The sequence below is a fragment of the Diuraphis noxia genome, unplaced genomic scaffold (assembly GCF_037042655.1).
Source record: "Diuraphis noxia isolate RWA-SAM2 unplaced genomic scaffold, SU_Dnox_SAM2 contig0004, whole genome shotgun sequence".
Classification (NCBI taxonomy): Eukaryota; Metazoa; Arthropoda; class Insecta; order Hemiptera; family Aphididae; genus Diuraphis; species Diuraphis noxia.
The window spans coordinates 9,560,201-9,674,434 of NW_028301714.1; the positions used below are offsets into that span (position 1 = coordinate 9,560,201).

Below are 114,234 nucleotides of genomic sequence, written 5' to 3' on the forward strand. Positions count from 1 at the left end.
CCCCGGTATATTTTAATATATTTGCCTACTTAAACATTCGTCATTGTTATGTAAATTACATTAAGGGTTACGAAATCAATATTTTCCTTCCCATTTTTCAGACTTAGGACTGGCAATATAATTGTATTCATATTGGTATGGTTAAAAATATTGGTTTTGCTGTTTTGTTTATAATTAAAAAATATATTAGGTAGTAAAAATGTGTATAGTGAAAAAAATAGTATTATAAAAATTCGAATTAATATACTGGTAAAAACTTATAAGATTTATAAATTTATAATTTGTTCCGAAAGTTGTAGATGGTTATGATCTTTAAAGCTATCTATACATATACTATTATTATTAAATTTTAAAAAACACTTACAAGTTTTGACTGTACAACACCAACGTTGAATATCATTGTTCAGAAGTTTTTGAAAACGAAATTTGAAACCATCAACTATTTTCAACGTTTTATTTTTTTCACTTTTCATAACTTCCATTGTTATTAAATTTAAAAAAAATACAAATACTGTAAATACTGTAGACCAATGTAAAAACTCGTGCAAAATATTTCGATCAAATGCACACGGCACACTGGTGGCTAGTAATATATTATATAAGTGAGCATCAAGTGATATCCTTATCGATCAATATTAAAGATAACCAACCGGAAATCGGAATATCCCGGGCCGCAATTTACGTACATTTCAAATATCCCCGGCCGCAATTTACGTATGTATAAAATATACTCGGGCCGCAATTTACACAGTATATAACTATGACCTTTTTTGCGGGACGCAATATAGTAACGCCGAGGTATTTCACTTGGTTGGACCAGCTAATGGGGTAGTTGTCGAGTAGTAATAGTGGTACATGAGTGGTATTTGAACGTCCGAAAATGATACCTACAGTTTTGGTTGCTTTTATTTTAATTCGCCATCTGTGAAACCAAGTAGTTGCCATGTTAAGTTGTTGTTGTAATTGTTGTTGCATTGCTTGTATGACGGCGATGTGCCTATGTACTCGTGTCAGGCGTTAGCCTATGACAAGTTGGATGAGTAGTTGATTTGGTTGATATTAGTTGAGTTGGTGAGTTAGCCCATAAGTAGGGGCGAGCTTTTGGGTATTTTGCTATTTGATCGGTGACTGACGATGGTAGACCTAACTTGCGGAGGATGTGAGTGAATGTTGAAAGTGAGTTATGGTAGAAAACATTTTGACTGTTGGATATTACTTGCTGTACATTACATTAAATGCGCTTTATGACAATATGCTTTGCTTTACTTTGCTTAGTGAACGACCGATGGTCTTTTCTATACCAGGCATAGTGCCTTTGCTAGTAGTGGAGATTTTAGTAATGGCTTTTGTGATTTAGGAGATTAAGAGGGTGAGTTTACTGAAACCCAGTTTATGGGACGAGTTTTTGGATTTTTGTAGGTTTGAGTGGGTTATGACAATATATAGATACTATATTTTTTTATTAAATATCTGAAAAAAAAACAATAACAACAACAATACGACGAACAACAACGGCATCTTTTAAAAATCAAATATGATAAAAATGGTGCTGATTATGTTCGACATTCCTGTTAAATATAACTATTAATAAACTACTATTGTCAGTTATGGAACAATCTACAATTGTTACGATTATCAGTAATCATAAATTTTTGCCGTAATAATAATATAATCAACTACTGCATAAAATGACTTGGAAAAATACTTTCATAGTTATGACTCCAAAAGCTGGAAAAAAATGAAAAAAAAATGGGGTATTATACCTAGAAGAATAAAAATTGATTGTAAATATCACTTGGTATAAAACACTATGATTGATAGGTATTATAGGTACTTAACTCAAATGTATTTGATGGTTAGGTAATGTATCCTCCTTACCATATACACAATAGCATTATTTTGTTACTATAGATTTTGAATAATGCCGCTTTTCTGATTGATAAAAGTTTTAATGGCCAGAGACTAAAGGCTCCATTAGTTTTATTTAGTTTATCCATTACTACAATTTATTTGAGTAACCTCTTACATCAAAAGTTGTTGAAGCCTTCTCAACGCCAAGTAAAATGGCAGCTGTTTTGTAGGATGAAGATTAGTCGATGATTTTTGTAGGGATACGAATTAACTCTCTATTTTTTCAGGCTATTTCTCAATAAATAGTTAATAATAACATTAAAAATTTTTTTTGTTTGATTATATAGTCATATTATAATATAATTAATATTATATTATACATTATAATAGCTTATATTTTTGATAATTAAATATTATTAACGAACACGATAAATTATTTTTTGATAAGACTCGAAAAACCTAATTGATTTATCACATGCATAGCTCAAAAAGATAAAAACATTAAGTATTTTGAAAATGTTGCATAAAGTAAAGAAAATATTATTAGGTATATCAGGTGAAAATTTGAAGTACTTATCTATATTGTTATTTTGTTTTAAATTGAACTAAAAAAAAAAAATCGAAGTAAACGCAGAATAGCCATTATAATAATATATTGCATTCGACAATTAAAAAAAAAAAAAAAAATTAATCTAAGATGTTTCCCCCGAATATCAGTCATAAAAATGTTTAAATGTAAAAACAAACAAAATGGTGTACAAAATCAAATGCATTCATTGATAAATTGTTTACACTCGATGAATGCCAAATCATTTAGGCGTAGGTGTGTACATAAACAAAAAAATTAAAATTAGATATTTATGTTCATTACTTAGTGATACATTTTTGTTACATTAGTTTTAATTTCTAAATAATATATTGTCACACTCCATTATCTATAATCTTTGTTTTTAGTTGATAATGTTGATACTTAAAACAATAATATAGAAACCTGTTCCGTTATTACTTATTAAACTCAACAATTCATAATGAACCTGTTAACTATTTCGTAACTTAACAAAATGGTTATATGACCTCTTTAAACGCCCATATTACATTTCGTTTAGGAATTAGTTTTTCTTCCAACTACTTTTTAATTTTGTTGAAATACGGGCTATCGCTTCGATTAGAATTTTTAAAAATATGTCTAATGCATACAAGACTACCTTAGAACAAAGTGACTACCTAGATTACCTTGGGTACAGAAATATTCAATAATACCAACCTATACAATTACATAAATCGGAATTAGTTTTAAAATGTATTAATAGTGGATAATTGCCAAATAATGTTTAAACTATAAATCCATTCATGGTTGTCAATTAGTAGTAGGTATTTGTATTGTACCTACTATTTTCACATTTCCTGCATGAACAACTATAATCTCTTGGAATATTAATTTAGATCTCCCATTGGCCACAACTTAAAATTAACTGCAGCTGTCTCTTCATAGTTTGTACATAATATTCCATACCAAATCGAAAAATCGAAATTGCTGTTGATCAGAGGCTCAACATTATTATGACACATTATAAATAATACCTAAATGAGCACAGTTTGAATCGAAGAGATTTTCAATATCTCCCTGAATACATTAATATTACGAACAAATATACAATGTGTTAATAAGTTAGTTGCTAGTTTTGTATTATATTGGGTTGTGTCTACAGTCAACACTTCAACAGTAGTATATAATATTATATAATAGTCAGAGGCGCATTTAATGTACACGCAACCCGGGCCAAAATAATTTTTCCACTCTCCTCCATTACAAAAACAAAAATACATATTTATGTATAAGTTAGAATCTTTTGCCACCGCCCAAAATTTGCCACTTGAGGCATTCGCCCCTTTCGCCCCCCTCCCCTTAAATGCGCCACTGTTTATATTATATAAAATATTGTACCTATGATATGAGTTATACTTTTCTCTACAAATATTTAATTTTTGTATTTACCGACAGAGCTGAAAGCGTGACATAATTATATATAAGTGATGTGTTAAGAAATTTAAAATTATGCCTTAAATAACATATTTAAATTAAGTAGGTACTTATTTATTTCCATATTGTTAATAAATGGAAATTAATTTTTAAGTCTTACATTTTCTATAAAAATTTAAGTGTCAAATAAATTTCAAAGTTTGAAAAAAAAATGGGATGCTGGATCTCTAGTGAAGATGCATTCAGATAAGGTAATCGAAAATTCCAAAGATTTCAACATCAATCTAGTAAGCATTTAATTGGAATAAGAACAATGGTCAAGAACAGAAATTTATTGAAATAAGTGATACTTCAAATATATTTAGTGTACTATCGTCTATCACATTTATATAGTGTATAATATAGGTAGGATAAAATATACAAATACGTGTATGATACAGCATTCACTGTAACTACACATTACACATGATACTGAAAATATCTGCTTTGCTTTGCTTTGAGGGGGGGTGGCTATGCCGTTAACTATTCCAGGCTTATGCCTCTACTAGTGGGTGGAAGTTTACTTGGAAGGTTTAGTTATTTTATTGATTTACCCAGGTGAGTGGGTAGGGTTTGAGTATGCGTTTGGTAGTTGGAGGAGTGTGAGTTTTGCCTAGAAGTCGGATGTGGTCGTGATTTGAGAAAGAGTTTTTGTAGAACATTGAATTGGTTTGGGAACGAATAGAATTTTGAATAGATTTGAAATTAGTGGATTTTAGAAGGACCGAGTTTTTAACGAAGGAAGGCAGACCCGTTATAGTGCGTATGCCGATATTTTGGACGGATTCAATGCGGTTCCATTGTGAGGGACCTATGAAGGGAGCCCACGAAGAGCCAGCGTACGTTAGGATTGGAGCGATGTAAAGTTTAAGAATGGTTAGTTCTGAAAATATCGATGAGAGGGTGAAATATTTATTTGAATGCAGATCGTATGGTGGTTATTGTTCAACCGCACGCCTTGTATTGTTATCAGTTATTAGTAAGTATTATATTATGATGAACATAAAATTATATAAATAAGGAAAAGTGTGTTTCACTCGAATTGTAGTAGGCATAAGCTTACACAATAAAGCAATAATTTATAGTTTTTATGTATGTTTATTGTTTATCATGATAATAATTTCTTCTTATACTTTTAGTAAGATTAATATTTATAAATTGTATTATTTTCACATCTAAGTATTTAATTATTGTATGAATATAATATTATTATACACATAGAATTCTAGAGTAAAACTTACTCATTTACATGGATACCCAATAAACAAACTTAACCATCTTCAAACTTCCATCCATTAGTAGAGGCGCAAACCTGGTATAGTTAACGGCAAAGCCATCGCCCCAACGCAAAGCAAAGCCAAGCAGAATACTTTTGCATTGCTTGTATGACGGCGATGTGCCTATGTACTCGTGTCAGGCGTTAGCCTATGACGAGTTGGATGAATTGATTTGGTTGATATTAGTTAGTTGAGTTGGCCCATAAGTAGCGGCCAGCTTTTGGGTATTTTGCTGTTTGATCGGTGTCTGACGATGGTAGACCTAACTTGCGGATGTGAGTGAATGTTGAAAGTGAGTTACGGTAGAAGAAATTTTGACTGTTGGATACATCTGATTGTTTTAGGGTGGAGGTACGTGTTGAGGAGAGAGCAGAATACTTGAGTGTATTCTGTTGAGTTATACAGTTTGGTGATGTGACTTTAAATCAATAAATTACTTCATCGCAGTAATGGAATGGGTGTTTACATTAAATTATTTTTTTTTATAATCATTATACTATACTCAATATCTGTATATATTCATCATTTATAGTAAGAATTCACTTAATAGTTGTGTGAAAATGTATAAGGTATATGGTACGACGCCGCTTACGTGGAGGCGAGTATAGTTGTCTCGTATATTATGAGTCGATCATAAAAATCAAATTAATAATATTAATATTATGGTACCTATAATTTAATCACTTGATTTCACGCTACACAAAGACCTGAAATCGGGTAGGTACCTATATAAATCCATAAATTCATAATTATTCAAAATGAAGACATAAAAGAAACAACGCTAAGAATAAGTCCTCAAAATATAGGTAACTTCAGCCTAACAAGAGTTTATGTAATCTATACTTAATTTTATATTTTAAATACGCAGTACAAACTCCTTGAAACACAATACTTCAAGAAAAATATTGATGTTGCTAAATTCTATTTACATTAATTTACTGATTTAAATTTTTTTTTTTAGATTTGAGAAAAATTACGAATTATTAAACAACATAAATATTATAGTGTTATCAAACATATAAGTATATGACCCGTCGCGCCGCACGTGATGCTTTCTCGTACAGCCGGCCGAACACTTTCAGCGTGCCTAGTTATTTCTTCAAAACTAGAAAAAAATATTAAAAATCAGGAAATTACTGAAAATAAAATTTTGAAACGTCAATATTTTCAGAAAAATAAACTCTACAGAATGGTTATATTCAATTTTTTCGGAAATAATTAAATTAAAAATTTTATTTTTTAACTTTTTTTTACCTAAAAATTGAAATAAATTAAAAAATGAAATATTTGTATTTATTATTCCGGTGAGTCTTATTACAATAACAGAATTTTGATATCTCCATTATTTAGTGAGATATATCGCAACGGGTACATCCTCACGGGACACTCTGTATATATAAAAATTAACAGTTCATCTAGGAAACGATTTTTTTGTTTAGAATTTCGATGTACAAGGTTTTACTGTGTAGTCGTGTAGCCATCGTTATATAATCAAATAAAATATAGTTTCCTGTAATATCGATCCACTAACCACTCCCGACGGAAGTTTGATCCTTGATTCACGATTGCCGCTGTTTCACAAACCCGTTCCGCATTAGTTAACGAACTGGTATGTGCGACGGACCTAACGCATGGGTGAAATATAATACAAATTAATATATTAAATATAATAACACAATTAATACGATATATTATTATAACAAAAATAATGTCTTATTGTGAGTTATTGTTGGTTTGCGTGGGTGTCGTTTTATTCATCCACGTCTTCGAGGTCACGTCCGTTGATACAGAGAGTTCGGCGGACAACGGCTTTCCGAAGACATGGTTCGCGAAGCTCTTCTACGAGACGCTGATCGACTTCAACGGGCCCAGAGACGTAGGCAGCACGGCGTGTCGCCAACAGACGCAGATGTACACCAGACACTTGGAAAACGATTCACTGTGGGCGGTGCAAAGTCAGTAAAATAATTTATAAACACGTATCTATACCCACCTGTTTAGAAAAAAATAAAAACTAGGCATTTTACATACCGACCAATATGTATAGCGGTATGCAATAGGGTTTTTAATAGGGAGTAATACGAGGATGTAATAAGGAGTTTCTTGGTTCCACCATATCATATATATTATATATAAATATATTACATATAATAGAAAAATTACTTATAATATATAACCTATTATGATATTATGAGATAATAGTAGTTCAATACCTAATATTAAATGTTGAAGCTATGTAGGGGTGACAAATTATTAATTAAACAGATAAATAGATAACAAAAATATAAATTATTAAATTAAACAGATTAGGAGAGATTTGAACCTTCCGGACCAGCTCTCCGAATTACTCAGCCCCGAGCAGAGCAATCTCACAACTACCCTGGAATTTCTCCGCATCACAGGACTTCTTAACAAAATTTAACACAATAAGTTAACGTAATGTTTCATTGTTCTCTCTCCTTTATATATTGTATCTCTACATAAAAATGTATTACTATGTATAATTTTGTAAATATAATGTTCGTCCAATGGCCATAGTAGCCGCGGACTTGATTCTATTAATAAAAAAAAAAAAAAAAAAAAAAAAAATTAAACAGACAAATTAAATTTATGAATTTTAACAATTTCACTATGAGTACTCATAACAAATGCTATAGGCATATATATATATATATATATATAATGCTATAGCCCATAGGCCCAAAATATGACACAAACGCAACTAAAAAACGAAACAATACCTATTTAACAAACCATAAGCGCAAATAAATCTTACAAAAATAAAGTTATTTTAATCAAAGTCATATAGTTATTATAAATAACTAAGAGTTAAATACTAATAACTTATTAATATTAAAATTTTAATGATTGCAAAATGAGTTAAAAATTTAAATTAAAAATTATATATTTGTATATAGTAGTAGTTAGAGCGATTTATTTAAAAAAACAACCAACAAAAACCATTGATTATTACTAGCTAAAAATTTAAGAATATATTAAACAAAATTCACAATGTAATATTGAATCTCAAACAAGACGAAACTGGTTCTGATTAACGCAAATTGTATAAAATGGTAATAATCCGGGCGTCCTCCTAAATTTTAACTTTATTATGATGCATATTATATGATTTACGAATGATGCAAAAAATTATTTTTTTTTTTTTAAATTCCGAACTTTAGATATATAGGAAACAGGATTTTAGTTTTTTTTTTCTTACCATATTATAAAAATAAAAAGCAAATTTTTTTTTCAAAATAAAATCACATTTGTTTCTGCAATACATTAATAATAAAATATTTCAAGTACCTGCAATATAACATGACCTTAACACTCTCTAATGTTACGATTATTATATGTGAATGACTTTGCAATTTGCATAGATAATAATGAAACATGGCTTACAATATTCGTCTCTCCAACTTTTTTTATATTTCACGTGTCCGCGTGCAATGAGGTTACTATATTATTATAATAGTGTTATAATACATTAATAATAGATAATAGGTAAGCGTGTTTATATTAATTTCGAAAATCTAGCCAGTTGTAATCTTGTAATCTTTTGGAGATTTCCTTAAGAAATCGGTCTACCTCCCCAAAAAAAGTTCCTGAAGAATAATATGCACAGTTCCTTTTTATCTATATATTTATTTATAATTTGTTTATGTAAAAGCTATTTTTAAATACCTATTGATATGATTATATTTGATCAATATATTAACAATATTATCCAGTGTCTGATTCGTGGAGTCGTTATCCAAACGGCATACTCGTCGGCACCACACACCATATGGGCGTGTACGATGAGTGCATCAATGTGCACCAGCCAGTTCAGGGTAAATACTGTATACCATCCGTCAAACTACGATCGTCGAACGGCGTCGATTTTACAGTCGGCAAATCTAAACAACCGCAGAGCATCGACCACGCCTGGCGCAAGATACTCGGGGTGAGTATTACCTACGATAGAATATGTAGGCGATATCATGGTAATCAGTGACTTAAAAACACTAAAAAGTAAAAACATGATGTGCATAATTTGTACCGCACACAGGCCACAGGCTTCATACTATACAATAGCGGGGTACCAAAAGGTCTAATACCTCATGTTAAGAAATTATTAAATTATTAAAATAGTAAAATTTCTAATATTTATATTTGATATTGATTTGGAAATAAAACCATTGTTATACTAAGTATTTATTATTTTGATAGAGCTCTGGTCATCAATCAAAATTCAGAAGTATAAAATAATAGCTGATCTCCGTGCCTTTCGTTGCCCGTTAAAAATATACAGGGTGTCCCGCGAGGATTTACCCATTGCGATATCTAACGAAATAATGGAGATATCAAAATTCTGGTTTTATAATAAGATTTACAGGGATAAGAACTACAATTATTTCATTTTTAAATTTATTTTAATGTTTGGGTAAAAAAGAAAAAAAAATATATTTTTTATTTAATTATTTCCAAAAAAATTAAAGATAGCAATTTTGTAGAGTTTATTTTTCTGAAAATATTGACGTTTCAAAATTTTATTTTCATTAATTTCCTGATTTTTAATATTTTTTCTAGTTTTGAAGAAATAAAATATGATTATAAATTTATAACTATTAGGTACACGGAAAGTATTCGGTCGGCCGTATGGGAATGCGCGTGGCACGGCGGGTCACATACTCACATGTTTGATAACATTACGGTGTTAAATAATTCGCAATTTTTCTCGAAATTAAAAAAAAATATTAAAAATCAAGAAATTAATGAAAATAAAATTTTGAAACCTCAATATTTTCAGAAAAATAAATTCAACAAAATGGTTATCTTTAATTTTTTTTGAAATAATTAAATAAAAAAATATATTTTTAAACCTTTTTATCAAAACATTAAAATAAATTAAAATATAAAATAATCGTAGCTCTTATCCCTGTGAGTTTTATTACAAAACCAGAATTTCGATATCACCATTATTTCGGGAGATATCGCGATATGGGTAAATCCTCACGGTACACTCTGTATACCAACTCTCTATGATTCAAAATCTGTGTTTAATTCGTCGTTTAATACCCAGCTAATTAAGTCAATTGTAATAACCTAATGAAGTGCGAAATTATGGCGTAAAAATGCGAAATAATTAATTAATAATTAAATAATTCATAACATTAGATTTGAAACCAATAGCCCCTCACAATATACAAAAATATTTAATATTAACTGTTTAGTATATTTTTTGGCGGAAAGATGAAGAAACTATTGTATTTTTTAGTATGGTCGTCCTCATACCATCGTAACTATATTGGGCTAAATTTATGCCAAAATGCTACTCTACAATGACCACAATGTACTCTTATTCGTTTGAAAAAATCAATACGATCTGATAAGTAGTTGCAGATTTTACCCCATACAAAGATTTTCATTTCACATTTATATAGTTAGATATAGATTATTATCCATATTATTTTCATTTAATACTTTATGAATAGTAAATGGTATCGTAGTAAGGTGAACAGTGAACACACGTTTTGTCTGTTTATCGCTTTTAATCACCGAACACCGCTGTTCTACCACTTGTACCTACATAAGGGAACCTTCCATTCAGGTATTAGAAACCTGTCCTAACCAAGTCCTAAATGATCTACGCATTCATTATTCAAACTATCAAACTACAGTAGTCTTTTCCGTGCTGTTTTCAAATTAAATTTTTTTTTCAAATTTTTTTTTTTTTTGTAATTTAACGTGAATTTAGTTAGTACTTCAGAGTGTAAGTAAATAATTCCCAGTAGATACTTTTATTAATAGTTATTGGTAAAAATGCCAACTAGTTTTTAAAAGAATTCAATTTATTATATTATTTTACAATTTACAAAACAGTAAACACCATATAAATAATACCTTTATATTGTTACTAAATGTTTAATGTTTAATTATTACTTATTATAACATTTTATATGAATGATATAATATTTGTAAAATATTATATTATTAACGTTTTTAAGATATTATACACTTAGTAGACTTAAATATCTGATTTGAAATTTTTTCTATGAATGTTAATACATATAAAAATTTTCATTTGCTCAAAAACCTTGAAAATATAATATAAGATTCTTCATAAATTTAAATTTAAAAAATAACATTTGCGTAATTTAAAAATGTTAATAAAATTCGTTAAAATCGTGAGAATACATTAAACCTTTGATTGAAATTTCTCGATACACCTTCAATTGGTCCTCTCATAAAAGGAAAAAAACAGGAAAAATAATTGTTAAATTCTTCAAGAAATAAAATTTAGTTTACTTAATTTAAGAACCTATATTACAATTAATTTTTTTTTACGTCTAACCTGTAATCACTAAATAATGTAGGTAGTAATTAATGTATGTATTATGTAACCTATAGTAATCTATATAGGTATATTGCTTTAAACAAATAAAAAATTATACTTAAAAAACCCTTATTAAAAAAAAAAAGGTTCATACTTATATTATATTAGATCGTGGCATTACACGGTCTACAATAACTTATCGTATATTTCTATAGTAGTAAAATAAACTAGGTATATAGTTTGTAGATCATGACAAAGAACTGCGTAGAAATATCGTGAATTTCGGCATTTGCATACCGGACTCCTGCACCGCTTCTGACCTCCAGGTTACGCTACAAAAAGAATTTGATAAACACTTCCTACCACACCAGGTTAAAGCTGAAGTCCAAGTTGATGCAATATTGTGTTCGAAGGATAAGGACGAATACCCGTATGATACCGGATATTATTTAACCAGGTAACGAATATCTAAGTTATACGGAATGCAAATGATTTAAATTTTTTGAATTAACCTATAATTAAAAAATCATTTGTGGTGTGTTTACAATCGTTTTAGATACGCACCATTAATTAATAGGTAATAATTATGTACAAAGTTCTAAAAATTATGTCATAAAAATACACTAAAAATCTTGATTTTCAATTTTTCACTTTATCTGATAGTACCTAAATAATTTGAAAATATAATACAAGGTTCTCTATAAGTTTTTTCTAGCAATTTAAGTATATAAAGGTGACATTTTTTTTTTTATAACCATTTGAAGTTTAAATCGATAAAATCACGACAATTTACAATTTATAGTTTATTTTTAAACATTTTAATATATTACATTTTTACAACTAAGAATTGAAAATTCAATAGTAAAATTCCTCATAAGTATTAAATTCTGTTAAGTTTATGTAAAATTAAATTATACAGAAAAAAGATAATTAGACATTTAAAAGGTAAATAAAAAAAAAAAAAAAAATACTAATACTTTTAGCTCTATTAAGTATTTACCATAATTACTACATATCATACTTAACTTGTAGTAGGTATATAAGCTATTGCTTAGTATACATCTTTGCATAGCTATAATATTAATTGGAATATTGTTTTCATATTTGTTTGTTAAGTTCACTAGTTGGATTCATATTCTTGATCTGCTGCTTATCGACGGCGTACCATTTGATAATATATGGTGACAACAATAAAAATAGTAAGTAGTGAGTCACCATAAAATACATAGATACATACTACGTATAGGTATTAAAATAGTTGTGTATGTAATAAGTTAATTGCATTTAACGAAACCGGCAAAAATATTTAAAAATTGTTTCGTCATTTTATTAATCAATATTTATACCAACAATTAATTTCGTTAAGATAATATATACAGCTACTAAATTTTTACGGGAGAGACAGCCGGATCCCCTACAGTCTTGCCAATACGAATGTCTACGTATGAAATAAAATATTATCATTTCACTTGTTATTGTATATTATATTATATTATTTACAGGTGAAATGCCAGAATTATTCGGCTCATTCTCGTTAATTCGCAACTACAAAGATTTGATCAAATACAACAAAAACAACGATTTAAACATATTCAACGGGCTTAAAGTTGTTATCATGATATTAGTGTTGTTTTGCCATAAATTTTTATACTTTGTAATAAATCCTATCGAGAACGGAATTTACCTTGAAAAGGTAATTCAAAAACGATTTTATATATTTATATGATGTACGCGCACGCGACACTCATTTGCATGACCTATTTATAAACTCAATTTGTATTAATTATAAATTAGGCATAATAGTTTTATATTGTATTAATGGATTTATATTATTATATGTTTTTCGTTTTATTAAAGATGTATGAGGGCGGATCGGATTTCTTTTTGACGGCCATGAATTTGATCGATCCGTTTTTTTACATTGCCGGTTACTTGATGTATATCATGTTGATTCCGCGATTCAATAAGCCCGGCACCAGTTGGTATCAGATACTTATGGTGATCGCTTACAAATACTTGAGGTTTGTATCTATATCTAGTTGGTATATCACATTATTTTGGTCCGTGTAATAGTAATAATACTAATTATTATTTTATTTAAAAGAATATATAACTATATAATAATAACTATATCGTGTTCGACCCGTCTTAGCCATGTATATAATTATTTATTACTGTTTATTATAATAGGTAACATAAATAATAAATCTTATTTTATATTCCTGTTAAATAATCCGTGGTTATTCTATTAAAACCAAGAATGTCACAGTCAGAGTCGTATAGCAAGGTTTATATCAGTGTTCTTGGTTATCTTACATATTTCAATTACATAATTTTTTTTTTTTTAATTTGTATTATATAATGAATAATGATGTTTATGTCGTTAAACGTAAATTCATTTTATTCGCTGATTATTAATGTTATTAACCAAATATCCAATAGATAATTATAGGTAACATAGCTAGAGGTACATATGATAAATCAGATAATCACGTTAATTATTGTTTTAGACCCAATAACTGTAATTATTATTATTTTATTATTTTACACACACGTGAATCTCAAATTCTATAAAATGACACAAAAATGATGTAGGTATTTTCACAACAATAGAAATAAATAACAATGAATTATTATATTACTTATTTTTTTTTTTACCAGTTGTTATGCTGTGACACTTTTCAGCCCCGCTTTACCACAGTTATTGTTATTTTGTTGCAACCGGTATTGCAATGGTTGCGCTGGTTTTATTAGCTTATTCATTAAATTTCTTGTTGGAAATCTATTTTATAGTAAACATTCTCCATTCGTTTATTGGTCGATATAAAGTATATTCAATATATTATTTTATAACAACATATATCTCTAAAGATATATTATTAATAGTAATAACATAGCTATATTATGCCTATATTTTATTTTGGCTTTTTTGCCTTTGCCTTGAGTCAGCCTCGCACTAAACCCGGCTATACGGCTTTGAACTACAAAGTTAAGAAGGTGATACTTTGATAAGTTCATAAATTTAAAAAGAAAACTGGATTTAAAAAAAAAAATACAACTACCTATATAATTATGGTGACTTTCATTTCAAAGACCATGAATTATAATAAAGTGATATACTTCAACTATTAAATGTATGCCAAAACAGTCTATTATAATTTATAATACTAAAATGATTAATAGCAATAATAACGATTGTTCTTAAATAAGGGTTATGCCGGCGTATGTGGTTGTGATGTTGATGACAGCTTTCGTCATTCCTCATTTGGGCGACGGACCGTTTTGGGCTTCAAGAATATGGGTTGAAGCTGATAAATGCAAAAACTATTGGTGGGCTAATTTATTGGTAGTCAGCAACTACATACCAGTCGAAAACCAAGTAAAATAAAAAATATACATTTTAATGATATTATAGTATGAATATATTATATTTATTAACCGTTGAAAATGCAGATACCAAAATGAGGTATCTAATAAGGTAAATAATAAGTTATAAAGTAGCGATGGTTATACTTAAAAGAGGGTGTCGGGAATACCTACTTAAATTGTTCAAGGTTAAAATTCCCAATACTTTTCAAAATAATTGAGAAAAAACTAAAATAAAATAATATAGAAAAATTGGAACAATAACTAAACATATACCAGCTATCTAAAAAGTCTATTTGGTATTTTTTTTTTTTTTTGTACATTTTCACCAAGTAATAAGTTATGTATTAGCATGTTTTAAATTTGGCTGAATGTAGACAATATTTTGGCTCGTATTAAGTTATTTATAGACATTTAAGACATATTTTTTAGTTAAAATGTTTAAAAATGTAATACTATATAGATTCCTCATAAGTCATAATTGATTAACTTTTATTACAGAAATCAAAAAAAAGAATATTAATAATATGCACTTCTGTTAAATTAATTTTTATGAGCTTTTGAAATTCGAATGTTGACTAAATTAGGTATACAATTATACAAATGTATTATACTAGCAGATTTCTGTTAAACTAAACACACCACTGGTATAAGCACACAAATTTTCGTTTGCTGTTACAGTGTCTCATTTCCGGCTGGTACGTGTCGTGTCTGCTACAGTTTTTCGTTATTGGGACTATCGTGGTTTACGTTTGTGCCAAACACCGAAAAATTGGAATATATTTAATTGTTGCACTCTTTATTGCGTCTTTGGCGATATCGTTTGTTACAACCTATCTTAACCAAGCGTACGGAATGGTTCGCATAATGTATTCGTAAGTATAATTTACTCTGTAAAGTTTAGAAGTAGTGAAGCACAGTGCTGTAATACCTGAATTGTTAAAGCCTTGAAGGATACCTAACGCAGATGATAGGTACTCATCATTAGAGCCCGGATTTATATGCAATAAAAATCAATAAATAATATGCAGATTCGTATCATAAATATATTATGCAAAAATGTGCAATATCATTTTTTTTACAAATAAATAAGCTATACGGGTTTGAGTAAAAATATTACACACACTAAATATAATATGTAGAAAAAAATTTATTAAAAAAGCAAAATAATTTTTTTTTTAATGATAAGTACAGTATATGTGTACAGTGTACATACTGTACTATTACCTTAAGTATAGTCGCGTAATTATAAATTTACCACTATAAAATCCAATATTTTTTGTTATTGGTCGATAACTGATATCGTTATATATTATCATAGGTAGGTTATTTATTTTACGATCAACAGTAGAATTTGTATAGACGTTAATACCTATGATTATTTTAAATTTTTATGGACAAAGATGGAGTCATAATGATTATTTTATCACTATAAATTATAATTATGGTTGTAGTCTTGTAGAACATGCAAAACATTTATGCGACTATCAAGAAATATACCTAATATTCTCATTTTCATTCAAATATGTAAAATTAAAATTAAACATAGAATCTGCACATTGTGAAACTCCGATATTTATAAAGTCAAAATTATTCTAAGTGAATTGTAGAAGAAAATGCATTTGCATATAAATCCAGTTCCTATTATAGGTACTCATCACGCTCTATGATTAATATATCATAATATTATAATAAAACTAATAAAAGTGCCTAAATTGACTTGATAGAATACCTATAACTGCACGTTATTCAAAGCTATAAATATGATAACATATACAAATAAGTGGTACACCATGTTGTAAAAAAAATTGAATTTTTCGATTTTATCTTTTAAGATTGCTATATATTATTAGTATAAGCCTATAACTAAAATAGACAGTAGAAATGTAGAGATTTAATACTACATAATAATATTCTATTTAAAATTTTGACCGTTTAAAAATATATTAGGTAGTTAATAATATTATAGAGCTGAGATGTGGCCATGTGGATGTCATTTTTTTTTTGCTGTTTAAAACGTAGCTTCAAATCTTTGATGAACCTGCAATTTTGCAGGTTCAGCTGCCTGGTGTACTCATTTAGTAATAATTACATATACAGTTACATATCATACGTACAAGTATAACTAGGTATCATTTTTTTAAATAACTCTTCTACAGGTTTTTGGAGAATCCAAGTAGTTCATTAGAGTTTAGTCATTACTACCGGCCGTTTTACCATCGAGGTACGCCTTTCTACGCCGGATTGCTTGCTGGCATCGTGGTGGAGGAACTGAAAAAACGAAAAATCAAATTTTCATTGGTAATCGAATGTATATTTTAATATTATAATCTCTCTTTAAGATTTTAATTTGAGGGTTCTGTCACTGGACAGCCTCCCTCCTCATAATATAACTATGTAAATATTTTGTAACAAAAAACAACCTATTTGCTTATTGTTCTTATTTTACAGATGGTAAAATATATTCTATTTTAAAATAAATAAAAAAAAAGATTTTAACTGATGCAACGTGAATACGTGATGATCGAGATTTATAATATTATAATAATATTATGAGTACCTACTCGTGTTCATTGAAATTATTGTGTGACACTGAGACTCAAGGAATCGATAGTTGTAAAGTTTATAGTTAATATAAAATCAGTTTCCTACAACATAAACTTATTCAATTTTCAAGTTCATTAATTTATTAATAGGTATACTATGAAGCAGTGACGATCAAATGATTTTGTCGTGGGATGGGATATGGATGATTTTGTCACTCACAATTATTTACAACTATTTGATTATTAAAAATATTATTTATGGCTATCACTTATCAGATCTTAATATTCATTGAAAAAAGGGTTATTGGTCCTCTCACCCCCCTGCTTACCACTTTGATCAAAATGATTATAATATAATGTATTGTTGATGTTTAAAGTTTAAAATGAAATACAATTAATATAATTTGATAACGATAAAAATAGTTTATTTTAGTTTTATATTTAAAAAATGTACTTAGTATATAATATTCAGTGTAGCAATATAAGTAATATGACAGCTATCAAACAACAAGTATATTATACTAACAAATTATGAAATAAGGAAAAGGGGTTTTCATTTGCTAATTTCATTAAAAAATTTATCGCCAATAATGTGGAAAGGAATTTTATTTTGTTTAAAACGCGAAGTTACCTTAAAATTTACTTGCGAGAGAAAAGATAAAGCAACAATATTCGAGGAGATGAGTTTTGCGAGAGAGACATTAATTTTATGGGAGTATCAGTAATAGTCATGTGGTGGGCAAAGAATTTTCAATGTGTATCTGGCATAAGGCATAACCGAGGAATTTCCTTTGGACGTTTTCAAGTTGACGACGCAAATAAGCTCAATGGAGATTCCCCACCACAAGTGAATAAGCAAATTTAATTTCACTTTAAATTCTTCTGATGAATACTTAGTAGTTTATAACTTTATAAGCTTTGCGTGAGCGTGGAGAAGAGAGAGCATTAATCAAATTTATCCATGATGATTTTGTTTAGCTTTATTTTTATGAATCATAAAACATATTTTAAATCAGTATTTTTTTACATAAATTATATTCATAATGGAAAATTCAGTGTGATTGAATAGACGCAAGTGCGCTGTACTTTATTGATTTTTTTTATGTGTCTATACAATTTCCTATACTTATAACCTACTATAAGAATAGTAAATAGGTAAATATACCTTTTGGCTTTTATTATTATTTATTTAAATATATACATTTTAAATTATACGTATAAATTAGATCTCTTACCTCCATATATCAGATTGTTGGTTAATTGCAGAGATTTTTGACATTACACTACTTACGATTTATGTTTTTGTTTTTCTTTACAGTCTGTCGTCTATGCTGGGACTTTAGTAGTCTGCATCGTTTGTATTTGGGTTCAGCTGTACGGATCCGTGTTCTACGAAACATACAGACCTTACAACGCATTAGAACAGTCGTTGTACGCTGCTTTTAGCCACTGCACTTGGGCTTTCATATTGTTTTGGATAACGGTATGCCATTTCACCTCCGGTTATGGTACGTCAGTGACAGATTTGTTTAAAATAAAAAAATAAAAATAAAAACCGAAACGTTAATGTATAATCCACATTTGTCTACGCTTGTGCGTTTCCACCAATAATTGTTGGCAAATGCGCTTTGTTCATTGAAGATGATAAGTCAAAGAAACACATAATACACTTGGCAAATATGTATGCCAATGGTAGAAACCCTATATATTCATAAATTATACTCGCTTATTTGGTTACAATAATTGGTGTAGGTACTTTAAAAATTACATCACGCGTATGGGAACTGGCTGAAAAACTAGCGTTCGCTTTAGGCAAAGGAGTTTTTAAATTCTGATTTAGAATAAAAAGATATAAATATATTATATATGTAGTTGAGATGCGATGCCGATGAATGATGGTGGTAGGTCTAAGTAAGAAAGGAAAAACAACATAGGTTTTATTCATTATTCAATTTACATTATTCATAATTTTTCTTGCCAGTGATTCGTGTTTGTAAAATAATTTTAAAATATATCTATTAAAATATCATAGAATAATTATTTATTGGCAATGAGATCCCGTTTATATGGTAAGATATTTTAAAATCTATTCCATCTTATACTTAAATAGTTAATTTAGATATGGAATTGGAAACATTTTAGACTTAACGCTCAAGTAATAATTAGTTTTTTTTTCCCCCAAGAAAATCTGTACCCTTGGGCAAAATAAGAATATGAAATATAATATTTTTTTTTTTTTAACATGAAAACGTGAAGGAAAAAGCCATCCAGTGAAAGCACTACCTATTTGCTTATTAATTTTTTTCAATTTTTTTTATTTTATATAATTTTAATTTATTCATTTAGTAAATCTCGACACCATTTTCTTTTCAGTCGTCGTGTGGGATTGCCTGGAATTGTATGAGAAGCTAAATTGGATATTATAAGGGGATTAGGATGATATGGAAGTCTGTTATGGAATCTTTTGTAATATGTTATTGCTTCATCGTGAACTGTTTTAATATTTAAATCTGTGTGCAGAGTGTAGTTGGAGACATATGGATGGGCGTTAGTGATTAATCTTAAGATTTTATTTTGAACGGTTTGGATTTTATTTACATTAGTTTTTTTGAATTTCCCTATAGTTGTAGGCCATAAGTCCACATGGGTTTGATTAATGATTTATATATGAGAAGTTTGGTGTTTACTGTTTAGTGTAGTATGCTTGTTAGATATTAGTGTTTTAATCGAGCGAAGTCGTTCGTTTACGGCGAGTGTTTTAGTTCTAATATGAAGTCCCCAGGTGAGGGGACGGTCAAAGGTTAGGCCTAAGTACTTAACCGAATGAGGCGAAGGGATTGGTATGTTATTAAATAATAATTAGTAAAAAACAAATTATTCGTTTACTGTAATATTATATATTTTATTTATACCTATATAAAAAAATAGAATTTATTATTATTTATGATCTATTTCGAGACAGACATACAATATTATTACATAAGCTACTTTTTATTTGTGTGTGGAATACAAATGAGAATGGGAAATAAGAATTTTCATAAAAATCATCCAAGGTATTTAGGAAAAAAAATTGAGTTAAAAAATATAAAATAGGTATATGCATGTACCATTTATGCATATATATTTTGTACATCAATATAATATTATGATTTATTATAGAATTAAGAGATACTCAAACATTAAAACTCATAGTCAAATTAAATCGTGTTGACATATATTATTATACTTATTTATACCTATAGGTCCGATAGAAAAACTACTCAATAACAGATTAACGGTGCCGCTGGGTAGACTATCATATACAGTTTATCTTGTCAATATCATCGTCATAATAATGATAGAAAGTAAACAAAGAAATGCAGTGACTCCCTCATCAGATATGTTGGTAAGTGAATATTTTGTACTAATCATCGTTTTAATACAACATTAAGAAGTTTTAACTACATAGCATGAAACAAATTTACAAGATTATTTATTGAAAGTCGACACTCGACAGACAGTATTAAAATTAAAATTACGATATTGGTATAATACTTCCATACAGAATTAGCGTTAAAATCTGGAACAGTTTTCAACAAATTTGATAATATATATCATATATATATTATAGAAACTTGAAAGTTTTCACCATTTCGTATAATATGTGTTAATATTTTCTACGCATTGTGGTAACATTTTTAAAACATTTAGACTATAATATATTTAAACATTGTTGTGATATACGGTTAGATATACCTAACTTTAAAATGGGTAGGTACTAGTTTGTTGATAATAATCATTATCGTCTCGAAAAGAAATGTTATGAAATGGTATGATTTAAATGAGAATTAAGTCAACAGTTAATAACAAATAACATTAATGTAATTATACACTGTATACATTATCTTGTCGAAATTAAAAACAATTTAGTCGATATTAATTTTATGGCAATTGCACCATGATGATAATGATGATAACTCTAGTGTAATAATGTGATAATTTAATGTTGCATGACGTGCATTTATATCTATTTACTCTGTTCTAAAGAGGACGCCAATATTTATAATAGAATTTTCAAAATTTCACAACACATAGGTAAGAACTTTATCTGTGTCATAGCGTCGTTATTTTTTGATAACACAAACCAATAATTTTAAGTAATTTAATGAAAAAATAAAAAATAAATGTATTTTATTAAGCTTATAACTTTAATTATATTTATGTTATCAAAAAAATAACGACGCTATGACACAGATAAAGTGCGTTGTGGAATTTTGGTAATTCTACTATAAATACAAAGGGAGTAAAGTTGTCCCGCGTTAAACAGATTTTGCGATGTTATACGTTTGTAAGACGGAGACAACACATGCGGGTGTGGCGTCCTCTTAAGAAATGAAATCAGTGACTGCCGGTTTTTATCTATCAGCAGTTAGGCAACACCCTTGTCAATAGTCGCTGATTCAGTAGGGGGCGGAGGCCTCCTCCCCCGTAAGCTGTGTTTTATTTAGGAAAAATGCCTAGTAAAAATAATCAAAACTAATTTTAACTAATTTTAACACGTTGAGTGCCGCGGTCGACGGGTAGTCGATAATTTATAAATTTGTACAGGCATCTTTATGGCAATATGGTCTTATAGTTTATTCGATTATCAGAGCAATTGTTCCGTTTATATACGTGGTTATTCAGTGAAATGTCTTCTTTTCAAAATTTTATTTTGTATGTGAAATATTCGCCCCCCTCCCCCATAATCTCGAACTGGATCCGCCCCTGCTTGTCAATTTGTCACCTACCCAGTCAATTATCTATACCTGCCGTGTATTATTTCCGCACCCCTACGTACAAGTCGGCCATCAACTACGGTTCTTAACTTAAACAAAGTATACACCAGTTATTTTTTAACCTCTATCATGTTTTGTTTCTTATATTTAAATCGATTTATTTTTTACCAATTATATTGTACTAAGTGTCTTAATAATTTAATAACATATCTGATTACATATTTAAATTTGTCATGAAGTTTACTTGAAAACGACTTTTCTACTTTTTTTGAAATTTAACACTTGAATTCATTCAAAAGAATTTTAAAATGTTAATAATATTAAATAAGACTCTCGTAAACCCTATCAATTTTTCCTCAAAACAACTTTTGCGACTGACAAAAATATTAAGGTACCTCTATGATGACTCTGGAGCATAATCAGCATAGTATTATGTATTCAATATTTTTATTATAAAAAAAAACGAAAAGTTATAAAATTAAAAAAAAAATGATCCGTCGTAGATAGCCTTGCTGATGTGAAACGTCGAAATTATCCTGTACAAAAAATATTTGTGAAAATTGAAAGGGCGGGGTTTTAAAGGAAATAAACATGATATAATTAAAAAAAAGATATCAATTAGATATTTATTTCTAAGAAAAATTATTCTTTGTTTTAAAGGCGCATTAAATGTCTCACGTGTGTGGCTACACGCGCGTTGAGAGCGTATCGACGTCGCGCTAATTGCAACAGCCAGTCTCACCCGCCGCTTTCACTTTCACATCAATATTTATTCCCGTCAAGAATTACTTAAAATTGAAAAATTTCTTCGACTAATGCAAAGTAATGTTTATACATTTAAACGTGTTTACATTTTCTTTAATTGGACATTAGGAAATTCTTAGACTTATTTTGTCTGGTGTATAGCCATTTAACGTCCATAAATTGGTTTTGGATAAAATTATTTTGATCTATAATAAATTAATAACCTAATGATATGTGCATGCGCAACGGTAATATGTATAAACTATAAACTATAATTTGGGTGATTTGTGAAGACTACACACACCATTGATAATTTACTACAGGTGCACAGTCGAGCAAATATGACTGCAAGGAACAAAGAAATTGCTTAAACACAACTGTTTCAAAATGGTACTTTTGCATTGGGTCTTAATACAAAATTAAGAAGGTCGTTTTCAATAAATTAGTGAATTTCATAACGAATTTCAAACATGTTTACTTTCATACCAGTTCAGAATGCGATTGGCAACATATTGATACATTTGATCAAAAATAAGCAAAATAATTGATATTCGTGTAGTGCTCTGTTGACATTCATTCTCATTAATGATTATTTCCTACTAACTACTATTCACACATTTAATCGAACACGGTGGTCAGCACTAATTTCCTATATTCAACTCCTTAAAACGGCCGTTATTGAACCTAGCCTGCAGTGTATAGGTAAGTGACAATGCTTATTAGGCATTAAGTAATTTTGTTTGAGCCGACCGTGTAATTTGTGTGTTAGTTTTAAATATTATGATTAGTGTAAATGTATTATACAGTTAGTACCAGCCGCAGCATATACGCACAATATATTTAAATAATATAATATCATGTCAATGCCACCGTTGTACAAAAATATACATAACATAAGTAGACAGATAACATTCTTTACTTAAAGTTTTATAGTAGGTGAATCCACTCAAATATTAAAAGTAACAATATAGGATTGGTACTGCTAAACTTAAATGTTGTATTTTATGCTAAGTCAACTTAAAAAATATCAAATGTTGATATGACAATAATTCAAATTAATTGGTTTCATTAACTTGCTTTATGTACACTTTTGAAATATATTTTATAATTAATATTAACGGACATGACGTTTCAGATGGATGGATGGATTGTTGGATCGTTGAGAACATATTTCATTGGCGCGTTGCTGTATTTAATTATCGATGCACCGTTTGGTCTGTTGATCAAACAATTATTGTTTAGAAAGTGAGTAGGTATACATATCTATATAATGTATGTTATTAAGATTTAGAGGATGTTATAATTCTCGCATGTGTTATAAATTATAATATCCTCATTTGGTTTATTTTAACAAATCCTAATAAATAAATAATAGGCATTGAAAAAATATATGTGGGTATTATTGTAAAAACGGTAAAGAATTGGATCAACATAGGATTATATTATGCATGAGTCAGGACGATCTGCATTCAAGTACTAAATGATTTAAAAACATATAAAACGTATACCAAAAATAAGTATACAACAAACCTAATATTTTATATATTCAAGCATCTATGACGTTGGTATCCCGTCTTGTTTCGTCAATAATAAAATATATTTCTCACCAACTTAAATACCAAAATCTAGAGTTGAATATAATATATTAATATTTGGTATTTCAGTCATCTGGGACCTATATAACGCCCCGACCAAATAGGTAATGATCTATATCCAGGCATCATCTATACGACGTCCCATCCACAGTCCCGCCCTGTTCTTTCCACGTTACTAGGCAGTATTACCCCCTAGTTTCATTATAATAACTGATATATTAAGTACTCCCACTAATAAGTTATAAGTTCTGACATAAAAATTGATTCTGCTAAACCCAAATTGGCCACATTGTTGGTACGTATATATATCTTTAAGTTCTAAATACCTTATTATACCATACTAAGACGGTGGCTATTTACTGACAACGCATCATGCGATTTAGATAGTATTTAGTATATCCACATAAAATGTTTGCAGTTGGTGTAGTAAAATTGATCATTTTATAGAGCACGTGGACACAACGATCGCGTCGGAACTACGACAACGCCAAATGAGATGAACGCCAATTGCGCAGAAACAGAACAAAAAAATACGTCAATTCTTTAAACACGTTATGCGTACTTCTAGGTAACTCTATTTGTTTTCATATCATTCGGAAGTCTATTTTTAACGCCATAGCATTGTATTATTGAAGTATTTTGATTATTTTATTAGAGATGTGACATTTACTCATAAAATAATAAATTGTTCACGACTTCACGTACAGTTACCACTAAATATTACTTAAAATGTATATATAAGATTTTGTAAATTTGTAAATATTTTTATATGACATTTGTTTTTTATACGATATTATGTTCAATTTCTTATATCTTCCAACATTTTTAATACACATCACTAAAATTGTTCATCGGAAACCCTTAGTTGAAACATTTTTAAACTGTGTAAGTACGGTAGGTGCCTATACTAGGTATTACGTATTATGTTATTAATGTTATTATACTAAAAATATACAATTTAAATATTGTTTTAATATATTTTAAAGGCTAATGACCTCAGTTGTCGAAGCCTTAACCCTAATAAATAAAAAATAAATAAATAAAATATATTAAAACATGTATATTAATTTATTAAAACAATATATTATTACTATATCAAATTAACGAAAACAAAAATTTATAAATTGTTTAATTATTGAAGTTTTTGAAAATTGTAAAATTAATTTAATTTAATTTATCAAACGATAACAGCATAGATTAAATCAGAAATATTAATTGGTTTTATACATGTAATTATAAGTTTACAATACCCTATTATTATAGATAATGGTATTCTGCAGTATGGAACTATACGGAGCACATTGTGATAACTTTACGGTATAAAGAAGATAATAAGTAAGGAAAGCAAGATTTATCACTGAATACAACTATTTCATCAGCAAAAAGAGCTGATGGATCAAAGTTTCGATAATTTAAAAATAAATAATTGGTAAGAAAACTAAAAAATGTGGTGCTTATGTTAAGTAGATGCATTAAAAACTCAGCCAAATCGTTATACATGTAAAATAAGAAAGATGAAATTACATTAAATTAAATTGAATTGCTTATTTTATATTGTCTTTGAAAATAATTATTTAACCATTTACCTCATTAAAAAAACCTATTTTTTTTAAATTTATTATATTTAAAATGTGTCAACATATTACATGTTATTAAAAGTTTGTATACAATTAAGAATTTAGAATTTATTATTAGGATATGATAAGGATGATCAGAAGATATGTGATACTGTGATACGTGCGTTAGTAAAGGAGTGGAAGTGATGAGGAGTGGAAATTTATTTATAAGGGATGTTAAAGCAGCTAGGAGGGGGTTTAGGATTGATTTTAGCTTGTTAAGGAAACTTGTGACGATTTGGAGAAGTTGATCGGATGGTGGTGTATTTGCTGTGGCTTCGGCATATAAGGGTTTTTCTCTCGGGTTTAAGCGTAGCGTAACATGCCCACTTCTATGGGGTGCAGGTGGTACAGCTTGAGTTTGAGTATGTTGATTATCTCTTTAGGTCTTCTGTTTTGGTTTTGGATTTGATGCGGCTTAATATTTTTTTGAAGGTTTAAAATCTATTTTAAGTAATACCTATTATTAATTTATATATAAATAATATTTTGTGTAACTCATACCTACATTTAAAAAAATAATTATTTCGTTAAAAATAAGTCTTTCTATTGTATACAGCCTTCGGGTGCAAAAACATTGAATAAATGTATTGAATTGGCTAAATATACCAGTGTTTATTTTTTTTTATAAAAAAAATGATGTAGCATAATATGAGGTCCAAAATCAATGATTTATGTTTTTTTTCTTTTGCTTTTGCATTGGGGGGATGGCTATGCCGTTTACTATACCAGGCTTTCGCCTCTACTAGTGGGTGGAGAGTTACATGCCCACTTCTATGGGGTGCAGGTGGTACAGCTTGAGTTTGAGTATGTTGATTATCTCTTTAGGTCTTCTGTTTTGGTTTTGGATTTGATGCGGCTTAATATTTTTTTGAAGGTTTAAAATCTATTTTAAGTAATACCTACTATTAATTTATATATAAATAATATTTTGTGTAACTCATACCTACATTTAAAAAAATAATTATTTCGTTAAAAATAAGTCTTTCTATTGTATACAGCCTTCGGGTGCAAAAACATTGAATAAATGTATTGAATTGGCTAAATATACCAGTGTTTATTTTTTTTTATAAAAAAAATGATGTAGCATAATATGAGGTCCAAAATCAATGATTTATGTTTTTTTTCTTTTGCTTTTGCATTGGGGGGATGGCTATGCCGTTTACTATACCAGGCTTTCGCCTCTACTAGTGGGTGGAGAGTTACATGCCCACTTCTATGGGGTGCAGGTGGTACAGCTTGAGTTTGAGTATGTTGATTATCTCTTTAGGTCTTCTGTTTTGGTTTTGGATTTGATGCGGCTTAATATTTTTTTGAAGGTTTAAAATCTATTTTAAGTAATACCTATTATTAATTTATATATAAATAATATTTTGTGTAACTCATACCTACATTTAAAAAAATAATTATTTCGTTAAAAATAAGTCTTTCTATTGTATACAGCCTTCGGGTGCAAAAACATTGAATAAATGTATTGAATTGGCTAAATATACCAGTGTTTATTTTTTTTTATAAAAAAAATGATGTAGCATAATATGAGGTCCAAAATCAATGATTTATGTTTTTTTTCTTTTGCTTTTGCATTGGGGGGATGGCTATGCCGTTTACTATACCAGGCTTTCGCCTCTACTAGTGGGTGGAGAGTTTAGGGAAGTTTTATTAATGGTTAGTCCAAGTTAGTGGGTAAGGTTTAAGTTGTTTTTTGGTAGTTGGGGGGGAGTGAGATTTACCTAGAAGGCGGATATGATCATGATCTGAGAAGGAATTTTTGTAGAACATAAGTCTGGATTGGGACTGAATAGATGATTGAATGGTTAGGTTAGGTTAGGTTAGGTTAGCAGATTTGAGAAGAACCGAATTTTTGACAATAGAGGGCATGCCCGTTATTGTTCGTAAGCCTATGTTTTGGACGGACTCGATACGCCTCCATAGTGAAGGACCAATGAAAGGGGCCCACGAGGGGCCAGCGTAAGTAAGAATGGGAGATACGTATAGTTTAAGTATTTTGAGTTTGGTAGTAAGTGGTCAATGATTTATGTAATATATCTTTTACTATTTAAACCCAAATATACATCATAATTACAATTATAATGTTATGATAATGTAATTTACTTCCACAAAATAATTTTTGTTCATTACTTTACAAATAAGAAATATGCACTCATTATAATGTTTTCTTTAGTGCGAGCATGGCCAGGATCTATAAAATAAATATTAAAAATTGTGATCAGTGTTATTATATAAATTATATATACAATATAGGTTCTTAAAACTTAACTTGATTAGAAGGGAAAAATATATTTTTAGAATTTTATCATTTCAGCTTTAGAAATGTTAACTCGCATATCAGCATGTGGGTATAAAAATAATAGGTATGTTGGCTACATTATAGTTTATTATTATAATGGTAACAATTAATAAATACAAATATTGTTGACGATCAAACAAAAGAATACACGATTAAACAAATTAACTTTCAGAAATATATGTAATAATTGTTTAAGTACGTCGGCCAGAAACCAATCCGGTAAAGTAAAACTGTTGTATCAGTGTGCAGGCGATTGTGATGTTTTGTTGAATCTTTCGTGTTTGGTGACTAATTACGGACCTATGGCTAAATGGCTAGCTGGAGGTATCAATGGTTTTGTCAGAACTGTGGAACATGTTCAGCTGTACAAGTGTACAACAGTGTTCAGCGACTAGACGTTTAGGTATATACCTATCTACATTTCAAATAAAAATGCTCGCATTGAATTTGTTGTATACAAAAAAGATGACGTGCTTATTGAACTGCTACAGGTACGATAGAAATTATTATCATTTGGAATGTCTACAACCTACTACAGATGTGGATAAACCAAAATCGGCATGACCATGTAGATCATCATGAAACCGCCGTTTCTAGTGTGGCAAAACCATTTGATGAGCAACAGGGCGGTGAAAAGTTGAGTTTCAAAATAAAAAGGAATACGTTAAAAAATTAAATATTCATGCTGTTATCTAGTGCAGTTGTTCTCCGGCAGATGGGTCTTAGTTAAATTCCGAACTTTAATTTTGTTTGATTACTGTAAAAAAAAAAAAAAAGTAAAACATATGAATTTTAATTTGTACCAAAATGTAAATTGATTATATTCTTTCAACAGTAAGTTCACGATTTGGTAGTGGACTATACCTATCACCTATCTATAAGATATATAATTATATGAAAATAATATTATGTAATATATAAAAACATATCTATATAATATTATTATAATTTAAATGATAATTATTTAGTCAGTGTATTATTTACATAAAAATAATAATAAATGTCATACTAAGTAATCATGTAGGTAATGACTACTGTTTAACGTAAGCATGGCTACCATGGTAAAGCTGTGACGACGCTCGATGTTTGACAAAAATCGAAATTTTTATATAATAGAGCCAATATAGGTGCATATTAATATAAAATATTATGTACCTACTCATTATGGTGCAAATTAGAAACAAATTCAGTAAACATCTGCAGATGGTAATAAATCTAGTTTACTATTTATATTTGCATTAGTAGTTTGTAAAAATTAGTACTCGAATCTGGGTATAATTTGTAAGGCCATAACAGTCATATTGAAAAACAGTATTAAAGTTGGGTCGTTCTAGTTAATTATAGCTGGTGATAAGAAAAATACAAATATATAATCACATATTATAGTATTATGCTATGCCACAATTAGCTAGTATAAAAATATACAAATCGGCAAGCCTACTTTTTTTCTATATATTATTCAGATTGTCTATTTAAACATCCACTATTGATTGTTTAGTTATCTACTGAACAATACATTCCAATTTTTCAAAAGTTTATCAGCTAAATTTGTCAATTAAAAATTCCAAATAAATGGTTTGTACCGGATCGTAAGTCGGGATACTTTAGTGTAAGTTACTTTGTTTAGAGCTTCAAAGGTACTGAGACCACAGTGAGGAAAAATATCTGTGTATAGTTTTTAAATTAAAAGTAGGTAATTATTTAAAAGAGTTAATCCACACTAATATAATATAATTCGGTGGTATTATAATAATAAATTACTACACATTTATTTAAAAAAAATTGCGAATTCAACAACACCCGAGCCCTAGTAATAAACTAATAACTTATTTATGGCAATAATTATGTTCTTGAGAATCGTGCTGATTTGTATGTTTATAAATACATCGTATTAGTAATTATTAATATTGTTGTGATTACAATACGGTCGTATGCCGCGGTATAGTATATGGTTTACCTCTATGTAGTATACCTGACCACAGTTACATGAATTTATCAATCGCCTTGAAGATTCTGCTTAACAGGACAGGATTTAAATTCAACTATATTTTTAATTTCTCAGGCCAGTCTTCGTGACACGATTATTCGAAAATTAAAACTAGGTTTTAAATCCATCAATAAATATAATTAGCATTGCATCTGAGGTGTTATTTTGAAACGTATTCAACAGATAAATTCTTAAAAAACCACCAAGTAGTCGTAAGGTATTACGTTTTTACGAAACACCGTGACGGCCAGCTCAATATAATATTCTTTATACAACGATAATTGGTGGCCCTGAAAAGGGCCGTTTTATTTGTATATTAATCACGTCAAGTGGGTTTTATTTGGAGCTGGTGTACTTGGTCACAGCTTTGGTGCCTTCACTGACGGCGTGCTTGGCCAATTCACCGGGCAACAAGAGTCGGACGGCAGTTTGGATCTCCCGGCTGGTAATGGTCGAACGCTTGTTGTAGTGGGCAAGACGACTGGACTCGGCGGCGATGCGCTCGAACAGATCGTTGACGAAACTGTTCATGATGCTCATGGCTTTGGATGACACGCCGGTGTCGGGATGCACTTGCTTCAGCACCTTGTAGATGTAGATGGCGTACGATTCTCTCCTCTTGGGCTTGCGCTTCTTATCGGACTTGGCGATGTTTTTTTGTGCTTTTCCTGAAGACTTCTTCATCGCTTTGCCCGCCGATTTTCCTCCTGGAGCCATTCTTAGAGTTTGAATGATACTACAGTAGACGATTGGAACGCTGATGACTGAATGACGAAAAATCGACCGTACGGTAGTATATAAGACCAAACTAAAGTGATATGTCGTTTTTTTATTGGAGGAAATATTATAACTATGTCAAGTAAAAATAGGCCGTTGGTCGTTCCGTAATAATTGAAAATAATTGTTTCTCAACAGTTATATTTAACAGGAATGTCGAGCAAAAACAGCACATTTCAGTCACTTTTGTCTTTCAAAAGATGTTATTGTTGTTCGTCGTAGTGTTTTTATTTTGTCCAATCATGGGATTGCTTTTCAGATATTTACTATATAAGTCATGATTTCACTAATTTCAGCACCAGTTGCATTCAGTATCACGTTTAACCTACTAGACATCACTTCAGACAACATGAGCGGACGCGGTAAAGCAGGAAAAGCAAAAGGAGGCAAATCCAAAACCCGGTCGTCACGTGCCGGACTCCAGTTCCCGGTCGGGCGTATTCATCGTCTGTTGAGGAAAGGAAACTATGCCGAACGTGTCGGAGCCGGAGCACCGGTATACTTGGCCGCCGTCATGGAGTACTTGGCAGCTGAAGTTTTGGAGTTGGCCGGTAATGCCGCCCGTGACAACAAGAAGTCCCGTATCATCCCCAGACATTTGCAATTAGCAATTAGAAACGACGAGGAGTTGAACAAATTGTTGTCCGGTGTGACCATCGCTCAAGGTGGAGTGTTGCCCAACATCCAAGCCGTTCTCTTGCCCAAAAAGACCGAAAAAAAGGCTTAAGTGTATATTACCTATTATTCGTTCAGTTAAAACGGCCCTTTTCAGGGCCACCAATTTTAATAAATTGTTTTCCTGTGCATACAATAATGCAAAATAATAAAAAAAGAAATGTCCAATAGTAAAGTGCTATTTAATTATATAGCTATTGCTATTTATGCACACCATTACTGATCCGTTATTATCACATATTAGCGGCTATTGCCTATTTGTAAAATATTTATATTTATAATTAAAATTACACTTTGGCTATTACAAGAACAATTTAATATTATTGTTTTATATTACCATATAAATTGTATTATTTAGGTACAGTTTTATACATAATATTATATTATATAAGACAAGAATATATTTATTGTTTACTTATATTTTAGTTATGTGAATATTGTAAATACATACAATGTAGTTTCAGTAAGATATTGTAGGTAGCTATTGTGGCCTTTGCATGGGTGCATCCTAACATTGAATCAATGATTCTAAAAGCAATGCAAACTAATTCAAAACATCACAACTCGTCATAGGCCAACGCCTGACACAAGTATTTAGGAACTTTTCGACGTCATACAATTCAAGCAATGTAATTAAAACAAAATATTAACATTTTATTTTTACGCCATATTTAAAATTAATTTATATGAAAGATAGATAGTATTACTGCACTATCTTAATACGCTTGCCATTATATATTTTATTATGTACTGTCAATAATCAGTACAGTGATATCAATCGGAATTTATGATGATTATCGTATGTTTTCTATTCGTATTTTTTACGTCATCTACCTCCTATTAATAATTTCATTATTTGAACCAACAAGATTAGTTTAGACATTTTAATATGAGAATATTGGAATTCTCATTCATTAATTACAGATTAAAATATGGATTTTTGAATAAATTTGTTGTAGGTACTAAAACTCTATGGGGTTCATTTTTCATCACAGTGACAACTAATAAAACTATATTAGTATAATTATATGGAAACAAACCGAGCAGATACACATTTAAACGCATACAGTCGACACATCGTATGACGCTAAAAATATAAATCAGAACAACAGCGATAAGCCGACAAACAAAAACTACCAACTGGTAATCGCGTTGGTTTATTGTAAACTAAAATTAATTAAATTAATCTTTTGTGTTAGAAACGACGAATATCATGATGGTGATATGAAAAGAAAGGCATTAATAACTTTTGACACAAAGTTGTAAAAAAATATTCAAATTTTGTGGCCCTTATAAGAGCCTTTTTAAAATAATAATAATAATGATATTATTAATATTAATTTTCTTTTCACTTTTACTGCCCCAAAACATGATGACAGACACAAATAAAATAAAATAAAAACCCATATCATGGGTAGGATCAATACATTCCTCGCTCCACTCAGAATCTAAAAATATACGTCCTCTATGATTTCTTAAATCATACGCTTATTATTAGATATGAAATTTTTTTTTCATTAAATAAATGATATTATTAATATTAATTTTCATTGCTTTGCTTTGGAATGATAGCTTTGCCGTTAAATATACCAGGATTGCGCATCTACTAGTTGGTGGAACTTTGAAGATGGTTATGTTTTTTATTAGTTAATTCATATAAAGGGGTAGGGTTTGAGTTGTTTTTTGGCTGTAGGAAGAGTGTGCATTTTACCTAGAAGTCATATGATCATAATATTCATTGATGGTATTTTACAAATTAAATAAAAAATTTTGATATACTTTTAACTATTTACATATAAATAAATGAAACGTCAAAATGAATCATATTTAAAAAAGCGGGTAAGTCGTGTATGTCACTCTGCTGTACAATAGGTTACAAGTGATGGGTTACTGTAATGGATGAAATTAAACTTGAATCCAATGATATTATATCATTGTAAACGAAAAATGATTCTGAGCGGAAATGGTTTATCTGTCTAGAATATATTATAGATTATTAAAAATTTTCAAATCTTAGATTTAAAAAGAACAATTTTTATGTTGTCAAAATTCAAACTTTGATTGCTTATAAAAATAAATTGTGACTAATATTTCTTTTATTTTTCAACTGCTATTGTAAAAATATGTTAGGAGCCTTGTGTTTAATTTTCAAATCTTAGATTTAAAAAGAAAAACTCTTATGAATTTCTATATAAGATATTTGAACATTGCTGTAATTTTTACGTGTTTAGTCTAAATTCCAACTTTGAATTTGTTATAAATTATTAATGCATTATAATAGATCAATTAATTGCAATGAAATAAACATCATATCTACTTATATTTATTTACGTTCTTTCTGCTACCTATAAGTTATAACTCATACCTCTTACACAATTACAGTGAAAATTACACAGTAATTGAGAGATTGAGACTATGGTTATGTGTGAATATTATAACCTACCTATAACACCTATCAATCATAGAGTTTTATACCAAGTGATATTTACAATCAATTTTTATTCTACTAGGTAGGTATAATATCCCATCTTTTTGATTTTTTCCAGCTTATTGAGTCATAACCATGAAAGCATTTTCCAAGTCATTGTAGCAGCAGTTGAATATTATATTATTATTATGGCAAAGATTTATGATTACTGATGAGTGATGATCCTAATTGTTGTAAATTGTTCCATAACTGAAAATAGTAGTTTATTAATACTTATAGTTACTATAAGTTAGAATACTTTACAGATTTTGTTGTTATGTTGGAATAAATATTCAATGAACTCTATTTTTAATATCACAACACACTGAACCGTAGTATTTTTTAATAATTGATGCATAAGTACTAACTACTAAGTAGTATTGTACATAGTTTTATTTTTGTAATTGGACATTTTATATATATGCATTATTAAATTTATTCATATTCAAAATATTACTTATCAAAAAAAGAATTATTTCCAAATGCATTCAGTTTTAAATTTTATGTTTTGTAAACGTTCTTCATGCTATACAAAATCATACATAATTTTCAATTTACCATAAAATGACGTAATTGAATTTTAATCTTTAACAGGTGATAAAAGTAGAATCTGAATCACTTATATTACCTTATTTCTTATAAAATTACTGAATTGTAAAGTATTACCATAATAGCACTTCTAATATACGATGGTAAATAATATGTAAATTTGGTGTACAATATACAATATTTTTGAATATCGCACTATCCCGTTGTTTTAAAGTATTGCCATAGTGCATACATGTAACATGATTACAATATATGGTGGCCCTGAAAAGGGCCTTTTTAGAATTGAGTAGATTACGAGAGCAAGTTAACCTCCAAAACCGTAAAGAGTACGGCCTTGACGTTTCAAAGCGTAGACGACATCCATGGCGGTGACAGTCTTCCTCTTGGCATGTTCGGTGTATGTAACAGCATCACGGATTACGTTTTCCAGAAATACTTTCAATACACCACGAGTTTCCTCATATATCAAACCGGAGATACGTTTCACTCCTCCACGGCGTGCCAACCGACGAATTGCGGGCTTAGTGATTCCTTGGATGTTGTCACGTAACACTTTACGATGGCGTTTGGCGCCTCCTTTTCCAAGACCTTTTCCTCCTTTGCCTCGTCCTGTCATGTTCGAAAGTTTGAATGAGTTATTGTCAAACGAAGAGTTGCTGCCTCGGTGATCGAACGTTGAATGTTGCCAACACAACAGACGACGTCTGTTATATAGGTTTCATGGCTCGCGAGCAGCCAATTAAAATGCTCAACCGAGTTTCTCCCTCTCATGACCCAACCGACCAACGAGAGCGTCGGATACGGTTCCAATTTGTGTATAAATAACGGTGCTTGACACTATGATGAACCATACAACAATTATTCGCAGTCCGAACAAGTACAACTAAACCAATCATAATGGCACGTACTAAGCAAACCGCTCGCAAGTCAACCGGTGGAAAGGCACCTAGGAAGCAGTTGGCTACCAAAGCCGCACGTAAGAGCGCACCTGCCACTGGCGGAGTCAAGAAGCCACATCGTTACCGCCCGGGAACCGTCGCTCTCCGTGAAATCCGTCGGTACCAGAAGAGTACTGAGCTGTTGATCCGCAAATTGCCGTTCCAACGTTTGGTACGTGAGATCGCACAGGATTTTAAGACCGATCTCCGCTTCCAGAGTTCCGCCGTGATGGCTTTGCAGGAAGCTAGCGAAGCATACTTGGTAGGTCTTTTCGAAGACACAAACTTGTGTGCCATACACGCCAAACGTGTCACGATCATGCCAAAGGACATCCAATTGGCCCGTCGTATCCGCGGAGAACGTGCTTAAAATTGTTATTATTATTATTATTATTATTACCACCTTAAAAAGGCCCTTTTCAGGGCCACCACATTTCTTCTGTCACTTCTTGGTCATGCTTAATAGGCGTGTGGTATGTGTAGATTATCGGCAGCTGTTCAACTGTTGTTGAACTACGCAGGAGACAGGACACATATTTCTATAGTAAAACAGTGGTCTAGGTCTTCCATATTTGATATGAAAGCAAATCTCAACGTAACATTGAATCAGAAAAAATCTGTTTCATGTAAACTAGGGCTAGAGATTTAAAATGTACATGATACCTAGCATGTACTTAAATTTTTAAAATCTGTATCACTCTCACTAATTAGCAAATCATGAATGTTTACTAACCTCGTTAAATTTTAATGAAATAAAAAGTTGTTAATGGTTCCGTGCAAAACTAAAAATGTTTTTACCTATTACTCTAATAAAAAAAAAAATGAATGTTTTATCATGTTAAATTGAAAGGACGGATAATAATTAATTATCCATTTTTGCATTATTCAAATTGAATTTTTATTTACATTTTTTTTTAATGTATTGTAAACAAATTGCATCGTAAACATTTGCCGAAGAAAAAACCACATTCTAAAATATTTGTTCATAATAAATTATTGATGACCGATCACCGCACTAAAGAAATTAGGAAACCAATGAAAGATATTACATTTAATGAAAAAAAAATTTCATATCTAATAATAAGCGTGTGATTTAAGAAATCAAAGAGGACGTATATTTTTAGATTCTGAGTGGAGCGAGGAATGTATTGATCCTACCCATGATATGGGTTTTTATTTTATTTTATTTGTGTCTGTCATCATGTTTTGGGGCAGTAAAAGTGAAAAGAAAATTAATATTAATAATATCATTATTATTATTATTTTAAAAAGGCTCTTATAAGGGCCACAAAATTTGAATATTTTTTTACAACCATAGTCTCAATCTCTCAATTACTGTGTAATTTTCACTGTAATTGTGTAAGAGGTATGAGTTATAACTTATAGGTAGCAGAAAAAACGTAAATAAATATAAGTAGATATGATGTTTATTTCATTGCAATTAATTGATCTATTATAATGCATTAATAATTTATAACAAATTCAAAGTTGGAATTTAGACTAAACACGTAAAAATTACGGCAATGTTCAAATATCTTATATAGAAATTCATAAGAGTTTTTCTTTTTAAATCTAAGATTTGAAAATTAAACACAAGGCTCCTAACATATTTTTACAATAGCAGTTGAAAAATAAAAGAAATATTAGTCACAATTTATTTTTATAAGCAATCAAAGTTTGAATTTTGACAACATAAAAATTGTTCTTTTTAAATCTAAGATTTGAAAATTTTTAATAATCTATAATATATTCTAGACAGATAAACCATTTCCGCTCAGAATCATTTTTCGTTTACAATGATATAATATCATTGGATTCAAGTTTAATTTCATCCATTACAGTAACCCATCACTTGTAACCTATTGTACAGCAGAGTGACATACACGACTTACCCGCTTTTTTAAATATGATTCATTTTGACGTTTCATTTATTTATATGTAAATAGTTAAAAGTATATCAAAATTTTTTATTTAATTTGTAAAATACCATCAATGAATATTATGATCATATGACTTCTAGGTAAAATGCACACTCTTCCTACAGCCAAAAAACAACTCAAACCCTACCCCTTTATATGAATTAACTAATAAAAAACATAACCATCTTCAAAGTTCCACCAACTAGTAGATGCGCAATCCTGGTATATTTAACGGCAAAGCTATCATTCCAAAGCAAAGCAATGAAAATTAATATTAATAATATCATTTATTTAATGAAAAAAAAATTTCATATCTAATAATAAGCGTATGATTTAAGAAATCATAGAGGACGTATATTTTTAGATTCTGAGTGGAGCGAGGAATGTATTGATCCTACCCATGATATGGGTTTTTATTTTATTTTATTTGTGTCTGTCATCATGTTTTGGGGCAGTAAAAGTGAAAAGAAAATTAATATTAATAATATCATTATTATTATTATTTTAAAAAGGCTCTTATAAGGGCCACAAAATTTGAATATTTTTTTACAACTTTGTGTCAAAAGTTATTAATGCCTTTCTTTTCATATCACCATCATGATATTCGTCGTTTCTAACACAAAAGATTAATTTAATTAATTTTAGTTTACAATAAACCAACGCGATTACCAGTTGGTAGTTTTTGTTTGTCGGCTTATCGCTGTTGTTCTGATTTATATTTTTAGCGTCATACGATGTGTCGACTGTATGCGTTTAAATGTGTATCTGCTCGGTTTGTTTCCATATAATTATACTAATATAGTTTTATTAGTTGTCACTGTGATGAAAAATGAACCCCATAGAGTTTTAGTACCTACAACAAATTTATTCAAAAATCCATATTTTAATCTGTAATTAATGAATGAGAATTCCAATATTCTCATATTAAAATGTCTAAACTAATCTTGTTGGTTCAAATAATGAAATTATTAATAGGAGGTAGATGACGTAAAAAATACGAATAGAAAACATACGATAATCATCATAAATTCCGATTGATATCACTGTACTGATTATTGACAGTACATAATAAAATATATAATGGCAAGCGTATTAAGATAGTGCAGTAATACTATCTATCTTTCATATAAATTAATTTTAAATATGGCGTAAAAATAAAATGTTAATATTTTGTTTTAATTACATTGCTTGAATTGTATGACGTCGAAAAGTTCCTAAATACTTGTGTCAGGCGTTGGCCTATGACGAGTTGTGATGTTTTGAATTAGTTTGCATTGCTTTTAGAATCATTGATTCAATGTTAGGATGCACCCATGCAAAGGCCACAATAGCTACCTACAATATCTTACTGAAACTACATTGTATGTATTTACAATATTCACATAACTAAAATATAAGTAAACAATAAATATATTCTTGTCTTATATAATATAATATTATGTATAAAACTGTACCTAAATAATACAATTTATATGGTAATATAAAACAATAATATTAAATTGTTCTTGTAATAGCCAAAGTGTAATTTTAATTATAAATATAAATATTTTACAAATAGGCAATAGCCGCTAATATGTGATAATAACGGATCAGTAATGGTGTGCATAAATAGCAATAGCTATATAATTAAATAGCACTTTACTATTGGACATTTCTTTTTTTATTATTTTGCATTATTGTATGCACAGGAAAACAATTTATTAAAATTGGTGGCCCTGAAAAGGGCCGTTTTAACTGAACGAATAATAGGTAATATACACTTAAGCCTTTTTTTCGGTCTTTTTGGGCAAGAGAACGGCTTGGATGTTGGGCAACACTCCACCTTGAGCGATGGTCACACCGGACAACAATTTGTTCAACTCCTCGTCGTTTCTAATTGCTAATTGCAAATGTCTGGGGATGATACGGGACTTCTTGTTGTCACGGGCGGCATTACCGGCCAACTCCAAAACTTCAGCTGCCAAGTACTCCATGACGGCGGCCAAGTATACCGGTGCTCCGGCTCCGACACGTTCGGCATAGTTTCCTTTCCTCAACAGACGATGAATACGCCCGACCGGGAACTGGAGTCCGGCACGTGACGACCGGGTTTTGGATTTGCCTCCTTTTGCTTTTCCTGCTTTACCGCGTCCGCTCATGTTGTCTGAAGTGATGTCTAGTAGGTTAAACGTGATACTGAATGCAACTGGTGCTGAAATTAGTGAAATCATGACTTATATAGTAAATATCTGAAAAGCAATCCCATGATTGGACAAAATAAAAACACTACGACGAACAACAATAACATCTTTTGAAAGACAAAAGTGACTGAAATGTGCTGTTTTTGCTCGACATTCCTGTTAAATATAACTGTTGAGAAACAATTATTTTCAATTATTACGGAACGACCAACGGCCTATTTTTACTTGACATAGTTATAATATTTCCTCCAATAAAAAAACGACATATCACTTTAGTTTGGTCTTATATACTACCGTACGGTCGATTTTTCGTCATTCAGTCATCAGCGTTCCAATCGTCTACTGTAGTATCATTCAAACTCTAAGAATGGCTCCAGGAGGAAAATCGGCGGGCAAAGCGATGAAGAAGTCTTCAGGAAAAGCACAAAAAAACATCGCCAAGTCCGATAAGAAGCGCAAGCCCAAGAGGAGAGAATCGTACGCCATCTACATCTACAAGGTGCTGAAGCAAGTGCATCCCGACACCGGCGTGTCATCCAAAGCCATGAGCATCATGAACAGTTTCGTCAACGATCTGTTCGAGCGCATCGCCGCCGAGTCCAGTCGTCTTGCCCACTACAACAAGCGTTCGACCATTACCAGCCGGGAGATCCAAACTGCCGTCCGACTCTTGTTGCCCGGTGAATTGGCCAAGCACGCCGTCAGTGAAGGCACCAAAGCTGTGACCAAGTACACCAGCTCCAAATAAAACCCACTTGACGTGATTAATATACAAATAAAACGGCCCTTTTCAGGGCCACCAATTATCGTTGTATAAAGAATATTATATTGAGCTGGCCGTCACGGTGTTTCGTAAAAACGTAATACCTTACGACTACTTGGTGGTTTTTTAAGAATTTATCTGTTGAATACGTTTCAAAATAACACCTCAGATGCAATGCTAATTATATTTATTGATGGATTTAAAACCTAGTTTTAATTTTCGAATAATCGTGTCACGAAGACTGGCCTGAGAAATTAAAAATATAGTTGAATTTAAATCCTGTCCTGTTAAGCAGAATCTTCAAGGCGATTGATAAATTCATGTAACTGTGGTCAGGTATACTACATAGAGGTAAACCATATACTATACCGCGGCATACGACCGTATTGTAATCACAACAATATTAATAATTACTAATACGATGTATTTATAAACATACAAATCAGCACGATTCTCAAGAACATAATTATTGCCATAAATAAGTTATTAGTTTATTACTAGGGCTCGGGTGTTGTTGAATTCGCAATTTTTTTTAAATAAATGTGTAGTAATTTATTATTATAATACCACCGAATTATATTATATTAGTGTGGATTAACTCTTTTAAATAATTACCTACTTTTAATTTAAAAACTATACACAGATATTTTTCCTCACTGTGGTCTCAGTACCTTTGAAGCTCTAAACAAAGTAACTTACACTAAAGTATCCCGACTTACGATCCGGTACAAACCATTTATTTGGAATTTTTAATTGACAAATTTAGCTGATAAACTTTTGAAAAATTGGAATGTATTGTTCAGTAGATAACTAAACAATCAATAGTGGATGTTTAAATAGACAATCTGAATAATATATAGAAAAAAAGTAGGCTTGCCGATTTGTATATTTTTATACTAGCTAATTGTGGCATAGCATAATACTATAATATGTGATTATATATTTGTATTTTTCTTATCACCAGCTATAATTAACTAGAACGACCCAACTTTAATACTGTTTTTCAATATGACTGTTATGGCCTTACAAATTATACCCAGATTCGAGTACTAATTTTTACAAACTACTAATGCAAATATAAATAGTAAACTAGATTTATTACCATCTGCAGATGTTTACTGAATTTGTTTCTAATTTGCACCATAATGAGTAGGTACATAATATTTTATATTAATATGCACCTATATTGGCTCTATTATATAAAAATTTCGATTTTTGTCAAACATCGAGCGTCGTCACAGCTTTACCATGGTAGCCATGCTTACGTTAAACAGTAGTCATTACCTACATGATTACTTAGTATGACATTTATTATTATTTTTATGTAAATAATACACTGACTAAATAATTATCATTTAAATTATAATAATATTATATAGATATGTTTTTATATATTACATAATATTATTTTCATATAATTATATATCTTATAGATAGGTGATAGGTATAGTCCACTACCAAATCGTGAACTTACTGTTGAAAGAATATAATCAATTTACATTTTGGTACAAATTAAAATTCATATGTTTTACTTTTTTTTTTTTTTTACAGTAATCAAACAAAATTAAAGTTCGGAATTTAACTAAGACCCATCTGCCGGAGAACAACTGCACTAGATAACAGCATGAATATTTAATTTTTTAACGTATTCCTTTTTATTTTGAAACTCAACTTTTCACCGCCCTGTTGCTCATCAAATGGTTTTGCCACACTAGAAACGGCGGTTTCATGATGATCTACATGGTCATGCCGATTTTGGTTTATCCACATCTGTAGTAGGTTGTAGACATTCCAAATGATAATAATTTCTATCGTACCTGTAGCAGTTCAATAAGCACGTCATCTTTTTTGGACACATACTAGTTGCGGACGAAATTATTCAGGTCAATATTGTTACATAACAATTGCGGACACGAGTTTCGTTATCGTAGTACTAGTTGCGTACAGAGTTTTTTTTCTCAAATTAGGTGAGTTGCGGACACAAATATTTCCTTTCACCACTTTTTCAGGACTTAGGCCAAGCTACCAAAAAGTTGGTAGGTGGGGACGTGGGGTTAAAAATATTTGTGTCTTGTAAAAGAGCAATCGCTATTATTAAAATGTTGTTAAATTATTTAATGTTTTAATTTTGTAGCAAAAATTGTTTATAAAATACTTATAGATTATCGTCATTATTTATCGTCATAGTATTTATAGATCTTTTGGTAAAAAAATTTTTGAAACAGCCTGTATATATGATATTCTACTGATTTCACCACGTGAATATTGCAAAATTTGATTGCTAATAAATGTCTCTTTTTCAACAGTTATTTTTGCTCGTTTTAAATTTCGCACTGCAGAACAATTCATTTTCGTATAGCTACTAGTCTGTACTTCATTTAGGGCCTCGATCAATTGATATATATTAGGATGACTTAATAATAATAATAGGTAATTTGTCCGCAATTAGTATCTTATATTTGTGTCCGCAATTCGTATGTTACCTTTTTAGATTTCGTCCGCAACTCGCATGTTTTTACGGTTTATGTCCGCAATTCGGAAACACCGTCTTTTTTGTATACAACAAATTCAATGCGAGCATTTTTATTTGAAATGTGAAACGTCTAGTCGCTGAACACTGTTGTACACTTGTTCTGACAAAACCATTGATACCCTCCAGCTAGCCATTTATCCATAGGTCCTTAATTAGTCACCAAACACGAAAGATACAACAAAACATCACAATCGCCTGCACACTGATACAACAGTTTTACTTTACCGGATTGGTTTCGTGCCTCAATCAAACAGAAGACGATGGATTACTTTGTTCAGTGTTTTTAGATTTTGAGCTGAGCGAGGAATGTATTGGTTTTACAATGATGTTTATTTCTTTTTCATTTTCTTTTTCTTTTTTATTCTGTAAAAACTTTTTCTCCCTATAAACTTGCTTAAAATTATCAAGTGTATCAAGTGTATCAAGTGTATCCAGTGTATCAAGTGTATCCAGTGTATCAAGTGTGTAATAAACCTCTACACTCGTTAGGTATTACATCATTGAATTCAAATTTAATACCATCCATTACAGTAACTTACTGTACTGTAGAGCGACATCCACTCACTTACGTGATTTTTTTAGTATGATTTTACTTTTGCTATTACTTAATATTATACATTATTAGTATTTATAATTTTATTATTTTTATCTACAAATGACGTTGTTAATTTATATACGTTTATTAAACAATTATGTTTTGTATTGTATTATTTCGGTTGATTGACACTGCTTATTCGACATTTAGGTCTTTGTACTCTACCAATCTTATTCGTAAATGTCACGCACCTTGTGTATAGCTGATTAAAAATCGTAAGTATAGCAATATATAACATGAATTTTCACCATTTTTTCTTTCCTGTTTTTAGTTTTCCTATATATATTAAATTAATATTTGACTTTTCTAGTGTGTCTATCATAATTATTATGGTATTATAGTACGCTATTAGATACTAAACAACAAATCATGGATTTATGGAGGTGGGAACACTCAATTAGTATTAAAATAAAATCAGTAGTCCATATTATAAATTTGCCTAAATAAATATATTTAATTACTTGTACAGATATTTTTATATAGTGTTCGAAAAATTCAAAACATTTAAAAGTTTTTTTTTTTAAAGAAACCTGATAAAGAACATATTATTATGTAGTAAAAGTGATTGTATTTAAATAATTTGGAATTAAAAAGTTCTGTAATAAAATATTATTTAAGTGATTTTAGTTTAAATGAAATAAACAAAATCCAAATCAAATATCAAGTACCTACTTAACAAACGTATTATAGACACTATTACAATATATTATAATATTTTATTAGGTATATCCGACATAAAATTTGTCTTACATACTTATTAAAAGGTTGAATAAACAAGATTCATTATTTTGATTAGTTTTCTTTTCATTTAATATCTGCTTAAAAATGATTTGTAGTTTAATTAAAATTAAAAATATAATTGTATTGTACAAGGGCAAAGAATACCTTAAATAATTTACAAACAGAAGAAAACCAAAAATATTGATTATAATTTTAATTGGACATGGTAACTTATAGGTATGTACTATACTAGTGTTTTTCAAATAGGTTTTTCTACTTCGTTTGCAAGTACACAATACTGTGATTTATCATGGGGTTTGCACGTGACCTATTTTTTTTTGTTCAATAATAATAATAACATGCTTTACAATAAAAACTCTCACGCCTCGTAGAGTGATCTGATTTCAAAAGTGTTATTTTTTTTTTTTGAAATTAGAGAAATACTTTTTACAGGGCACATTGGACTTGAGTTTTCAAAATTCTAAGTCTAAACCATATTTCATATACCTTTCTCTTCCTCAAACTACTATCTTAACTCACCGATCACCCTTATGCGCATTGCCAACAGTGACCCTTCATTCTCTCTCCAAAATTGAGCCTCGTTTCCATAAACAAAACTATTATTATTATACAATTATAATCATGTACTAAAGGGTTCGTCCCGTATTGTAAAATAAAATAAATAAAATAAAATAATACGATTTTGAATATGGCCAATTTTTCCTAACTTTTATTATTTTTACTATGTTTATTTTAAGCAACGAAATTAAAAATCACCTATTATTATTTTTGGTCGGTGGTACCGTTGACATGGGGGCACGTGCGTAGATCAGCGAAAACAATATTACACTCATACTAATCATGATTGAAGACTAACACAAATTCCATGGTCGGCGGCAACAAAATTGCATATTGCCTAAATATTGCCCCTTAATAAAGACAAATGAGCAGAGCCCTCAGACGCTTGATTACAACGACAAATAATATTAAAATTAGAATTTTCGGTGTATAATAAATATAGTATTGAATTCATCATATAATTAAGTGACTTCAATTTCGGGGTTTTTTTTTCATAAAAGCGTTAGGTAGGTCGTATAGGCGTATACATCATACACCTAAACGTGTATTATTACAAAAAACTATATATCGCAATAATAACAGTTAAGGTATTATTTAGTTAAAAAATAATTAATTTTAAGATATTACATCACCATGAGTGGAATGTATGATATTATTTTATTATTTATATTCATATTGTAAATTTCTAGCTACACCTATGGACGCAATTCTTGTGAATGGTCACATCATTCGAGTTGTAATATTTGTTTGTATAAAAATAAATGTTACTCTTTTGAGCGAACTGAGCTAAGGACAGCCATATACTGGGTATAGGATATTATCTACGTTCAGTATTTCTACAGCTGTCGTCGAACATCGTTTTGCAAAATAGAACCGGAAGTCCGGAAAATAGCTAAGCAAATTGTTCTGAAGAAGGGTATTACACGGTCATATACTAGTATAATGAACATCGAATATTAAAATAATGAGTTATCAGTCACAACATAAAATCAAACTAATCGAATGGGCTATGATTGGCGTATTGGATACTATTGTTTTCACGATCTAGGTAGATAATCATTCCATTTGCGTCCACTGTCCCCATCGGTTAAAAAATGTTGTGGCCCTGAGAAGGGCCTATTTAATTATTAATTTAGAGGTGTAAAGTTTGATAAATATTTATGTGTCTACTATAATAATATTAATACATTTAGAAAATATACATAATTTGGAGCCGATTAGGTCTCATTATTTGGAGCTGGTATACTTTGTCACGGCCTTAGTGCCTTCGCTGACGGCGTGCTTGGCCAGTTCGCCGGGCAACAAAAGCCGGACGGCCGTTTGGATCTCCCTACTGCTGATCGTTCTACGCTTGTTGTACTGGGCCAGGCGACTGGCCTCGCTGGCGATGCGCTCGAAGAGGTCGTTGACGAAGCTGTTCATGATGCTCATTGCCTTCGACGAGACGCCGGTGTCGGGGTGCACTTGTTTGAGCACTTTGTAGATGTAGATGCCGTACGTTTCTTTCCTCTTGGTCTTGTACTTCCTGTTGCCCTTAGGCTTGTCCACGACGTTCATTTGCGCTTTTCCCGGTGGCTTTTTCATCGTCTTACCAGTGCCAGATGCCATTTCGATTGATTGAATGAGTGACTGTAGGCAAGAATTACGCTTACGATTGACTGTTGAGAGCGCTATGTTACTAATAGCAATGCTGAAGTTTATTTGCTTTGCGTTTGTGGGATGGTAGGCTGAAGTGTATAATGCGCTCGGTATATATAAGAAAAATCGTAACAGCTGTCAGTCCCGTTTGCTGGTTGTGTGAAATGTGATTATGATTAGTCTCGCGACGTACTCCGTCGAAAGTCAAGCGACCGTGTCGTGATTTGTTGATAAAACAAAATAAAATATTTAACTAAACAACATTGATTAAGCACGGTTTTATATCAAACGATGTCAATTGTAATAGTCACAACCAGTTGGAACCGTCGATACACCTTAATCATAGATAAAATAAAATATAATGATTACCTATTGCACGTATTGTGTTGTCTTCGTCTTACAAGTGCGTAGCATAGAAAATTTCACGCTCAGCAGATAACGCTTTACTCCGTTAGTTAGAGTGAATTGAAATTGACCTCTTATAAAGTTTAAAGATAAGAATATTATTTTATTATTTTTCGTGGGATTTTTACTATATTTTAATTTTGAAGTGAGTTATAAGTATTTTAAAATTGCAATTTTTTTATACATCTTAATATACTTATAACAAATTTAATATCTTTCTTTTTCGGGCCTGATACCTATAATCTATTTTGGTGCAATATTGCATAACCATGATTATTTCATATTATTTCAGGACACATGATATTGTTTTATCTCACTGACCCTCGTCCTCGAAATGCATTACCTAATGTGTTATGTTTTTGGGTAATCTCAGAGTAAAATTAGCAATCCCAATTTTTGTAATTATGTTATTTTAATATTTGATCAATTATGAACATAAAATAACTTACCTCTTAAGCCCACCTGATTAGGTAATTTAATAATTTTCCGTGTTCTTCTAATATTGTCCAACTTTTTCCCTCCTTTCCCTAACAGTCTGAAACTTTTTTTTTGCCATAGGTATAATAATTGAAATTTCAAATAAATTTTAGAAAATAATAAACATTTTACACGCCGTATGGTACAATTTGTACTTGAAAGTCACATAAATGTAACTGACTAGTATGCGCATAGTCAACAGCCTAGTAAAATCGCATATATACATGTTATATAGCAGGCAATTATAGTTTGAATAATGAATACGTAGGTCGTTTAGGACTTCGAGTACCTATAGCAATTATGAGGAAGGGAAGGGTATAACTGCGATAATCGATGATTAAAATCGATAAGCTGCAAGTCTGCAGACAAGATGTAGATATTTACGCCATACGATACATTCCATAATACTGTTAATAGAATTTCATGGAAATACAGACGTAAATCTATATTTTTAAAACTAAATTTTGATAGAAAGGCCCTACAAAATAATGGTGAATATAATAAATAGATACCCACTAAATAACATTTATTTCATTTCCAAATCCAAGCTGTATCCAGCTATATCCGCATATATTACTATTCTATCTGAGTAATTTTTCTAATAGGTAGTAAGAATTTTTTATGAATTATGTTTTTTTGCATTTTTAGAAAACATATTAATGATGTGCAATATTATTTACCATGAATCGTTTAAGGTTTTTTTTACATTTAAAGCTTGATTAAATTAACAACAATCTACCTACACCGATCTTGATACCAACAACCAGATAACAATCATAAATGAATAGATATTTAGATAAATATTATTTTATTATTTTATCCCAATGGCCTACGTCATGGAAGGTAAATGTTGTTAGTAAAAAAAATTAAAAATTATTTAATAAGAAAATCCGAAGGAAATATATTTTAATAGCAAAAAAAAAAACATTTGTGAACAGTTATAACTGACGGTCAATTTCATAAAATGTTGTTATACAATTCTCCAGTTCGTTAGGAACATTTAAAGGTCTGAACTTTGAAACCCTAATTACGAACTAGATTATTGACTATTTAATAATGTATTGCTGAAAAATATTTAAAGCAATATAAAATTATTGCTGAAATATTTTGTGTTCAATATAAATCATTTTTTTTTACCGATTTTGACATTATTACATGTAACCTTTATTATTTTGCTTAATGTATTATTTAATTTTTATAATGCCGTACAATATACAGTTTATGGTAAGTAGAAAAATTAAATTTTGGTAATCACTAACTCGTTCTACCAAGTATGAATGTGACAATAGAGTTACACCCATAGAGAATTCCTCGTATCTCCAAAACATTTAACCAATAACAAGACGTACCGGATAAATAATTATCAAGTCACACGAAGGTATAATAATATTCTACGCCGTACGACTATGAGTATTATAATATGCTATGCACGTTATTTTGCCTACCTCCGCCGTGAAGCAATTGCAATTTATTGAATGTTATACACTAAATAATAAAATAACTCATAAGATAAAATAACTTGTTATTAATATTTATCAATCTATAACTGGTATCACTTGTTTTATCAAACGCTTAATTTATTAATTTTTATATAATTCATATTGTTTTGTACAAGTCTCGTGTATACAATTCAATGTAATTTTATTAACCCTTTCAGTTCTGAATTTTTTTTTAGGTAAAACAATTTTTTTTTTTTTTTCATTTTATATACTCTAATAAATAGGTTACTGTTAAAATTTCAAACTTTTCACACTATCCCTTCCCAAAAAATGTACGATGTATATTGTATATTGTAAAGACTAAATATTTTGAAATTCGTTAATGATAGAATAATATCACATAATATCACGTAGCAATAAAATGTTGTTCACGCATAAACGCATTTAAATATATATTTCAAAAAATATTAGAGCACCAACTAACAAGACGTGAAAATAATACAACATTGAACATACACCATTGTGATTTGTTTAGTGGCGTAATTTACTCATGTTTATGGATGTGTGAAGTGTGAATGATATTCTGTGATACTTTACACCTATTACCTCTCAATAAAATGTTTGTACTTAGTTATACTGTACATTTCATAAGCGTTATATTGTGAGGTCTTTATAACTAGTACGTTTATAAATGTATTCACATATGAAAACATTAATTAATAATTAATAATATTCATCTACCAACACTGATATGCGTTGTCGCTCCAAAGAGCGCGGTAAAAAATATAAAAGATCATGTATCAATGGTAATCAATGTAATCAATGGTATTATCTAAGTAATTTACAGCTTACATGGGAATTTAGTTTTTTATAAATAAATACATGATGTGCCATTCTCACAAAAAAGTCATGAGAGGGAGTTGGCATACCCACCTAGGTGTATCTATTTATACTTACTATAGGTATACTCTATAGTCTATTGTATTTGAAACTTTTAAGTTATTATTATTATGTATATTGTATACGTATAAGCAATTCAATAAAATATATTTTAATATCGTGACTTAAAATATTATGTATACATCATTAACAAGATTTATAAGTATAAATGTATGTTTTAAGTGTTGCAGGTTTAAGGCAAATAATAAAATTGCGTGCAACTTTTTTAGTCGTTACTTGCTATGTCTTAGACAGCAACAAGTAACAACCTAAACGTTGCTTTAATGAATGTTCACACTATAATAAATATTGAATATACATAAAATAATTGTATTTTATATGGAAAAATATCATTATGTAAGTACAGAATAAATAATTGATACAATAAAGGAACAATATTTTACTAAATAAAAATAGACTTAAATAATATAATTAAAATTACCACTTTTGAGGTTGATGTGATGTGATTTAAATAAGCCATATACTTTTAAACGGAAATAAATATTTTTAATTTAATCGTCATTTATGGGTAATATGTATTTATTAGACTTATCTATATCCCCAATTAAGGGATCGGCAATTACAAACACTCCGTCCGATTCAGAAGCACTTGCAGACATTGGATATCCATCAAATTCACTTGTTGACCCCTTAGCGTGGTTGACCCTGCAAAAAAATTTTATTTCATAAAAATGTAAGAATATAAGAATTCATTGAAGAGATTAAAATATATGATTAGCTATGATTAATTATTTATTTCGTATGGCTCAGCACCTAGTGGTGGTATTGATGCGTTAGTTTTATGCCAAAATCACATATAACTAGACGTATGCAGGGAGGGCTACGAGCAAGCTACCACCATCCTCTCCGCTATGATTAATTAATTATGAATTATGACTAGTAAGTAGTTATGAAAAAAATTAAATGAACAAAAATAAATGTTATCATTCAGAAGATAATTTAAATTGTTTTATTTCTGAATAGGTACACAAAAATAATATGTTAAAATGAATCAATTTTGTCATTTCCTGATCTCCTGATCACCAGAGACAGTCAACTATGAACAATAGGTACAAATTATGTATAGCATTCTGTATATTTTGTAATGAGAATAGAAATGAAATATCTGACTTAAAAAGAATAATGTCAAATATAAAATAATACAATTTCAAGTTTAATTATTAGAAATTAATGAAACAGAAACAATTCTATAGATAGACTTTAAATAATAAATATATACATATTACCTAGACATAATAACTAAAGATCAGAAGAAAAATAAAACTATTATAAATTATAAAAACAATATTATTATGATGATCTATGATAGTGAAAGCGATGACAATGAATTATAAGTTATAACCTTAATCTACACTACAAATTTAGTACCTACGTATCACTGATTACAATCAAAAATATTTATTTTTATTATTTATTATTATTAATTGACTGGGTATGAGATTTTCAATAATATTATATTACATTATTTATACTAAAATTATTTTCTTAGTGAGAAAAATAATCAATAATTAAACAAGTTTTTAAAATATAGAAAATATGTTAATAAAAAATTAGTTAACACAATAATAAACAAATAATAAGTAGGTAATATTAAATACCTAATTATATAAATATATGTACTGGTTTGCTTTCTTTAAAAAATAGGTATACTTTTTATATTAATTTAATTTTTAATTGTATAATTAAATATTGTCACAATATGACATTTATTAATATTAAAATCCCCGGTCCAACATTAATAATTTCTCTATAGGTTGTGCTTGGTGAGTACTGACAGTTGGTATTGTCAGAACTAAGTATTAAGTACCTATCACACTCCTAAATATTTAAAAAATTTGAAATATATTAAAATATATTATACAAAAATAATATTTAAATATAAAAATAATATATTACAGTATAGTACTTTAACTATAACAAACAAATTCTAAGTTCTCTACAAGTTTTCTAAACAAGAAATACATTTTTTTGCAGCTGTTTTTAATGTTAGCTGATTTTATTATTTATATGATTGTATCAATTTTTTACCCAGTTTACTTTTCAATCCAATAATAATCACCTAAGTTATACAATTAGTAAAATGACTAAGCGAGCAGACGCATAGAACATTATATTACTAAAGATGCCTACAAAAGGTAGATAGGACCCTTGTATATACTAAAATGATAATTTCATATTTTTAAACATTTCGTGACGTGCATAAGGAAATTTGCTTGTAGCACATATAGGTACATAAATATTAGTGTTATCTATTTTATTATTAAATATATGCAAATATGCGATACACCATACATAGTTAAATCATTAATATACCTAATATAAAATACAGCTATTTACAGCTGAGTTATAAAATGAAAGAACATCATACGTGATGATGTAAAATATAACAAAATTTCGACTAGTGACAACTAACTTAAATCCATTTTTGTCAACATGCAACAAATTGAACAACATTGGAATGTATATCTCTTATTAGCGAATACAAAATTCATAATACCTATCATAGACAAATAATTTGCGTACGAAATATGATCGGTGAGATGGTGAGTAAGTTTGTTAGTGCACTCCTCACTCTCATCCCCACCCATTTCGACTTGTATTTAATATATGAGTAGGTATATATCATAGACATTATACTCAAAGACAGAACATGTAGTAGTTAGTAGTTACCTATTTATAAGGTCTATGAGGTATACACTTTTTCAATACATTTTATTCGAGTACTTCCTAATGCAAATCATGACAATAATATATAATAGGTACATAAGTACCAAATTATGCAATAAGTATTTTTATACTCCTATTTAATTAATGTCAGTATCTTCAATATTGATGTTAATGATTTATGAATGCTTAATATAATAACATGTTAACACACACAGGCATCATGCATAATACCTAATAATATGCAAGGGGGTATTATAATATACATTATGGGTGTTAATATTTTTCACATTAGTACACAGTGGCGTGTTTACCGAGGTTTTGAAGGGGAGTTCCCCGAAAACTTTAAAGGGGTAGGTGGGAGGGTGAGTAATTTAGAGATTTAGTAAGAAATTGTATTACAAGACTAACTTCATCTGAATATGATATTTAATAAAAATAATAACTTCAATAATAAGTATCATATTAATAGTAGTCAAGTGGTTGTAGGCCATGAACAAAAAAAAAAAAAAAAAATGATTTTCACGATAAAAGATATTTCACTTCACCACGCCACTGCAGGTTGTACTGAATTAAAGGACTATGCGGTTATAATATTTTATATTGTTATATTTTCATCCTGCCGCGACGAACACCGTATTAGCTACTTCCCATAATGCGTACCAGTTTTTCACCACCGTAATCACTTGCTTGATCTTGACGTACAGTTTCTTCAAGTCGTTGGAAATTTTTCTGATAATATCTTCCACGTTGCCGTCGTCTTGCCTGCCCATTTGCGGCCCGTCGCCGCCGTCGTCGTCGTCGTTCCGGTTCATGTTCCTCCATGTCGATGCGAACCAGTCGGATGACGCTGAATCCGTTTCGGTGACATCCGTCGAGTCCGCCAACTCCGCCATGGTCGTTGTGCCGTCGGCGGGGACGTCGGTGGTCAGCGCATCGGTTGACGTGACCAGCTGTGAATACGCTTCGATCTCCTTCAGCAGATCGCGGGTCTTGTCGGCGTCCGACGGATCGTGTGACATGGTCTTCGTCAACCGGGTGTACAGCTTCCAGTCCTCAGCGGGCGGTCCCACTTCGTTGAAGTCCAGGCTCTCGCGATCTGCCTTCTCATCGGAGAACAGAGGCGAAGCGGGTGCGGCCTGACAGTCGTGGACCACTAATGCGACCGACGCAACGAAAATCGTCAAAAACTGCAAACACAGCATTATTATAAATTATAATATTATTATATTAAGAGACTAATGACTATATATAAATTATGTGTTACCAGCAATATATCTATAATGATATTAATATATTATTATATTACACGTTTAACACATGTTGGTATAATGATGCGAAAGTAGGATGATTTTTGGGGGGAAGTGACGGCTGGGAGGCGGAATTAGTGGTGAGACGCCTCAAAGTAACAAAAAATATTATTTTTTCTTAAAAATTTATAAAATATATTTTGTTATTATTAATACAATTTTATAAACATTACAAACCTATTAAACACTAATATAATATTACTTATATACAATTATTCCAGACTACCAATAACTGATAATAATTTACAATTCAAAATTATACTATTGACGATTCATAAATTGTTTTTTAGATTCTGAGCGGAGCTCATGTATTGATTTTACCATGATGTGTGTTTTTTTTTTTTTTTTTTTGTGTCTGTCATCGCGTTTTGGGGCAGTAAAAATGCTTCGATTTTTGACTTCAGTACTTCTTTCGATCAGAAAGTGAATCTAGTTGGTACTTTGGAGGGTCAAAAGTAAAAAATTCTTAATACTTTTCTAAATAATTGAGAAAAACAAACTAAAAATTAAGGGAAAAACGGGAAATTTTAGGCACACTCATTTTTCGACAAAATCGATTTTGGTTTTTGATGTAACTTTAAAACAAATGACCATAGATACATGAAATTTTCACCTAATGTTTATATAAGTATATTCTATCCACCATGCAATTTTCAAAAAAATTCGACTTCAGTTGAACTATTCATAGGCATTTCAAATTTTCGATCATTATTAGTTTTTTTTTAACTAATATCGATAAAAATTTATTTGTTAAGCAGAAAAGCTTGAAAATTTAATACAAGACTCTTAACATATTGTTACAATAGCAGTTGAAAAATAAAAGAAATTCATAGTCACAATTTTTTTTTATAAGCATTCAAAGTTTGAATTTTGACAAAATACGTAAAAATCACGAAAATTCACAAATTATTTTAAGCTAGAAATTCATAAAAAATTTTCTTTTTAAATCAAAGATTTAAAAATTTAATACAAAATTCCTTACAAGTTTTTCAATCCTTATCACAAATAAAAATTCCATCGGAAATTCAAATTAAATTTTTATGAGCATTTGAAATTTAAATTTTTACAACATTGGATTTTCACTTTTAGCGATTTCCTTATTTTGGTGTAACTCTAAAACAAATTACCGCAGATACTTGAAATTTTGACTGGATGTTTATATAGGCGTTTTATATATTTGATAAAATTTTCAAAATATTTAGATTTGTTTTGAACTGTTTACTGACATTTTAATTTTTCAACTTTTTTAGTTTTTTTTTTCTATAAATATCGATAAAAATTTATTTGTTCGGTAGAAAAGCTTGAAAATTTAATACAAGGATTCTAACACATTTTAACAATAGAAGTTAAAAAATATTAAAAATTGGTAGGCACGATTTTTTTTTATAAGCATTTAAAGTTCAAATTTTGACTAAATACGTAAAAATTACGGCAATGTTCAAATTATCTTAGATAGAAATTCATAAAAGTTTTCGTTTTTAATTCTAAGATTTGAAAATTTAATACAAGGCTCCTAACATATTTTTACAATAGCAGTTGCAAAATAAAAGGAATACATAGTCACAATTTTTTTTTTAAGCATTCAAAGTTTGAGTTTTGACAACATATTATGTAAAAATCACGAAAATACAGAAATTATTTTAAGCTAGAAATTCATAAAAAATGTTCTTTTTATATCTAAGATTTGAAAATTTAATACAAGGCTCATAATATATTTTTACAATAAAAATTTAAAAATAAAAGAAATGCGTAGTCACAATTTTTTTTTACAAGCATTCAAAGTTTGAATTTTGACAACATATGTAAAAATCACGAAAATTCGCAAATTATTTCAAACTAGGAATTCATAAAAAATTTTCTTTTTAAATCTAAGATTTGAAAATTTTTAATAATCTATAATATATCCTAGACAGATAAACCGTCTTCGCTCAGAATCGTTTTTTGTATACAATGATATAATATCATTGGATTCAAATTTAATTCCATCCATTACAGTAACCCACTTGTAACCTACTGTACAGCAGAGCGACATACACGACTTACCTGCTTTTTTTTTCAATTAAACTTATAATGTTGTAAACCTAATTCAGTGTTAAATAAAGCAACAAAAATATCTACCTTCATTAATGTTATATATACATCAAATGTATAATAAATAATAAATGTATATAATATATTGAATAATCATAATATTTTGGATATTAATCAAATGTTTTAGAATATAAAAATAAATAAATAACCAAGTGGCTTAATACACTCCCCCAAATTATATTTTGTTTGTTTTTGTCAATGTCTAGTGTCTGCAGAATTAATACTAATAAAAGATAGCTGGTACATCTCATTTTGAGGTACAGCATTACGAGGTTTAATTAAATCATTACCACTGGGTATTATCAACAAAATTTGGCATCTTTGAAATTTGTTAAATAAGTTTTTTCAATTCAAATTTAAATTTAAAAGTAATTATCTATTATTATAACAACAACAAAACTAATTGTTTAGAATAATAATAAAAAAGTAGGTACTTATTTGCCAAGATCCATAAAAAAATTGATGCGAAAATAGCAATATTAATTTAGATTTACATATATTTTGCTACCTATTGGAATACAAGGCGATCCTCCTGTTATTAACGTAGGAGATGGGAGTGGTGACGTTGCAAGGAAATGCAACGATCCAGACGATCCAGTAATATTCAGGAAACGAAATATTTACACGATAATAGCCAATAGGTATAATAGAAATATAGAATAGTCTTCCATAAATATATGTTTTTCGCTCTTTTCGATGGATCTACAGGCTACAGTAATGAATAATGATTATGCAATATAATAATACTACCTATCCATCAAAAATAAAGAAATTAAATTATAATTAACATTTATAACTAATGGGGTATCAATAATAAGCTAACATTTAAACATTTAAACATTTTAAAATACATTTCCACCCACCACCACAAATCGTACGACCATAATACGGATCTAATATATTTTACTTAACATTTTTAAGGTTTCGTGCGCCCTTGAGAGTTAAATTATGATATACAATTATTATATGCTCTTATTTTTGTATGCTTATTAATAATTATATACTAAGCACTTAAATAAGTACATCATGCCTAAGCCAGAATTTCGTATATAATCTGTGTATAATATAAACAATATAGATGGATACATTAATATTCATTTAATAACATCAACATGACCATTAAACGTTTGATACCTTGTCGATTCCCGCGTCACGTTCAGATATTGTAATTGTTTTTTTTTTTTTTTCTATAATTTTAATTTAAAACATTATAATATTATACACGTATTTTAGTACGTTGGAACATACTGCAGCTTAACTTTATATTTTGTACAATGCATTAATACCTATGTCGATATCTACCATCGAATAGAAATTAGGCAAAATATAAAACCAATAATATTGTTTGATGCATTTACTTTTAACGTAAATATGCATAGGTATGACCTCTGCGGCGGAAACTACCTGCAGTTTGTCTTAAACATAATATACAAACGTAAAATAAATTTAAAAACCTCGAAATATTTGAGAATATAGAAAATGACCAGTTTTTTTTTACGACAAAGTCCGACATATCTCCGTACGTGCTTTTTACGGTGAAGGACGTCAACTTCGACTGTAGGTAAATGATAGTGACTATATTATAGAAGCACTCGTCTACTTAAACTGTTATAATATAATATTATTTATTTATTTATAAACACGTAATATTAATCTGTAATTTTCTTACGGAAAAACGTTAAATTATTATCTATTATTCATTAAAAACATAGGTACACAAAGTGATCCGTTTAATTTATAAACTCACGTACTTATAATATGTACATAAAAATGTTTTAGACATGGGTCTGGACATATAATTATCCAAAAATTAGTAAAAGTTGTATATAATTGTAAATACTATGTATGTAAACAATCAAAATTTGTAAATTTATGACATTTTAAATATACTCGGTGAATTGACACAATAAAATTAATAAATAATAAAAAAAAAATGTTTTAATATACATCACTAACTAATCCAAGTTAATACAATAACCTAGTAATCATTGATAATTATAGATATCTTTGTGTGTGACAGTAATTATATGTTTTAATTCAATAATTAAAAAAAAAAAACGATGCAAAATGCATAAACTTTAATTTATATCTTGTTACAACTCTAAAATACAGATGTCGATAATCAACATATTTTAATATTTTAAACATAATTTGTTTTAATTATTTATCTTCTTATACATTTTGTCATCGGAATTAAACATATTAATACACATATTTTTATCCAAATAATTTTTCCAAACAAAATTAGAAATATTTTTAAATCAAATATCAAACTAAACTACCTATATCAGAATCAGACTCAAAAGTTGGTTAGTTTATAACCGGCAATGCCGTGGACTTCGTAAGAAGGTGCCCTTCAACAAAAAACAAAAATGTGTAAACATATAAACCAGAAATAAATATTATTTAAAATGGTATGAATTCATTTAAATATCAATAAATTTATTAGATAAATTTTACAATTTGTCATTTGGATGACAATTTTTTCACAACAATCAACTACAGAAATAATAGGTATACGCCATTTAAAAAGGCAAACTATTGATTTATTATTCAGTTAAAATTGAAAGGAATGTAACTATATTTAAATATATTTTAAAATAAAATAGAAATGTTCAACTAATAAACATGCACATTTCAATAGTTTTCAAAAAACCCAAGTAAAGCCAATATAATATATATATATATATATATATATATATATATAGGTAGTTTTTAGATATTTAAAGAAAAATAAATTATTATAGTATATATTATATAAAATATAAACAATAAATATGCATATTGGTTTATAATGTTATCAATTTTATATTTATGAATGTCTAAAATAGTAAAAATAATTTAGAAAAATATGATTATCTATGTGTATGTTATATACCTACCAAAATACCTACCTACATCTACATTACTCAATTATTTCTGAAACATTTTATTCTTGTATTAGTTGTATTATTTATTTTTTTCTGAATTGAATTAACAGAATAGTTAAAAAATGTGTTATTCAGAGTTGAGTTATAGATATTATTCTTATTCGTAATATCTATATCTATTATATAACTTGACGATTCGATAAAAATAATTATTACTTAGATACATACGTCCTAAATCCAAACACCAAATTATATTTCTAATTAAAACCAAGTCCATAACTAAATTTAAAAAGAAAATACTTCCTAACTCTCATCAAAAATTTTATGAATATTACAATTACATACGAACCTTATAATTTGTAACATGATGGTATCTATGTAAAATCTATTGAGTACTCACTACTCAGTATACAATACACAATAATTTTTTCATTAGTAATTACGAATTATATATTATTATTTAATATTTATTTATTTAACATTTAGTTATGTTCGACTATATAGACTTACCATAGCGATCTTCATTTTTCTGGATCTATATGATGTGCTCTAGTGTCTGAATTCTTGAACAAACTGAACTGTAGAACGGACGTCTCACTTAGGTATACGTACCCAAACCCTATAAAAAGATGACCTTGAACGGTTATCTATTGGCGTAATGTTTTCGCAAACAACTAAAAACGGATGCTCTCGATTAAATCACAACAAATCTTCTGAGAGAAAAAAATTATGTAACATCGATTTGTCGCACATTACACGGTTTGGCTTTTCGGTGTCCTATGCAATGAACGATGGTTGCAGGATGACTACAGAAATTTTTCGATACAATGAAACCTTGGAACGTAGGTAAACATTTTCCAGGCAAACTAAAAGTGTATTTGATTATCTTTCTCTCTCTATATTCGTATGACTATAATGTCCAATCTGGGCTTCAATGTCGTCTTGTTTTTTTCAATATTTTACGATAGCTTTATTTAATGGTTATAAGTATTGAGTTATACGTTATTATTATACTTATTTATTTATCATTATTATTATAATTTACCTACACTAACTTAGAATGGAAGCAAATTATCGACAACATTGAGCAATACTAGTTTATATAGTTAATCTATATAGTAAAATTAATTAATGCAAATAAGTGAAACTGAAATATTGAGTGACGATAAATATAAATATACTGAAAGATCTAATACCTACAATATGCATGTGGAAGTTTGGTTCAGGTTGAATTAAAAATTAAAAATCATGTACCTAAATTATAAGTTATAACTATTGAAAGTCATAATAATAATATACACAAAATATTCACTCTAATATAAATACTAAAATAATTATAAGAAACTTTAAATAATATTTTGTTATTCAATCGATCTCTATTCAGACAATTTCTGACTTTAAAATCATCGTCTTTTTTTTACATTTTTCACATAAAATATGTAAATATTTTTTTAATTGAAAAAATTATAGAACATATCTAAGAATAAATCTTAACAACAAAAAATAGTAGGTAACAGTCAATAATAGTCATGCTCATTAAACAACGACCTCATACATTATACCGATTACCAGCTATTTATTATATAATAGTATATAGACTTATTATTATTAGGTGTATTGATCTGTTGTTCACCCAATACTAATTTCATTCTTGATTGTCATGGAGAGTTTTCAATATCAAGGTTGATGATGAACAGAAACAACAATTAGAGTCAAACATATTATTCAAACGTAAAATATAGTGCAAGACGCAAGTTTGTACCTATAATATATAATATGGCATATGCCCTTAATTAATTGCGTTATATCGAGTAAACATATAAATCATTAATAATTAGCATAATTAGTAATTACCTTTTTTGCTTTAAAAAAAAGTTTAATATAGATTTATTAAACATAAATTATTGCATTTTTAAGCAACTTAGAAAGTGATTAGATTAAGATAGAATAGAATATAACTTTGCTAATGTTCTATTATGTTTTAAAAAGAAAGAATAACGAATGGACATTTTTTTTAAATTTAATAAATAAAAGTAGTAACAAAACATTATAGTTTGAAGTAATTAGTAGTACAATTTATTATAATAAAATATATAGCATTCTGTCTATTTCTAGTTAATTGCAATGTATATCTACAATCATCAATTTTTTCGAATACCTACCTAACCTATCAATATAAGTGTTTGATATAATGACGTAATACAGGGTATTTTATAGATATATTCTTATTTTGTAAACCCATATTTTGCTTTTGTATTTTACTTTAAACATTCTGGGAAGTTTTGTACATTTTTAAAGTACTTTACATGGCTTATCAAAATATACGATTGAACATTTTCAAATAAAACTAATGTTTCAAAAATAAAAGAGGAAAAGTAGGTAACCCATCATTGGGTAATGCATCATTTTTCAAGAGTACATATAGGTACCTGGTACCACGACATTGAGTAAGTCACTGACTCACTGCAAATGTTGTAACATAAGTTTTTAATTTAAATTCAATGATAAATCATTGCACATAAATAATGATTAGGTATGAGTGAAGACGAAAAATATGTTTTAAAATAAAATTGATTACGAATTATAAGAATCTTGTATTCAATTTTCGAGCTTTTTTACCAAACGAATCGTAGAAAAATTCAAATGTCTATAATCAACTCAAAAAGAATTTCAATATTTTAACAGTTATTCTTCACTAAAAAATAAAATTGTGATACTATTATATAATATTCAGTATAAAATATAACTACGGTATTCGTTTTTCAATTACAACGAAATAAGAAAATCATTTTGGTCAAACACTGGTTTGCATAAAATCCACGTTTTCCATTATTTTTATTTTTCCCATATGAAAGTTCCAACTTGATTCACTTTTCTGAAAGAAAATATATTGAAATTTGGAAAATAATGTTGATGACAGACCCACACACAAGAAAAACTCATGGTAAATCTATAGGTACATTCATTAATGATCGCCCCGCGTAACCGCGTTTCGTCTTAAATGTTACATAATATCAGGTAGCTATTGATTCCATAATAGCCAAATAGCCAATAAGTAGGTGAGTACCCAAATGATATTAATTTGAACAAACGTCGCATACTGTATTCCTGACGAATTCTAAATTCTTATCCCAATTACTACTATCTAATTCATATTTGGTAATGACCTAGATAAATATATTTTTGTATTATAAAATTATTTTAAGTTCTGAGTGGAGCAAATATTGCATCAATTTTCAATTTTATAATGAAGTGTTTTTTCTTTCTGTCATCGCTTTAAAAAAAAATATTTTAGTTTATTCGGTATCGCATTTGCATGCTTTTTAATAGATAATAATCAAATATTATATTACCAACATTAAACCTTGTTTTTTCTAATTTAAATTTATTTACAATATAAATTATAATATCTAAGTAATGAGTATAAATATGAAAGGTGATAATGATATTAATATTATTTTTTAATAATATAATTATTCTGCAGTATAGGTACTATTTTTATATCCGACAAAAAAAGTTGTTTTATTAACCAAGTTAAAATATGCACTGTTTAAAAAGCAAACACTATACCTAAATGTTAAGACTTATAAGTAGATATCTACATGGATATATATACATTTTGACATGTAAACCGATAATAGTTTAACGTCTGTACGTGACTTCTTGACATGAGCCATGATTCATGAATCACAATAAAGCATAGACAATAGATTTACGGTTTTCGAATTCTATATACGTCCCTATATTATTTACCATCCAGTGTCACAGTGTAAGAGTAAGTACGCAAGTATTAAGAAAACAATCAAATTAATCATAAATACCAAATATTTACTACCAATGCGTATAAAGATTTTGAATGATTTATTAATGCACTGTATTTACTGCATATTATAACCATATAGTATTTTAAAAACATGACTAGAGTACGTTTATCCATAGTCAAAGATCATCATTTTTTTTATTGATAAAACGTAAATCTAAACACTTTAATATTCACTAATCAATGTTATTTTAATATATATTTTTTACACACATTATTATTGAAATAATAACTAGTTTAAAAAAACATTACTATCGAACAACTTACTATAATAATATACAAATCATAATCATTACGCAGACATCAATTAGTAAGAATAAGTAATTAATATTTGAATTTGACAGTAATTTTCTTCACAAAAAAAATGTGACTATACATTTCTTGTTTTTCAAATGCTATTGTAAAAATATCTTAGGAACCTTGTATTAAATTTTCAAATCTTAGGTATAAAAGGAAAATTTTTTATGAATTTCTAGAATAAAATAATTTACGAATTTTCGTGATTTTTACGTATGTTGTCAAAATTAAAATTTGAATGCATGTAAAAAAAAATGTGGCTATATATTTCTTTTATTTTTCAACTGCTATTGCTAAAGTATATTATGAGCCTTGTATTAAATTCTCAAATCTTAGAATTAAAAAGAAAAACTTTTATGAATTTCCATCTAAGATAATTTGAAAATTGCCGTAATTTTTACGTATTAAGTCAATATTTGAACTTCAAATGCTAATAAAAAAAAATCGTGCCAATGTATTTTTATAATTTTTTAATCACTATAAGAATAACTTATGAGGAACATTGTATTAAATTTTCAAGTATTTTGATAGGGCCATAAAAATTTTATCGACACTTTAAAAAAAAATTTTCAGAAAAATTGTCTATAAATACCTCAAAAAAGTCAAAATATTATGAAAATTAAATCATGTAAAGAAAATGCCAATCTAAATAACTGGTAAAATTTTTCAAGTATCTATGACTTATACTTTTTGAATAATAACAAATGTTTAAAATCGTTTGAGGATAAATCGTTATCGTTACGTTATTTCGTAAAAATTTAAAATTCAAACGCACTTAAAATTTTTCCTATAATGATGCTTCGAGTTTTCTCTATAGCTACTTGAAGGAAAACTTATGGAAAACTTAGTGTTGTATTTTTAATCCTTAGTTATAAACGCAAAAAATTTTATGATTTTTCAACTTCAAAATTACTTGCAAATTTTCGCGTTTTCGACAGATTTCGTAAAATTTTGAACTGTAAACGCTTATTAAAAAAAATGGTGACTTACGATTTTTAATTTTTTTTTAATTTTTTTGCTGCTCTAAGATCAACTCATAAGGAACCGTGTATTAAATTTTCAAGTTTTTTTGGTCGTCCAACATTTTTTTATCGACACTTAAAAAAAAAATTGAAAATTTCAGTGGTTTATAAATAACTCAAAAAAAGTCAAAAATTTTTTAAAATTAAACTGTATACAGATAACACTAACATAAACATTTGGTGAAAATTTCAAGTATTTACAGTGATTAGTTTTTGAATGACAACCATATAAAAAAATCTATTTGGTCGAAAACTGATTTTGCGTAAAAATTCCCGTTTTTCTGTCATTTTTTTTTTGTTTTTCTCGATTTTTTTGAAAACTGTTGGAAAATGTTTACGTTTGACCTCTATAATGCACCAAGGATCTTCAATTTTACATCGGAAACCACTCCCAAAGTTTGAAATCGAAGCATTATTTCGACTAGTTATGCTGTACACAGACACAAAAAAAATAAAAAATACACATCATTGTAAAATCAATACATTCATCTGCACTTCGTTCAGAATCTAAAATCAGCCATGTCCTCCTCCCTTCCATAGAAAAGTGCATTAACTTAAAACTAAGTAGGTATCTATACAAACGCATACAAAAATCATGGATTGGAGGCATCATAACTTCTTTACTACCTAGACAAACATCAATTATCATTGGCATACCTAATATATGTAGTGGAAGATCCTAGCCGAAGCCCCCCGCCCATCCAATGCTATTATTATTATTATCATTAATTTAAATATTTTTCAAGTTTCAACAAGTGAACTACCTACCTAGAAAGTAGTAAGCAAGGACGTATAATTTATAATTAACATTCGTTCACAAATTAGCTATATTGCCATATTGGCTATAGTTAATTTCATATTTATTAATATAATGAGCATGGAGTATCTATAAAGATACATTTTTATCTTATTGACAAGGTTATATAATAATAAATATAAAAAAAAATAATAAATTAATGAGATTAAAAACAGAAAACATTTTGTATGGAAAAAGTAGGTTATTTTAAGGTTTAAAATTTTAAAAATGCTACATCTAATTATTATATGGGTTCTGTATTTGATTTTTTTTTTTAATGATTCCATATTAGTAGTTAATACCACTTTTTATTTATTATTTTGTTTTCTAATTTAATTGTATCAATAAGAATAAGATACCTGAAGTGTCCTGAACATGTATTTACATCTAAATAGTCGGATATGTTATTATTTTTTTTTAATTATTAAAATCTATGGTAAGTAGTATCATAATAATATAGATACCTATACAGAAATACAGTATACATATATACTATACATAAAACATGTATGTTACATTTACATATAGTAGGTATACAAAAAATATTTATATTTGTATTCAAATACTTAGTGAGTATTCGTAAAATACATTATTATAATAGTTTTTCAAAAGCATTTTTTACAAGGCTAGTAAATTGTCACAATTTTTAAATCTTAGCTTACCCGTCATCATTATTACCATGATATGACCCATTACGCATTACTAAAAAAATACCTCGCCTGAGATTTCTGGGAGGGGGGGGTTGAGCTCAAAAGCCCATCCACTGGATACAGCACTAGTAAACAGTATAAGAAGGTACCTACTAGGTATAACACTGGTCACCTCTGCACGTTCTCGCAGTTGGTTACGCAGGCGCGTTTACTCGCAGGTGACGACCATTATAATAGTTTTCGGTTGACGACGAGTGGCTGGCACGCGACAACGCTGACAGCTATGGCAGACCACCATTGACTGTTGATTGTCGACTTTTCTAAAACTTATTCATGGCGATTTCCTTCGCCATCGTGAACCACGGTTGTAGACCTACAACGGGGTCGTAAATGAAAACATCGTTGTGTTGGTTGTATATAGGTACTGTTGGGACGGCCATGTGACGTGCCGTCGTCGTCTGTCGCCCCCTCACATTATTAATAATACTATTAGCCTTAAAGTCACTCGCGCTCAACCGATCAGCCCGGCGCCCGGATGACGCTGAGTCGCCAGAGTGTCTAGGTTTGGGCGACGCCAGCAACCACGATCCCGGAGAACGTACGCCAATGATTTACCGTCGGACACCGTAAAGTGCACTTTCACGTACCAATCCTCGCCGTCTTGTCTGAATGTTCCTCGACTAGAACTAGCCACTAGGGAAAGGGAGCGGAGAACTCTGGACGTTGTTCGCAGTCCATTTACCATTTACAACTCGTTAGAGTTAGACCGTCTTAAACCTGAGAAAAATTAAGTTTTGCCACTCTTTACATGTATCTAGGTATATCTATCTACTGGTGTATTACGACAAATGTTTTTAAATACCACTCCTGGAAAAAGCCATCCTAGGCTACTAGGCAAAGGCCTATATTGTTTAGCCAACGTCATCTTAAAGGAAGTCTGCCACTCGTAGTCACTTTAAGTGACGTAAACATGACGGCGCATAATAGGACGTTGTTTGTTTTTCATCATCAAAGTACGAGTATGAAGTACGAAAAATTACCAACAATTTTCAATTACTAGATACATAAGTTAATTTAAACATTTCTCTTTATTTTTTTTCAATTCACAGTACCTATAGGTAAATCATTAACGATTATTGGTTAGTAACTTTCAAAGATTAAATCAGTTGAATTTTTGAAATCAAAAAGTTAAATACTGCTTTCATTGCATCCAATACGAATACATTATATCAGTCACAAAATCTTAAGTTATACAATTTTATAGACGTGGATGGGACAGGTTTGAACGCGGGGTATATATTTTTAATTATACAAAGTTTACTCAAATTAATACAACAAATAATTTAATATGGTTACACTGTTTCTCATATCGTATATTGACGTATTATTATATCAGATGTTTTCGATTAATTTTATGATGTCTTCTATCAAAAAAATCTTGTTTTCTTTAAAAACTTTTTGGAAAAAAAGTACAAAACTCGAAATTATAATATATTAATCTATTAATGTATATACTCTTATCCTTAATATTGTGCCTACTTTTACCGTATATATTTTACATATGTATAATTATTAAAATTCATCGAATGTTTTTTTTTTGTTTTGGCATGGGTTATATTTGAGTATAAAGCTAAATTCCTAATTATCATTTATATTTGTTTAAAATATAAAATTAAAATTAAAAAAAGAAAAAGAAGAAAACCGAACTTGTTATTCATTGACATTCAACATTCAGGTGTGCTCTTACTGTATATAAGATACATTTAATTTGAATAACAATAAGTTGAACTAAGTGATTTGAAATAGTAAAAGTTAATCCATATACAGGGTTATGAGTAAAATGATAATTGCAAATCTTTTAACTTCTATCCTTCGAATTAAAATTATCAAATACATTATAAATTGTTAAAAAATGAAATGTTATTTTCATTCAAATCCACCCAATCATCCACTTATCATATAGTTATTATTAAAATTAGGTACTAAAACTAATAATTTTTTATATCAAATTAAATACAATGTAAAATGTATAAGAATTAAACTTGAGTATAGTTAATATATAACCCAATTTGCATTTATAACTAAAATTTGAATAAAACATTTCTTGCAACATTTTAATTAATAGTCAATAAAATTATAATTTATAAATTAACACATTATATTTTACATAAATTACAATGTATAACACAATGTCTATCTATAGTCATTAAACAAATATTTAAATCATTTTCTAGTATTTGTTCGATTTGCTATCTATGATTTAACTGAAAGGTCTGAAATTACAACAAAGTGGAGACTATTGGCGCAAGTTATTCAACTCATACAACATACTATCTTGAATCTTGATCCCAATAATATAAGCACCCCAACATGATAAAAGATCTGCTTATACCTATTCTTGCCTTCAAAATATTCTTTACAACTATTTGTATTTACACTGTGTCACTGCTTCACATTAATTATTTTAGTGTTATAATAACCTAGAAAATATTAAGTTTGTTTGTAAGTTGAACAATAAAGTCATAATTTTTACAATTATGTATTTATAGAAAATGATAAAATTTCATAACTCTTGACATATAACTTATAAATATATAATAACCATAGATTGTACCTTCAAATAATATATATATATTTTTTTAGAAACATGTTTTTAGAGACTTGAGTTTAAACATGTAAACGTTAAAGTGTGGATTTTCTGTCTTTGTCTAACACACATTCAACATAGGATTATAGATGTGTTCATGTCCTACATACCGATTTATATTATGATGAAGCGTTAAGAATTCTGAAAACAGCGATACATTAAAACAGAGTATTTAAAAAATGTATATATTTTAATTTTTGGAATCAGGTCGATCTCAAAAAAACTTGACAACAAATTAAAATCTGATTTCAGAGTTCTTATCGCTTCATTTTATTATTCGGTACATTAGACATAGAACAAGTAATTAATCCTATGTTGTATGAGTGTTAGACAAAAACAGAAAATAGCCGTTTCCAATCCCCATAAGGGAATGTCAAAACTTGCAAATTGCTTTGCTTACAAATGGATAATATAGGTACCTGGAAAATTTGTGACAAGCAATTAGCAATTTTGGGTTGTTAGATTTAATATTTTAATGAATTGTCCTATACTCACTTTAACATTTATGTTAACAAAAAAAAGTAGTAATTTTATTAGAATTGAGCACGTGTATAAAATGTTAAAAATGTAAACATCTTGTATAAATTAAATAAATTAATAATTTTGTTTATTTATTACACAAGCTACAAGCTTAAAATGTTAAGTACTTAAGAAAACATAAATGACTTATTTTATTAACATATAATTACATTACAATTATACATTTAAGAATAACTTTTGAATATTCATTAGATCCAGTAATTTAAAATTGGAATTTATTAACCTCATATAAATTAAGACATAAACTTAATAATATTAGACATGATTATAATATTATAACTGTTACGGGTTAGATAACATGTGTAAAACATAAACATAATCATTACAGTTGATGAATAAACAGAAAACAACATTGTTATCTACACAATAATCAATCTACAATGTTCAAATATATTTTATTAAATGTGTTAAAAGTTATTTATAATTAATTTAAATATTTAAGCTAATAACCCAAAACTGGAACTACTGAATATACATTTTAGAAAGGGAATATTTTATAATAATACCAAGACAGATACAACTTATGTATATAAGTTAAATTATACAAATTATTTTATAACAATCAATAATTAATAGATAAGTAAGCTATGATAAACATAAACTTTCACACTGGAAATATAAAATTATTATATGCATTAAAAGTTGATCAAATCCATATATATATATATATATGGCTACTAGATTAGGTAAGTCAAGTACAATTACACCATTAAATAAAAATTATATTAAATCATATAGACATTAATATCTAATATATTCATGTTATAAAATTAGATATTATCTGTTCTATTCACAATTTAGATTCATGTAGTTTACAAAACAATCAATGACATAAAAAAATAACTGTGTTGAATAACAAGAATCTAAAATACATTTTTTTTTTTTTAATAATGAAAATGTAAACATTTTCCCTGGTTAAACATATATTCATGAAAGAATGAGATTGAGTTAACATAGGCAAAATACTAAATTTGATTATCATTCAGTTGAAAATAGTTTTTCAAACAAACAATAATTCAATTATATACTGACTAATTACTTAAGAGTTAAGGATCAAAAATACTCTTAACTATCAATTGCTATGTAAAGTAAAAATAAAAACAAACAAACACTTTTTGACCATATCAGTTTATATCAGTTAGTATGATAACTATTTAGATTACAACAAATGATACTTTTAAGCATTTTTATACTAAGAGACTTTTAAGATGACAGCAACAACATAAGTTACATATAAGTATTTAAACTATTATAAAAGATAACATAGTAAAAAAAAAACATTCCAATTATCATATTACAATATTAAATACATTTTGACAACAGACAAGTACACAATATATTTTAATGTACTTTTAATGATCATAATTAGTATACTAGTCATGTCTAAAGCTCTGCTATAAAAAAATTAAAAAAAATATATAAAAAAATATACAGAAATCACGACAAGAAAGTGGTAGATTGCCTATCTAATACCAACATTTAACTTTACACATATTTTGCATAAAAATGTATATAAAGGATGATTAATATTTAATACTATCTTGGTTTGACTCAACATCTACTTCTTTCATCAATAATAGGTACAGCTCCACTGCTTTAGGTTTCCTGAAATAATAAAAATTGAATATATTTTGTCACAATAATAGTAAATACTTTTAACAAAGTGTTAAGTAATACTATTTACAAAAAGATTTTCAAATCACAATAAACACAAGTGAATATTGATAATTGATAAAATAATCATCATCCTGTATACTCATTTATTCGTTTGACACATAGGATCAAATTAGCAAATGGTAAACATTTGACACTGAGGAAAGCAGCAAGTAATAATTCTGCTGCAACAGTAAATTATATAGAAGTACAACTTGTTAAGATAAATAAATAATAATTATTCAGCATTTTTTTTTTTTAAGAATATCTAAGTACATCATTTATCAAATTGTAGTATTTGAGATTCACGTGCATATCTAGTAATGTCAATAATTACCTGTGTTTGAACAATATTAATTTCTTTTTAACATTATTTACATCAACAAATATAACTTTACTATCTCAAAAACCATGTTGGCATCATTTACTTGTACTTTCTATAAATCTGCAAAAATAAAATACATCAACTTAAATCTGCTTTACTTATTGTTAAATAAAAATATATGAGCTAATTTAATGACCCAATTTATAATAAATAATATATTTATGATATATATTTGTTTATTTGTCATAAAATGTAAAACACATCTTTATTAATTAACTTTATAAATTAACCATTATAATTTATAATAATTTGTTTTCTATTTACAAATTTGAATGTTTACATGTACATTAACTTCATATTTTAATTTATAATTTACCATCAAATGGCTGGTATAACACAAGTTTTACATTGATCTACCCAAAAAAATATGAAATCATATTAAAATAATTAATCAATAACGAAGGATTTTAAAAAAATCAACCATGAGACCAAAATTGTTTTTTGTTTTTCAAAAAGCAAAGAGCGGAAATATATATCGAAAATAAATGTCATAGTTACCTAGAAATTATATACATTTTGCAAAACATATGTATCAGAATTAAAATTAAATAATAATAAAAAAAAATGGACAGAAGTGTAGGAACTAACTTTTGTCTGACGGAGACGACTGCTTTCGACCTTCAGCAGGTTGGACAATTTTATAGACCGATTATGAAAAATAGACATGTATATTTAACACGATCATTTTTCCACACAAGCAATATAATAATGTCTGTATTATACGAAATGGGCGTGGTCTCAACCATGGATAATAATATAAAATAATAATAATAATAAAAAACGGCCAACGGTTATCCTTGGACCATGGTCATTGGCACCTATAGTTCATCCTACTCAGAACCCAGCGATGCACATTATTTAATTTTACACAAAATTACAGATTATTTCATAATGAAGTGGTTTACCGTGCAATTTTTATTGTAATATTTTATAATTATTTCATGAAAAAATTGCAACTTCAGTACGCGAATTTAACTAAGAAATAGCAAACAATTTTCCCAGACGGTTTCCTATCTGACTACAACCGCTACGAGTTCATATACCGTGGAGAAGAGTTGAACGTCCGGCCATCGGTCTGAGAACTCTATCCATTCACCTGAACAAAACCTGCCTTCCTCCTACTCTTACGTTGTCTATCCATTGCAATTCATGTGCATGCAATTATATATATATATATATATACACTATGTAGTTAAGATTTCATACATTCACAATAATAAATAATACATCATTGACCAAGGATATATGTAATACAATACCCTATCCAAGTTCCATTTCCCACAGCCGAAAAATAGTAAAGGATTATAAAAAAAAAAAATATAACGAGTATTTTATTATTAAATTTTCTTTCGACAAAATTATTGCAAATTTTAAAAATCAACAATTAAGAACATGATAAAAAAGATCAAAAATAAATAATCTAACACAAGCAAGAGAAAGAACCTGGAAAACTTCTTAGAACGTACAATAATTCTTCGAGATATGTAAATACTGTGTTCCAACATTTTTAAAGATGCGTGTAACTAATTTAGACACTACCGAGCGTCTCGACAGTCGAGGGATATAATATAATGAGTTCGAGCATCTATATATAGAATAGCTCGTGTCTGAAAAATATTCATTATTCTTCATGAGACTAAAATATACATTTTTTTCTCCAATAAACCAGTTTTAGACAAATATTTACTACCACCGCTCGACTAATCCACAATATAACCAAACGAGTAGGATTTAATAATAAACATTCCACCACATTATATTTAAAAAAATCTAGCATAACAAAATTATATAGGTAAGTAATTATTTTTTTAAGACTTCCAAATCAAAAACAATCCAATAATTCGATTGTAATATATCGAAAAAAGAACTCCAGAGAGTAAGCTTGACACGAAATGCATTTCATGAAATATTTTATTAGTTACATAAGGTTAACCCATCACAACAACTATCATGAGTCATTATAAAACGTGTTTTATAAAATTCCAAAAAAAGATTGCCCTCCTGGACACTTGAATCTTTTTATACACCAAATAAATATTGGGTAGTAAAACGTAAATAGTATCATCAGCGGTAAGGATTAAACTAAAATATGTTATTAACATTAAAATATATTTACGTATAGCATATAGATTATATAAAAATTAATTTAAATAATTAATATAAATAAAAATATATATATTTTAAACACTTAAATATCTTACTATAAATTATACAAACATCAATATTATTACATATTAGTTCGAAGTACATAGATACTAGGACTGAAATAAAATAAAAATGATTTTTAAATAAGAAAATTGAACATTAATAATAGGTAATAACTAGAGCATGAAATAAATGTTAGCCATAATAAATTATATAATTTTTATTTATATAATAAAATAATAATTATTTATTCTTATAACCACGGCTGGATTGAAGATAATATTTGTAACAGCGTGTGGAAACAGTCACCACCGGCTGCGGAACAAACTTAAAAACGCAATCGGTGGTGGAGTTACCAAAGCCCATTACAAAAAATAACCATAGTTGAAATGAAGGCTTATCCGATTCATAGCGATGTAAATTTGAAGTAAAATGAGCAGGTTTGCGTGACCAAAGTGAGGAACTTCCAACCATTGCGGGATACAAAATAAAACGCCGGCAATGGTTTGGAGTTACCACAGCTTGAATCACGATTTTTCCAGTGTTTATAGTAATCCCCTCTCAGCAGTACAGTAAATTTTTTTATATGATCATTATTATATACCCAGGAGAGACGATGTTCGGTGAATACCGCTATGCCAAATTCAGCGACGATTCAAGGTTGTCTTGTCAGGTTCAATAACTCATGGTAACCTGTACACGCCAGCAGCCAATCATAATTGACTTTACAACGACTACTACAGCAGTTTATTTATTATTTATTCCTATGGCAACTTGAACGGCGGTAACAATCTTTATAACGAATATTATCATTATTTTTTTTTAAATTTAAGAGATTAAAAAGATTAGAAATTTACGATTATTATATTTTTATGGTTGTTGCCATAGTGAGTTAAAATTAATTTTTTTAGAATTATTGTAGTTATAAAATACATAAAAAGGTAGTTAAACGTAAATAAGATGAAAGGGGGTTCAATAATAATAATCAATACATAGGTATTGAAATGTAATGTGCAAATTAGACAATATATTTTATTTTTTACTCATCTCGCAATTTTAAACAATAACAAATTAGTCATGCCTGATCATTACAATACTAAAATATATTTAAAATTAATTAAGATACCTAATCATAAACCTCATTTGTAAACTATTTGATGTTATCATACGGTATAATAATAAATACCACTAATACCTATAAATTTAGTATAAAATGTGAAAATGCACTAGGTAAAAACTGACATCCTAATGATTAAAAAAAAAGTAATAGTATCAACACAACTGTTATTTTTACTAGGTTTAAAAAGTAAATTGATAAATAAAATAAATGGCTAATACTATTATGATTATTAATATTATCCAAAAGGTCTGTCGTACAAAAGAAAATATTTCAACATAATATATATTTATACTACGAGGGTTTCAAGGCAGATGTTCGGATGCATAAAAGGGAAGAGCACAAACGCTATAGGTCACGCAAAAGGGATGAAGGGAACAAAAACAATATTAATCGATTCTTGCGTTCGTTATACTCGTATTAAATGAAAATATGATGATAAATTACCACGTTTATAAGCCCGTAAGAAAATATATTATGCTATCAGTACGCTTAGTTATACCTTAGAGTAAAAAGTTAAAATGTGAATTGGTAAGAGTGTACGAAAAATGAGTTTGCGTGAAAAACCGTGACTTTAGGGGTTAGAGGGAATATATATATATATGATTTTGTATGTACGTGTGTATAATATACGTATATATTATAAAAACAGACGGTTCATTCGATTAGGGTGACTTGTGGGGGATGGGCGAGGGTCGCGTAGGAAGCCGATGCCGGCTATGACCTTCAAACAGCTAACACACACACATACACAGGCTTGCCATCTGTTTTTACTGAATGGTTTTCGTTTTATACACTGTGGTATTGAGCTTATACAAACATTCGTGTGGAAACATTTTTGTTTAGTATAATATGTTATATATGTTTGGATCGTCACCGAAAAGATAAGTATATGCCTACTATACAATGACCTTAAATCGAATCAAGAGTAGTAAAAAAAATATAAATGAGGATCTACCCAGCCGGCCTAAGAATATCTAGGTAAATAAACGTTTACGAAGAGAGGCAAATAAATCGAGTTATATGATGACAACTAAAATATTTATAAGATGTATTCACGTGTTATTGTTATCTGAATAACAAACAATGTCCATCAACACGAGTTTTTAAATAAATTAAAATTCATTCTTACCTCGATGAATGGTTATACACCACAAACGCGAATAAAAAAAAATTAAATGATATACAAAACAAAGTGAACACCAATCAAGAAATAATAAGTTAAAAAAAAAAAAAAAAAACGAAGTCATTGAATCGGATTGAATCGCAAGGGACGCAAAACGAACTGCCGGCAACCGAGGTCCGAGAGCTGTGCGTACATCGGTGCGTATGCGCGGTACGGACGTACGGTGTGCGGCGTTGCTAGCCGGCAACGAACGACGTCGGAAAAGGATGGAGAGGGGGACCACGGAGGCCGAAGGGACACCCCCTCTCGACGACGGTCACAATATCATACCATACGGCGCCAACGCCCATGGATAAGGGTGAACAACTAACCTAGGGTAAGAATTTTAACAATGGTCTCCGCGTGTACGCACGGTAGTCAGCGGCGGTGGTGTAGGTCGTTTTCGGTCCTATCCACCATCGTCACTCCTCTGTACGAGCCAATATCCATTATATGATTAACCGTTTTTTTTCCGTCAGGGGTGACAACAATAATGCGAGCATGCAGCCCCGACGGTGAGAAAACACAACAACATTCACATTGAAATTTTAACGAAATTCGGGGGTCTGAGAGCATAACAATAATATATATTATAATACATTGAAACTTTTAGTCCTTATCGATAGTAAAAATTTCGAAATGAAAATTGAACGTAGCACACAGAACAGATACACACAGTATACCATACTCGCTATTAATTTCGAGCACGCTGTAAAATAACAGATAAAATTTAATAAATATAACTCAACATATTTATCACAAACAAAGAACTCCGGGAATCGACCTTCTTAAAATACAATATTTCCAAAATAGGTACGCACTACAACAATATTAATAATATTATTGTGTTTATATAATATCGACAATTTAAAACTGCATTATAGAGTTTGGAGATTATAATAATCATTACGGGTTTTATAATCTCATTTCCAACAGACTGGCTAAATAGTAAAAATATTAAAATAGTTCAAAAGAAAAAACCAATAAAACTAAATAACTAATATTAAACAACCGAAAAACTGCTTCAGAATAATTATTTAATTAAAACAAAAATTGTTGATATTTCCGCCTTAAAATAAAATAAATAATTGTTGAATTACATGTGATTAATAATTATTATTTATTATTTCATATTATACATATAATACTATTAATACTATATCTACCAAAATTTGAGCAACTCTATCTAAATTAAACAATTTATACATCGTAACATTGAACTAAAAATTAAACCTCAACTATAAAATCGATTTTATATACCTAACTAGTTATTGTTTTAAATTTATGTACCATATTAATACATACATCAAATGTTGCATGCAAGAGTTAAAATATAGTTTTTAAATTAACCAGTTTAAAAATCAAAACTATTACAAGAGAAATTAAGTTAAAATTGTATAATTGCCAAAAATTAATAGAAAAAATAATGCAACCATGAACAGATTAGGTAGTTATAATTTAAATAAATCGTATTTACATAATAATTTAATTATTATTGTTTTTTTTTTAAATTTCTTATCGATAATATTTATGAATAAAATATAAATAAATTGAATTTCAGAAATATGTTATAAATAATATAAGATAAAACCGTATAATATTGTAAAATCTGTAAAGAGTAATACAAAAAAACAATATTAATAACGTTAGATATGAAAGGTACAATGATACACTCAATAATTTTTAAAATTTCCCTGTTAATTTTTTCTTAACAAATAAAATAAAATTAATACCCGAATAAACCCAAAATGGACACATTCAATTTTACTAGAAATGTTTAATATTTAAAAAAGTAGTAAAATAAATTGGATTCATTTTATCAATTTTAAAAGTTAAATACACGGATTATTTATTGTATTCACAAAAATAATCTTAAAATTAAATAAGAGTACGATAAAACTGTAGACTGTAAACTGTAGAAACAATCATTTTGTATCAAGACATAAAATGTATTTTACCTGCTTATTATTTATTAAAATATTAACTAAAATTAACCAACATTATGTACATTTTTACATATAAAATGGTGGATTAAATGATTTATGAAGTTAAATTCAATGAAGCGCAGATAGTAGATAATAGTATACTACTAAAAGAAATATGTATAATCGAAAAAGTAATTAAACATATTTTTAGACATTCAAGTATTTAAGAGATAAAAACGTCAAACATATACAAAATGATTATTTTTAACACAGAATTTTTTTTCCTGAACTGGCCAGAGACCTTGAGAGGGAAAATTGTCGGGCCGCCACTGTTACAGTTACATAATGAGAAATAACAAACCGAGCACCTCAGCACCATAAGGTTTCTCTTGTTGTACATGAACATTGAAAAACGCGTTATTAAATCAGTAAAACAACATAATACATATTATAGGTATATAATTTAATGATAATTAACGTTGTTAACGAAAATATTGACGCAGTACGGTCACAGTAATACTTACCCGGCGACGAGATGGGAAATGCTCAGAAGGGACTGAAATAATAAAATTACAAGAGTCGTCGACGCGCACAGACTTGGATAACGTAAACATTTTTCCAACGACCCGATAGATTGAAAAAAAAATAAAACCATAGAATACAATTAAAATATATACGGACACGAAATGCAGACAAACGTAACTATATTAATATACTAATAAAAGAAAATATACCATATTTAATATTATGACGGACAGGTGGTTGAAGAGACGACTGCGGAGTCCTTGAAGGTTCTATGAAGACAATGGACGAGAAGAAACGACCTCAGCCCGGCACAAATCATGGTCAAATGTTCCTTGTCAGCGGTGTTCGCGAATGACGCCAAACCGGTCTCGCCCCGCAACACACGGCGCGCACACGCACACATGCACCACCAGGTAACAACATAACACGACGAACGGCGCGGCAGGCTCGCCGCTAGCGTGCGAGGGAACGCACAACACGGACGCGTCGCGCTCGCAGTGTTACCACAACCGACGACTGGAATCGAATGGACGGCGACAACACGATTCCAGGGATCGACGCGCGACCGACGGACGGACAGACAGACAAACCGACTGACTATGATTATTATTATTTTAGATATTTTTGAAACCGCGAACTTTTGTTTTGTGCGGTAGCGGTCTCGTTTCATACGCTGTAGTAATGCAGTAGGCCAGTATTGCACCCTCCTCGCCGTCGCCGGACACCATCACATTAACCACAACCGATCGTAGAAGGAAATTACGTCATCGACTTAATCTGTCTGATGACAACGAAACACATTATTTTTTTTCTCATTTCAAATTGTATTACCGATTTCCGGATTTTCGCGACGTTTTTTAAAGAATACGAGTATCGAAAAAAGACATGATAATAAAATACAGATCCCGAATAAACTACTCTTCGATGTGTAGCAATATTATTACATGGAATATTCATAATGTTATTATTTATAGCTATGTGGAAAAAAAATTCTCAAACCTTGCCACTACCATTATACGACCTTATACTTGGCATAAACTACGGAAACGGCAATAGAAATTATTTCACAAATTCACCACCACAAATACCTAGGTACAACAAATTAAATTTACTAACAAAATATAATTATAATAGTCAGCAACCTACAACCTTCAATACACCTAACTTACTCATCAAACAGTACAAATGTAATTGTGAAATCTCATATTATTAATTTGGTACAAATTTTTCAAATGTTCTTCAACCGGATAACGGACAAAATATTCAAAATGGTTGTAAAAAATGAGACCAAATATACATGTTATCCCCGAAAATAACTATAATGCAAAATCTTTAGAGTTCATTAATATTTAATAAGTACTGTAAATTATTGGAAGCAATATTCAATAAATAAAATATGTAGGCACCATAGTTAACTATTATCAATATCCCCAATTGATAGATCAATAAAATATTACTTAATACTTATCTCATATCTAAGCAAAACGTTTACTCGTTTAAACGTAAACATAAATGAAAATGAATTCAAATTTGAGTACATATAATTCTATAAATTTATTTTAACTAATAACAAAAAAATGATATTTGATACGAGTATACGATATTAGATATATTGTATACTATTACAATAATAGGTGCATAATATATAATATAATAAATAGATTGCTGTAATATGATACTTTTGTTTAACTTGAATTCATAACTTAGTACAATTTTTAACCAAGAAACAAATATTCTTTTAAATAAATTAGAAATAACATGTTATACACTATTGAGCTTAGAACTGTAAAATTCTTATAAATGTATACTAGATAGTCGATGTTTAATGTTCCTTATTTTATTATTTTGGGTAATAATTAACAGTAATATATTTAATATGATTAAACTTGAAATCTATTTTATACAAGAATATTCTAAAAAAAAAATGTGTTCATTTTAACTAAGTTTAAACATTATTTACTACTTTCCAAACATAAAAATTATTACTTTATTAATTACTACAAACTACAGTAACTACGGACCAGTTAAATGTAATCGATTAAAGAAATAATAAACTAAATATAATTGTATTAAAATCTATACTTATAATAAGCATACAATACAATACACACAAAACGGAAACCTTATTCTGTTGTATTACCTATAAAATACTATGAATTATGATCATATAAATAGTCAACTATACATACAATGTAAATATCTATACATTTCTGATAATATGTAGTATGTACAAGAATAGTTCTATGAAAAACTACATGAAACTACAAAGAAATAATTTAAGTTTTTTTTATACGAGTTTAGTGTTAATATAATATTATAATGTTAATGACAAAGCATCTTCAAGTTATGCCCACACAGTTAAAACACAATGTGATGGAGATTTCATACTCCAATAATTTTAACGATTATGAAGAAACCCAAAATGAAAATAATAAGTATTCTTAATATTTCAGTTTTTACCTGTACCTACACACATGTTCAGTGTTCACCGCGTTGAATGCCCCATTGCTAAAGGTCCCCTGTTACAATTGATGGAATTTTTACCTGTGACTGCCACAAAAGAACAAATTTGATCGTTGACAAAGGTATCTTTCCAGCCGCCAGTTGCATCGATTTTGAAACGTTTTGAGGAGAAATGCACAAGAGATTAAATAAGAACACCTGGACATCCAACAACATCCATAGTTCTTAAAATTTTTATTTTATAATACATATTTCTGGGATATTGCAATGCTTTTAGAAAGATAACTGCCAAAGGTTATTTTTGTTAAAATACTTCTGAAAAATAATAATTATAAAAAGAAATATTATAAGACAATTCAGAGGTATACCTTTTAAGAATATGATATAAGATATACTATAAGGTCGTTTCATCTAACATATTCTCATTAATATTTGCAGGTTTTATATAATAGTTCTAATTCTAATTATATTAAATTATCCATTAATTAATTTGTTTAATTGTCCCAAACGTTGAAAATAACCGGATTTTTACCAAGTGCTCATTATTTAGTCCATTCGAGTTGTTAATTGCATGTTGTAATAAGCAGCCACAAAAACCTTTAAATTACTTTAAAATAAACCTAACTTTAAATTATATAAAAATAGCTATAATAGCTTAAGTAATTCTATATATTTAAAAATAATTTTACTTTTTGCTGAAACATGTGGTTTAAAATTTAAATAATTATATTCCGTGAATACTATATTTCTAAAACTATTTAAAATATATTCTTTCATAAATGATCATAAAACCCAAGTTGCAGTCTATTTTAGTTTTATTTCGGAAATCTGAATATTCATTACTTATACATATATTTACCATACACTAATACATGTCATATATCATAAATAAAACGTGTGTGTTAATATCAAGAATAAAATAACGATTTTGCCAAAAAAATCCCTAGAATTTGACCTTAAAACCGATGTTTCTATTAACAAATCAGAGAAAATTGTTAGAAATGAAATATTCTTGCATGTAATAACCAACTATTTATATTAAGAATCAAATATTCGAATAATACGATAGGCTAAAAAAAATTTAAAAAACTATGATTTCAGAAAAAAATATTAGGTAATCAAATATTAATTACTAACATATTAAAATTATATCTTTTACAATTAACATCATAATATAAATAATAATTTAATTTTTTTATTATACTAGAAAAAATTGTAATTAGTTGAAAATTGCTTGTTTAAAATATAATTTCAAAATATTACAAAAATACCAACGAAATTGTTTATCAATGCATGGTATAAAATAAGTTATTTTACATTTTATAGGTTACTCGTTATAACCCAAACGTGTATTTTGTTCAGCAAATTACGAAAAGGATACGTGTAACCTCATCAGCGTTAATCACAATAATGTGCCGTACACGAGAAAATGAACACATAAAATGTATAGGTACTATAATAGGTACAGTGTTTATAATATGCAATATACACGCATTTAATGTGTGTGCAACTTGTATTTATGTTCCAGCTATTCGCGGCCGAGATTGTGGAAGAAAAGATCCGAAGGAGTTCAGTGATTCGTGTAGCCGAACCACCAGCATATGCCCTTGACATCGGCCAAGTTGAACGTCCGGAGGACGACGCTCGTCAACGTCTTCAGCCGCCGCCGCTGCCCACCCGCCAAGCCCGACGACCACCCCTCCTACATCACACATATATATGTACACATAATATATATTACTATCATATTATATATTATTCATACGAATAGAGGTGCCCCGCCAACCATCACCCCTCTTGCCATTATGAGTAAGACGAGACATTATAGTTAGGTACTAACGTGCACGCGGTGCACGAAGGTAATATAATTTTCGGAGAATAAAAAAATAAAAATGGCGAATTACTAAAATTGCGATTACATTGCACTCACCATCGTCATCTTGTGGCTACCATTCGTTTATTATTATGCAGTTTTTTTCCAATCTTTTTTTCTTCTCGCAAAAAGGTTAACGAACTAAAAGAAAATCTACCATGCCGGAAAACCGGTTTCCGCCGCGAGGCTCACACGCGCGCACGACAGCAGTCTTGGACTGCCGACCGACCGGTAGTCGACGTAAATGGCCCGTGGCCGAGAAGTAAGAAAGCACACAGACGAAAGCTTGACGAAATAATACCACACGCACACAACGGGGCGACGGTGCGATACAAACAATATGCACACGTGGTCAAAACAATTTTATAACTAAATGAATATGATGGCTCTGAAATTATTAAAATATCCCCTTCAAAACTCTTGGTTGAAAATGATTTTCAACAAAGTTATTTTATCGATATGCTTTTTAATAAATACAGTGAATAATAAATTAGATTATCTAGTCAGTTGTTATATAATTTAATTATAACAAATCTAGGTACATTTCTATCATACCTATATTGCCTCGACTAAATGCGTTAAACGACGAATATATACTCCAGATAATAAGTGTTTTGTATAATATGACTTTTTATGAAATTTGAGACTTCGACAGTAAATGAAGGTTAATTTGAACTTAATTATTTCTAAAAATTATGAACTATATTGATTTTGATAAGGTTTACTGGTTTACATGATAGATGAAAGTTAAGTAGTTAAATATATTATATTTTAATTCAATTTACATATTTTTAAAATGTGTTGTGATATTTTTAACACACCTCAAATAAACGTGATTAGTAAAATTAAAATTAAATAATAAGAACTGGTTTGATTTTCGGGTTTTGGCATCGTAAAGATCATTGCACTCTTACATCAAGGTTATTTGCCACTATATTTTATTATTTTCCTTGCATATTATGCACTCGTGTAGGTACAATTTAAAATGTGTTTACGAAGTATTTTTGAAGCAATGTTTCATAAGTTCATAAAAATGAAACCAAATAAATAAACGTCAAAAGGCTCATTTTTAAATTTTTATGAAAAAATGTTGGTTGAATACTATTAATTCTTCAAATGAAATTTTACATTTTAACAATGAACTTTGAATATGTTGACTAATATAATATTAAAAAATAAAATTATTAGTTATTACCATTATAATATATATATTATTATCGGCCTTTTTTTCAGTAAATAAAACAATACATTACATCAGGTATTATAGTAGAGGAAGTTAAAAATTAGTGATAGTGATGAATTTAAATAAACTATATTTTATTTCAGCTAAATAGTAATAAATGTATAATCAAATAAATTATAAAATAAATATAATTTTACCAAAGTAAATTAGGTTGACATAACAAATTTTAGTTTTTTAAAACAGAAGTAAATCTTAATCTAGATATATTCCAAATATTCAATTTTATTTTTATACTACTGGAATTCAGGCATTAAAAATTAATTGAATTAATAAGTAGATATAAAACTTCAATTCAACTGTCAAAACTCAAAACTAATTGTTTAACAAAAATTAAATTTAAAAAAAAATCTTAATTTATTTATCATATTTGTTTAATGTAATTATTCTTTACTAGATAATAAAAAAACAGTAGGCAACTGTTTTTGTTGCCTATACTTGTTTATGATACATCTAGTATTCTTGTCTAGCAATGGTATAACCATACCATCCCACATTACATGGCTTATTCACTTTTATCCCACATTAAAAAAAAAAATTCAATATTTTAAATTTGTATGTAATACAATGTATGTATGTATGTATGTAATTATTTTACTATGTACAATATATTGTTTTAATTATATAATTTATACCCTTAGTCACTACCACTATTATTATTCAAACATAAATTATTATAATTATAACTATTTTATATATACTTAATACTTATAAATAACAAGTTTAAACAAAACAATTGTGTTCATAATTCAAATGAATTTTATGATTTTAATTTAATATTTTTCAGGTACAAAAAAAAAATCTGATACTTGTTTAAATAGTAACAAAATTGTTAACATAGCCAGATTATAACTTTTACATCTTGAAGGACTATACCTTCTTCGCCCTCACCTCTTTTCACTTAACTAACATCTATATAAATTACAAGTATAGATAACATGATTCAAAATGTTCAGTATTTTTAAAAGATAATTCTGAGATCCCTATTTAAACAAAAATAAATATATTTAAAATTTCTGATAAACAAATTAAGTTGAATAATACTAAATACTGTTTAAAATAACATTTTATAAAAATTAAACTGCTTTCAATCACTAGTTTATAATTTTGTTAAGCAACTAATAAATTATTTTAGTCTTTTAGATTCTACTCTATCTATTTTTTTTATAATCATTACAATATGGAAGTACAAACCACACAATTACATTTATTTTTGTTTATTTGTATTGTTTAACCTATTAATATTAACTTTATTATATTATTAAGTTATGATTTAGTGTAAAGATTAACAATAATGTTAAATATTGTTACAGTGTTTGGATGAAAGTAATGATAAAAGGTATGATTTCTACAATAAAGTATAACTTTATAAGTACGTGACCTATTGAATAAAATACAACAATATTGTATTGAGTAAAAGGAGACCAATAAACATATAACCAATCTAGTACCAAGAGGAACAAAAATGTAGATAAAATTAACAATAGGTACATAGGAGGTATAAAACAATGCTATTAAGTACCAATACTATTAAATTCAAACATGGATGTATTCATGAATATCTAGTTCTTTTCAATTTTACAATTGAATAAATTTTATTACCAATAAGTTTTATAAAGCTATCAATAACCTAATATTTATAATAATTGTATAGTTATGTAAGCAATTGATTAAGACTTTTAAGGTTTATTTTAATGTAATAAACTGTTATCATAATACCAAAATTAATATTTAATTTAAATATTATTTAATTATAAAATCATTTAAATAATAAATATGAGAGCAATATACAGCGGAAACTCGATAAATTGAATCGGTATAAAAAAATATTTTAGTAGTATTTTAAAATATCAGTTGTTATAACAGTTATAGAAATCTATTTAATAATTTATTTTTTACTAAGGGTAAAGTGGACAGAAAAAAATAAATATTAAATTGAACATCTTTAGGATCAAAAATTGTATTTTTCCTGAGTATTATGCTTTTTTTAATTGAATTTTCAATACATATATTAAAATAATTATTTTACATTCCATGAGCATTGAAAATTCATATTTTTTTTTTAAGAAGACATCATACCCGCATATGTAATCTCCATTTTACAAACATATAACATGGCAAATTGAACATTCTAAGTAATTCATTTAAGAGATTGTCAGCATACTTTTTTTTCTCTGACCCATATGCAAAATAACAAATTTTAATTTAACAATAATGATCATAATAATTTTTAAAAATAGGCTGAAACAACCTCTTATAAAATTTATAAACAATATTATTATCTATTATTATCTTATGAGTACTTTAAAATGTAGAAATAATTTACAATTTCAAAATTAAAATATAATAAAAAGACTAACTATGAAATACTTTAGATAATAATCTTAATATTAATAAAATTTTATTCATTTCATTTCGCTCTAACTTCAGAAATTATTATGATTATTGTGAATGTAAAATTTGCTATGTTGCATGTTAGGAGAAAAAATGTGCTGACATTCTCTTAATATTAACTGTTATATTTAATTTTAGAGTAAATGACCTATTACAAAATGTAGAAGTAAGAACATTATTTAGTCAATGACATTGGTCTATATATATTTTTATTTTAAAACAATTTATAAGCATTTTAAAATTGAAATATAGAAAATAAACTTGTCATCGAGTAGATGACATTCTTACTCTAAATTTTGTACAAAGTCAATTTACTTTACATTAAGTAAAACAAAGTTAAATGAATAATTCATTATATTCAATAATTAAAAAAGTAATATAGAGACAATGCATGCGGGTATGGCATCCTCTTAATGAGATTCCTGATACATTACATACAATTTTGAAATCTAAAATAGGATCATATATTTATTAGATTAAATCTACAATCAATAATATACAATATAATTAGAAATTAGTACATTAAACAATATTTTTGTATGAATAGTACTAATACGATAAAATCAGATTTTAATTTATATTTCAGCAAATCAAAAAATTTTAGAGGTTTTATTAAAAAGAAACATACCTTAAATAACAAGTGTTTATAGATGGACATTTTATAACTGCATCTAAGAAATCATTCTTCGTAAAAATAGATCCAGCATTGCTTCTTTAAACTAGAAAAAAATATAAATTACATTATATTATAAATCTACCACTCTAAATGACCACCAGTTATAATTAGTTGGTATTTTAAAAATTCAAACTAAGTTTAAACATAAAAAAAGGAATACTTTTTGGATATGTGGTTTACATAATATTACATGACATTCATATATTTCTATTCAGATAGTGTATGCAGGCGAAATAGTAAGCACTAGAAAATATAATTTTTACCTAGTTCTGCTTTTTGATTTTAAAAAAAGGTAGGGACCAAACCACACACAGTAAATATATGGAGAATAAAACTGACTGAAATTGTAATTGCATGGTATATTTTTTAAGCATTCTACATCTGCATGAAATCGTTGTATTATTTGTTATATATTTTTTAAAATACACATATTATTAAGTGCAATAATTAATAGGTTACTATACTACAATAGTACCTAATAATAACGGAAAGTCGTACACAACTTAGTTGTTTATTCATCCAATATTTCTAATTGTAAAATATCTGCTGATTTATTTTGTAGACCTCATATCAGAGCAGAACAAATTTGCTCAACTTAATGTAAACCTAACTTTGGAGAAAGTAAATCTTAGTAGCACCAAAAAATAAAATAAAATTGTATTCATCATTAATAATTGTAGATACAAACAAGATTTAACAATAAGAAGTAAAATAACATTTATTAATTCAGATATTAATGTTATAAAATAATACACTTTTAAAGAGTAATATAGGTAAATAAATATTAAACAACAAGTTTAATAAAAATAAAATAACACTTTTTAGTGCAGAAACTGACGAATTAAAAAAAAAAAATATATATATATATATATATATAATATAGATACATTGGTATTAACAATCAATTAATAATAAATAAATAATATATGTTACCTTTGGAATTAATTCCCTTGTTTGTACCAAAATGATTATTTTCAATGACTCATCTAAAAAAATTAAATAATAAATTAGAGGTATTTATTAAAAATGTATTATATTTATGCACTTATTTAATCAATCATATGTATGATAAATAAATACTTTTAACAAATAAATCGATTACTTCAACTATATGTCTATATATAATAGTACCTAATAACATAATTACCAATATTCACTATTCACATTCGTAGATAAATTATTTAATAATTTGACTGACTAACATTTTCAATTTTTTTATACAAATATTTACAATTATTATAGATAAATATAATTAATTAGTATTTTAAAAGCTTGTTCTTACATATAATGTATTTTAATGTAACTTTAGTTTATATTAATTAGTAGTGACATAGAACTTTAAATCTATGATACGAAAAATTTATTTTTTACAAGGAAAAATGTGTTTAACAATAATAATAATCGTCAACGAATTACACCTAATCATTTAATGAAAACTTATATTTTCTAATTTAAAATGTACTTATACAATATTATTTTATAAGTTATCTTCAAAGTATTACCTACTGCCACATTTTTTAAAACACTCGTCATACCTAAATGTCCCATATTCATCTTATGATAACAACTTTCTGATATAGGCACTAAGGACAACATTTAAATTTTCCAAAAATGTATTGCTGTATTTTGTTGAATGACAAAAATATCTATAAAATGGCATTCTTTGAATTTAGCTAGGGTTTTAACTTGAAAACGAAAAATAATATGAAGCCGGTACACCAGGTAATATGAGTATTGAGTAAGTTGGTTATGGAACTATATTGACTAATGGGATTGATTTTTAAATACAAACTGATTAATGATTAATAAATAGCAAGTTGATTTATCATTATGGTACAGCTTCCATAAACCACTTTTTTAACTTTTTGGTTTTTTGCCCAATATTTTCAAAAAATCTTTTCATCACAAATTCCTACCTATTAAAAATTAGGCTTATCCTAAGTCTTCTGCTAATCTTCTTATTGATGAACAATATATATTTCAAACAATTACAAGCTATGGTTTAATTCAAGAGAGATACATTCTATTACAGTGCTTCTCTTAATGCCGCAACAATAATTTGTCTAAATTTTAGTTTAAATTATTTATTTAATCAGTAAACGACAACAACTACTTATTTTACATGCCTAGTCATGATAATTTTAGTCAACAATGAAAATGCTATAAAAAAAATTAAAATATTATACTACTTAAATATTATTTATTATTTTTTTAATACCACAAATCAGTAGACACGTAAGCTATAATAATAATTAATTTCTCAGTATTTATAAGTTTTAATACATCAATATATCAATATTTGAACCGTTATTGGGGAGTCAAAGAAACTATAATTTTGGAATATAACAGCAATTGTTATAAGAATAACATGTGGACTGCACAATATAAAAATCAATCATCAATGACATCGCATGGTCATTCAATTTTTTGGAATTCATTCTTGATAACAATAAGTTCAAAGAAAAATTGTTGGTCAAAACAGATACAATATAATGTAGGTAATAAGAACCTACCTAAGTAAAAAAAAAAATCTATACCCATCTATTCACACAACTTCATTGTTTACACGTACCGTTAAAATGACACTAGGAAGTCGATCCATGTTTATGAATTTTGTACTAATAATTTTTCATTTCAATGACACTGCTTACATTATATGTCCATACAACGTCCGACAATAATACTTGATTGTCGAGACAACTAAAAGTCAACAGTGGAAAAAAACTTTTAGACGGTGAAACGGCGTTTAACTCAAACTGTTTAATTTTGGATAATGACAGGAGATGAGCTGCAGACTAGGAGTTCAAGGAGTTGTCAAAAGTTAAAAGTTAGGATAATAAAGAAAAGGACATGAGGTCATGACTTCATGAGACAACGGTGAACAGACAAAGCGTCAATTCGATGCCGTCGAATTGCTGCCGGGTAGCCGCCGCCGACGATTTCAGCAGCGTCCATCTCGGTCTATTGGCCGGTCTTCAGCAGTGCAGCCAACAGAGCCGGGAAAATCAATTATTCTCTTTGTAATAATTTTTTTTGTGTATACAATATGAATTCAATTTTCCGAATAAAAATGTTTATAAAATAAAAACCTCATCATCATGCAACAGTAAATTCATAAGTAGCATCTACTGTAAAATATTGACCAGCTTTTACAATCGTACTTCACACAACATTATGAGTCTTTCTCGTTTATCCATTATTTGGTCACTCTAGCCGGCAGCGGGCAGAGGTACTTACTTACTTCAGTCCACGGACTAAGATTTATAAGATATATAAGGTATATCTTAGTCCGTGCTTCAGTCTTGGACAGTTTCACGTGATATGATGTTGGGCGGTAGCCACGGAACTTCGAAATTAAAATGCATTTAGGTCTGGCAGAATATTTTTTTGAAATAAACTGGAGAAATCATTTACAGTATGCAGTGTCGTAAGTTATAGACATAAAGTATTATGTATTATATGGTTTGGCCAGTCGGCAGTAAGACCGCACTGTGTCGTTATCGTGATTCTTCTTTTAACGGAGGGGATAAAACAAAATATTGATTGCCAAGTTCCCAGTGGGTAATAACAATAACTAATAAGTTTTTCGAATTGCTAATGCTTGATGAAGTTGATACCTTTTAAACAAAGTATAGAAAAATACAACAAATCAAAAATTATTAATCATTCATCTCATATTACTTCCATAATAACTAATTTCTAACAAGTTAAAATTTGTAATTGCGCCTATTATGGTTGTATTATCAAATTAGAAGCTAAGAACATAATATTCATCTGTATTTGAATGTCGACTTTCTTGTACGATGTTTAAATTGCAGTGCTATAGTTATCAAAAATATAACAATTCAAAACAAAAATACTCATAAATATATTTCAGAAATATTAAAACATTTTAAAAAAATAACGTAAAAATGTTTGAGACAATATTGACTCTTATCAGTGAATACACTAAAGTCAAAAAATGTACAAACATTTTTTTTAAATGTGGAAAGTCGTGTAGGGCGTAATTGATTTTTCGATATGCGTTATAAAGTTTTAATAGTTTAATACTACTCCGATAGATGACGTTGCCATTATCATTGTCCACAGACACTATCATGCCCAAATTGTGTCATCGAGTTACAGCCTCATGACATGTACGACATGCACCAGTGGATGGTGACTGGTGAACAACTGCATAAAGCAAAAGTCTTCAATATTGTTTGACTCACGGCATCCTAACCCTAAGGTATTTTCTAAAAATCCGAAATTACCGTATAATATAACTAAATAATATATAGTGATACTTCTATAGTAAAATACTTATATTATGTACCTACTGTGTTTATAATTATTGTATTTTGTAACTTCGATTTCCTTTAGCTATGTGTCTAAATATAATCAAATGTAGTATTTTATACATATTATATTTTATGAGAAAATTCATCTTGAGGCATAAAGCAAGGGATCTTCCACTCAAATTTTTTTAAGACATGAAATCCGATATTTAAGATAATATTATAAAGTATTATAGCAACAAACATTTTCCCTCACACAACATTGTATAGATATACAATGTGGGTTGATTGACAAAATGTTTTTTATTTTGATTATATGATCGGAGCTTCAGGAATTTATGTTTTTTTTTATCGAGAAAACGACGATAGCGGAGTACATAATATGCTTTGGAATGTTTCATTTTACTCGTATTTCTGAATTGTTTGAATAAAATTTAAAAATAGTAGTTTTAAAAATGTCATAAATTAAATTGCGTAATATTACATAAATAATTTATCATTAATTAAATTTAGAAAATATTAATGAACTGTAAACTACATAGCTTGGATATAATCTAATAGTTACAATATGTCATCAATTGCTTACAAAACTCAAAAGCTATAAAATAACGTGTAATAATATTATTATTAGCTTGAATTTCACGTTCGAGTGGGCGGCGATTGGTTTCGATCAGTTATTTATATCATATTAAATACATTATCATCGAGTATAATTATAATTTGATTGTAAACGTAAATTAAAATACCAAAGAGGTTACTAATCATCTATTAATGTTATATTTTATGTGAAAGTCTTCCCTGAAATTCTGTAATAACTATTCAATTTGTAGATTGGGTAATTTATTAATTAATTTTTTCCCAATATATAGAATGGGTGGGGGTTGTATCCTTAGAATTCTATAGAGTGAAATAAAACATACAAGATGTGTAATATTTATCTTAATATTCTCCCAAAATAAATAATGGTACTGTTCGTAAACATAGCAATGCACCTATATTGCCTATACGATACGCCGGGTTATTAAACTATCTTAAGAACTCGTTGCAATACTTAATTAGAAAACAATGGTCATCAATGATTGGATTGGAAACCGATTATGGAATGTAGCTACTAAAGTGTAAAAACATTTTTTTTAATTAGGAAATTATTATTTTTTAAATGTTTATAATATTTTTAACGATTTACTGTTATTCGCTAAGTTTATATGATGGCATTAAAACGGTTTTAAATTCTTAAACTACATGATGCGAGCGTTTTATAATAATAACTCCATCATTTAAACGTAGTAATTGAAATGTTGGTTATGTATATATTAAGTCAAGAATCTTGTATTGTACTATATATACTGCGTGTTCACCAATTTAGGGAACACTGAATTTCTTGGCAAAATTTCTATAAGCTAGTGGTATATATATAATTACACATTTTCAGATAAATTTCAAATTGTTAACCCTCTCGGTACGTGGATGCGCAACGTAACTTATTATTTTTTAATATCAATTGATATTCTTGATACCAATTTCGGATAGACTGATTTTTTGTTAGTCATTTTGACTATTTAACCATGTCTCTAAAATCAAAATTGACTGAATGAGAGCTATTCAAATTTTAATCGATTATACATTTTTACAATTCATTATAAAATGCATAAAATCATTTATAATTGTTTATTATTGGTTACTTTTTGGATATTTTTTTTTATACGTGTTATAATTTTATAAATAAGATTTACCCCAAACCAACCAAGTTAAATACTTAGGACTCATTTTTGACAAAAGGTTAACTTGGAAAGACCACATATTCGACAAAAGAAAGAAACTAAACTCCAGATTACATCTACTACGTCCTCTCTTACGTTCTAATTTAAACATCAAACTCAAAATCCTTATTTACAAAATGCTGATCTTTCCTCTATGGTATTATGGTATCCAAATTTGGGGTAACGCTGCCCCTAGTAACATCCAAAAAATACAATCATTCCAATCCATCTGCCTTCGCACTATTACAAAACCCCCCTGGTTTGTAAGTAACAAAACCCTTCACTCCGACCTGAGAATAAATTACGTAAACCAAGTCACTAAAACTGCTTACCAAAAACTCCACAAAAAATTTAGCTTCCACAGTAACCTCAACATTAGTTTTCTTGCTTCACTACACATCCCTGACAATCCCCCTCGAAGACTTAAACGTAAATGGGTTAGAGACCTCCTCCATTAATTAATAAAATACCCAAGTAGGTAGCTCCATTGGGAGCCCTCCTACATCGTGCCATTTCATGTTATGTAATCCTCATCATCACTATTACTTGTTGTGCTTAATTGTATAGTTGTATATTTTCTTATTAAATAAAATAAAAAAAAAAAAAAGATTAACATAATATATAGATATAAAATTATTTAATTTAAATTGATTACAACTGTATATATAAAAATATTCAAAAAGTAACCAATAATAAATGATTACAAATGATTTTATGCATTTTAAAATGAATTGTAAAAATGTATTATTTATTAAAATCTGAATGGCTCTCATTCAATCAATTTTGGTTTTAGAGCCATGGTTAATAGGTCAAAATGACTTTAAAAAATTATTCAGTCTATCCGAATTTAGTATCAAAAATACCTGCAGTTGATATTAAAAAATAATAAGTTGCGTTGCGCATGCGTGTGCTGAGAAGTTTAAGAATTTGAAATTTATCTGAAAATGTGTATTTATATACCACTATAGCTTGTAAAAAAATTCGATTTATTCCAACATAATCCGGCCGAGAAATTCGCAGTGTTCCCTAAATTGGTGAACACACGGTATAATAATACTAATAATATTATAATAAGAATCAAAAAAAAAAAAAAAAATCGTAGAAAAGATAAAAATAGTATAATTTTTAGATTTTATCATCTAATATTATATTATATCATATTTGTATATTCTCTGAATGTTTATAACGAATAAATAATTTGTAAATTTGTTGATAGCCTATTGTTTTCATTATATTTGGATTAAAATGTTTACAATAATTATATCTTACTATATTATACTACAACTTAAGAACATTAATTATTTAGTATTTTATAATGTTACTACCTATACCATATAATAATTCTTGGCACATTCTCTTTCAACGTCAACATTTTATATAACATAACAACTACATAAAATGTGAAATACAAGCTTTTTTCATAATTTATTTTTAAAGTTAAAAAAAAAAAATCTTTCTTAAAAATTCTTATAAAATGTTGTAGATATATGAATTTTAAATCATCTTATTTTAATGTTTTTTTTAAATTTATGCTTGGAAATTCAAAAGAAAAAAAATTAAAGCACTAACCTAGCTATGCTGTGTTTAATTGTTTTCCTCAATATAATTATTGTAGTACAGCAAAACAAAATAGATAAAAACATCGTTAACACGGCAACCGTATTAAACTATTAAATGTCTTCCCAACAATAATTTTAAACTGTAGAGGCTATACCTAGTCCAGTGGCTCCCCGACCCAATAATTACTTGGTACAACAGCAGCTATTTCTCAGTGGAATTTCATAATCAGTACCTATAGTTATCATACCGATAGGTATACAACTTGTCAGTTTTGCTTTTTTTTATTATTTATGTGCGTTTAGTAATTATTTGTGTACTGTGTAAAGTGTACGTTGTACTTATACAACACCTGTAGCCAAAAGTGATAATAGCAAGACATATATATAATGCATACATGATATATATACGGGCAATACTATAATAAATAATATTAGTTAGTTATTTATCAAATGTGTTTTTATTTAATATAAATAATAACAGAATTATGTCTGCATATAATACAAATATACATATTATATACCTAATATATGTGTGTCGATTGTAGATGCACGAATAATATTATAGACGAAACAAAGATATTCTATAAAAATTTTATTAAGAGATGAAAAACTGTTCATGACATAATAACATTATGGTTATATAGACTATATAATTATATTTGTAACATATCTTCAAAGAGTAAATTTCGGGTTGTTCACATTATTTGCAGTTCATATCGTTGTGGATGGACTTAACGGCGAAGAAGGGTATACACTGTTGGGTAAGTCAACGGGTAGTGGTACGCCGGGTAAGTGTATACGGACGGGTAAGTAGGGTACGTGTAGACGATAGTTTGAGCAGTGACGGTGGCGATCAGAGCCATAGCAGCGACAATCAACAACTATATAAAACATAACAAATGAAAATAATTTACTAAAAATTATAAAATTATAGAACATATTATAAGTATACACCACAATAACCCCGTGGTCTACTCTTTATTGTAATTGTTGAACCATCATAGTCGATGACTGAAGGCTAATAATAATTTTAAAAAAAACCCGTGGTCTGTGACGTTTCCCACCATCTCTTTAAATTAGGTTAATGCCCTAAATTATCACCACAATGCACCACCAATTATTTAAATATTCCCCAAAATTCAAAATATATCCTCTACCTAACAAAATTGTATTCCTTATCTTATTATTATTTAACATTGTAATCCTACAGCTTACAGCTAGGTTACGTAATTTAATTTATAAAGTCTTTGGCTAGGTACTATATTTATTTATATTTTCAAAATTAATGCTATAACCTTGTAAATTTAAATTTTATAGACCAATTAATATGACTTGGCTTATAATATGATAATATGATAGTAAAATAAACAATACAATTTACATAGATTAAATTTAAAATAAACACGATATCTTTAAGCACATCGATTAAAATTATTGCACATTTCTCCAAATGCTTATAGTACTAGATCGCTGTCACCGCAGTTCGTGTGAAACGGTGCAATTAAAATTAATGGAGGATTTCTATTCTAACCAGAAATTTTAATTACAAAATGAATAACACTGTTTACAATAAAACATATAACATAATAAACTCAATATTATAATATTCAAACATAGGTATTAACAACATCGTTATTAACCACCACCTCAATCACGTATTGTACCCTGTCTTGAATAATTATAAATTATAATAAACATAAACACACTAATAACAACAATCTTAAAATTACGCCTGATTGGTTTTAAACAACTTTTTACTTTACAAGGGTGAAAAATGTGGACGATTTATCCACCTTAGGGTATGTAAGAAAAAAATTATTTTGCATATTAAAACATAATTTGAACATAAAAGAATATTTAGCCTATCATTTTTCATAGTTTAGAATATATTCTATTATCGTGCATAAAGAATTATATATTCTGTTAAATTCTCGTAATGTGATGTTTTCGAGCAACAATTTTTACTATATCAAAAAAATAATTTGATTTTAGCATAAAAGAAATTAAAAATCATTCAATTTTTAACATTTTTTATGATTGAATAATTTATCTGTTACTAAAAGAATAGTGCATAACACTATAACAGTTATTTATTGTTTTTATTGAACTATTTTGAAGAAAAAAATATCACATTATCTGCATATTTAGGAATTTAAGAAATATTTAGAAAATATTTTAGACTTATTTTAAAACATATAAGCATAATCAGGTTTAAGCTTTTAAAATCTAAAAATAAGCTCTATAGTTATTATGTCTTATATTATACAAAACATCATAAGGATGAACTGCGGTGTAATATTATAATTTATAACATATAATAAAGCGAAACTTACCATTAATTTGTACATGATGACAAATGTGTTTGTATGAAGAGATTAAATGAAGAAATAATAATTTTTGTATATAGATTGTCGATTGAGAACTTGTGGATCACTGGTATCGTTGTCGGCGTCACTGCCGTATTTATATACACCAGTTTCAATGGTTTGTATGGGCATACGATGATCGAGACGATCGAGTGGGACATACCACCCCTTCCACCTAAGCATAAATATGTTTATCGGTTTTTTTTCTACATAAAAAAAAAAACGGTGGTAGAGGAAAACGGCAAAAATAACTATAATAACAATATAGGCACAATAAATTTTAAGATATAATCTCATGCATAATACATTTTATTTATTATAATGTCTTTGTAACCGGTTTGTGCATCGAGACCAGTTCTTATGACTTCACTGACCTAATAAAATATTATAATAATATAAAACAGCTGCTAAAAAAATCTTTGTTAACCACGAACCAGCCCCTTCAATCAACGTTTAGTCTAGAGACCAGCAAAAGTTCTAATGATCATTTCAGACTATTGATTAGAATAAAGAACATTTTAATAGGAAATATTTGAAAATACGTTTGTCCAAATCTCGTTTCATTTGAAACATTGTTTTCATATTCGACATAAATATGTAATATAGAAAGAACAAAAGTTTTAGTTTTTTTTCGATATAAAACTTCTTTCTTGAGGTTAGGGTGCAAAATAGTCGTAACGAAAAATGAAACGAGATGAAAAAATGAAACGCAACAACTGCTAATATAGTGACAGTTGTTACACCTTTATTGTTTTTATACAAATCTACATATATAATTAAATAATTTATATTTTTATACTTAAAATTAAAAATTTATAATTTCCCGTGACCCAATACGTATGAAAGAAGTTTTACTTCCCCAGGGTATAACGGTGGGCTCACTCATTCTCGTTTTTTTTTTTTTTTAAACCACTATTGTTTAAATTTTTGTCTATTTGAATTATAATTTTCAAAAAAATTATATTATGTTAACTCTGTATAATATGTTTTAAAAATTATATATAATATTATTATGCATAGCCGCGTAGGTACAACACAATATAATACACCATATTATTATGTGTATATTTATTTACAATATTATCGGGTGCCGGACAATGTCTTTTGAACACAAAATAGAATAATAGATAGATAGATACATTTTAGATATAAATATCAATATGAAGTATTCAGTAGATGTGATAATACAAATATTAATAAAATAGTAACAATACAGGGTGATTCTTTTATCAAACAACACTCATTATTTCAAAAACTATTGACTTGTTAAAATTTTTTTTTTTTCAAAATTTTAGATCCATCTTGTTCTAGAACTATATATTTTTTTTAAATATTTTCACCCTTATATTTATCAGGTAAACCATTATCAACTTTTGATTTTCAAATGACAACCTATACTTAAAATGTCATAAACTAAAAAGACTATTTTTTTCAATGAATTTTCACGTTTAAATTTTCAATTTTCGTTAATCCGTTTACAAGATATAGCCTCCCAAAGTTGGGTGGTTTTGGGTGTTATAGGTGTATGTTAGGTGGTATTTACAAACGAATACCATATAAGTGTTGTTTGATAAATTAATCACTCTGTAGAGTTGGGATATTTATAGCCATCATAGGCGATCAGGGTCGTAGCTGGAACAAATTTTCGGAAGGGGGGGGGGAGGTTAAATCAAACAAAATTTTCATTTTAAGTAATTAAAAAAACACTTATTTAAAAAAAATCACATTTTACTATGTTAATGCATTATAATTATTTTAAAGTAAATTTATATTATATACAATAATATACAATATTATAAATTGAATTAATTGGTTAGGGTCAACCCCCCCCCCCCCACCAAATACGGCCTTGTAGGCGATAGACATCAAAGAATCAAGTGTTACATTGACTCGTTTTTTTTTTTTTATAAAGTTGCGTTAACACTTGTTTACTTTGTATATTACGTACACGTAATACGCTTTGCTACAACCCGATGTCATCGCGCGGCGTCTTCATTGTGACCTTGCGGCCGAAACATTAATCGTAGTGGGTCAGACGGTCAGTTGTCGTGAGGCCAGGTGGTAAAATGTAAACACTATTACCAGATACATTATAAAGTTACAACAATAATACCTAATAATAATAATATATTTATATATTGTGTACTATAGAAATATACTTTATTTACACAATGGAGGCACGAGTGGACACTACTGTTTTTTAAGTTATTGACTAGTTGTATGTATGATATTTTTGCATAAACATACATCGCGAAACCCGAAACGTAGAAAACAAGCCCTTGAATTTTGATTTTATTTTCTGTTCGCTGAATTATACCCAGATTACACGCATACTTGAACATCGACTTACTTAAATACCTATATATATTATTTTATTGCACATCCAGCAGTGTTTGAATACGCAATATTATATACTTTGTAGTCGTGTGGAGGTACTTACTAAATATTATTAATTATTATCGTTTATTCGTTATATCGTGTGTCACGCGTAGCGTATTATTGTCAAATGATGTGGGATATTATAAATTTCACTGCGAAGGCGCAACTATTTGGGGGTCGACAGGTTGTAAAATATAAAATTTATTACATATTATAATAAGTTATAGTTATCATTAGGATGTATATATTTTATATAAATTAGCATAAAATATATTTTCATTGCATATAGACGTTGAGAAATATATTATAAACTACATATATATTATGATGTGAATAGGGAAGATTATATGTCACAGTATTACAGTAACAAAACGAAATGCGTTTTGATGGCCCAACACGAACTATAGGTAAATGAATATTGACTATACATTTAGCATTACAATAATAAGATGTCACTAGTAGTTATCATTGACTTTATATTAACTATAGATATTCAACTATTCAAGGTAAGTTTTACTATCCAGAAATTTATTATAGTGCAGCTAATTTCAAAATATTTATAATATATTACATTGGGAAATATTTAAAACTCAGCATAACTAATAATATTTTTTTTTCAATATTTTTTTTTTTTTTTATTGATCAAAAGATATCGGCGACATACATTTTTTTTTTTTTAGGTATCTTAAATATAATATTTTAAATTAAACTGTACAATTCATATTTTCTTAAAAAAAGTCAAGATTTGGAGTGTAGAGTCTGCCTTTGGACCGAGGGCTGTGTCTAAGGTGGTTGGGATGTTCAGCTGAATGAGTACATCTATGTATTGACGACATTCTGTGAGGATAGGTTGAACTGTTCGGTACCACATCATGTTGTGCAGATATAGGTTTTACATCTTTTGACATGAGGTAACCGTGGGTTAATCGAGTATGCCCGATGCGAAGTCTGTTCATAATTACTCTTTCTTTTCTTTTCGTGAGAAAGTTGGGCCAGCTGAAAATGGAGTTTTTAATTTTTCTCGATTTGGTGTTTTGTTCGAGCTAGTGTGTTGGCCATTTGATTTTATAATTATCTTATTATTGCAGCATATACTATATGCTGCAATGGTATACTATATACTATATAGTATACCAAACCAATTATGGCAAAAATGATATTGAAATTGAAATAATAATTGTTATCTAAAGTCTAAACTACATCAGAGCAATATTATCATAGTATAGAGATTCTCACTGATTATTAAATATTTTCATTAATATAATATAAACTCAGTGGCAGACGTAGTAAGGGGGGTTGGTGGTTCAACCCACGAAAATACGAAATGAATGGATGATTAATTATTTTATAATATACACTGTTATATACTTATATATAACTATATAAGTATATAAATTGTATAAATACAATAAATAATTATTTCCAAATAACCGTACCTAATTATTCTTATTTTTTCAATATTTTTTCAATATTTTTTGATAAAGGTAGACAAACTTGTAAGAAATCTTGTATTAAGTATTCAAATCTTTGATCTAAAAAGAGATTTTTTTATGAATTTCTAGTTTAAAATAATTTGTAAATTTTCGTGATTTTTACGTATTTTGTCAAAATTCACACTTTGAATGCTTATAAAAAAAATTGTAACTATGTAGTATGTATTTATTTTATTTTTCAACTGCTGATGTAACAATTTGTTAGGGGCCCTTGATTAAATTTTCAAGCTTTTTTACTCAAAAAATAAATTTTTATTGATATTAATTTAAAAAAAACTAATAATGATCGAAAATTGCATATGACTATAAATAGTTCAACTTAAGTCGAAATTTTCTGATGGATAGAATATACTTATATACTTATATAGACAAAACCAAATTCGATTTTGTCGAAAACTGATTGTGCGTAAAATTTCCCGTTTTTTTTTTCTTAATTTTTAGTTTGTTTATCCCGATTATTTAGAAAAATATTGAGAATTTTTTACTTTTAATGTATTATATATTTAGAAGACGAATTACCACCTATGGTTCATAATTAAATAAGTTATGAGTAAATAAGCTAAATATTTGTATGATAAGTTATTAATATTATCTATTTTTAATTTCATGGACGTGTTTCTAATTATTTTTAACTCTAATGACAATAATTGGTTATTTAACTAGGTATTTAAATTTTCATTAGCTTTGATTAATAAGAACGTAAGAACGTTGATGACACAATTTTATCATTATCATTGATTTACCTCCTATGCATCTAGATTTTTTTTTGTACTTATATAGGCAACTGAAATAACATTTTTATAGTTTATTGCGGATGACAACAAAACACGGGGCAATCTATAAAAATGTGAAATATATATTATTTTTAATAGTAAAATAATATAATCGTTGAATCATACTGCTTATTAGTAATGACAGTACTTAAACCAATTCGGGAAAATTGTGAAAAAATACCACAAGTATAATTAATGGTTATAGTTTTTTTTCCTTTTTTCTATTGAGATTTTAACCAAACATTATAATATCTCGATAATTAGTAGGTACATACATAAATAAATGATTATAATATTCATAATATTCATGGTATAGGTTTAGTAAAACATATTAATTATGATTAAATATAAAATATTTAGTTTTACAAAAAATATATATCTAAAAACAATACAAATTTAAATTATAATAGTTTTTAGTATTTCAGATAATACTAATTAATTTACCAAGTTGATAGCATCGTAATTTCTTAAATCTCAATTATATTTTTCTTGATAGAAATGTTGATACTTGAATGTAAGAAATAACAGAATAGGTATCTCTAGTTTCTACTAAAATATCCATCTATAACTTATACTATCTATACCTTTACTTGCTACTTATTCGTATTTTTCTAAGGCTAATGATTATATGTGCACACATTGGTACAATTGTAAATCCTTCATAACATATTATGATTAATAATAATTATATCCATTGGTGATATGAACTCATGCTGCCGTGTGACAGATTAATTATAAATATATTATAATATATAAATAATTGTAATAGCCATTGTTATAGGTACCCAGTTGATACTTTCATTTGTTGCAATTGTTTTTAAAAACGATTTTTACTTATATTTTTTATTCCATGATTATCAGTGTTATCTCCACTAATGATAGTACGAAACATTATCAATGATAACTGATAAGGTTAGGTTTATAAATTTATAATCTTCAATCTACATAGTACCTACATAGTTCTGTTCCGATTTATAAGTACCTTTTTTTTCTTCAAATTTAAGTGTTATAACTTATAAATGTTAGTTTTTTTTACAAATTATTTATGAATATTAACTAAAATAATATTAAGTATCAACAGTTTGTATCGCTTTCGTGATGAAAATCACTCAGGTGCTGTACAAACAAAACATCGGTCGTCTCATAAAATGGCAATGGCGTGTCCAGCGCAAGAAGACACTAATTGAAACAAATGCTGAAAAAGTTCTTGCTGCTCGTAATATACCTATTATAGATGCCAAGCAGTTCTTACACGAACCGTTATTAGAAGCACAAAAACAAGATGTCCAAGAGATATTTAATAATATTGTTGGACCCATAAAATTGGAACCCAAACTAAACAACACACATCCACTATGGAATGATGATCCATGTCTTGTGTATGGTGACCATAACGTTTTGGTTCATGGATTGGAACAAGCTAAAGTTTTTACCAATGCAATTGAACCGGAGCCTGGCTTACCAAAATACTTTAAAGAACTTTACGAGGCGTACAAATTACCCGATCAAGATGAACACATTCAACGAATAATCATAGCGTCTATTTTATATGATGCAGTTCAAGAGAAATTACCCATTAGAAAAGATCCAAAAAGGCCAGCATGGAAATTTCCTAGGGATTATGGTATTCCAGATAAAAGACGTAATAATCTAATTGTCAGTAGGATGTTGCAATTATGCGAGTCAAGTGTTGGGAATATGAGTTCCAATAAAATAATTGCTAAAGATGTTTTTTTTAAAGTGCCTTTGCAAAGAAATGCAAATGTAAGCCTTAATTTAAGAGCTGATTTGTTGCTATTATCCGACTCTTCTTTAGCTCCTCTCCTGGGTGACATTCAAGGAGACCTACCAGATTTATCTCCATTGGATTACAAGATATCATTAGAGGAAATCAATATTTATCATAAAGATGAGTTTATCTCACCTATCACAGGTAAATTTAACAATGTTCATACAGCATTTATACACTTTAATGAAACAGAAGTTAAGAATTTATACGAAACACCTGTGTTACAAACACAAATAATGGGAAGATCATTGATGAAATGTTATGCTTTTGCTGTTGCTAATGCCAAATCTAAATATGGTGAAAATGTTAAAGAATTACCAGAACCTATTACATTACAATGTGTACATACAAATTCGCAATGGTTCCATTTTTCTGTTTTCCAATTGAATAGTTTGGCTGGTCCTGAAGAAGATGGGAAGAAAAACATTTACTGGCAAACACCATTGTTAAATATGTATAACAATTGCATTTATGATGAAGGTGTACCAATTCTTGAAGATTATAATCCAGAAGTATTCAAACATTTTTTGTCGTTTTATATGAATGGTACTGAATATGAGATCAAGTAGTTGCATTAGTTTTATAAATAATTTTCTTACAATAAATGTATTAGTTTGTTTGAAAAAATATATTGTTTTTATTTATTTAAGTACTTATGACTTATAAATTATAAATCATTTATCTAGTACAACTAGTTTACTAAAAAAATATTTGAGTTATACTTATAACATAAATTAAAAAATTGATAAATAATTATTAAAAAGTAATATTTATTTTGTTACTAATGAAAATATAATGATCAATGTGTGTACACTAATTTGAAATGGGTATAGGTTTAATATTAAATTATTAATACTTCAATAAAATTTATTAGTCTCAGGTTTTCTTTACATTCAATCTAAACCTAAGTTAAAAATATGTTATAAAATAATATGTTGAGTAGGGGATGTCAGATTTTAAAGAATATTAAATCTTCATATTTACAGATTCTTCTTATGTGAAAATAATTATTTTTGATTAGATAACAATTATTTTTAAGTTTGAATTTAAATAATAATAATACATATACACATAATTCAGAAGCAGTCTATAGATGCAAAAAAAGCACTGTTATAGTTTTTTTTCCTAACCATTATAATTTTTAATAATATTTAAAATTTTTAAATGCATTAATTTTAACTTGAAACTAGTAAAATTATAATAGATTTTAATATGTATGTTAAATTAATAAGTGTGTGCACGGGAGTGGATTGTAGGATTATAGCCTAACCTAAAATTTTTTATTTTTAGATACCTAGGCACCAAAATATGGGCCAAGAAATGCTATCCCCTAAAGTATTTTCTAAACTTCCAGTCATATCTACATCTGTTATATAAGTGTGTGCACACCTATAATGAAATTAAATGAACATTATGATTATGTTGCTGTATTCTTATAATTAAAAATATTTTTCAGTGCTCATTGTATTAAGTATGTCTTTGCCTTTATTAAAAATATAACATTTAATGGAAAACTATTTCATATAACCAAAGGTATTCAAACTGTGCGTTCCCGCTCTAAGGGAAATCGCTAGATTGGGCAAAGGTAATCAAATTAAAGCGTCAAAGCACCAGAAACCAAAATTAATGTTGGTCATGTATAAATATTATTTATAATCATAAAAGTGTTTATGGAAACAATCACAAACACATTACGAGGCCATTTTAAGTTTTATTTCTAGTACTAGATTCACTGTTAGTGTTACCTACTTGTATTGGCAACCAATAATTAGCAGGTATAAAAGACAAGTATAAAAAAATTATCTTTGACTATATTTAAATTTTCCAAAAATCAGAATTTGAAAAAAGTAATTGTTAAAGAAAATAGTGGGCGAGAGCATGTTTGGTGATCATCCTATTAGGTAAAACATGTTGATAGTTTTATTTAAGTTTCTAACTTATTGCATAAGAGACATTGAAAACTTTAACCTATTACATTTAAATGTCAAGCTCATATTTGGAAATATAAAATTAAAAAATATAGGTTAGGACGGTTAGGTATAGGTATAACCGTATAACTGTTAACTAATAATATTTAGGTATGGTAATGGGTTTATATACAATGTATTAATAATAATCTATGCAAGGTGATAATTTCATTCTTGATCAAAAAATAGAATTTCTGTTGATTTCTTTTTCTTTTTTTTTTGTCAATATTACATTTTAACTTAATAGGTACCTACAGTAAAAATATTTTCAGATTTATTAAATTATTGTCCTTGGGTTAATAAAAAATATCCTTAAATTTTGAGGACCCAGCCATGTTAAGCTAATATATTTTATGAGTTATAATAACATAATTAATTATAACTACCTACTGATATAAGCTTTGATTTATTACTTTATCTTTTTATGGACAATTGAATTGTAATTATCAAGTTATAACTTATCAGTGTTAATATCTATAAGTTTTAACCAATTAGATACCTACCTTTGAAGTTAAAATATTTCATTTAAAATCGATATTTACAGCTTAAACCTAGCTACCAATAGTACCATTGTCCATTTGTCTAAGATAAAATACTGGGAATAAAATGTAAAATATATTATTTTTGTACGTTTCCCCAGGCTATTTCCCAATTCAATTGATATTGATGTGAAAATAAAAAAACTCATATTGACCTTTCTCTATGGACACTAAAAATAAAAAAAATTAATTAATAATAGTTTGTTTATAGATAAAAAATGTCAAATAAATTGTGTTGTTATATTAATAAATTAATGTCAACTCTTGAAAAATCACTTACACATTTTAACTGTTATAAGTTATAACACATACGTACTATACCTACTAACCTACTCCTATAATATACGGCTATACCTACCATTGCTTGTTTATTATGAAATCAATAGTACCTATAGTTATTAATCCCACATACATAACTATACCTAATAAATTAATAAGTATACCTACTTAATAAATAATATATCTATATATCTACCTAATAAATAATAATGGTTGTAAATGGTACCTATTATAATGCTTCTATAAGCTGTGCCTATAATCGTAGCGTATTAGTTTTTAGTTTATTACTTACTAATGGTTCATTTTAACTAAATATAATATAGGTACCTATATTGTTTCATATACGGTAGGTACGGTAATAAATAAGTATATTTTTTAAATATTAAACTAACATTTAGTCCAGAGTTATTCAAACTTTTTCAGCACGCGGCTCCTTTGGGTGATCACGATATTTTTACGACTCCCAAATTGTTATGAAAAAATTGAAACAACACACAGATACAATATGGGTATGGGAAATATGTTATATGGGTGATAATAACAGTGACTTAAGCACTAGAAATAAAACTTCAAATGGTCGGATAGTAAGGTGTGTCGTTTTCATTTCCATAATGATTGCAAATAATATTTATAATAATTATACAAGACCTAGGTATGATGTTGGTTTTCGGTGCTTTGACGCGGCTCTCTTTGCAAACCCTCGCGACGCCCAGTTTGAATATCTCTGATTTAGTCGATGAATTAAAAATTGTCGATAACTCAACGTTTCCAAAACAAATATATTACTCAGTGTATTTCATACAGTAACTGTTTCAGAGATAGGTGAGGGGTCAAGTCTTGTTGGGGCTAGATTTATTTTATGTTTATATTTTATCTTAGACCATGTATATAATATGATCTAAGTTGTAAAATAAATAATAGATGATAAGTGGGCCGGTGAATTTGTGAACAAAGACGGTGAGCTACTGAGCTCTTGGGGAAGGGGCAGAATTCATACTAGTCAGTAGGTGCTAGCTAGGTATGTAATTTGGCATTTTTTAAAGAAATATTTAATTAAATAAATCAATAATAGTGCATTTATTGCACTTAGGTCCTGGGCGTTTTTAATAAATAATTAATAAAGTATATATAAAAATAAATGAGATTTAAAAATTATGGCAATACTGGTAGGCAGTGGCGTGCTCAGGAATTTTGTATGGGGGGGATGTCATAAATAAAAATGTATTATGTTTATGTTGATGAACTAGAGATCCAAAATCCACTCGTTAGAAGACTAAAAAAAAGCCCATGGGGGGATATATCCCCCATCATCCCCCCCTGCGCACGCCACTGCTGGTAGGTACGAAGTACCTTATTATTTTTATAACCTAATTTAGATATATTTCAATATTAAGTCTTATAGATGGGTACATCATAATATCACAATGATAATTTAACAATAATCATAGTTGGTGGATTTGATACTTATACTCAGAGCCGTATTAAGGAGGGGGGATAATAGGGCACTTACTCCTGAGCACCACAGCTTGGGAAAATCAAGAGGCATCTCGAGCTTGAGAAATCGCTTTTGATTACTCGTCAACTTATATTAGTGCCCCTGGATGCCAAAAAGCTTAACACCATCCTGATAATATTTATTGCATTATATAATATTTAAAATTGTACGACTGTATAAGATAAATTTTAAAATATGTGATGCATTTTAATAAATGTACCCAGATCTTATACCGGGCTCCGTACCTAGTTCTTGTTCTCATATACTTGATCACATGTCTAGTACGGATACATAAATCGGTCAACGATATTTCGGCGTAAGGTCATTTTGACATTTATTTATAACTTTATAAGTTATAAGTTATTTAATAGTTAGAAGCTTATATATTTTTAGTAAAATAAATTTTAAAAATGTATAGTAAACATATTATTATATAGGTACCTATATAATATATATATATATTATTATATAGTAATATACCTACATAATATATACCTACCTATTTGGTAAGACAATAATGAAATAGATAAAAATATAATAGTATAATTAGCTAGGTAACCTATACTGGCTATACTTAAAAGGTTATATTTATAAAATGTCAAGAAAGTTTATATTTGCATAAGAAACTTTATCTTTTGTCAATATATCATAAATGTAATATATGGGTACTACCTATATATGGGATGTGTCTATGTCACTTAATTTATAATTTAATTAATAACAACCATAACTTTGAAGAATTGTATAGTAGGTAATTAAAATAGATTTTTTTAACTTATACTGTATAGTTAGCTAACAAATAACAATATTACGCGTGCCCCTAGAGGTAGGTACTTGTGAAAATGACAAAAAATGACAATTCTATCGACTCTAGATCCATTACGGTGTAAATCTCTGATATTACTATAATGTAATCAAACTTTTGGAGCATCAGGTGGAGCTTGAATTTAACGTTTATATAATATAATCCCAATTCCTCTTACATAAGTTTATAATATACAGTTTATAAGTATCAAATACGTTCATGTAAGGATGTAAGCGACAAGGTGTATACAAGATTAAAACTGATAAATGCTTATTTATTTTTAAATAATCATAAATATAATATCAGATAGAAAATATTATATAATTAAAACGCAGTTACAATAATTTCATGAACAAATATAAAAAGGACTATGCTGAAACTGAGTTTACGCTGAAATGGACCCAAGCCGATATCTAGGTACATACATAAAAAATATGTAACACATCTATTAAAAATGGTGAGCAAGCATGGGTACCGATCTTAGTAGGTACACTATATAGGCGTCGCGTCGGTTTGTGTCACTGTAATGGATGTGTTAGCTTTAATTAAATTATATTACCTTTATCACTTAAGCATTCAGCTAGTCTGTCAGCCTATATTACTAAATATTATAATTTATATTGTATGATATATATTAACTAAATCGTTATTAAGATAGTATATTTTACTTAAGTATATAGTAAGATATAGGTAGTGGATTGAATTAATTTGTGCCGAAAACAACATATTTGAAAATGTCAATTAAGTATATAATAATATTTCTAAATTAAAATAAAATAACTAAATGCATTATTCTTCGTTAAAATAACTAATTTCAACCACATTTCAACTTAAATTATTATCTATAAAAATAATTGTGTTTTTATACTTGTTAGATTGTTTGATTCCAGTATGAATAAATATGAGTTACATCGTATTAAATGTTCAAACCTTGTTGAAGATATTATACATTTAAATAAAAATAGTTTGTTAATTTTTATGATTTAGTCATTTTGACTATAATGTTGTCAACATTTGAACTTCAATGAATAGATATGATTAAAAAATATATATGATTATGAAGTTTTTATATTTTTTAAATAGTTTATAAAAACTGATGAAGAGCCTGTATTAAATTTTCGAACTTTTTGACAAAAATAGTTGTCGAAATTAAAAAAATTGAATTTCTAGAATATTACTAAGTATTTTGTGAAAAAAAATAAAAGTTGGGTCTTGTTTTCTTTACTATTTTTTGTTTTTCTCCACGATTTTGAAAAGTGTGGTACCGTGAATTTTTAATTTTGTGTTCTACCAATCTCCATAAAATAATATATAGTCAGAGAGAAAACAGTGCGCTGACATCCTCTTAAATGAAGACGATGAAGTCATCATTGCATGGACAAACATGTGGCGTGATACACTTCCGGTAACTCTAAACCTATTATAATAATTTACACATACGTTATAACTGTATGTCTATGTCTAATAATATGTAATAATGTATAATGTAGTAAGTTATGTTATAATAATATTATTATATTATATTATTATAATGTACCAATAGCTGATAGGCTATAAATTATAATTTATACACAATACACATGTAATATATATATATATATATATATATTATTTAACATAATATTTGTATGCACTTGAAAAGTCAAAGACCATTACAATAATTAATAATATGTGTTATAGGTAATGTCATATAACGGCAGGTAATAATATTATGCATGTAAATACTGCGAGCTGCATAAGTATTGCGACATCCGTGTTGACTGTTGACGTTGCGTGTTCTATAATTGATCGTCCGATCATCATCCTTTCTGTTGTTCGATGTACAAACCGTGTTATAGTTATTGAATGTAAGTAGGTAGATAGATAAATATAATAAATACAATCTAAGGTCCAAACGACCGTACAACGAGAAAACAAAATACCTTTTCCTATTGAGGTCCGTGCGGAGATTACCAGTTACCGGTAACCGTATTTATGATTGTATTATAAATTATAATATATTATACAGATGGATATCAATATAGATGGGTACCTAATGATTAGTATTTTTTTTTAATACAGTACACCAGAGCGGTGGTGCGATGCTATACTGCATCAAGAAAATATGTTTTTACATGTTAGAGAGTAGGTATAAAATAAACGATAAGTTTTTCTTGGGCCTTTAGCTAACAGTTAATTTTATTATTTTCATAGTTATTATTTTATTACTATAACAATATTTATCGCGAACATTATTTTACGGTTTATTAGCTGAATTTAAGTGATTTCCTCGTAATTGGCACGCCCCTTGAACCACCACCTCCACACTAAAGGTGAGCAATTTTTGTTTATTTTCGCGCACTACCACAGAATAGATTAAATGGCACTACCTACCACACGTCATTATTATTATTGTTTTGTAAAATATACTGAGATATAAATCGTCATTATTTGTTTTATTTACAATATTTAGTTATACTTATAGAATACTCACTCTTAGACTATATTATTTGTCTGTATGGTGACAATTTTTTTTTTTTAAATACCAGCATATTTTAGGCTTTATAATAGTATATAATTTATTACTAAGTATTAACTATAATTATATTAAATCTACAAAAGTCTGTATTAAGTCCTTTATAGCCCGATACTTAGTTTTGGGGCTCTAACGATGAAAATTTTTCATATTGGCTGTCTAATACATTTAAATATTTGAGTATTGCAAAATTTAAAACGATTAACTGCGACCTGTACGGTTATTTTATAATATAGCTATATATACGTACAAGAGTAGGTACCTAACTTAAATACTTAATCATTTTCTCCTATAGAAATTGAATATCAATAAATTATGTAAAAGTAGATAGAATACACCTTAACAAGTAAATATACAAATACACCAAATAAGTATGATATGCATTTTAATTTAACATTAAAAATGTATAAAAAAAATTGCAACTAAACAAATTAAATTATATTATAAGAAGAGTATTTAGTACTTGTAATATTAAACTATTTTTATTTAGGTTTCAATAAATAATAATTCAGCATTTAAAATACGCTATTTAATAATAATATTTAATATTAATAACATTACAACCGTATTCTAATCATATTGTTGTACTAAAAAGGGTATAAATCAAATGATTTAATTTAGGCTGACAGCAGAAAGGGCCCGTTTACGATTGTGAGCCCTAGGCCCCAGGGGTGTGTGCTCCCCCTGTTCCTTGTAAGCTCTAATCTATATAGGCTTGTGTTATACAACTATTGTGATTTTTCTCTATTATATTTAGTTATAAGTTTATAACTGCAGAGTACAATAATGATTAAAATACTAGTAATTATAATGTAATACTTAGACTGGATGTCCTATTAAACAATAGTTATAAATGTTATAATATATAGTGAATAGTGATATTGCCTCATATAGGTCATATAGGTGAACCGACTTTGAGCTTTGATATACTGTTCTAAATTGAATTAAAAAACGAAATCTTTGACACCCTATGTTGAAAATATTTTTCTCAGTCATTCTATTCCCATCGCATTCATACATTTACAAACTATATAAGTGTAATCAAAAAAAAAAAATATATATATATATATATATATCATATTATATGTATGTATATATGCCGATATACCGTATATATTTGAAGTATCTTCATTCCTCTGTAATAAATTAAACATGTTTATTATTTTAAAACATTATTTGATGTATCTGTGACGAAATATATTAAAACCGGTAACTTCTATGTATAAAAAATAATTTTTATTTTGTGGAAAAATCAAATTAGTTGCTTTTAAATCTCAGTTAAGTTTATATTTATTAATCTCATCCTTGGAAAAAAAATGTATTATTAAGTACTCTATTGTTTTGTGTTTGTTGCCACACCGTTCATTAGGTACTGTATGTTTTTGATTGGCACTATAATGAAATATTTATAACAAATAAACTATATCTACATAATCAGAATATTAAATTAAATTTTATATTTGAAAAAAAAATGAAAACTAAAACCTAAAAATTACAAGGATTTAAAAGTAAATAGTAGGGAAGTAGGTAATCGCTTTACTGTACAGTTAGTAGGTGTTGAGTATTCGTGTTTCTCACGCGTCATTGAATAAGTCACTGTTACGTTGATATTATAAATATAAATATATTAATTAAATTTCAATTAAATGATAACTCATTGCATATGAAAAACAACTCTGAGAGAATATGGTCTGGTGGAATACTTTTTTTTTCTTTATTATTAAATACACAATCTGTCATAGGCGCAAATAGACAAATTATTTCGGAAGGACCAAAGTCCCTTCTATAATATTTTCTATAAATTATTTATGCTCAGTACTAATTACTGACTTTTGAACTGTTTGGACCAAGTCCCCCTAAGCCCCCACCTATTTGTGCCAATGCAATCTGTACCTCATGGGTACAATCAAGAATACATTTCTAAGTATGTTTTATGTTAAGATATATTCATATTGCCTATTAGGTACTTAATAATATATAGGTATGATAGGCGATATTATTTATTTTTGCGGTATAAATATCAAATAGGCATACAATTAACCTAAGTATTTGAAAATTTCATTGCGTATAGTAAAATATAATTATATTATATACGTAAAAGTTTAAAATCCTTGCAAATAATATTTTTTAATTACAATTAAATAACTAAAATAGTGGTTATTCGAGACTTTGCTCAGATTCTAAAATCAATTATTATTATGATCAGTTATATTTACTATATACTGTCCAGTAATGATTTTTGATGCTACACATTTTTGTTTAATGATCATGTTAATGGTTAATATTAGTTACTATACTCGTAATAGTGATATAATAACCATATGTTTGGATCTTTGTAATTTGCAAAGGTAAATACTTTAAAATTACAACATTACGTTTAATCATTAGGTAGGTAGGTAGGTAATAACTCAACAGTAGATAGATTACGCACTTTAATTACGCTAATGAATAGTTACAATGTATCAATAAACCACAATATATGTAACATATAATTAAAATAAAGTTAGTTGATTTTTTTTAAATAAATTAATAACATTGCGCTGTTTCTATTTTATAAATAATTTGCTACTAAAATATATTTTAACAATCATATAATATACATTATTTGATTATTTATATTATGTTCGTTAACTTTATATTGTAAATTTTATTTTTATTTTTATAATTTGTGGTCTTTGAATAATAATTTTAAATGTATTAGCATTTAGCGCAGTGTGGCGTGATCGTATGTTTAACTGCGGGAACGCTTTGAGTGTACGTATCGGCCGATGTTGCTAGCTCCCTGATGGGTGACTATAGTGACTGACTAGTGACTACCCTGGTTTTTAGCAACAAATCTTTGCCACATACACAACACGTGTTCTAAACCAACCACTCTCCCCCCTACAAATATCTAATGGCCGTGGTTGTCGGGCTTATGATCAAAAACAAAAATAAATAAATAAAAGATAAATTTTAAATATCTATATTTTATATTATTCAAACCATTAAAAATTTACCATAATTATTAATTAGCATTTTTTAGCTATATATAAATTTATAAATTATTAACATTTAACATGTGATAAACGTTCAATTATATTATTCTGTACAGGTTTTAGTAATACCCTAAAATTTATTGACAAATGGAAATTATGATAGCGTAATTGAATAAGAATTTAAAGTACATTAAATTTCAATCATTTTTTAAAATGTTTATTAAACCTCTCTATAAGTTTTTTATATACATATACATACCTACAATAATTATGCAATCATTATTTGTTACATGAAATTCGTTTTATTTGAAATTTTATAATTTTAATTTTAAGATTACTCAACTCAAATAAACATCCTATATAATGTACTGAACTAAAAAATGCCATTTTGTTTCAGTAACTTTTACGAAGAATATTTGTATATATTGCCATTTGCCACGCCTAATTTAGATTTGAAATTCAATGGCACGCCCAAATATTAGTTATAAAAGGTACATGTTTTAGTGTTGGTATGTAGACTCGGTCAAGGTTAACTTAGCTTCCTTGCTATATTAAAAAAAAAACGTTCTCAAAACAATAACTGCGTTGAAACTTGAAATCTCAAAAACAAAATAAATATATTCAATGACAATAAAATTATATAGCATTATAATATTATATCATGTAATAATATTACATAGCTAGGTTATAGCCTGTAATAATAAATATTAGAAATCAAATTTTCTCTAACTTAGCACATCCTTTATAAGGATGAATGATAATGTAATAATACCCATATAATTCTTTATATTATGCAAACAATTACATCCGCATGAACTAAACCAATGCAGCATGCTATAGACAATTTAAGTGGGTGGGTTGAAGCTAGATCTTTTACGCTTTAATCAATGCTTTCTTGAAATGGTTATGAATAGAATAAAACTACCAGATATTAGTATTGAATTGCCAATTTTTTTGTTTAAAACTGCTTTTTTGTAATATTTTTTTTT

General features: G+C 28.2%; 10 protein-coding genes and 3 long non-coding RNA genes across 27 annotated transcripts; 6 read left to right on the forward strand and 7 right to left on the reverse strand.

The window, feature by feature from the left end:
- The first annotated feature begins 6,733 nt into the window (after positions 1-6,733).
- LOC107171893 (nose resistant to fluoxetine protein 6-like) lies at positions 6,734-26,030 on the forward strand. Of its 3 annotated transcripts, none has more exons than XR_016191450.1 (14): positions 6,734-7,103; positions 8,883-9,097; positions 11,710-11,927; positions 12,587-12,669; positions 12,973-13,163; positions 13,328-13,491; positions 14,681-14,849; positions 15,518-15,711; positions 16,996-17,137; positions 18,701-18,890; positions 20,625-20,767; positions 24,019-24,132; positions 24,926-25,046; positions 25,742-26,030. XR_016191450.1 is itself a non-coding variant. In XM_089226014.1 (14 exons), the coding sequence occupies exons 1-13, from the start codon at positions 6,857-6,859 to the stop codon at positions 25,023-25,025; spliced, it is 2,166 nt and encodes a 721-aa protein (XP_089082140.1). In that variant the 5' UTR covers positions 6,734-6,856; the 3' UTR covers positions 25,026-25,046; positions 25,742-26,030. The 3 variants fall into 3 exon arrangements, 2 of the variants coding, with proteins under 2 accessions (XP_089082140.1, XP_089082141.1); XM_089226014.1 differs by having other exon boundaries at positions 24,019-24,128; XM_089226015.1 differs by lacking the exon at positions 25,742-26,030 and having other exon boundaries at positions 24,926-25,539.
- LOC149055682 (uncharacterized) lies at positions 25,765-29,365 on the forward strand. Its single transcript, XR_016191451.1, has 3 exons — positions 25,765-25,907; positions 28,599-28,805; positions 28,894-29,365. It is a non-coding gene; the product is annotated as an uncharacterized LOC149055682 (long non-coding RNA).
- Positions 29,366-30,630: 1,265 nt separating this feature from the next.
- On the reverse strand, positions 30,631-31,241 carry LOC107161720 (histone H2B-like). Its single transcript, XM_015508233.2, has one exon. It carries the CDS (start codon positions 31,104-31,106, stop codon positions 30,726-30,728), a length of 381 nt encoding a protein of 126 aa, XP_015363719.2. The 5' UTR covers positions 31,107-31,241; the 3' UTR covers positions 30,631-30,725.
- Positions 31,242-31,428: 187 nt separating this feature from the next.
- On the forward strand, positions 31,429-32,016 carry LOC149055683 (histone H2A-like). The gene has a single exon (XM_089226671.1). It carries the CDS (start codon positions 31,444-31,446, stop codon positions 31,891-31,893), a length of 450 nt encoding a protein of 149 aa, XP_089082797.1. The 5' UTR covers positions 31,429-31,443; the 3' UTR covers positions 31,894-32,016.
- A 3,111-nt stretch (positions 32,017-35,127) lies between these two features.
- On the reverse strand, positions 35,128-35,522 carry LOC107161715 (histone H4). Its single transcript, XM_015508227.2, has one exon. The coding sequence runs from the start codon at positions 35,471-35,473 to the stop codon at positions 35,162-35,164; it is 312 nt and encodes a 103-aa protein (XP_015363713.2). The 5' UTR covers positions 35,474-35,522; the 3' UTR covers positions 35,128-35,161.
- Positions 35,523-35,722: 200 nt separating this feature from the next.
- Positions 35,723-36,224, forward strand: LOC107161716 (histone H3). The gene has a single exon (XM_015508228.2). It carries the CDS (start codon positions 35,755-35,757, stop codon positions 36,163-36,165), a length of 411 nt encoding a protein of 136 aa, XP_015363714.2. The 5' UTR covers positions 35,723-35,754; the 3' UTR covers positions 36,166-36,224.
- A 3,127-nt stretch (positions 36,225-39,351) lies between these two features.
- On the reverse strand, positions 39,352-39,939 carry LOC149055684 (histone H2A-like). The gene has a single exon (XM_089227363.1). It carries the CDS (start codon positions 39,922-39,924, stop codon positions 39,475-39,477), a length of 450 nt encoding a protein of 149 aa, XP_089083489.1. The 5' UTR covers positions 39,925-39,939; the 3' UTR covers positions 39,352-39,474.
- A 187-nt stretch (positions 39,940-40,126) lies between these two features.
- Positions 40,127-40,737, forward strand: LOC149055685 (histone H2B-like). The gene has a single exon (XM_089227364.1). The coding sequence runs from the start codon at positions 40,262-40,264 to the stop codon at positions 40,640-40,642; it is 381 nt and encodes a 126-aa protein (XP_089083490.1). The 5' UTR covers positions 40,127-40,261; the 3' UTR covers positions 40,643-40,737.
- A 5,444-nt stretch (positions 40,738-46,181) lies between these two features.
- Positions 46,182-46,823, reverse strand: LOC107161727 (histone H2B-like). Its single transcript, XM_015508240.2, has one exon. It carries the CDS (start codon positions 46,690-46,692, stop codon positions 46,312-46,314), a length of 381 nt encoding a protein of 126 aa, XP_015363726.1. The 5' UTR covers positions 46,693-46,823; the 3' UTR covers positions 46,182-46,311.
- A 3,255-nt stretch (positions 46,824-50,078) lies between these two features.
- On the reverse strand, positions 50,079-59,755 carry LOC107161719 (uncharacterized). Of its 2 annotated transcripts, none has more exons than XM_015508232.2 (3): positions 59,449-59,755; positions 53,373-53,857; positions 50,079-50,648 (listed from the first exon to the last, which is right to left on the reverse strand). In XM_015508232.2, the coding sequence occupies exons 1-3, from the start codon at positions 59,461-59,463 to the stop codon at positions 50,495-50,497; spliced, it is 654 nt and encodes a 217-aa protein (XP_015363718.1). In that variant the 5' UTR covers positions 59,464-59,755; the 3' UTR covers positions 50,079-50,494. The 2 variants fall into 2 exon arrangements, with proteins under 2 accessions (XP_015363718.1, XP_015363717.1); XM_015508231.2 differs by having other exon boundaries at positions 53,331-53,857; positions 59,449-59,753.
- Positions 59,756-69,419: 9,664 nt separating this feature from the next.
- On the reverse strand, positions 69,420-89,229 carry LOC149055686 (uncharacterized). 12 transcript variants are annotated; one of them, XR_016191484.1, is made up of 7 exons: positions 88,844-89,228; positions 87,205-87,257; positions 86,224-86,314; positions 77,835-80,403; positions 77,625-77,696; positions 70,792-70,808; positions 69,420-70,315 (listed from the first exon to the last, which is right to left on the reverse strand). It is a non-coding gene; the product is annotated as an uncharacterized LOC149055686 (long non-coding RNA). The 12 variants fall into 12 exon arrangements; XR_016191486.1 differs by having other exon boundaries at positions 70,395-70,808; positions 77,625-80,403; positions 88,844-89,229; XR_016191483.1 differs by having other exon boundaries at positions 77,625-80,403.
- Positions 89,230-94,444: 5,215 nt separating this feature from the next.
- LOC149055687 (uncharacterized) lies at positions 94,445-96,349 on the reverse strand. The gene is made up of 2 exons (XR_016191697.1): positions 96,201-96,349; positions 94,445-94,748 (listed from the first exon to the last, which is right to left on the reverse strand). It is a non-coding gene; the product is annotated as an uncharacterized LOC149055687 (long non-coding RNA).
- A 5,462-nt stretch (positions 96,350-101,811) lies between these two features.
- On the forward strand, positions 101,812-103,294 carry mRpL37 (mitochondrial ribosomal protein L37). Its single transcript, XM_015508238.2, has one exon. It carries the CDS (start codon positions 101,977-101,979, stop codon positions 103,234-103,236), a length of 1,260 nt encoding a protein of 419 aa, XP_015363724.2. The 5' UTR covers positions 101,812-101,976; the 3' UTR covers positions 103,237-103,294.
- The last annotated feature ends 10,940 nt before the right edge of the window (positions 103,295-114,234 follow it).

Excerpts from the sequence above, each read along its gene's own strand:
- LOC149055684 (XM_089227363.1), bottom strand. The coding sequence starts at position 39,924 with ATGATTTCACTAATTTCAGCACCAGTTGCATTCAGTATCACGTTTAAC.
- mRpL37 (XM_015508238.2), top strand. The coding sequence starts at position 101,977 with ATGAAAATCACTCAGGTGCTGTACAAACAAAACATCGGTCGTCTCATA.
- LOC107161716 (XM_015508228.2), top strand. The coding sequence starts at position 35,755 with ATGGCACGTACTAAGCAAACCGCTCGCAAGTCAACCGGTGGAAAGGCA.
- LOC107161727 (XM_015508240.2), bottom strand. The coding sequence starts at position 46,692 with ATGGCATCTGGCACTGGTAAGACGATGAAAAAGCCACCGGGAAAAGCG.
- LOC107171893 (XM_089226014.1), top strand. The coding sequence starts at position 6,857 with ATGTCTTATTGTGAGTTATTGTTGGTTTGCGTGGGTGTCGTTTTATTC. Across the intron at positions 9,098-11,709 it reads CCTGGCGCAAGATACTCGGG|TTTGTAGATCATGACAAAGA; the intron begins GTGAGTATTACC and ends CTAGGTATATAG. Across the intron at positions 17,138-18,700 it reads GAAAAATCAAATTTTCATTG|TCTGTCGTCTATGCTGGGAC; the intron begins GTAATCGAATGT and ends TTTTCTTTACAG.
- LOC107161720 (XM_015508233.2), bottom strand. The coding sequence starts at position 31,106 with ATGGCTCCAGGAGGAAAATCGGCGGGCAAAGCGATGAAGAAGTCTTCA.
- LOC149055683 (XM_089226671.1), top strand. The coding sequence starts at position 31,444 with ATGATTTCACTAATTTCAGCACCAGTTGCATTCAGTATCACGTTTAAC.
- LOC107161715 (XM_015508227.2), bottom strand. The coding sequence starts at position 35,473 with ATGACAGGACGAGGCAAAGGAGGAAAAGGTCTTGGAAAAGGAGGCGCC.
- LOC107161719 (XM_015508231.2), bottom strand. Across the intron at positions 50,649-53,330 it reads ATTACGGTGGTGAAAAACTG|GGTCAACCACGCTAAGGGGT; the intron begins GTACGCATTATG and ends ATTTTTTTGCAG.
- LOC149055685 (XM_089227364.1), top strand. The coding sequence starts at position 40,262 with ATGGCTCCAGGAGGAAAATCGGCGGGCAAAGCGATGAAGAAGTCTTCA.